At 32.3% G+C, this 117,127-nt stretch overlaps 12 protein-coding genes, 2 long non-coding RNA genes, 1 other non-coding gene and 3 pseudogenes across 32 annotated transcripts; 8 read left to right on the top strand and 10 right to left on the bottom strand.

The window, feature by feature from the left end:
• Positions 1-8,271: 8,271 nt before the first annotated feature.
• LOC107902779 (ruvB-like protein 1) lies at positions 8,272-12,626 on the bottom strand. The gene is made up of 12 exons (XM_016828902.2): positions 12,431-12,626; positions 11,664-11,852; positions 11,402-11,533; positions 11,144-11,293; positions 10,775-10,930; positions 10,149-10,283; positions 9,717-9,782; positions 9,411-9,517; positions 9,041-9,140; positions 8,841-8,932; positions 8,686-8,755; positions 8,272-8,586 (listed from the first exon to the last, which is right to left on the bottom strand). The coding sequence occupies exons 1-12, from the start codon at positions 12,518-12,520 to the stop codon at positions 8,497-8,499; spliced, it is 1,377 nt and encodes a 458-aa protein (XP_016684391.2). The 5' UTR covers positions 12,521-12,626; the 3' UTR covers positions 8,272-8,496.
• Positions 12,627-13,407: 781 nt separating this feature from the next.
• LOC107906682 (uncharacterized) lies at positions 13,408-17,337 on the top strand. Of its 2 annotated transcripts, XM_016833751.2 has the most exons (9): positions 13,408-13,732; positions 14,200-14,366; positions 14,655-14,759; positions 15,120-15,176; positions 15,365-15,445; positions 15,676-15,710; positions 16,207-16,296; positions 16,398-16,557; positions 16,823-17,337. In XM_016833751.2, the coding sequence occupies exons 1-9, from the start codon at positions 13,588-13,590 to the stop codon at positions 16,940-16,942; spliced, it is 960 nt and encodes a 319-aa protein (XP_016689240.2). In that variant the 5' UTR covers positions 13,408-13,587; the 3' UTR covers positions 16,943-17,337. The 2 variants fall into 2 exon arrangements, with proteins under 2 accessions (XP_016689240.2, XP_016689241.2); XM_016833752.2 differs by lacking the exon at positions 15,120-15,176 and having other exon boundaries at positions 13,481-13,732.
• A 977-nt stretch (positions 17,338-18,314) lies between these two features.
• LOC107906683 (nicalin-1) lies at positions 18,315-24,703 on the top strand. Its single transcript, XM_016833753.2, has 14 exons — positions 18,315-18,745; positions 18,836-18,993; positions 19,962-20,065; positions 20,501-20,567; positions 21,029-21,121; positions 21,205-21,369; positions 21,496-21,636; positions 21,730-21,807; positions 22,254-22,366; positions 22,459-22,519; positions 23,254-23,421; positions 23,896-23,997; positions 24,167-24,256; positions 24,355-24,703. The coding sequence occupies exons 1-14, from the start codon at positions 18,460-18,462 to the stop codon at positions 24,415-24,417; spliced, it is 1,689 nt and encodes a 562-aa protein (XP_016689242.1). The 5' UTR covers positions 18,315-18,459; the 3' UTR covers positions 24,418-24,703.
• A 1,681-nt stretch (positions 24,704-26,384) lies between these two features.
• On the bottom strand, positions 26,385-27,689 carry LOC107906684 (uncharacterized). Its single transcript, XM_016833754.2, has 2 exons — positions 27,104-27,689; positions 26,385-27,023 (listed from the first exon to the last, which is right to left on the bottom strand). The coding sequence occupies exons 1-2, from the start codon at positions 27,237-27,239 to the stop codon at positions 26,632-26,634; spliced, it is 528 nt and encodes a 175-aa protein (XP_016689243.1). The 5' UTR covers positions 27,240-27,689; the 3' UTR covers positions 26,385-26,631.
• A 2,974-nt stretch (positions 27,690-30,663) lies between these two features.
• Positions 30,664-32,032, bottom strand: LOC107902780 (germin-like protein 9-3; annotated as a pseudogene).
• A 194-nt stretch (positions 32,033-32,226) lies between these two features.
• Positions 32,227-33,853, bottom strand: LOC107903254 (peroxidase 60). The gene is made up of 4 exons (XM_016829287.2): positions 33,434-33,853; positions 33,148-33,327; positions 32,908-33,067; positions 32,227-32,810 (listed from the first exon to the last, which is right to left on the bottom strand). The coding sequence occupies exons 1-4, from the start codon at positions 33,722-33,724 to the stop codon at positions 32,371-32,373; spliced, it is 1,071 nt and encodes a 356-aa protein (XP_016684776.1). The 5' UTR covers positions 33,725-33,853; the 3' UTR covers positions 32,227-32,370.
• Positions 33,854-40,961: 7,108 nt separating this feature from the next.
• On the top strand, positions 40,962-42,638 carry LOC107903255 (uncharacterized). Of its 2 annotated transcripts, none has more exons than XM_016829289.2 (3): positions 40,962-41,143; positions 41,246-41,427; positions 42,198-42,638. In XM_016829289.2, exons 2-3 carry the CDS (start codon positions 41,295-41,297, stop codon positions 42,536-42,538), a joined length of 474 nt encoding a protein of 157 aa, XP_016684778.1. In that variant the 5' UTR covers positions 40,962-41,143; positions 41,246-41,294; the 3' UTR covers positions 42,539-42,638. The 2 variants fall into 2 exon arrangements, with proteins under 2 accessions (XP_016684778.1, XP_016684779.1); XM_016829290.2 differs by having other exon boundaries at positions 40,997-41,143; positions 41,223-41,427.
• Positions 42,639-53,050: 10,412 nt separating this feature from the next.
• LOC107906686 (uncharacterized protein At2g27730, mitochondrial) lies at positions 53,051-57,439 on the top strand. 7 transcript variants are annotated; one of them, XR_005913793.1, is made up of 8 exons: positions 53,051-53,427; positions 53,841-53,966; positions 54,127-54,165; positions 54,507-54,619; positions 55,503-55,575; positions 55,671-55,746; positions 55,837-55,885; positions 55,967-57,439. XR_005913793.1 is itself a non-coding variant. In XM_016833756.2 (7 exons), the coding sequence occupies exons 2-6, from the start codon at positions 53,859-53,861 to the stop codon at positions 55,882-55,884; spliced, it is 381 nt and encodes a 126-aa protein (XP_016689245.1). In that variant the 5' UTR covers positions 53,051-53,427; positions 53,841-53,858; the 3' UTR covers position 55,885; positions 55,967-57,439. The 7 variants fall into 7 exon arrangements, 4 of the variants coding, with proteins under 4 accessions (XP_016689245.1, XP_040949338.1, XP_016689247.1 ...); XM_016833756.2 differs by lacking the exon at positions 55,671-55,746; XR_005913792.1 differs by having other exon boundaries at positions 55,503-55,885.
• On the bottom strand, positions 55,593-59,117 carry LOC107906685 (rho GTPase-activating protein 5). The gene is made up of 5 exons (XM_016833755.2): positions 58,377-59,117; positions 57,124-57,244; positions 56,842-56,961; positions 56,483-56,713; positions 55,593-56,390 (listed from the first exon to the last, which is right to left on the bottom strand). Exons 1-5 carry the CDS (start codon positions 58,760-58,762, stop codon positions 55,794-55,796), a joined length of 1,455 nt encoding a protein of 484 aa, XP_016689244.1. The 5' UTR covers positions 58,763-59,117; the 3' UTR covers positions 55,593-55,793.
• Positions 59,118-66,022: 6,905 nt separating this feature from the next.
• Positions 66,023-68,869, top strand: LOC107903256 (uncharacterized). The gene is made up of 5 exons (XR_001685740.2): positions 66,023-66,166; positions 66,299-67,108; positions 67,323-67,543; positions 67,757-68,379; positions 68,460-68,869. It is a non-coding gene; the product is annotated as an uncharacterized lncRNA (long non-coding RNA).
• A 1,364-nt stretch (positions 68,870-70,233) lies between these two features.
• Positions 70,234-72,733, top strand: LOC107906687 (uncharacterized). Of its 4 annotated transcripts, none has more exons than XR_005913797.1 (4): positions 70,234-70,493; positions 70,752-70,816; positions 71,542-72,446; positions 72,525-72,733. It is a non-coding gene; the product is annotated as an uncharacterized lncRNA (long non-coding RNA). The 4 variants fall into 4 exon arrangements; XR_005913795.1 differs by having other exon boundaries at positions 72,364-72,446; XR_005913796.1 differs by lacking the exon at positions 70,234-70,493 and having other exon boundaries at positions 70,518-70,816.
• A 2,268-nt stretch (positions 72,734-75,001) lies between these two features.
• Positions 75,002-84,073, top strand: LOC107906688 (protein transport protein sec24-like; annotated as a pseudogene).
• Positions 84,074-84,736: 663 nt separating this feature from the next.
• On the top strand, positions 84,737-90,621 carry LOC107906689 (heterogeneous nuclear ribonucleoprotein Q). 4 transcript variants are annotated; one of them, XM_016833760.2, is made up of 9 exons: positions 84,737-84,916; positions 86,581-87,021; positions 87,104-87,220; positions 87,451-87,591; positions 87,702-87,875; positions 88,565-88,772; positions 88,850-89,025; positions 89,746-89,831; positions 90,315-90,621. In XM_016833760.2, exons 2-9 carry the CDS (start codon positions 86,614-86,616, stop codon positions 90,430-90,432), a joined length of 1,428 nt encoding a protein of 475 aa, XP_016689249.1. In that variant the 5' UTR covers positions 84,737-84,916; positions 86,581-86,613; the 3' UTR covers positions 90,433-90,621. The 4 variants fall into 4 exon arrangements, with proteins under 4 accessions (XP_016689249.1, XP_016689250.1, XP_040949340.1 ...); XM_016833761.2 differs by having other exon boundaries at positions 84,741-84,916; positions 86,563-87,021; XM_041093406.1 differs by having other exon boundaries at positions 84,747-84,916; positions 86,299-87,021.
• A 350-nt stretch (positions 90,622-90,971) lies between these two features.
• On the bottom strand, positions 90,972-92,036 carry LOC107906690 (DNA polymerase epsilon subunit 3). Its single transcript, XM_016833762.2, has 3 exons — positions 91,680-92,036; positions 91,451-91,569; positions 90,972-91,355 (listed from the first exon to the last, which is right to left on the bottom strand). Exons 1-3 carry the CDS (start codon positions 91,991-91,993, stop codon positions 91,141-91,143), a joined length of 648 nt encoding a protein of 215 aa, XP_016689251.2. The 5' UTR covers positions 91,994-92,036; the 3' UTR covers positions 90,972-91,140.
• Positions 92,037-93,147: 1,111 nt separating this feature from the next.
• LOC107906691 (glucan endo-1,3-beta-glucosidase 14) lies at positions 93,148-97,155 on the bottom strand. Of its 3 annotated transcripts, none has more exons than XM_016833764.2 (4): positions 96,945-97,155; positions 95,312-96,345; positions 95,055-95,204; positions 93,148-93,397 (listed from the first exon to the last, which is right to left on the bottom strand). In XM_016833764.2, exons 1-3 carry the CDS (start codon positions 97,000-97,002, stop codon positions 95,148-95,150), a joined length of 1,149 nt encoding a protein of 382 aa, XP_016689253.1. In that variant the 5' UTR covers positions 97,003-97,155; the 3' UTR covers positions 93,148-93,397; positions 95,055-95,147. The 3 variants fall into 3 exon arrangements, with proteins under 3 accessions (XP_016689253.1, XP_016689252.1, XP_040949341.1); XM_016833763.2 differs by having other exon boundaries at positions 93,148-93,400; positions 96,945-97,138; XM_041093407.1 differs by lacking the exon at positions 93,148-93,397 and adding an exon at positions 93,411-93,575 and having other exon boundaries at positions 96,945-97,133.
• Positions 97,156-103,536: 6,381 nt separating this feature from the next.
• On the bottom strand, positions 103,537-105,670 carry LOC107906692 (ferredoxin, root R-B2). 2 transcript variants are annotated; one of them, XM_016833765.2, is made up of 2 exons: positions 105,437-105,670; positions 103,537-104,097 (listed from the first exon to the last, which is right to left on the bottom strand). In XM_016833765.2, the coding sequence occupies exon 2, from the start codon at positions 104,087-104,089 to the stop codon at positions 103,637-103,639; it is 453 nt and encodes a 150-aa protein (XP_016689254.1). In that variant the 5' UTR covers positions 104,090-104,097; positions 105,437-105,670; the 3' UTR covers positions 103,537-103,636. The 2 variants fall into 2 exon arrangements, with proteins under 2 accessions (XP_016689254.1, XP_016689255.1); XM_016833766.2 differs by having other exon boundaries at positions 105,352-105,614.
• Positions 105,671-106,539: 869 nt separating this feature from the next.
• Positions 106,540-108,144, bottom strand: LOC107903257 (ferredoxin, root R-B1-like; annotated as a pseudogene).
• Positions 108,145-109,158: 1,014 nt separating this feature from the next.
• On the bottom strand, positions 109,159-109,248 carry TRNAY-GUA (transfer RNA tyrosine (anticodon GUA)). Its single transcript is given in 2 exon segments — positions 109,159-109,194; positions 109,212-109,248. It is a non-coding gene; the product is annotated as a tRNA-Tyr (tRNA).
• Positions 109,249-117,127: the final 7,879 nt, after the last annotated feature.

Genomic DNA, 117,127 nt, shown 5'->3' on the forward strand with positions numbered 1-117,127 from the left:
CTTTATTAAGCAAATTTTGCAATTTTCCAATTTTGCCCTTAATTCTCCTTACTTTCTTGCTGATTTCATGCCTCTGCCGTCCAGCCCAAACAGACCTTGGGTCTATTTGCCTTTTAAGCCCTCTTCCTTTTATCATTTAAGCTATTTAATCATTTCCCAAAATTTTGCATTTGTTACAATTTAGTCCTTTTAGTTCAATTAATTATCGGAACTTTAAAATTTCTTAACGAAACTTTAATACTAACTTTTTAACACTCCATAAATATTTATAAAAATATTTATGGCTCAGTTTAAAATCCCCGAGGTCTTGATACCTCATTTCGATTCTAATTATTTTAATATTTATTTCTAGTGCACTATTCACTATTTCAAAAATTTTCCTAACTTCATATTTAACTTATACTTACTAAATTAATAATATTTTCTACCCATTTGTCGAATTTAGTGATCTCGAATCACCGTTCCGACACCTCTGAAAATTCAAGCCATTACATTTTTTTTTCGTCGGATTTGTGGTCCCGAAACCACTGTTCCGACTAAGCCTAAATCGGGCTATTACAAAAAGGAAACAAGGTAAGCACTTTGTGCTTGGTAAGCTCATGTAACAATAATTATACTTACCTAATATTTTCATACAATGCAATAAACATTCATACATCCATTCAATGCATTATTCCCTTAACATGCACAAACTCAACATTCAAGTTAGTTCAATAATTTCCATGTATCAATAATATATATTCCATAATTGTTGAGCTCATCAATTCCATGATTTCCATTCCCTTGTTATTTTTCCATATTTATCCCGTTGAACTATTTGGAATTTCGATGGATTTTCAGGGGTACACCTAAGTGTACAAATCCGGGTCCGTCAATTAATATTCATGTGCGCACATTTTCATTTCAAATAGCACACTCCCGCAAACCTCGTCCTTACAGCGGGATTACCAGTCCAGGCAAAATCCCCTGCAATGACAATTATTCTAATGAGCTTGGGTCTGAATTACCAGTCCAGGCTAAATCCCCTACAATGACAATTACTCTAATGAGCTTGGATCTGAATTACCAGTCCAGGCTAAATTCAGACCCTAATTCAGATTACCCGTCCGGGCTAAATCCATTTTCCACATATTCTTCGGCAAGGCTATATCAGGATAGGATCACCCGTCCGGGCTAGATCCTTTTTACCGTCAATTCCTTTTCAAAGATCCATCGAATTTTCCTTCCATTCAACCGGGATTTCTTCCCCTTTTTATCAAATATATCAATGTTTCATCAATTTTCATACAATGAACATTCAAATCATATTCACATCAATAACAAACATTTCAAGCATTTAAGACTATAATTCAAGTTACACGAACTTACCTCGATACTTGTTCGTATGCAAAAATCTACTAATCCCGAGTTTTTTCTTTTCCTTGACCTAGCTTCATATTTAAATTTTTTAATTTAAATAAATAAATTTAATCATTAATTTAATACATTTCATGTTCATATGTAACATTCTCTATAATCCCATTATTATTTATAGTTCATTCAGAGCAGTCTCCTTGAGTCATAGTCACTAAATTATTTATATCTTGAGTTACGGAACTCCAAATTAAGATCCGCTAATTTTCCCCAAAACTAGACTCACATATCTTCTTACCATAAAATTTTCAGAAATTTTGGCTTAGCCAATAAGTACAGTTTATTCTTTAAAGTCATCCCTATTTTGCTATCTGACAGTTTTGACCCTTCTTCACTAAAAATTAATTATCTCCTCGTACAAGATTCGGATGATCGTTTGTTTCTTTTGAAAATAGACTCATTAAGAATTTTAAACATATAAATTTAAGCCCCTAATTATTTTTCTCCAATTTTCGATGATTTTCCAAAGTTAGAACAGGGAGACCCGAAATTATTCTGACCTTGTCTCACAAAACCTATTATATCTCATGATTTACAATTCCATTGCTTACACCATTTCTTTTATAAGAAACTAGACTCAAAAAGCTTTATTTTCATATTTTATTCATCATCTAATTCAATTTCCACAATTTATGGTGATTTTTCAAAGTTAACCTATTGCTGCTGTCCAAAACTATTTTAGTGCATGATGTTAATTATCATTTTTCCCCTAAGCTTTCAATAAATGATAATTTCGTCATTGCTCAATTAACCTCTCAATTGAGATGATTTTTCTCAATAAACACTTTATTATATCACTTTAAACTACTTTATAACCTTTGGAAATCAGAATTTTAGCACTAGACTTTGATTCCAAACTTTTTTACAATTAGGTCCTACAAATCAATTTCTATTGAAATTACCTAATAAAATCATCTCATAAACAAATTAAAGCTTCAATTTCATGCTATTTAATTATAAAATTCCAGAACATATTCATTGAAACTTTCAATTTCATCCATAAAATCAAAAACTAATGAATTTAGTAATAGGATCTAGTTGTAAAAGTCTTAGAAACACAAAAATTACAAGAAAAAGGCAAGGATTAACTCACTAGGTGCAAAAATTATGAAATACCAGCTTGAATAAACCTTTAGGACGTTTTTGGCTGATGATAATGAAGAAAATATGAAGAGAATTCTAGATATTACAAGTTGGTCCCATTTTTATTTTTGTGAATTTTTTTATTTTCCCATTTTGCCCTTATTTCACCAATTCTCCTGATTTTTCTCAGCTTATGCCACCGAAGATATCTCCTTTTAGGCTTATTTGAAATTTATGTCCCTCCTCATTTAACAATTGAGCTATTTAATCCTTCTAGTAACTTTTACACCCTTTTCAATTTAGTCTTTTTCGCTTAATTAACTACCCAAACGTAGAAATTTTCTAACGAAATTTTAATACCATATTACTAACACTTCATAAATGTTTATAAAAATATTTTCGACGCGAGTTTACGAGATCAATGTCTCAATACCTTGTTTTACCCAATTTCTTCAATAATTTTTTTTCTAACTAACCACTAAATCGGTAAAATTTTTCTATCGATATTTTCATACGATTTTCCTATCATATCAATATTCATGCAAAAATATTAAAATAAATTTCTCTTTAAATTGGATTTGTAATTACGAAACCACTGTTCCAATAACCTTGAATTTAGGCCATTACAAACTAAAATAACAAAATTTTGTAATAGGTGACCAGAATAGGAATGCAAGTAAACTAGGGTGACTAAATAGGTAAGTTTACCCAAAATATTTATATAAATGGTTAAATTGAGTATTCAATGATATTTATGCTTTAGGCTTAAATTTTACCATTTGCGAATATAATTTGATTTACTCATAAATTTTATATAAAAATATATAAAATATAAAAATAAAAATATACATCTTTTTAAATATAAGAGTTCTATAGTAAATTCCTACCTGAGTTGATATCCATTTCACTCGTGATACTTAATTAAAGACTTAAATATGGTATAAATAAAAGAAAAAAGAACACTCTTAAAATAGTACCCGCGTAGCACTAATTTAATTACAAATTTAATTTATGGTATACATATTTAAAAATAAAACACTTTTATCTTAAAAACACATTTATAATCATATTTATTATTATTTGAACAAAAACAGCGTTTCAGTCATTTCCCAACATTATTGTTATTTGTACACCTGTTATTTCTTTTGGTTCAACTCTTTGTACACATCTATTTATTAAAGGCTTTTAATGAAATTGATATGTTGGGCTAAATTTGGATTTATTGAACTTCAGTCCACATCCTGTGAAATTGATCAATGAATTACAAAGAAAGAAAGAAAGAAAGATGTATCTTCCTTTGTTAAGGATATGCCATTGTGTTACGTACTGGTTAACTTTAAGGTTTTATTAATGCAATTGACTTGGGTTAAAATTAGAGATGTTTATGGGTCAGGCCGAGCAGGGCTTAGGTATGATATGGACACACTTTATGCTTACCCAAACTTAGTCTGACTAAAATATGGGCTTAAAATTTTTCTAAAACTTGCTCATATTTGTAATTGGTTAACCTAAGTCTATTTTAGACTCACTTAAATTATTTTTAAAAAATAAAATATATTTATATTATTTTTAATTTAATATTTAATAATTTCATATAGTTTTATTTATTAAATTATATATATAATCGTGTTAACATTTTTGAATGTTTAGATTATAGTAGTACTATTATTGATATAATTTTTATGGGTTATATAAAAATAACATAATATAAAATATTACAAATTTAAAAATGGGTTAGATCGAGTTCTAACATTCACTGTTCAACCTCAAGCTCAATTCATATTTTAAACGAGCTTATATTTTATTTAAACTCATTTTTTGAACTTAATATTTTCGTCAAAACTTTTCGAAGTTTTGAATAGACCTTTTGAATTGAACGATTAACTTATCCGTAAACAAGTATAATTCAAATACACTATATCCACATCTTTTATTTTCTAAAAGTAAACAAAATTAAAGTAGTGGTCTGCCCCTAATTTGTGGCCAATAGTTTAAAATTAAGGTGGAATAAATTTGGTAATTAACTCTTTATTCAATGTCTTCTGGCTAAACCAAGAAAAAAAGAAAGAAAGTGAGCTGAAGTGCTTCTTGAATAGAAAAAGAGTGGTCCCCCTCAATCATAAAAAAAGAAAAGCACAAATCCATCACTCATCTCAGGCAATCATTGGAGTGATTTGAAGAAAAACAAAATTGTCATTAGAACTAATTTCCAGTGAGCGGTTATCAACAAAGATCCAAACACTTGGGAGGTATATATGATTTGGAAGAAGTATTTTTATGGCTACTCCCCATGGAAACATCAAAAGTGAAGAAATATGGCTAACAATTACTAAAATTAAAAGTGGCATTAGCATAGAAGAAAATTTACAAGCCATTATAATAAACTGTAAGAGAAAAGCCTAAAGTTTCTCAGCACTCAAATCCCATAAAAGAAAAGACATTTTATCTTGTTTTCTGAAAAACCTAGATGAGAATTTTGAAATGCTCAAAAGCAAGGGTAGAAGAGCGGGAAAGAAATCAGAGATTAAAAAATATAATTTATTTTTACAAAAGCTTATGCTAGTTTGCAAATCCTTTGTCTTACTGAGCCTTCATCTTTTGCTGAAGGTGTAATGGTGATGGGCATGACTACATTCTGGGAAGGTAGCAACCGGTAATTTCTTTTTATGGTTTTAACAAGAGATAATAGATGGGTCAATGTCAAATTTTTTCAAAAATCGTCAGCCTCATCTTTGTGTCCCTATCTATGCCCTTCCAATATTAAAGTCACACGTGGAACAAATAATTTTAATAACAACAGAAGTTGGAAATTTAACGTTTTCCTTTAGTTTCCTGATTAGTTGATATTAGCAGCATCCCTTTTAGTTTTTCCCTCACACAAAAAACCAAATATGTAGTAGAAGTGACAATTTTATTAAACAATTTTTATCAGACAATTTTATCAACCATAAAATAAATAGCTGTTGAGCTGCTGTGTGTTTTTGAATGCTTCATTCACATCTATATATAAAGCATGATTCGTTGATGTAATATAGGGGTAACTAGGTGCCATAGGTGGTGACACATTACCCTCTAAGAGTTACACGTGTTTTAGATACTCCTCAGAAGATTATGGGTGAGTAAAGTAAGACCATGTACTCATAAAGGACAAGCTTTTATGGAGCTCGCCGGGTTAGTAGTGGATGAGCCTGCGTGTCTGGCGAACAACCATGTTTTATATTATTTGTATAACAATAACAAAACTATAATCCCAATATCCAAAGAGCAAAAGACCAAGACTACTGTAAGAGACACTGTAAGAGGTTAGTTAATACTCAGTAGGCTTTATCATCCATTAATCAAAGATGAAAAGCATTTATTACAGCGATTAAGATGCTTGCATGCAACAAAGGAAGCATCCCTAAACAGCGAAGAAGCGACGACTGATTACATTATTTCAACATCCCATCCATCATATATGATATATGATTACAGTAATGTAAGCTCATCAAGGGTACTCTTACAGACGCCAGAGTAAGAGACTTTGCAGTCTTGAATCCCTTGGGGCGTGGGATTTCCCTTTTTATAACATAGGCGAAGCTCAAGCAGGATCTTTGCTCCCTTTCCGCCTTTCTTTGTGCGGCATGCAATCTCAGGTGTTCCATTTACTGCCGCTTTTACTTTCTCTACTATCTTCTACTTTGTAACTCACTCCGCGTTCAAGTTTAAATGCTGCATTGCATTCGCATTTCCATATATATACATCAGCAAGATTTAATTCATGGGTATATGTATTGGTCAGCGTTCAAGTATAAATATAGTAATTAAAGTGACCTTGAACAAAGTTATTCCTGAGATTAATGGCAGCTTTTTGAAGTAGTCAAGAGGTTTGTCACCGTAATCAGAACACATTCCATGCTTTGTCCATTCATGGCTCCAGAATGTTTGGCTTGTCTTAAGAGATGATGTGTTCTTTAAGGCGAGTGTAGTATTGGGGTCTGTTGAACCAAGGATGCGTCCATTGCTTAGTCGTCGCTCCTGCACCCTCACTGCTTCTACTGCGCCACAGCTGATTTCCACTAACAGACAAGCCACCATCAAACCACCCACCGCCACCATTTTATTACAATGCTTCATCATCTTTCCTAAATTCCAGTGTTGCTTGCTCCTTCACTCCCTGCCTATTTATAAAGTTTAGATAATATTCTTACAATTATTTTAGTTACCATTTTCTTAAGATTTTGTATTTGTTGTACAAAATTTAGTGAATCTTATTATAATGTGATAATAATATGACAAATTACTTTAAAAAATTAATAAAAATAAATATGTTAACTATTTTTTCTTTCTGGAACTATGACATCTTTTATTAAGAATTTATAATTTTTGGTTGTAGCCCAATCGGTATGGTACACTTTTTAACGGTTTCGTTATTGATGGGCCTATATACTGTACATTTTCTTAAAAAAAATCATATAAATAGACAAATTAATCACAAACAACACCACCTTGGCCATTATTTCTCTTGACCAATTTGGCATTTTCTCTATGAATTATCGTGTTTTTGGTGACGTGAAACATGTGCATTTTATTCTAATGACAGACGACGATACAAATTTATATTCGAAATTACAGAAAATTTGTCGTCCTTTCAAATTCAACACCATAAATATATTGGTAAATATACAGATAGGTATTTGATTCATTTCCCATTTTTAGCATCTCTATATCTTTTGTTTTTAGCTTCAGAGTCATTCTCCTAAATATGTTTTTTTTTTCTTTATTATTTCTATTTTATTAATTTACCTTATTTATCTGGAATTATCGAGAAATCTATGCATAGTAGTCCCCCAAAATTTCTTATACTAGAATTGGAGAAATTGATGGATGGTTTTATGCCAGCAAATCAATGTCTTTTAAGAATTTATCTACGTTTTGTTAGATATGTCTTAAATGGTTGTGAAATCATGGGTATTTTCTTTTTTGGTTAATTGCACTAAAAGATTAATCTTCAATATATTTTGATTGAGTTACTATATTCTTTTATCTTACCAATCAATTTAAACGTTGAATGTCCATTTAAATATAACTTGAAGAATATATTTAAAATATGAATTTTTGGATTAATTGCACTAAATATCTCTAAATTATTAGTCAAGATTTTTAATCGAGTTATTAGGTCGTTCCACTAATTTAGTCATCGTGACATTAAATGTCAGTTTGAATTTGAATGGAACATATTTAAAATACACTAATCAAATTGTAAACATGTGTGTACTTACCACATGAACAACTTGAATATGAAAATAGATAATATCAACAAAATTTAGGAGGATTATTTCTTTTTTTCCCTATGCACACATAATTATTCATATAATAATTCGACACACGTATTATAAATATTCTTCGCATCATATTTGAACACCCAAGCTTACTTAATATTAATATAATTATATTTATTTAATATTAATATAAAATTTTAAAAATATTTGTATATTTTTATATATTTTTTAAAACTTTTTAAAAATAAGATAAATTAAATTATTTGTAAATATTAAAAGTTAATTTTTTAAAATTATGACAATTGATATAATATATAAAATTTAAAGATAAAATTTATTATTATATCAATTTTTTAAATTGCCACGACATGGTGACATGGTGAAGTGTAAACTTTCTATTTTGAATCTCTAAAAAAAAAAAAAATTAAATGACTATATATGTAATTTACCTTAACAAAAATACAATATTTCTTGATTTTCCTAATACTGTAGTTCATATACAAAGAGATCAATGTCAAAATTAGAAAACTTCAATTCATTTCAATAAAATGGAGGGCGTGGATGCCTTGCGTTGAACCAGTAAGAATACATTTTTTTAAAAGAAAAGTAAATATATTTGAAAATTGTGTTCAATACATTTGAATTCTCAAGATCCTCTAAATATATTAAAAACCTAATATAAATAACATGGCAATGCACAACAAAATTCAAGCTACAATAGGAAAAAAGGTTAGTATAATTATGAAATGTATTTTTCCTGCTGCTCCTGAAGAATTTTTGCAGAAGACTTGGCATCTATGTATAGCTTGCTTACTTCCTCTAGATCAGCCTATAAATAAGTCAATGAAAACATATTTATTTCTTCCAGTAACTGTAGTTTGTAAACAATCATGAAGATGAAGAACAGTTGCATTCTATATTTAATTACCTTGCAAATGCCGTCCCGTCCGTTCATTTTTGCCACGATACTTGCGGGTGATAACAACTGAACTGCATGCCTGAAGAAACAGAAACATTTAAGTATATGCTTAAGATAGTGGACTGCCACTGATATTAGAGCACAAGGTAGAATTTAAGCCTGACCTTAATGATGTGCTTTGTCCAATCTCTCCTAGCAGTGCTAGACTCTCTTCATCGACGACCAATTCTTCCACCTGTGCACGGATTGCTAAAATCTGCAGACCGTAATAAGTAAAAATATAGTCAGGCTGTCATCCGATGCACGCTACAAGTAACAATGTTATACTAGCAATAAAGCGCATATAAACAGACAGGCCTTTAACCTGTATCATTTCAGAAGGACCGTAAATCTGTGTACGGATGATCACCAATCTGTCTAATAAGTCAACAGGTATGCCATGAGGACTATTCATATCAGTTCCCCTGCAAAACAGACATCCATTTTACACAGATTAGAACAAAATAAGCAATGGATATGAAATGGGAATTTATGATATCAGGTGAAACTTATAGAAAATATAACTCAGGCCCAAAACAAAAAAAAAAAAAAAAAAAATCATCTTGCAGAAGAGGTCTAATATATTCAGATTCTCAAATTGCATTGCATGCCTGGAAAATCAACATGTAAAACTAAGCTAGCCCTCTAAAAGCTGCCAATATTTCAAAAATTCTGACAAAATTGATTTCACTTACCTTACATTACAAATGCCTCTATTTGTAGCGAAAATTACTATTGGAGATAGTGAGCTCTCTAAAGCACGATTCAAGTATGAAAAGCACTCCATGTCCAGCATATGCACCTGCTAACCATGATTTAGAGAACATAAACATGCATGATGTGTAAAATGCTTTAAGCATGTGCACAGGTCAAGACCTAAGAAATATCTTAGATATACATTTGTTTGCATGCTTTTTCGCATAGAAACATACATTGCATCCATGCATCTAGAGGATGTATATCGTATGCTAAAACAGCTCAACTAAAGAAAAGGACAAGACCTCATCAATGAATAGAACTCCTGGTACAAGCTCTGCAACACCTTCATCAATATACCGGTTAACTACCTGTCACAAACAACATTATTTCAATTAAAAGGCATGCCATCTTTCTAACAAACAATTGAGCATAGCAGTTGAAGTCAATCCCACATCATAAGCCTGTTTCGAAATTGAACAGGAAGTCCATCTGACTCTAAAAGTTTAACCGTGTACTATATTGGTAGCTTCTAGGGAGCTGATCATAACAGGATTCATACTAATAGTAGGATTAAACCAGAGATTAGCTGATAAGACTTTGGCTCTTAAACTGAAGATTCCAAGTAATACTATTAATGTATTGGCCAGAGAAATCACAGCAATAGTAAAACAATACGCTGATTGTCCATAAAAATCGTCATAAAATGGACCTCAAATTTGTTTGGAAAATAATACCTTGTTTATTTCTTGTCTTAATTTGTCAGTGATTTCAGTCTTCCTGGGCTTCATCATCTGACTCATTAGAGACAATATGTCCTGCCCCCCTTGTGGCCGTGCATTGGCAGCATCCAGATCATGGAGTGTTACATCCTAGTAATGAAGAAGATACAAAAGAAATTTTTTTTATGATTTGCAACATGGGTCCCAAAACAATTAAATTTAGAACCAAAAAGAGGCAAAGACGCCTGACAAAACCACCTTTTTAACAAATCAGCCAAATGTAGAAGGCATCAAATTTTTTAAATATTTTTTCCTTTCCTTTTAATCAAGTTATTACAGACTTAAGCAGACCAACAGTTCATAACAGTCATCCTTGGTGAGAAATTACAGAAAGCAAATATTCACTTCTCAAATGCAATGAAGATTTCATAATGTTTGTACCATGATGCACAAAATAATATTGGCCCTTTAATGTTTACAAGCAGAAGCTTTAACCAAATTAGACAAATGTTCATGGGCTGTCCATGCCCATGAATATAGGAAACATAAGCAGAAAGAAGCAACTATAAGCGCAAATAGGAATATACAACAGCATGATGGCATGGGGAACACATAGAAGCATGAGGTCAATGGAGACAAACCTGCACTATCTCCTTCTTTTTGTGAACCTCTCCTTTGGGAAGTGGAACATACTCTTCTGCTTCAAGGTCAAACTCTGTCGCAAAAGCATCACTTCTGCCCACCCTTTTGACTGCTCCACTATTAGCTTCAATATATATAACATCTCCAACAGCTACCTGCCAGTCATATTAGAAATCTCATTAGATATGAAACTAAAGGGAAAACCCTTACAGATAAGACCTAAATGTTTGAAAGTCACTAGAGGAAGGAGGTGAATAACTTAACATTATATGGTGCCTCATACAGTTTACAAAAAGCCATAATACCAAAAGCTTTTAACAATATAATTTTTTTTCCCAGTAACAAAGCAGAGAAACTTACGGCCTTACCTTTTCCTTAATCAAGGCATCATAAATTGTAGGGTCTAGCTTCAGTTGTTTTGTCCCTTTAACAGTCTTCAATCCAATAATTACATGGCTAATGCTTTTACCATAACCACCTGTTACGCTCTCTGTTTCTTCAGGAGAGAGTTCAGTAACCTGAAACAAGACCAACCAGGCATCAGGCTCTGCAGTTATCCTGACAACCCATAAAGAAACCAATCACCTAAAACCAGGGACAAATAGATATAGTCAGCTGTAACTTGCCTCTCCTTCATAGACCTCTTTATTTTCCTTTATACGTAGACCAATAGCCCGTCGGAAATTTTCCATCAAAACCTCGGTTTTCTTTACTTCTGATGAGTATACTTCAGATCCAACCATTGGACAGAACGGAACCTGCAAATAAGGAAGAGGATTGCATATATACCAAACATGAAAATCCCTCTGAAAAACATGAATTCTAGTAAAGTAATAGTGAAAAATGTTAAAGGAGATTAGAGAAAAAACAGGGAAAAGAAATGAAAACCTTGCTCCCAAGCTCTTGGGAAATTCCAAGTGCCAACGCTGTTTTTCCAGTACCAGGAGGCCCAGCCAACAGAAGTGCACGGCCAGCCATCTTCTTCTGCCTTATCATGTCCACCACAAGACCAGCAGCTTCTCTTGCCTCTGCTTGCCCCACAAAACCTGCAGATAAAGGAATTGCATTTCCAGTGGCCTGGCAAAAAAAAAAAAAAGGAGAAGTCCATAAAAGTAAAATTTTGGTTAAAAAGGAGAGGCATATAGATAGCATTTCGCTAGTAAAACAGTAAGTGAATAAAAGAGAAAGATATGGTAGAGGATGTTATCCAATTAGTGTATTTCTTTTCATAGCGAAAATACATGGATAAAACCCATCTATTAAAGTTTACAATGTACGGAATATGTATATCTCATAACTTGATAACAGCCCTTGCCTTCGACACATTGCCATTCTTTCCAATTTCCGTAGTCCAATTTAATTCATGTAGAATACATAATCATCTCCAATTTGAAAATTAAATGAAAAGTAAACTATATTTTTATTCACTTTAAAACTAATAACATAGCAAAACCAGAACCTAAAATCTAAACAAAAAGCAAACTTTAAGCTTAAAACCCTAGTCCCAGAAAGCTTTTTAAGGAGAAAGTGAAACTTCCCATGGCTTAAAAAAAACACAACTTCAGAATGGTCACAGCTACAACATTACTACTTGCAGAAACAAAGGAGAACATAAAGCAATTAAGCTAAAAAAGGAAACAAAAAAGAGAGATTACATCGAGACCAAGGCCTTTGATGTGAGTGTGAGTCGCGATTCTTTGCTTTTTAGCCGTTGATTGAACCTCTTCGATCTTCATTTTATCCATATGTTTCCCTTCTGTTTTTGTTTTCCGGCGGAGAAAAAGGGGCGAGGCTTTTCTTAAACCCTTCTGCAGCTTTCGTGAATTTGAAATTTGGATCCTCTGCCTTCTCGCCCTAACTCCTTCTTATGCTCCCTCTTTTTTAACGCGCCACGTGGATTTTGCTTTCCTTGAATCTTTTTAATTTTTCATTCCTTATTTTCCTTCGACCTTTAATTATAATTAGCTTCATTGCATTTCTTTTTGTTGGTTTTGGTATTTGAATTTGATAATTAAATTCATTTTGATTTTTAAACTTGATTCTGTTAAGATTTGATAATATAATCAGTATTTTTAAAACATGACTAGATTGATTAGTCAGACTAATTGAATCGAAAATAGATTAATATATTGATCCAAATAAACGGATTGAATTATAAACCATTCGCAACCATAAAAATAAAAAATTAGAATAAAAATTTATAGTTGAACAGATTGAACCAATTTAATATTTTTTTATAAAATTTTAATTATTTATTTAATTATTATCGGTCTAATAGTTGAATCGATTAAACCGATTAAATCAATAATCAATAGTCTAATCAATTCAATCGCTAGTCTAATTATTAAAATATTATATGTGATACTCTAATATTATATCATGTCCAAAAATTATTTATATAATTTAAGAACTAAAAATTCTATTATAAAAAATAATGAGAAAGATTATTCTCTCCTTAACATATACTTTTATTTAACGAACAGTTGGGTTACAAACAATACAAGCAGGGAGGCTTGGATCCACTGTCCACTGTCCACTGTCCATTGGACCGAATACAACAACACTACAAGATAGTCCGAAATGGGGAAATTAGTGTATAATAATAAATTTTCACCTTCTTTTTACGTATTTTAACAAATGAAAAGAGAGAATGAAAGTAACGGTGATTTAACGGCGAGTAGCCGGTGCTGTTAAAGTGGGGGAAAATATTCTTTAAAATAAAAGGATAACGCATTTTCCAGTTCTAAATGCTTGGTGGCAGTGTAGATATTTTTGCGTTTGCCACCAAATTCACAAAAAGAAGCCATCCCCAATGGACACTCTTTCAGGGTTTGCTTTCATCACCAACTGCAACACTTCTTCATGCACAAGATTCTCTCTCCTTCCTCCTCATCAAAGACCACCACTTTCCAGAAGAAACCCCACTGTCTATGTCTTGAAAACAAGCTCTTCTTCAGGTAACATTTTCACCCATCACATTACACTTTGGATTTTGAGTTTCATGGTTATTTGGGTTCATATTTGATATGGGTTTCATTTCAAGATCAAGTATGCTTTTTCTCCGGAGGGGGGGGGGAAGGGGTTGAGGAGGGTTTATCATCTTGTGGTAAATTAAAGATGAATGTTTTCATGGATAAACTACCTTTTACTTTATGATGAATTTTATTGTTATATCATAATAGTAATGGGTACTAATTGCATTAAATTGTATCTAATTCCGCATGCTGCAATTTCTTTATCGTTCTGTCTTTGAATCATTCATATAAATAAGTGAATTCTTCTACTAGGGAATTCCCACCATTGTGTTTCTGCTTAGAGGTTAAGACTTTAGTGTTTGAGTTATAATGATATTTATATGATTGTGAATTGCTGATAGATGGTCATTTAAATTTCTATCCTCTTTTTTTTTTTATAAAATTGTCAGTGAGTGAATCTGTAGAAGAGAACGTTCTGGAGATGTTCTTCAAGGATAGAGAAGTAAATGGAGATTTTGTCTCCAAAGTTTCGGACATGCTATGGCAGAGAGAGGTTCTGAAAGTTGTTGATACCGATGCCAGTGAACCAGCTGGCACTGCTGAGCAATCACAGCAGGTACAAATATAGTGTTCTCTTTGCTTTCTATTGCTGACATGATTTTAGTTAAACATGTTGGTATGCCCATGCAATTATAGTGAATCTTCAACTCCCTTAGCGGAACCTCTTCTTTGTTACTGTTTATCAGTCTCATATAAGAGGGTTGACTTGCTTTTTCTTGGGAGGAGGAAAGAGGGGATTTCTTTTCCTTGTGTGTAGTCTCTCCATGGTTGCTTATTTTCTACGTATTATTTCATTAATGAAGCCATTCAATTCGCTCATGCTTTTGATCCTAAATATGTGTAGGTCATTGAAAGTGATGATGATAGTGGGTTTTTGAAGCTGTCAAGAACTCAAGAATGGTTATTAGGTGACAATTCTGCACCAAGGAATAAGAAAGCCATTGCCAAGGTCTGCTTTTTTATTCTCCCCTGTCCCCGGTTATCATTTTGCCCTATGCTGTCCATGTTGGTAGCTCTATGCTTAAATATATTAAAATGCACTGTCAAAGTGACACACATGTGCCAATAAGGGACTATTGCTTGGCCAAACCGAATCAAGTGGTTCAGAAACATGTTAACCAGGTGGCTCTCAGGTATCATGTATAGGGCAGAATCCAATGGATTAAAGGCCTATATGTTTTGTCAGACTTGGCCAAATTTTAAAATTGAAAAGATGAAATTCACAACATTTATTAGCTTAGGAAAAAAGACTTGTCAGCCTGATGAAACAGGTCAATCTTTTTTGTTATTAATCCTTGTGTATGAGCAGGTGTTGCAGGATGACGGTGAAAGAAGGAAGAAACTGAATCTTCTAAAATATGAAGCTGTATGCTACTCATCAGAATTCTCAGTTAGTTGTAGGGCTTTATTTTTCTATATTAAGTTATTTCTGTAATGCATCAAGGACTGGAAAACTGGAAAGATGTTTTAGTTGCAAACCATGAATAAGTCTTGCATCAGACAATTGTTAAATTTTTTTGAAAGGTGCTAATAGTTTGTCATTTAATCTTGCAGCTCAAGAGGGAATTAACACTTTTATCACTTGGAATTGGGACAGCATGCAGTGGGTACTGTTTGATAGTGTTATCATTTCAGGTAAAATAAATATTGACCAAAACCTGTTGTGCTGTGGGGTGTGATGTATTAAATTGATGGTATGTATATTCTTTCAGCACAGTCTTTATCAGTTGTGCCCTGCATTGGCCATACTTCCTTTCCTTCTATGTCTAGGAGATATGGCTTCTACAGGGGAAAAAGGAGATTTTTAGAAATTTTTACATGTATTATTATTGGTTCCCATAGAACTAAGTTTTAATATTGTGCAGGCTGCTGTTAGTTATGCAATTGGGGTTCTTTTCAGGTTAGTTGCTATATTTCTAAATTAGGTTATTAATGTTGAATTAACTTTAATGAGTTAAATAGGTAATTAGTCAAGGTTTAAGCCCCCATCTTTCCACATGTGTACTTAGCAGATATGTATATTTGGACTGAAAAAGTACCATTATTATCTTATTCAGAGAAGAAAACATCACATACATGATTCATCCACTGGAGTAACAGGTGGATGCTTTAATCTGAAGCACAGTGGCTTTATTCCTATTGAAATCATCAGGGGCCTAATAAAACTTTTATCCTCAAAAGTCAGTTTTACATGGAGTTCAACTTTATTGACTTGGAAAAGCCGATTAGTGTCTGTTGATGATATCTTTTAATTGATCAGAATTTTAGTGAGCTCAACTTATGGACAAATGTTGCTCGTATGCTAATTTCTTGAGCAAAGGACGAAGAGAGATACTGTATCATTATTGTTTTTGTCACCCTTGTTAGTCTTTTAACCTAGTTCATTTTCTCAACAGTTGCTTATACCTCCAGCTCTTATATCAACATGCGGATGGCCTATCAGAGGAAATGGTTCCTCAGATTTTCAAGCAAAAGAAATCAAAGAAGTATCTCTACAAACTCCTTTTTTTAATCTCTTTTCATAGTAGTAAGTGAATCCTTTGTTCTCTTTGCTTGCCTTCAACAATATTCGTTTTCTTAATTTCAGAATAGGAATAAGAAGTGAGGATTTGCAAGACTTCTTTGAGAGAACAATTAAGGGTAGTGGCATTGCTCTTTCTTCTCCCAGACTAGTGATCCCAGCTGCCGTATATGGATTGTGGATCGTGTCGCACAAATTTTTGGCCAATGATTTCTTTGATTTCCAGGTAGCTTTTAGATGTTTTTCTTTTTATATAATAATAAGCTGACGTGCAATGTCCTGCATACAGTTATTGCTTATGTTGCTCCGACTCTCCAAAGACCTTTCAAATGCATGGAAAAAGAAAAATTAAACATAACACTTACACTTGAGTCTGAGTAACATAGGATAATGACCCGTTTGTGAAATCCAAAAACAATCGTGAACTTTGAAAACATGGCGACAAGTACTTTGTATTGTCATTTATGGTTTTTGGTGCTTGTTCTTCGCAGCTTGTGCCTGCAATGCTTGGGATGTTTGCATACAAGGCAGCTGCTCTTGTTCAAGTATACAGAGATAACGAAGACCTGCAGTTTGTCTTTCCAGAAAACGAGGAACAGTCAAATAAATGAGTCTCCAATTTTTTGCGTGTTTTGATCCAATACTTCCAACACTACCTGGTTGGTGCCATACAGTCTGGAATTCGACCACCTTTTGATGATTCAAACAAGAAAACCATCCAAACAACTTAATAATTCAGTTTCTACATCCAGGGGCTGGTTAGAGCGGATTGCGGTGGATGAATACTGGATTGCTAGCAAAGTCTTCAATGTCCATTCAACCGTATTGATGCTTTATTGTGTATATTTTCTAAGTTCCAAGAATGAATATGATGCTCAAAATCCATGCATTTTTGTAATGTGATTCATTTTGACGTTGAGCTTTTCATGATCAGTTGGCGTTTGGTCATTTTGTCGAATAAAAAATGTAGGGTAAACTCCATTTATCTGGGGTTTTTTTTCTTCAATTTTTTAAAATATTTTTATTGGACATATATTCGAGATAATGACTTTTTTAAATGAAATATTTATATTTAGCACCTGCAGCCAAATTCATAATTAAGGATAAATTTTAAATAATTTAAAACTATATGTTGAAATGATGATAATAAAGCATTGTAAATAATTCAAATTTAAAATTAATGTCCGGTTTGATTTGTTAAGTGTAATAAAATGAGGAAATGCTTATTTATCGGATTGTAATAAAATCGCTATAAGCTAACTTTTTTTTTTAAAGATATATCAAAGTTAATTAATATAATCATAATTTTCAATTTTTATAAAACTGAATATTGTTTTGTAAAATGAATATATTTGAAAGAAATTGAAAAATGGAATTATATATTTTAAAAAATAAAGAAGAAAGAAAACACATTAGTTAAAAAAACATGCTGGAAATAGGGAGAATAAAAAAAAAAAAACTATGGTAGTGAAAGTTGAAATCGGGTTAATATTTGATATAATATCTCTAATTTTATAAAAGAATATCTATGAAAATTTTAATTTCTTTAAATAATATCGTATTTTTAATTTCTTTAAAAACCTTAATTTTTATTATTTTATTACACTTCAAAGAGGTATGAATCACACATTTAATTGGGGAAGTGCTTGAAACAAATTCCATTGAAAGTTACCATTTCAAGTGTAAAAACTTCCCCTAAAATTGAGGAAAACGTAAGTATTTAGTTATTTTCACAAATAAATAAGTGAGTAATGTTTTTTTAAAGAAAAATAAGTGATTAGTGTTTTGTTTTGAAGGTGTGATTAGTGTTAATTAACTTACTAAGAAGTCTATTACAATGTTAATATTCCTAATTTCCTACAAACGAAGCATAATTGTTATTTTTTATTTTGTTGAATTAATCACTTCAACTTATTTTTTTTAACGAAAGAAAAGGAAATTACTTTACATTATCTGATTATTATTTAATTAATCACTTAAGTAATAAACACTTGAATCACATAAAAGTCCAAACGAATCTGACAAACTGCATGTTGGAAATGGAAGCAGCTCCACCCCATTAAACAATTACTGACTCCAAATTTCTCTTTTCCACTCTCTCCATACCCTAGATCCAATCTCTCCTCCCATGGTGCTCTCCAAGAACTCCGGTGGTCACCGGGGGATGCAAGAATCGATGTACTCAGTGATCGCTCTAGTCTTCATTTTAGTAGCTTGCGTCGAACTATGCGATGCGGCCGCCGCCATCGACGTTTACCGTCTAATCCAATACGACATGTCCGGTTCTGCTTACGGATCTCGCTTCGCGGTTCTCAACCACCACGCCGCCGCCTTGCATTTCCCTCCTGGCGCCGATCTTTCCAGAGCCGTCCTCATCATCCCTCTCCGTGAACTGAACATCACTTTTGTTCGAGGTTCACTTTCATTTCAACAATTTAATTTCTACTCTTCTGTTTTTAGTCTTCTTGAGATTAATTAAACCTTTTACTTTTGGTGTTTGGCAGAATATATCAATCAGAAAAAGCCGTTAGGAGGGTTGCTATTTTTGCTTCCTGACATATTTAGCTTTGAAAATGGAGGGAATAAACAAGTTCATGAAAAGGAGAAACTGAAAAATCTACTGGCAGAGCTGGAACAGTTACTTATACATGCAAATATACCCGTGAGTGTAACAGAGATTATATTTCTTAGGGTTAAATTTTGTCTTTATGCAAAATTATTACTTGCCACTATATGCCTGCATAAGTTTCCATGTTATTTAGTTTTTTGGTAAATACTATGCCTTGAGACTGAAGCTTCCTCATCTGCTAAGCTAATTTTGTTTAAGATCTGAGTTCTTTAACTTGACTGTTTACAAGGATTAGATTTTGTCGGTTGGAGTATTATTTTGTCTCCGTTGATTGAGACTGAATCAAGTGTAATGTTTTTCCTTAGCGTAACAATTTTAATGCATTGTTATTAACCTATACCAGCATTTGCATCATAATTGAAGTTGATTTTGACCTTGTTTGCTTATTGTTTTTAACACTATCCAATTACTTTAACATCATTCCAAAATCCTGCCAGTCCAAAAGACTTGGATTCCTGTTTCTTGCTCCATGCTTCCATCTTAAGCAGATACCTGTTGTTGACTAGTTTTCATATCAACTAATTGTTTAATTGGAAAATGACATAAACTTTGAAATTTCTTCCTAAAACATGCCTGATATATGTAACTCCAACATCAATGCTTATTCATATGAGCGAACTCTTTTCTATTGCTATTCTAGCATCATTGGTAAGCTTTTTCTAAAAATTAATCATACTGTGATATATGCTTAAGTCTCATACTCGCTGGTTTCCTGACGGACATTATCATCTTATGTTCCAGTAGTGTTATCAGCTAGGGCTGACATCTGTCCTTTAGTTCTCTGTGTTCGCTTTTTGTGCTCTGTGTGAAAATGATTTTTAGAATTAAATCCAAGTTAATGTTGTTCTTGTGACTCCAAATGAAACCTTTGTTACTTCTCATTTAAGGTAGGAAAATTACAAGAAAAGAGAAAACTTTGCTACTTCTCAACTCTTGATTTTTTTTTTAATGTCCTTTTTATGCTATAGTTGTAACTTCATTGTGGGGATCTTGTGCTGCAGTATCCTGTTTATTTTGCTTTTGAGAATGATGAAATTGATACTGTCTTGGCGGATATCAAGAAGAATGATGCGATTGGTCAACCTGCTACTGCAACTACTGGAGGGTCAGTTCATAGTTTTTTTGGCTTAAAATTGATACTATATATCCAATTGTTGTATAAGGATGCTCGTTTGATGTCAGGGAACAGATCTAGCCTGAACTCTTACCTGTTTTCAACGAGGGATAAAATATATTACCTGTTTTTCTTGTTTTATTTCTCAAAATATTGTTGAATGATCATTTTCCAGCTTGAGGCCCAAAGAAGCGGTTCACTTATTTTATTCATTAACATTTCTACTTTAATCTTACACCATTTTTGCTTATTTATGTTTTCGTTATTCATTTACCTTGGTTGTAAATTTATATGTAAATAAGTAAATATGGCTCCATCTCTATTGTGATGTGTTTTTAGTTGGTTCTTGTGTATTCTCTAGTTCATTTTGTTGTTGAAATTGGTAAGAATTCATGTTTAATCCAACTCATCTTGTGAAAAATTCAGATACAAGCTTGTTATCCCAACACCTGAACCGAAGAAAGTTGCATCTCCCACCATCACTAATATTCAGGTGTGTGTCAAATTTTATTTTATTTTTTTTGTAACTTTTCTAAATGAACAAAAAGAGTTGCAACTGATTGCATAGTAGAGAAAAATCACATGGCTGCTTCTTGCATACGGTAATAATGAGACACATGTAGCATATGGAAGACAGCCACCTGGTTTTGCTTTTATCATATGAAAGAATACTAGTTATGTTTTAAAAGAAAGAACCTTATTGCCTTCTTACCCTGGGAACAACAAAATATATATCATTGCTTCTTTGAAGTTACATAACTTCATTTCAATTGTTGCTCACTCCATCTTCATATCATATGTTTGTCTTGTAAGATATTTTGGCGTCAGATATTGGTATGTTTAATTTTTCTTGAGCTAGTTTTATTGCGTGTATAATCTGGGGAATCTTGAATATGCGTTAATGGTTGTTTTCTGGAAGAAGTTTTCACTCTGGTAATTCTGCTGTGGTAACAGGGGTGGTTGTCTGGCTTGAAAGTTGATGGAGATACAAATCAACTTCCAACGATTGCTATTGTGGCATCTTATGATACTTTTGGGGCTGCTCCTGTATGTATTTTATTAATTTTCAGTAAAGAAAATCAGCTTCAATTATCCAAATGAAGGCACCATAATTTTTTTTAAACATGTAGGCATTATCAGTGGGAAGTGACAGCAATGGGAGTGGCGTTGTAGCGCTTCTTGAAATAGCTAGGTTATTTTCTCTTCTGTACTCAAATCCTAAGACAAGAGGAAGGTACAATTTACTTTTTGGCCTGACATCTGGTGGACCATATAACTACAATGGAACTCAGAAGGTAATTCATTTTCATTGATGAACTGAATTTTTATCATCTCTTTCAGTGGCTTGTATATCTTTCTGATTAGTTACTTTTGTCATTGTTTTGGTTGCTTTGGTCATATAATTATCATATTTTATGCAGTGGCTTCGGAGTTTTGATCAACGTTTACGCGAGAGTATTGACTATGCTATTTGTTTAAATAGTATTGGTTCTTGGGATAATGAATTGTGGATTCATGTGTCTAAGCCTCCAGAGAATGCCTACATTAAGCAAATTTTTGAGGTAAGCGGGTAGCAATTAGAATAATAGGTCTTGAATGCATTATATGATGTTTTCTTTCCATTGGCAAGAATCTGATAAGTGGTGTTATTGAAGGGTTTCTCTAATGTGGCAGAGGAGTTGCATATCAAAGTTGGCTTGAAGCACAAGAAAATAAACATCTCCAATCCTCGAGTAAGTTGATATATGTATATATTTCAATGTTTGAACCATCTTCTGTCACCAGTTTCTGAAATTAAGGACATATCCTATGTTTTGATAGAATATTATTACAATCAACTTCATCTATGAGGAGCTTATGAAACTTCAAAATTTCATGTATCTATGAATGAATTTATTTTTGTGGTTTTCCAAAATTGCAGCAGGAACCCCCCTTTATGATCCTGTGGCCTATCTTGCACATAAAATCTTTTCTAGAAAATGGTTAACTCATACTTGAAATATATCTGTTAAATCTTAACTTTTTGCTATCGTTGATGAAATATGATTTTACCAAATGACATCACACATGAAGGTGCATTACATCTATTTATGAGAACATTTATGGATAGATGTAAGGATGCTCTGCTATTGCATTTCTGCTGTTTAGATCAGGTAATAAAGTGGTTAAGCTGCTGTAGGTAGCTTGGGAGCATGAACAGTTCTCAAGGCTGAGAGTTACTGCTGCCACTCTTTCTGAAATTTCGACTGCTCCTGAACTCCTACAAGGCACTGGAGGTCTGTTTGATAGCAGGTAATATTTTCAAACTTAAGCCCTTATTATCAAATTTTCAGTTTGTGTCTGTGTGTTTGAGACTATTTGTTGAGAGCTTGACTATTTTGCAGACAATTTGTGAATGAAACTGCAATCACTAGAGGTGTAAAGTTAGTTGCTGAAAGTCTTGCGGTAAGATCAAATGATCTGCAAGTATATATTTGATTTGGTGTTCTTATTGCCATTCTTGATTAGACTGTGCTTGCAATACATAACCCCTCGCCCCTCCTGTTTGTATGAGTTAGCATAAAGAATTGGAAATCTATCTTGCAATATTTATGAGACCTGGTACCTATTGGAAGGGAATGTGTAGACTGTGGACCAATGACATCTGTGTCTGGTCTCTACCAAAGCAATGCTAAGTGAGAATGACATGAATATTTATCATGTGATGCTCTTGTGTGGAATGTACTACTGGATATGCATGTGTAAGCATAGAAGTGAAAATTTATCCCGCTGCATGTTATTACCTAGGATAAATTAATTACAATTCTCACTGGAGGAAAATTATAGCATTACATGTATGCTGATGATTGTTGTGATTTAGTCTTTTGGACATTTGAGGCAAAGGCCCTGCCCTTGTAGGATGGAATTGGGGGAATGTCTGGGAACATGTGTGGAAAGTATGATATAGACCATGCTTTTGCTGGTCAATTTCTGGATACAGTACAATGGTATATGATCCATGCAAACCAACCAGTTACTCTGCAAAGGCTTTATCTTGACCATTGCTTTTTTGTTGTTTTATACGCATAGTAAGAGTATTTAGATAGTTGCCAACTTGTGTGCAAAGACTTTAAGTCTTAATCATTTGCTCGTGCATGAATACATACTTTTTATTTTAAAATTGTCATCACTTTTTGCAGAGGCATATCTATGGCCACCAGGGAAAAAATGTCCAAATTTTTGCAGATGGCGGTAGTTTGGCTGTAAATCCTGCTTATATACAATCTTGGCTGGATCTTTTATCACAAACACCTCGTGTGGCTCCATTTCTTTCAAAGAATGACCCTTTTGTCATGGCTTTGCAGAAGGTTTATCTCCTGTTCCTTTTCTTGATCTTCTCCTTTATGTTTCAGTTTCTTTCTTTGAGATGATGATTTGCGCTTTAAGAATTGAGTTGATTTTCTTCAGAGTTGAATTAGGTTTAAAGAATCAAATATATGATATTTAAGATAGGGGGATTGTCAAATGTCTTGGATAACTGCTCTTCCAATTGGGAGTTTGATGAAAGAAACACTTTGCTTCTATGAAAGAAAGTTGAATGTACCATTACAAAGCAATTGTCAAGAAAAAAAAGTATGTGTATTTCATTCCAGCTTGCATCACTTCAAAACTTGTACTCTCTTTTACCAACCACATAAACTTCCAAGTATCATTATCAGTAAATATAACAGAACAAACTTTTGGATAAGGATTTATGGTAAGTGGTGAAAACACTAGAATGACTTGCCACGTGCTTTCTTTAACTTTCAGTTCTGATTGCTGTTCGTCTCACTCTATTGCAGGAATTAGCTGATCATACCGATGAAGTGAACATGCAACATGAGGTTCTTGAAGGGGTATTCACTTTCTATGATTCAACTAGTGCTAGGCTTAACATCTATCAGGTATTTACTATTGTTTGAATTAACTTTTTTTTTGTGTGCGCGCGCGCATGCGCAAGGATGATGAATGCATTAGACGACTGACAGATTGGTTGGGACATACATAGACAGAATTAATTTCTGTTTACCATTGCCCATTCAAATAATGACAGGTTCAATCGTGGTGTTGCAGGTTGCTAGTGTAACATTCGACTTGCTGTTACTTCTCGTGTTGGGATCATATTTGATAGTGCTCTTCAGTTTTCTTGTCATCACAACTAGGGTGACTCTTTATTCACTATTAACCAGTTGTTTTAAATCGCTAAACAGTGTTTAGGATATTTAAGAAAAAACTAATTTAATGACGACGCTTTTCTACAGGGTCTTGATGATCTAATCAGTTTATTTCGCCGGCCCCCTTCTCGAAAGGTGAAAACAGCTTGATCGCATAAGCAGAACATTATATGCGGATGCATTTTGTACGAAATATTCTCTAATGTAAACTTAAAACAAAATATCCCACGAGGTTCCTTGGTTTTCACTTTTTTTTTTCTTCTTTTTAGTTTTAGGATGACCTAGGACCATTTTAAATGAGATCAATATTAGGTGCGAGAAAATTTTTGCTCAGTCCACCCAGGATTGTATTGTATTGTATTGTATTGTATTGTATTGTATTGTTGTTGGTTTTATGGAATAAATACGTAGGGGGGTATCCGCACATTTTTAATTACACGACATGGCATGTATGTTGATTTTAGATTTGTGTCTTAACATATGTACGTGTAAAACTCGTTAACATAGGTGATATAAATACTGATCCACAATCCCGTAATTTTAATGTCGCCCGCCAAGTTTAGATGCAAAAGATTAATATAAATTTTGTTTGCTCATTTTGCTTTATAAAGGGTGGCAATGACTATTTTGGACTTTCAATTTTATAAAAAAAAATATTTTAGCTTTTTATTTAATTTCTCTCTTTTAATTTTTTTAATTCATTTTGAGATGATTTGACAAAAACATAAATTTATAAATTATGAATTAAAAAAGGACGGAAAATTAAATAAGGTTTAAAATAATTTTTTTATAAAATTAAAACGCAAAAAGAAATGTTTTTTTCTCTCTCGGTGATAGGTACGATTTTGAGTAAGTTAAAAATTATATACTGGAATTATATAGGTCAATTGATTTACACTGAAATTGCTACATACCACTAACACATAGAGATGGTAGAAAACCTTAGAATGTGATAAAAGAAAAATAAAAATACTAATCAACATTTAAAAAAATTTCACCACTGGATTCAAGTATAAAGTTTTATGAAGAGGATCTGTTGTTGTGGATTTATGGTAATTGCTATTAGCTGTAGGGAAGAAAATCCCAATCTCTATTGCCAGTTGTCAAGCAATTTTCCTTGGAGTACAGACGAAGAGACATAGCAATATCCTTATGATTTGAAATCTTTAATCAAGCAATTACTATGATCCCTAAATCTCTTGTAACGCCCATCATTTCTAGCCATGGAATTACTTGAAAGAAACCCTTCCAATCCACCAATAAATAAATAAAAGCCTATCATCTATATATGTGGAATTTATTATACTTTCCAACATCTAATTATCCCCACAAATAAGAAGGAAAAGAAAATAGTGAAAGAAATATGTATCAATGCCGCTCAATCTTTTCAAGATTGCCTAATTAGTCTCCTAACATCTTCATCCCACAATTCCAAAAGGAGATGCGACCATTTTCATAAATATGTATTTTTTAGATTTTGTTACTATTTTCATAAATCATTAACATTATTGCTATTATAAAATTATGTTATATTTACATATTATATACATTAATGATTATATTTTTTAAAATATGTATGTTAAATCAAAACTAAAATTTTCTATAGAAGATTTATGGCGAACTGATAAAAATTAAAGTTTCCAAATTTATATTGAATAAAAAAATTATATATAAAATTGATATTTATTTCGAAAACTAATAAGGAAACTAAGGCATAGTAATCCAATTAATGACCAACCAGTCCATTTGTTCAATGAAAAGATTTCGATAGGCACATGTAATGAAATTGATTGAGAAATAAGTGACATATTTTATAATAGAAAGCACCAATGTATATATATTTATTTCTTTTGTTAAATATCTCAAATCATATTTATATATATATCTCCATAAGTGTAAATATATATGTCTATTACTTTACTCAATGGATAAAGGATCTAATTGATAGAGGAAGCATCATAAAGATCAATTAATGAGGATTTAGAAAGAAAAAAAAGTTGAAGAATACCCAAAATCTTGGGGCATGTTCCATGGCCATGCTTTGAAGAGAAAAAAAAAAAAGGAGAGGTAAAAAGCATATGCTTGAGGAATTAGAGAAAACCCATGAATTGGTAGTATACTATAAACTGCTATATGCTAGTATTAAACAAGAAACAAAGATATTACATCAAACTCTCCACTTTTAATTAATACACATAATTAATAGAAATTACATAAAATCTTACGAGTCTGCACTCACAAACTATATTATTATATATATAGCAGCGAAGAACTATATAAATATATATATCACACGTCTTTCTCACAAATACTTATGACATTAATTACTGCTATTACACTGTCTCTAATCCACTGAGATAGTCATCAAGGGATACCGATGATGGGGAAGAAAGGAACATAATAGCTGGATGGTGCAAGTCCCCACTCCGGGGGTAGTGGCAGATCGACGGTCTTGGATGAACCGATCCCCTTTTGAGCTCCACATGATTTAGCATCAATGGATGCCGAAGGGCATGAAGTGGAGAAAGCCAGTGGAGTGGAGAGGGTGTAAGTGTTGGGTTGATGTCCCACCTTGACAACCTTGGACACCAGGTTTTTCTTCTTGCTGTATAGCTGGTTTGGTCCACCTAGGAGCTTGGCAAGGCAGTTAGTGTTTGAGATGCCTGATGGAAGCTGGACCTTGAAAGAACCATTTTCTTCAGTGGTCGCAGTGGCTAGTTTCTTCACTTTCTCACACTTCACTGCAACTTGGATGCCTGCAATTATAAAGCCCATATGATTAAGTAGTAGAACAACATTTAAAAAACAACTCAAAAGAGGGAAAATTAGAGGGAACCTGAGAAGTCATAATTATGAGGGCAGTCGAAGCAGGAGATTTTGGCATTGAGATGTTGGCAATTTGAGAGTTGAACCCTAGTAAGAGCCACTAGGAACACCACTAGTGCAGAAATCATCCCTAAAGGAAGTGCCATTTTGATTTTGGTAAGCCAACACAATGTCAAGTGTGTTTTTCTTTTTGAGTATGAAGAATTATGGGAGAGGGCATATATTGTTGCTTATAAATGCAAGGGGGGGAATTAGCTAAGACCGTATTTAATGAAAGGAAAGCAAAGGCTGAGTTGGTAGTTGGTGCTAATTTACTGCAGTAACGAACTAACACGAGAACCCCCTTATCTTGTTTTTTCTTCTTCCACAGTGACATGTGTAAATTTAGACCAACTTTAAGCCTATCTATACCTATTTTCTAAGAACAACAACAAGCATAACTGTGACAAACTAACTCTCACAAATGATGTTTCTCGTGAATACTCAAAATTCCAAACATTTTAGACAAACTTTATCATTTCTCGACCCACCATCAAAAAAGTAGATTTCATAAACATAATATAAAGATTATAAATGTGTAAAAAAAAGATCAAGTGGAGTCAATAAGTGTTGTATATTATATTTATTTTCATAACCTAATGATGAAAGAAGGAGGGCACATAGATAGTGTGGGTCCTTAATCTAATCTAAAGTTTTTATTACCGATGGATGTTTCTAAGCATATGTTAGTATAGAGGGGGTGACATACTTGGTTATGAATTTGTGTTGCTATATGGAATCATTACAACCACATTCTAAAGCTGCTAATAGATTTGGGGTACTTAAGAATTGGCATGTATTTGTGTGCTTATCTTTCGGTGCATTATTAGAAGATCTGGTGAGGTCTCGTAGTTGCCCTAAGAAAGTGGCTACACTTAAATCCATCCTTCTCATCTATTTAATTTCCCACTTGAAAAACTAAATTTGGGAAATCAATCATCACCATTTACTATCAACTGGAATTATGCATTTCCAATACTTATCATCTAAGAGTACTTGGGAGCCAAGTTAAGAGTTTTTTAAGGTGTACGGATAAAATTATTTAATTTTAAAAAAAGAAAGTTAATTTTTAAAAGGGTCAAAAAATAAATTTTCTATTTATTGAATTCCAAATCTTTTTAAAAGTAATTGTATAAGCTACCTTGGAACTTGTCTAACATTTAACATCGAACAACTAAAATAAAGAATTTAATAGAACCAACTACTACAAATAGTGCCAGTTTTGCCACTCAATTTGCAACTACAACTTGTTTCACTGTTAAACGGAAGAGATGAAATTTAAAAGTTGAAGTTTTTTAGATTTTTCCTTTTCTTCATCATAATTTGATTCAATTTCTTATTTTTAGATTTTCTTTTTGGACTTATTTTGATAAAATAAATTATAGCTTTTGGATATTGTTCTGTAAATTTTTCAAGCCTTTTCATAAATATTTCTAAATAAAAATAATCTTTATGTAAAAAAATTTAAGCTATTTTTACTAATTTAAATATAAAATATTCATTTTTACATTGTTAAAAAATAAAATTCAATTCGATCCAAATTATAATTTTTAACCAAAAGCTATCCAAACGGAATAATTCAGATTAATTTTGGATTTCTCAAATTTTATTGATATTTAAAAATATGAGAAATTAACCCAATTGAAAAGATTATAAAATTTATTATCTGGTGATAACCCAAATGGGATCTACGAATGTAAATATATAGGTTTGTGACATTGAATAAAGCCGTACAAGGGTAGGTTGGTTTTTCGTATAGCACCTTAATTGCCAATAAATGAAAAAGATGGGAAGAAATGTAAAACCCTAATTTCAGATTTTAGCTTAGCCCAGGGGCGAAGAGATTTAATGTTCATTAATGTGGTCTATGTTTTTCAACCTTGAGTTTCGTTTTTCAACATCAAAATGAGTCAACATTATTATCAAAGATCTAACGTTTCGAGATTCATAATATAGAATATATCTTTCAAAATGTAACATTATGTTTAAAATATAGGAATGTTAAATTAATTATATCTGGATTTTCTTTTTATTTTTGAAAGTGTTTTGTTCTGTACATTGTATGTTTAATTTGAAATTGGATATATATCCAATTTAGTTTAGAATAAGGTATATAAAAACTTAGAATATGCATTTTGAAACTCAAAAGCTTGTAGCTTTACATGCCAAAACTTAATCATTGAATATATAGAGCTAGATTTGGAACTTTGGATGGAAGAGGGGCCAAGGCAATTGGGAACCCTTCTGACAACAAGGTAAGCCTCTGAATAAATGGGGTAGGGTACCTCTGCCCTGCAATTCCACACTTTCTGATTCTAATAAATATTATTGACCAACATTTATTTATTTACAATTTTTTTATGGGTTAAATAAGATTATATAAGAGGACGCGAGTTTGAGTGCGCTAAAATTTATTATTCTTCTATTTATGGATTGAGGAGAAGTTACGAGTAATTCTATCTGCCGTGTCAAGAGGGTATGAATTTGAAATTTTCAATTGGAAGAACAGGAAGAGCATTTCGCCCAAAAAGACAAAAGCGCTTTACTAGTAACTTTTTTCTGGATTGTCATGAGAAAATAAAAAAGCAGAGTTGAGCATTGCATAACTTCTACTGTCATACATATATGCGTAGACTCTCCAACTACTAATATTTAGGTTAATAAATTTATTAACATAATGGTAAATATTAAAAATTGGAAGTTATTATTTTAATAAATTTAATTTATTATCCTGGATAATTCTCAATAAAAAAATTAAAAATTAAACATAATTCTAGCATTTTACCTTTTGTATATATAAAATTAGTAGCTTAGCATTGGGTTCCGTCATTCATATGAATAATCCTTCCAGCTAATATCAAAGACATTTAAAGTATATATGCCTAACTTATCACTGCATTAATTTGCTTGCAAATATTGATTTCCATTTTTACAAAAATGTTACTACTTTCACTTAATTTCTAATTTGAGTTTAGATTTATTCTTTCGGGATTGTACATATATAATTATTTATTTTCCCTTTTATTTTTTTTTGTCAGCTCAAATATGGAACTTTCACGTCCTAATTACTTAGTACCTTATTTCTTAAATTTCAACACAAAAAAGTTGATGGATTTTTAATTCCAACGTAAATACTAAGGTAGTGTAGATGAGAAAGCATTAATATGAGTTAATGACCTCTCCATGAATAAAAATACAAGGAGCTAAGCGGCTGTGGAGTGGAGGGTTGGTTGAGCTAGTTGTATCTCAAGTAGATTCTCAAAAAAAATTGCCCTATTCAAACATTCACTAGACTGAACAAAAAAAAGGTTATTATTGCCAAATTGTCACTTATAGTACATTATTTGAGTGTGAATGTTACGATACATAGATATTGTTCACATCAGTTGGGACAAAAAAATCTGAATAAAAGCAAATGAAGAACTTGAGGGTGGAAGCCATGGTTGAAACTTTGATGTGCATGTGTCACTCTTTAACTTCAAGACTGAATGTGCCGGATGAGGCATTTATGTGGTATGTATAGAGTTATGTTTACGCCATTGGTGGAGGCCATTTTCTAATGGTGCCTGCTAGGTGAAAATCACCAAGGATTTTGTACTTGTAGTTGTTGGAACTTCGGAATGTCCTTTGTCTTGTCTAAGGCATTGTTCCTCATCACCCACAAAGCAGTTAAATGAGTTAAACACCTTGTGCACATTAAAGTTGTTTTCAGATTTAAGTTGCCTTGTTGGCGAGATCCAAATTAATGCAAATACGTAATAACATGCAAAGGAGCGAGATTAAAGTTTGCTAAGCTTTGTTAATGTCAAATTCTCTCTTCTTAATTCAACCAGGCATGGAATAATTTTGGGTGAAAAAAATAATATTAACATCGCTGAGTTTTCACTTATGTTAACTTGGATTCGAGTGTGAATATCGAAAATGGATATGGAATACTTGGATTCGAGTGTGAATATCAAAAATGGATATGTATTCCATGCAATTATATTTAATTTTTTTTTAAATATTTGGTGAATCTTTTTGAGTTATTGTAAAATCATATTCTCATATCCATATTCAAATATATGTTAAATACAAATATCATATTCAATAAATCTAAACAAAATAAAATTTTGCCTATCATGCTTAATTTGCAATTAAATAAAGTTGTGTTTCTTGTAACATTAAGTGAATAATTTGATCTTCAAATATAGAAACATTAAGTTTAGTTCAAAATGTGACAGATATTTAAATATTAAGTTATGAGGAGATTCTAATTTAAATATATGAAAGAATCCAAAATGTTTGAATATATGCATGTAAACATATACGTAGCTACCCTCGTCTTGTACTTAGTATTATGCCCATGCAAATTCAGCGGACAAATAGAGTCTTGGGAAGTGACAGTGCCTGCATTTGCACTCCCAAAAGCAGATACCGCCAAAGCTGGATTATTTGCATCAATATTGTACTGAAAGTGGACTAGTCCCTTGGGGAAGACGAACATGTCACCAGCTTGTAACGACCGCGTGAAAAGCTTGTTGGTTGTGTCCACGAAACCGGGTTCCAGGCTTCCGGCGACAAGGAAAAGGAGCTCGGCGGTCGGGGATGGGTTTGGGGAGGGATGGTTGAAACAGCTGGGAATTGAAGAACATCATACGAAACACTGTGCCCGTTTAGTGCTGGGAATTCCGCCATGCTTGCTTTCAAGATTGTAAATTTCGTGGGGAAGTCTTCACCGACGAGGACTCGCATTCCGGTGAATGTAAAGAAGTTTCCATCGGCATTGTTTACATCTTGTGGGACTAAAAAATCAGAGGTGATGTCTGCATCTCCGGAAAGGACCATTTGCGGCTTGCGCAATGGTAAACGAAGATAACACGACGAAAAGGACTTTCAGGCTGACTATTCTTGAGGCCATGGTCTAAAAAACCCTGGTCTGTATAGTTTTCAATTAACACCAAATGTGCTGGTGAGTTGCTTCAACTTCTTGAGAAGGCTTTATTTATAGATTTGTGTTTACGTGATTTCTTGAGAAGGCATGTACGCATGTCAGGTTATTTGTCTGGTCCAGATTAGGTGAGATTGGTTTTTATTTACAGAATAACTCATTACAAGTGGAACTCGATCATGTTATTTGATTAAAATAAAATAGTACCGTTGAACACAACAAGGACCAAGAACTTAAAAACAACATTCAACCAAGAATAATAAATAAAGAACATATATAAAGAAAAGAAACAAAAAATCAAAGACAAATCAACCAAAAAGTAAGGTAGAGCGGGGTTTGTTTTTTAAATGGCATGATTCCCTAATCTCCCCTTGTGAATCTGTAAGAACATCAACAGCTCCCAACTTAACCATTGCCTGCCCGAACCTGGCAAGGAAGTCATTGCCGTTGGCTAAACTGGCGACTGTGTTATTGGTCAATGGATCCAAGGCTAACGCTTGATCAATCTGAAGAATCCCTCTCCCTAGCCTTATTTGCTTGTAGAAGGAGTTGTCCACAATGAATGTACTCGCAAGATTCTGGTCAAGACTTACAGGGGTTCTGTCGGCTGGTGAGTTTCGCGGACAGATTAACCTTAGTTTCATAACTAATAATGGATCCATAGTCGGGTCTGGTTTCCCTGTGTTGTCGAAATTGTAAAGACGGTCTCGAAACAAAGAACAATTTGTAAACCCAATTGTGTGACCACCTACATGCCATCAAGTTACGACTTAGAATTAACACATACCGAACAATTAAATTAAGAATGCAGTAAGTTCCAAGTAAAAGAAAGAACATATATATACCAAGAAGTAAAACCATATCTGTAAGACCAATCCCTTTTTTGGCAAATGCATCAGCAGATTGAGAAACTGAAAATCTTGGAGAAGGGAGATCTACATTCGAAGCCAAAGACACGGAACCATCTCTTCTTCCTGTTTGAACCTCGTATCGCCCTCCTCCACTCTGCACCAAAACAGGCCAAACTTATCATCAAATTGTTTCGGAATTTTGGAAAGAAATTAAAGATGTTATTAACTTGTTACCAATTGTACAGCATCTCTAGCAGCAATGGCGATGATATCAGCACAAGAAACAACTCCTGCACAGGCTTCTTCAAGTAATCCCTTCGCTTCATCAATTACATCATAACCACTGACACTTAGATTCGGGGGCGCAGTTTTCTCACTGGAGTCGCCGTCTAGCAGAATCGACGCATCACATCCCTTTCAATTACACAAAATTCAACTGTTTCAAACCCATTTTCTTAGCAAATAAAAAAGAAAGAAAGAAAATTTATGCAGTTATATATATATAAATGTGGTTGCTTACGTTGACAAAGCAATCATGGAAAAATAAACGAATGAGACCAGCTGCGACTCTTGGTTTGTCGTTGAATCTTCGTTTAACTACTGAAGCAACAATGGCCTCAACATCTTGTGAATTACATTTACCCTTGTAAAATCCTTGTTGAAGAGCAGCGTCGCATTGGCCTGTGAAATTCACAAGGATGAAACTAAATGCTAGAGAAAACGCAGCTGCTACCACTGCTGCTGATATCTTCATTTCCTTTTCCTTCTTCTTCTGTGAATATCCAAATGCAGATGAGATGAAGATATCCATTTTTATATAGGAATCGAAACTGGCTGCTAATTCTACAGGAAATTTAATGGAGGGCACGACTGGCCTTCAAGCTGCAGCCAGCTTAGCTTAGTTCCGATTTGTTGTCTTTATAAACGTGCACTCATGTTTCCTTTAACCAAAACATGCAAAATGGCGTTCCATGGAGTTGAACAAAATCCGGCAGTTTCAACATTAGAGATTCCATGGAAAGAGTTGCTTTTTTTGGAAATTTTCAACGCCGGCATATTTTTAAAAGGTGCATATCCAGTACATGCAACGACCCCATTTATGTGAAAATTAATAGAATAATTCATTGAACTTCAAATATTTATTTCGTCCATTTAAACATCGAGCCTTCAATCAAACAAACAATGATGATTAGTTTTATTAATTTCCGTCCAGTTAGGGTTTAATGATTAGGTGAAATTGTTTGATGCTTACCTGATTGGAATGTATGATCATTTAATTTTAGTTTAGGATTTTTTACATTTAGGCCTAAAACAGTTGGTTGGACGTCCCACGTAAAAGGCTAATGGTCGGATTTGGATGAAATTGAAAAATGGATATATGTTAGGTGAGATTGAACTTTGCATTCATAAAATATACACAGGATTATATATTGGGAAAGAAATCAAATCAGATTACGTGTTAATTAACAAATGATTAAATCAAGTAAGTTTGACGGATGCTTCTTCATACCGCATTTTCTTTCACATATTTTTAATTACAAAAATATACAATCCATAATGGATAAAGTATAGATATTTTTTAAAGGACAGGTGTCAATGTAAGAACCTTTTCGACATCAAGTTAATTGCACTAAATATCTTCAAATTATGACTATCATTTTAAATTAATCTTCAAACTTTAAAATATTCTAATTAGATCCTTAAACTATCGATATTATATCAATAAGGTTTTTTTGTTACTAAAATTGTTAATTTAACCGATAAATGAGATATTAGATCTTATGTGACATAAGTTAAAATGAAAATTTTAAAGAAAAGTTTGGCATAACATCAATAGTTTGGGGATGTAATTAGAATGTTTTGAAGTTTAGGAAGTAATTTAGAATAAAAGTAATAGTTAGTGTAATTAACTCTTCTTTTTATCTATAGTTGTATAGATTGGTTGAGTTTTAAATAGGCTAAATGCTAAAATTGGGGCCAAACCTTTTAGGGGTTACTCATATAAAGATCAAGTCTTTCAAAATGGTCTACTTACCCTTTATAAAAGTGCTCAAATAAAGGTAAAATCTTTCAAAACGGTCAAATAAGGACCTAACCTTTTTGAAAGCTGTATAAATAAGGATCAAACATTTTCAGAAGTGCTCAAATAAGGGTTTCTCAAATATCATATATCATGTTTCAAATTATATTCTAATTGCTTTCTTTTCTTTTTAAGCAATATTTTATGTGTTTTTATCCTAAACTCGTTAACATTTACCTAATTTTTCTACAAATTGGGCTGACATACATGGAAAGCCCTTATTTGAGTGCTTTTATAAATGTTAAACCCTTATTTAACTTTTTAGAAGGTTTAGTCGTGTGAGTAATCTCTAAAACGTTGAGCCATAATTAGAGCATTTACCCTTTTAAATAAATATATTTGTAATTTAAGTACTAATTTGACAATAAAAAAAGATTTTTTAAATCTAAATTTAATTATAAAATATTAATAGTATATTAATAAATTTAAAATATTTTAATATTGTTGGAATAGTGATCTGGACTTATTGGTATCAAATAAATTAGGTTAAACGCTTAAATTAAGGCCCAATCTTTTAGGAATTGTTCACGTAAGGGTTAAACTTTTTAAAATACTCATATAATAACTTAATTAACTTTTATAAAAAAAATATTCAAATAAAGACCTTTCACGCCATTTCAGCTCAATTTGAGTAAAAATAGGAGAAGTCTATTGTATTTGGAATAAAATTCATGACATTTGAATCAAATTTTGCTTAAAAATAAAAAAAAATTAATAAAAACATAATTTAAGACATGATATACGATATTTGAGAAGCCTTTATTAATGCATTTTTTAAAAATTTTAATCCTTATTTAAACTCTTAAAAAAATTTAACTTTCATTTGAGTATTTTTGCATATATTAAATCGTAATGTCAACATTTTAAAAGATTTGGGCTTCTGTGAGCAGTCATAAACTCCAATATAAACATTTAATGGATAAATTAATAAACACTTTGGAAGGCCACCACTAGACCTATCCATAAGCCGGGCCGAGCCGGGCCCGGAAAATTTTTTGGCCCGCCTCCTAGGCCCGGGCTCGGCATAGCCCGAAATATGGGCCTGAAATTTTGCTCAGGCCCGGCCCAAGAAAAATATCATAAGCCCGGCCCGGCTCGGCCCGACCCATTTTTTAACAAACATTAATAAATTATTTTAAAAAAAAATAAAATTATTTTAAAAGTATTTTAAAATTAAAAAATAAAAATAAAAATATATATTTATTATATTCGGGCCGGGCTGGGCCCGGGCCAAAAAGTGGTGCCCGAGACCCGGCCCATTTTTTAAACGGGCCTCATTCCCGGCCCATGGACAGTTCTAGCCACCACATCCGGTGCTTGTAGAGACGTTATAAGTACTCCATAATCGGGGTTGTGTCCAGTTTTCGAAAATAATCCATGCACAGTCCCGCATTTGATTTCACCTAATTCAACAATCTGGTTTTACTGTCTATATATAAAATATGATCAAATTTAAATAAAAATAATTGTTATTATTTAATTTTAAATGTGAACAGACCATCTGCTCCATAAACAACAGTAATTGTAACCCCTTTTATATATTATATCATCTCATGTTTTCTCACTCAGATTAAAATTTAATATTTTAATCATTATTTTTGGATACCCTTATCATTGGTAAAGAAAACATTCATAATCGTGTATAAGAAAATATCAATGATCATCCCAGCAGCTGGTATCTCAATTTTTACTTAATGGTATAATTTCGATTATGTACTAACGCTCAAATCTCAATTATTCAATTTAATCCTTATTTGACTTTTCTCCAAAGTTTAAAATTTAATTCAAATTATTTTAATACAATCTTTTTTTTTTTTTACTCCAAACTCTATCACATAATCTTTTACAGGCTCTTACTCATGGTTTAGCACCCTGGATTGCATTTCCTCAGGCTATCTATTCGTTTGCCTTCTTTCGCACCTTTCTTTCATTTTTTAAAATTTATTCTCAGATTATTTAATCCATCCCCCCAAATTGTTCTCGGTGTTTCGAGAAGGTGCGGGGACGGATTAGGGTTAGTATTAACTTTTGAAAATAAATTATATTAGTATCTACATATCAAAATGATTTTTAGAAAGAATCTACCACATCCATGTACTTGGTTTTTTTTACTTTTTGTTTTTTTATCAAATCATTTTACTAACCATTTAACTTTAGAATGATAGTTTGATATTAGTTTTGAGGCTTTTTCTGAGTTGCAAGCGCTGTGTTCAACCGCAGGAGAATGATAGTTTGATAGCGCGGTTTTGTATTGAGGAATTTAAGACAAGGCCCCAAGGCTGGAAGGGATGAACGTGGCATTTTGTCAGAGATGTTGGCCGACGATTGGTTCTGATGTGTTCAGTCAGTGTTGTGCTTGGCTAGAGACGCGTGACTTTCCTGCTTCAGTTAATAACTCTATTAGTTTTGATCCTGAAGATTGTTAACCCAAGTAACATGAAAGATTTGCACCCTATAGCTTTGTGCAATGTTTTGTATAAAGTCTTGGCCAAGGTTCTGGCAAATCGGCTAAAGGGTTTGCTCGCTCGGGTAATTTCAGCAATGCAGTCAACTTTTGTGCCAGAAAGACTAACGACTGATAATATTTTAGTTGCCTTTGAATTTTTTCATCATATGAAGAACAAGGGATGAGGTCGTGTAGGAGAGCATGCTTTGAAGATCGATATTAGTAAGGCCTACGACATTGTGGATTGGAAATTTTTGCGGTTTATGTTAGCTAAGCTGGGGTTCCATGACAATTGGATGGAGCTTGGGCCGATTTGTCCGAAACAGGGTTTAAGGCAAGAATACCCGCTATCCCCGTACCTATTTATTATTTGCACCGAGGGTCTGAGTTTCTTGTTACGACAGGCGGAGCTGACAGGAGATCTTCATGGGTTACATGTCTGTCGGAGAAGTCTGGCGGTTTCTCATTTGTTCTTCGATGACGACAGTTTCTTTTTTTTCGTGCCACTGTTCAAGAGAGTGAGTGTATAAAACGTATCCTGGCTACTTATGAGGCAGCTTCTGGTCAAGCCATCAATTTTAATAAGTCGGGTATCATGTTTTCTTCTAATACTAAGTTGCCTGATCCTTTGGCTGTGTGTGCTGTTTTGGGTGTTACTGCTTCCATTGGCCATGGGCGTTATTTGGGGCTTCCATCGCTGGTTGGGCGAAATAAGAAGCAAATATTTTCGTTTGTTCGCGAGAGATCAAGAGAAGTTTCAGTTGGAAGAACAAATTGCTTTCGAGCCTGGTAAGGAAATAGTCTTGAAGACAGTGGCCAGGCTTTACCGGCCTATTGTATGAGTGTGTTCCTACTCCCTTCTAACACATGAGATGCACTCCATAAAATGATGAATTTTTTTCTTGTGGGGTTCGGGGAGTAATGAGCGCAGGAAACTTCATTGGGTATCTTGGGAGAATCTATGTGTTCCGAAACGATTTGATGGTCTGGGTTTCCATAACTTGCACTGGTTTAATCTTGCTATGGTTGCTAAGCAGGGCTGGCGGTTTATTTCCAGTTCGAACTCTCTTCCGGCTCGGGTTTTCAAGGCTAAATATTTTCCACAGTGCGACTTTCTAGATGCAGAAGAAGGGAGTAATCCTTCGCTTATTTGGAAGAGTATTACTGCAACCAAAAATTTTCTTTTGAAAGGGGTTCGATGGCATGTTGCTGACGGAAATTCGATTGTTGTTTTTAAAGATCCTTGGCTTAGGGGTGCTAATAATTTTTTTGTCGATTCAATTCCACTCGAAAGAATGGAAGAATCAAAGGTTTGTGATTTGTTTAGCGTTGATGGGTTGTCATGGGATCGGAATCTTATTGATGGTGTGCTATCTCCAAGTGATGCGGCTCGTGTATATCAGCAGCCTATTGCGCAAAACAAAGTTGCGGATAGCCTCGTTTGGCATTTTACTGCTGACGGGGTGTACTCTGTTAAGACGGGGAATCGGCTTGCTGTGGGTAGTGATCATGGTTATCTTAGTCGTCTTGTGGAGGGACCTTGGTCCCGTATTTGGAAAAAGTCAGCTGCTCCCGAAAATTAACTTCACTTGGCGATGTTTGAAGGGTTTTCTCCTATGCAAAGCTCGTCTAAACGAAAAGGGCATCCCTATGGAGAGTTGCTCTAGGTGTGGGGATGTGGAGACGCTGGATCATGTCTTACTGAGATGACCAAAAGCGGCAAAAGCTTGGTGTTTAGCTGGTTTTGATATCGTAAACTCCACTGTTCCGTTGTTTATTGAGCACCTTTTATCATTGCAGAATAATACTATGGACAAAGGGCTTGCTATTATGTGGAGTTTGTGGTTCCACCGAAATCTGTTCTGTTTTAAAGATAAGGATATATCTGCAAGAAATATTGTATACTTTGCATTTAGGTTGCATTTGGTAGGATAGAAACCGATGACCTTTTCGAGAATTTAATTAATCGAGAAGTAATTCAAAAGTTTGGTATTTCAAATTTTCTTTTTACTTTGTAATTTCATTTTTTATTGGGAGTTAAATTTTAATGAATATGACAAGGTAATCCATGTGATAAAAAGTGAAAAAGTTAACTAGATTAAAAAAATAAAAAAAATATTGAGATAAAATTAACTATATTTTATATTGGTTTAGAGTATTGGTCTATTAATAAAGGTAAAAAAAAATATTACCTCTTTTCTCTCACTTCATTTTCTCCATTACATTTTTCAGAATTTTTTTTCTAATTTTATTCATTTATATAGTATACAATTTACATGTTATCTTTATTTTCTATTATTTTTCTCTCTTTTCTTTTTGGTATATTAATTGAAAATTAAATTTTATTATAGTTTTTATGAGTATTTACAAGAAAAAAGAAACAAAAATTAAAGTTTAGATTTAACTTACTTATTTAATCATAACCTTTTTACATAATTTATTTTTAAATTATTTATAATTTTGGTCACACTTGGAATCTATTTTTTTATATTCCTATGTATTAACTTTTAGCTAAAGTAAAATATGATTTCAAGTATATTTTAAATTTATTTCAAAAATAAGTTTATATATACATTATTATATTTAGAAATATATATGCAAGATAAATTTGAAACAATTTTATTTTTAATTAAAACTATAAATTAAAATATAATTTAAAAACTATCAAATAAATTTTATTATTAAATATTTAATCAAAATATTTTTTAAAAATAAATTTTATTAAAAATATATAAGCTTTTATTTAATAAAGGTAAACTCATAAATTATTATTGCCAGTAATCATATTTCAAGTTCCATCAGAGGAAAGCACCAAACCCCAGCTTAATGTGTTACAGGAATGGGCAGATTCGCAGACTGTTTTTGCTGCTATTGGTGGAACGAATGGAGGTGCTGCCGCGGATGATCGTTGTTGGACAAGGCCAACTGTGGGGTGGATTAAATGTACCGTCGATGTTTCTATCTTTGAAGAACGGCGAGCGACAGGCTGGGCGGCTGTCATTAGGAATGCCGCGGGGCTTTATTGAGCTGCTGAACAAGACGTCGTGAGGGGTCTCTACCTCCTCCAATTGCTGAAGTGGTCGCGATGAGAAAAGCATTGTCGTGGCTACCTCATCTGGCCCATGATGGACTGATTATTGAATCGGATTGTTTAAAGGTAGTAAAGGCCATGGTGGAGGACTCCATGATATTTCGAAATTTGGTTTAATAATTCAATATTACAGTATGTTAAAGGCTCAATTTCAATCTATACTCTTCGATTGAATTAAACGATCGGCGAGTAAAATGGCTCATATAGATTTTAGAAATAGGTGTATGAAATGAATATATTAACTCGATATTAAAATGATCTATATATTTTATTTTAACTTGATTTTTTTAGCTTTATAAAATTTCTATTTAAAAAAAGAAAACTACTTTAGAATAGAGATTGAGACTCGTATATTATACATGATTTGAAAGATCTAGATAATGCAGTTTTTATTTAAAACAAGAAAGTTGAAAACGCAAGGTCGGTTTTCAAAGATAAGTACAAGTCTGACTTGACTTGATTTCTTGAGATCAGGCCAACCTTAATATGTAATTCAAGGGGCTTTTCTTTTATGCTTTGCTTGATTAAATGGCAACTCGGGCATGCACTGACGATTGTGGGTGGCGAATAGGATAAAGACGAAGAAGAATAATATATCCGACTTTTCATAAAGGTAAAAATGATGCTTTCTTCTGGTAAACTACTGGATGATTTATTCTATGCAAACCGACCGAAAACTACTTGACGCACAGTATATATATATTCGATGAAACAGATAAATTTGCAGCGATTCAGATGCATTGGTTTCATTTGGTAGAGTAGTGATGATGATGATGATGATGATGATGGAAACTGGCTTCAACCACCTGAGATTCCCAGCAACTGTGCTATTTTTGCTGCTCTTCCTTCACCCTCACCTTCTTCTTGCACTTCCTCTAAATTCCATGGTTGCACATGGTATGACTGTTCAGTTGCTTTAGTTTTCATATCCAGTTTGTTTTTCCTGCTTTCATTCTGTTTCACTAGGAATTTATTTAGGTTACTGTTTTTGGTTACAAATTTATCAATTTAATTATTGAAACAGTTGGAAGATAATGTCCTTTTAATTAATTTCATGCTTTTTTTATTTTCTTTATTATAAAATAAGATAATCATGAATTATTTTTTTCTTTTACTTACATAATTAAAATAAGATTCAGATTTAAAATTTCAAAATTAAAAATAAATTATGTTACTTCATTTATAATTTAATCTACATATAAATATTTAGCCTAACTTTCAATATGTTTGATGAATGGTTCAAAATGTGAAACTAGAACTTTTCATTGAAGAAATTAAAAAGAAAATCTTTAATTAATTTATTGTCTCTCCAATAAAGTAAATATTCCTTGCAGTCTAGTGTAGCATGCCATTTGCAACATTTTATGTGCATTTGTTTCTTTATTTTGGATGTATAAAGCAACCACTTTGCACAGTGTTTTTAAATATTATTTTTTTATAAAGTTAAGATTAAATTAATTAAAAATTTTATCTGTAAATTCTCGTTAAAAAATTTGTATTAATAACTAATTAAATATTAATTCGGTTGGTATTAATATTATTGTTAATGTAGGAGGATATGAGTTCAAGTGCGTTTATTCTATTATTTAAGGGTTATTATATTAAAAAAATTATATTAATATCGATGTTGAATTTTAGAATAATGGGAGAGTATTGCATTTTTGTAGACCTCAATCATGAAAAACAAAATAGTAAAGACGCAATGGAGGTAAAGCAATTTTCAATCCCGGATGAAGCGATCGCAGTTGTAAAAAAGCGGGGTGGTGGGGCAGTAGCTGCTGCCCACGGTGGAGGAGAACATGGCAATGCAGGTAATGGTGGTGGGGATAATGGCAGAGGATCAGGAGGGCAGATTCCGGTTTATGCTGCCGGTGCCGGGAACCATAACCGTGACCATCTACACCATGGGTCTACGAGTGGCACCGTGAACTACATTGGCACGAGTTGCTTGCCTTTAATACCGTTTATGTTTTTTTTTATTTGTTTGTTGTATGTAACATGTATTTAGTTCGATTGGTATTGTTATTGTTGCAAATACAAAAAGACATGGGTTTAAGCGTGATAAAGCAAATTTATTCTCTTGTTTAATAGTTAAGAAGGGTTATATCTTATGCATTGTATAAAAAAACGATGAGATGATTTTTTTCTCTAGTTAATGAATTAGGTGAATACTCACATGTATTTGTACATAATGTATATTATATTATATTTCGTTAGACAAAAAAAGTATATCATATTTGTGATAAAGAAATTAAGAAAGATTAAGATAATTTGAAGTTATCTATACTATTATTTAATACTCACTACACCAAAACAGGTTTTTAGCGGCGTTTTTTTAGGCCTTTAGCGGCGCTTTTTAATGCCACTAAAGATATTTGCGGCGCTTCTTAAAGCGCCGAAAAAAATGCCGCTAATGAAAACGTCGCAAATGTTTGCAGCGTTTACAAACAAAACGCCGTTAAAGACCATGTTCTTTAGCGGCGCTTAGAAAAAAACGCCGCTAAAGATCATGTTCTTTAGCGGCGCTTAGAAAAAAACGCCGCTAAAGATCATGTTCTTTAGCGGCGCTTAGAAAAAACGCCGCTAAAGAACATGTTCTTTAGCGGCGTTTGTAAAAAATGCCTCTAAAGACCATGTTCTTTAGCGGCGCTTAGAAAAAAACGCCGCTAAAGAACATGTTCTTTAGCGGCGCTTAGAAAAAAAACGCCGCTAAAGAACATGTTCTTTAGCGGCGCTTAAGGGAAAACGCCGCTAAAGATCATGTTCTTTAGCGGCGTTTTTTTTCTAATCGCCGCTAAAGAACATGTTCTTTAGTGGCATTTTTACAAACGCCGCAAAAGAACATGTTCTTTAGTGGCGCTTTTATACAAAAACGCCACTATTTTTGGGATTTTTTTTTATTAAATTTTTCATTTTTTCTGCCCTCCTGTAGCAAAATTTCAAAAGCAACATTTCAAAAGCAACCAATAGCAATAAATTTATATAATATTTTAACATAAGGGAATAAAATAATATTAATATCAATAAATAAAAGTGAATTCATATTGTTTTTGCAAAAAATGTTAAATGTTAAATGTTAAAATGATAAAAATATTTATGTCATACACTATGAAGGTGGAAGTTGCGACTTAAACATCTTCATCATAATCTGAAGCTGCTGCTGAAGTTCGTCGTACTTTTTGCTCTGCTCTGCTTCTCTTGCTGCTTCTCTTGCTGCAAGTTAAATGTATTATGTAAGTTGTAAGTTATTATGTATTATGTAAGTTGTAAGTTATTATGTATTGTGTAAGTTGTAAGTTAAATGTATTATGTCAGTCAAATGTATTATGTAAGTTGTAAGTTAAATGTATTATGTAAGTTGTAAGTTATTATGTATTATGTAAGTAATGTAAGTTAAATGTATTATGTAAGTTGTAAGTTATTATGTATTATTTAATAAAATAATATATAATTTAATAACATTACTAATATAATTATTAATAATATTTAATAAAATAACATTTTATTTTAATAGTCAATTTTAATATTCCACATATTTTTTTTATAATTATTAATAATATTTAATAAAATAACATTTTATTTTAATAGTCAATTTTAATATTCCACATATTTTTTTATATTTTATTTTATCTTTTATGATAACATGATAACAAAATTTAATTATAAGGTATACTCTTTAATAAATGGTTTATTTATAACAATCTTTTGGTTACGTAAGATATGTATGATGTAAGTATAGCACTTTTATGCATCTTATTTATAATTATTTAAGTAATAAATTTAAGTAACATATTTAAGTAATAAATTTAAGTAACATATTTAAGTAATAAATTTAAACAAATTTTAGTAAGTAATGTATTTTAGTAAGTAATGTATTTTAGTAATAAATTTAACATTCAATCGCATAAATGAGAACTAACGTCGATAATTTATTAATTGACAAGATCCTTGAAAATCGATAATTTGTTCACTTTAAAACGAATCCACTATTTGCCCATAATTTATTCACTTACTCAAATATATAAACTGATTTAAGAATTTTAATCATTTGCGTAATTATTTTTGTTTGGGTAAAAAATACGTACAAGAACTACAATCATAGTTTATACCTTGCAGTTATGGAAAAATTTGGCAAAGTAACATGCAAATTGAGCCAGCAACATATAAATAAAAAATGATAAATAAACCAATACCCACAGCGTAAAAAAATTTTTTTTAATTAAAACTCCCTTTTAAAACTCAAAAATAATAATTAAAGTAACAAAATCCAAAATTTAAACATTTGGAGGTGTTTTTTTAAGAAAACCGAGGTGGGAAACATAGGAATAAATACCTCAATTTCCTGGACTTCGAAGCAAACTACTGCAAAAAATAAAAATAAAAAGGAAAACATAAGTAAGTTAGTTCCAAATAAACAGGAAAGAATTAGTATAAAACTTAAATATAACAAAATCCAAAATCCATCATGTACAACGCTATGATATATATTTTGTGTCAAATTAATTAAAAATTTGACTTGAACTTGAAAATAAAATTTTGTGGTATATATATATAACAAAATCCAAAATCCAAAATAGTGTCAAAATCCATCATGTACAACAGGAAAGAATTAGTATAAAACTTAAACATAATAATTCAAAGATCGTTACGATATGATATATATTTTGTAGCTTTTATCAATTCAAAGATCAAAATAAGTTTAAAAAAAATTGACTTCGCATCAATACATATATAACTAATTTGTTTATATTTATCAAAACAACTTTTGTTATACGATAAATAATACTTTAATAGCATATATACGATAAATCGCTGATTTATTTGTATGTAAAAGATTATTAATCATTAACATAAAACCAGTTGCAAATATAAGATCGATAATTTTATAAATTTGAAGTAAAATTGTTAATTTATTGACATAATAGCGAAAATCGATGAATTGTAAACGCTAAACCGATTAAACGATTCGCCCATAATTTATTCAATTACTCACATATATAAAGTTATTTAAGAATTATATTCCAAATTTTAATAGTTTAAAACAATTGTGTTTAGCGAAAAGCAATTCTTAAATTTAAACATCAAATAATGTAATAAGCTGCAAAGTCAAGTGCAAATTTAGCTTAAATGGTAATTAAAACTCCTTTCTAAAAATGAAAAATAATAATTAAACTATACAGCTAAAATATAACCATAAAAAGAAATTAAACAATTTGACTTTTTTTTAAGAAAACTAATTAGAGAAACATAGGAATAAATACCTTAAATTTCCTCAATTTCGAAGCAAAAACTGGAAAACCAAGACAGAAATACATTAGTATCGAAAAAATAGAAGTAAGAAACTAAAAAACTTTAAAAAACTAAAGTTTATTTTCACGAAGTTAACTAAACTAAAAAAACTAAAAAACCTAAATGCATAAATGATTTAAGGCCATATCATATACATTGTCTCTTTTAAACATTATTTATCAGCTTATTACATTATTTAAGAATTACATTAGAAGGGATTTCCCAGTCTAATGGCAAAGCTTATTTTTTCCTTCTCGTTTTGTAAACAGAGTATATTTCAACTAAATCAAGATTCAAATCAGAATATTAAATTTGATTTATTTTAACTTTCGAATGCCTTAGCACAGTTGAACATAAAACAACTGCAATCCCCACAAATGAACAAACCAGACTCTGAAAATAAGAATACATTTGACAGTAGCAACCAAACATTTGACAGCAGGCAAATTGAAAGCTTAATGGTGCACATCCAATTTCTAATATACTTAATGATTAAACTAAATAGAAAGCATACCAAAACAAACATTGAAAATACATTATCACAATAATATTAAACATAATTAAAAGGTCATTGAAATGCATTAGATCACCTGTCTGCCTACCAAATTGTAATGAAACCTAGAAACAAGAAAGAAGAACCAAAACTACAAAAGCATGTACAAAAAATTTCGACCAAATTAGGAACATATTTAACGATTACAGTGAATTTTATATGCTGCGCACTAGAACAATATGCTTTGTTTTGGGTCTGTAATGAAGCACTATAGAGAACTATAGAGAACAATCTGCTCTCTCTTATGCAATAGCTCAGTAAATAGTTAATCGTTTGACTCCTAGTATGCTCGTAAAAGGCAGTAAAGCAAGGAAGCAAGAAAGGACAGTGCGATTACAAGCGATTTCTAAAAAAGAATCCACCGGATTCAGTACCAATCAATGCTGGATCCTCAACTTTCCCCTAACTTCATACTATACATAACAATTTAAAACACTGCAAACCCCGAATCAAACTCAATGAAAAAAACAAATTTTTAATTCATGGAAACCCTAGAAGTCGGGTGGGCAAGAGAACAAACCTCAAAAATGGCGATTCCAAGGCTGTTGATTTCGGGAAAGTAGTGGGGCTACTGATTTCTATTGATTTCGGGATGAAATTCGGGATTTCGGGAGGAATTTTCTCAAACTCTAAAACGTTGGGGGATGTTTTTGCTGCTGGGGAATGAATGACGATCGATCGACCCTCTGCTGGGGAGAAAGGGGGAAATGAAAATCAGAATAAGGGGGAAAACGGAGAAACGACGAAGTTTTCGGTAAAATAAACAAACCTTTGAGGGAACGACGACGTTTCGGCTACAAGAAATAAACACCTGCGGCGTTTTAACAAAAACGCCACTAAATACATAAAAAACGGTCACGTTTTGGTAAACACAAAATAACATTTTTTGCGGCGTTTTAAGATAAGCGCCGCTAAAGTAACATATTTTGCGGCATTTTAACAAAAACGCCACTAAATACATAAAAAAACGGTCACGTTTTGGTAAACACATAATAACATTTTTGTGGCATTTTAAAAGAAGCGCCGCTAAAGTAACATCTTTTGCGGCGTTTTAACAAAAACGCCACTAAATACATAAAAAACGGTCACGTTTTGGTAAACACAAAATAACATTTTTGCGGCGTTTTAATAAAAACGCCACTAAATACATAAAAAAACGGTCACGTTTTGGTAAACACAAAATAACATTCTTGCGGCGTTTTAAGATAAGCGCCGCTAAAGGAAGATCTTTTCCGGCGTTTTAACAAAAACGCCACTAAAAACATAAAAACGATTTCGTTTCGGTCAACACAAAATCCAACAAAACGGCAACGTTTTTATTATAACCCATTGAAATTTTGTGGCGTTTCCAACGCAGCGCCGCTAAAGGCTGACGTTTTCGGCGTTTTACAAAAAACGCCACTAATAAATCCTACACCACGGCAGCGTTTTATTAAAACAGAATCACATTTTGCGGCGTTTTTGACATAGCGCCGCTAAAGGATGATCTTTTCCGGCGTTTTACCAAAAACGCCAGTAAGAAATCTTACAGAACGGCAACGTTTTTATTGAAACAAAATCACATTTTGCGGTGTTTTACCCAAAACGCCACTAATATATCCTATAGAACACTGCCGTTTTTATTGAAACAAAATTCCTTTAAATTAAATTTGTTTCTATATTTCAAAGTTTTAATTATTTCGTAAATTCCTTTCAATTAAATTTATTCTAGTCAACGCTATATATTTAATTTGTAAAATTTTATAATTGTGTATGAAAATAATTTTTAATAATATGAAAACTGGAGCTGGATATATATGTTTCCCTTGATGAAGAATACGTAGTTTTTTGTATTAAAGAAGACAGACCTGATAATGTTACGATAGAATCGAACAAATTAGAAGGATCAAAACAATCCGAAAAAAGTTCATGATTGGTTAATAGAAATTAATTTAATATAATTCTATTCATTTGACTCTTAATTTTAATTACTTCAAGTACTCGTGTCTAAAACTTGTTTCAAACACGTCCACGAACATATGACATTCTAAGAACCCTACAAGTAAGGGTCAAAAAAGCTTGATTAGATAACACTAATCAATCTAAACCCTAAACACATAACCCTTAAATCCCTTAAACCCTAAACCCAAATCATAATCCCTAAACCTAGCCTAGACCCTGAACCCCAACCCGTAAACCTTAAACCCCAACCCCAACCCGTAAACCTTAAACCCCAACTCGTAAACCCTAAACTGTAAACCATAATCACTAAACCCATAATTTGCATAAACCTTAATTAAACCCTAAACTCTAACCCTAAACACTTAAACCATAAAACCTACATAATCCCTAACCCCTAAATCTTATACCTTAAACCATAAACCCTAAACTATAATGATAATTAATTCAATATTTTAAAAATAATACTATCTCTTTTACGATTATATAAGAAACTATTTAATATATAAATTAAAAATAACCATTCCTGTACCCAATAAACTTAATTTAAAATTATTTTAAACAACAGTCTCTTCATTTTTCCCGTTTTTAATAAATATTTTTATTTATTTTTACTTTCAAAATTTCTTGTACGTGTCATTATTTTTTACTAAATAATTTAAAATATTTTAATTAATATTTTCTTAAAAACTAGAGCATTAGCGGCGCTTCTTAAAAAACGCCGCAAAATCCCCAACCAAAGACTCGAAAACTAAGAAAACGATGTCGTTGGGCTTAGGCTTTTTGCGGCGCTTTTACAAAAACGCCACTAAAGCCTCCCAAACTAAGAAAAACGATGTCGTTGGGCTTCGGTTTTTTGTGGCGATTTTTAAAAAATGCCGCTAAAACATTGAGCATTAGCGGCGCTTTCCCGAAAACGCCACCAAAGCCTCGAAAACTAAGAAAATGATGTCGTTGGGCTTAGGTCTTTTGCGGCGCTTTTTAAGAAACGCTGCTAAAGCCCTGAGAATTACTTGCGCTTCTCCAAAAACGCCACCAAAGCCTCGAAAACTAAGAAAAACGACGTCGTTTGGTTTAGGTTTTTAGCGGCGCTTTTTAAGAAACGCCGCTAATGCTCATTATTAGCGGCGTTTTTGTAAAAGCGCCGGTAATACTGATATTTAGCGGCGTTTTTTTTTAAATCGCCGCTAATGCTTAATTTTTAGCGGCGTTTGTTGTCCAATCGCCGCTAAAAGCGCCGCTAAAAGTCTGTTCTGGTGTAGTGACTTGACTGAGTTGGTGTCACGAGTCAATTGGACACCAATATCTTTCCATAATTAAAATAAGTAAAATTATTTCATTTTCTTTTTTTATTTTTAAATCGGATCCATACATTCAATTGGTTATAGTATCTCATGACACACAATATCTAAAAACTTTCCCTTTCTTTTCTATTGAAAAAGAAAATGTGGATTCTCAGTTACAAAAGTCAAAATTCAGGACAAATAAATTGGAACCATTAACTATTGACTGTAAATTTATGGACGATTCTTATTGTATAAGAAAATAAAATTGGATACATAACTAATCAGTATTGATTTTTTTCAATAAAAAAAAAACTTTCTGAATTTCAAGTATATTATAATAATATAACAGCAATTATGAGTCTATGTAAACTCGAGAGCATAAGTTGTTACACAGTTATAATTATCTAATGAGATATTTTATCTATCTAGATATGATGTCCATAGGGAATCAACAAGAAATTATGTGTTTTAATTTTTCATTGAATAGATTAAAATAAAAGAAAAAATAGAATTTTTGATAGAACAAGCCATGTCTTGTCTCCATTAGAGCGTTATAATTGAATAAAAGAAAGACATATATAAATAGAAATGCTATATATGCACACGTTTAATAAATATAAACCCCCTTTTCGTATGCACTTCAATCGTATTCTAAATATTCTACTAAAAAATAAAAAACTAAAAAGTGGGTAAAAACATCTATCTTTTGTGCAAACCGTATTTTAAACAATGGAGTCCATGAAAATATTAAGCGCTAGAAAAATCAACTCTCTCCCTATATATATATAAGGATTATTTTGTCTTTTATCTCAATGAACATATCAAATCAGGAATTCTTTTCATTTTTCTATATTCAATTGGATTGGAATATGTAATATCATAATAATGGTAGAAATTAAATTCTTTTTTGTATTCTATACAAAAACAAAACTTCATGTGGCTAAATGACATTTATCAATTCTTTTCTGTATCTATTTGTTATAAATAAAAATAAAAATTTGAGTATAATTTTTCTTCTTCCATTCATACGCATTTCATATTCCATAAATTCCATGTATATTATATGGTATATGGAATTAGATAAAATTTCATGTGATTCAGTAAACAGAATAGAAATTCAATTCCATCATTATTAGATCGATTCGTAGGATTCGATGAAAAATGAGAAAAGAATGAGATTATTTTGAGAAATGGGAAATTCAAAATGCTCGAGGATGAAAATGGGGAAATGTCTACAATACCTGGGTTGAATCAGATACAATTTGAAGGATTTTGTGGGTTCATGGATTTAACAAAAACCAATAAAAATTTGCATATGTTGATATTTCAACCCGTACTAATTAGATTATTAAAATATTAAATTTACCATTCAATCAAAACTTCCTTTAAATATTTTTTATACAATTTTATTTTAATATGCACGATTTATTACCTTCATCAATTATATATATTAATAATGTATTTGATTGAGTTGATGTCATAAGTTAACTCGACACAGACTCAAAAATTGTATATATATTAATTTTATTTGTTATTATTAATTAGTTTCAAACTATGTATTTCATTATTTAGTATATGTTATTTTTAAAACAAATTATGTTCTAAACTTGTGGATTCTACATGCGTGATAAGATTTATAATATAATTTAATTTTCCTAATTCTTGATTTAGAGTCAAACTTTATATGTTATGAATTTTCTTTTAACAAATTATTATCTAATAAGACCTTGGCTCAATTGGCAAAAGTGGAGGCCCTAAGTATTAAGTACATAAGTTTGAAATCTACCATGCACAATTATATGTGTAAGACTCCGAGCCTCATTATGTGCAATTGCTTTAAGTGAGTTTTAGTCCAATCAATTTGTTGGCTTTAATCTGAACTATATCAATTTAATTCTATATTATGACCACTAAAACAATTTATTTATATTTCTTACACTAAAAAAAAGTTAATTGGAAAGAACCTAAAACATTTAAGGGGTAAACTACAAAAATAATCACTTTTGTTTGCCTCAGGTTACATTTTAGTCACTTATGTTTGAAATGTTACGTTTTAGTCACTTATGTTATTATTTTGTTACGAAGTGATCACTCTTCCGTTAAGTTCCGTTATTTCCCTAATGGTAATCCTACGTGGCAGTCTAACTAGATTTTAAGTGCCAACTTGGATTTCCTAATGGGATGAGAATAGATTTTTAATTAAATAAATTTAATTAAATAAAAAATTTAAACCCTAAATCTTAGTTAAAAAACCGTTCGTCTCCCTTTTTTTTAGTTTTCTTTGAGGGGTTTCTCTAAGACAAATTACGCACCTGTAAAGGACATCAAAGGAAACGACAGCACAAGCATGGCCAAGGTGACTGAAATCATAGGCAGTGACACCGCAGACATACATGTGAACTTTTCCAGGGGTTTTGGGCTTGAAAACCTCTTTTTGTTGAGTCATGGTATTGTAAACAACAAATTGGAATTCTTGGGTTTCCTTCCTAGCCATCAGTTTAAAAGCTTTTTTTTTTGTTTGTTTCTTGCTTTGAGGGATCCATTCTGACCCTAAAAAATTACTCATTTTTCTAAAAAGTTAAATCACATGTAAATTAGTATGAATCTCCAAAACCCTACATCAATGGCAAAAAAAGAGTTCATAGCTTTTGAGACGCTTTAACAGTGAATTCATGCTTTAATAACTGGGAACCTTTAAACAGTGAATTCCAACCCCTACATCAATGGCAAAAAAAAGTTCAAGATTTAAAAAAAATTGTTAACCCCAGTAAAGTTAAAAAAATAACTGGGAATTCAAGCTTTTGAGACACTTTAACAGTGAATTCAAAACTTAAAATCCATGTATCTCTCATTCAAAGAATAGACCAAAGAAACAATCTTTAACAACGAATTCAATATAACATTAAACATTAAAGAAACAAAACGATGCATTAAGTGATTGAAGAATGAAAAGAACTCACCAATTAATCAAGAAATTAAAGATGCAAAAACCCAAGTGGGGGAGATGAACGGTTTTTTAACTAAGATTTAGGGTTTTAATTTTTTAATTAATTAAATTTATTTAATTAAAAATCTATTCTTATCCCATCCAAGTTGGCACTTAAAATCTAGTTAGACTGCCACGTAGGATTACCGTTAGAGAGATAACGGAACTTAACGAAAGAGTGATCACTTCGTAACAAAATAATAACATAAGTGACTAAAACGTAACCTTTCAAACATAAGTTACTAAAATGTAACCTGAGGCAAACAAAAGTTACTATTTTTGTAGTTTTCCCAACATTTAAGCTAATGTTAATCCTAGTATCAAACCTAAAACAAAACGATTTAGAGTGTAAAAATCGAATTATTTTATCAAAAGGTATGAAAATGAAAATTAAACCAAGGTAACTAAAACAAAATATAAACAACTAAAATCCAAACATAAAGGTATGTCAACAGCTGTGAACAAAAGCACCAGCAGAGCAGAGCATATCATCGTTACCCTGATCACTAGGTTCAATATATAGAAACAATAAAATATTTTCTGTACAAAATTTGGGGATTTAAGTTTATCCAATCCATACTGTAGCAATAGTCAAAATACAACTTCTACACAAATCTATGGATGATATGGATTTGTCTGGGACTCTCTATGGAATCAAAAATCCGCTTCTTCAACCAAACGGCCCGATGGTTTCCTGCCTGCCTAGCAACCAAACTGAAACCGGGCCCACTCCCTGCAAATCCTATATATAATAACTGCTGCCTATACAATAACACCCAGCAACCACGTCTTGCTATTTTCCACAACATTCCAATTTCTTACTCATTCACCGCTTCAGCTGCTCGGTAAGCAATTGCTTTATGTTTGTCATTTAATCTCACTAGTTGTTTCATTCTTGGTTTTAGTCGTTATTACCTTGCTTTAGGATTCAATGAAATGAATAGAAAACTGGAAATGGAAAAGAAAGTCCGGGTTTTAGTTTAAGATGATTATAGATGATATATTGGGTATTTAGAACATATTTGACTTCCGCTCTTACATGGTTTACTCACTGAGCTCTTTGAAGTCTTTAGAGTTTTCTTTTTTATAGGACATGATGTTGATACTTGATAGCCTTAATTTGAAGCTGATATGAGTTTCAAGTTTTATGAATCCGGGTTTTGTGGTCTGAAGTTGACCATATTCTGTCCTTGCTTTGAAAGCAATTGACTAGGCTTGATGGTTACCTGATTGATGGTTTCTGGTACGGTGGTTGTAGGTATTATAGTCAACTACTATGGCAACCAGGATGGGCTTTAGATACGTATCTCGCAGGTTCTTGACTAGTGGGACTGGGAAGATACTCAGTGAGGAGGAAAGGGCAACAGAAAATGTTTTCATCAAGGTTGTTTTATTCATTTGTCAGTTGCTCATAAATATCATTGTTTTCCTCTCTTCCTCGTGTTCTTCATTCGCCAAAATATCCTACACCATGACTATTTGCTTTGGTTTTCTATGTTGTGACTGGTTATTACTGGACTAACAAAAAACTTGTATTATTGCAGAAAATGGAGCAAGAGAGATTGGAGAAACTTGCTCGCAAGGTGCCTTATGCTTCATTTTGTCTACTTCACTCTGTTTGCTCAAGTTGAATGCTGTTGGTGGCTTTGCTCCATGTCATGAAATGTATAATGTTTACATATGTGTTGTAGCTGTCCAATTAGTAGTGAATTCTCCGTGGAATAGTGTTTGGACTTGTTCATTGTGGTAATTTTTAGCTAGGTTATGCTGATTTACAAGGTCATGTGATAGTTTAATGACTGAGGTGTTTGTTAATCCTTTCCCTTTTTTGATCATGATAATCTGCCTTGTGCAAACTACAAAATTCAAACTCTCTCTGTAACAAATAGTGGTTTACTATTTGACGAATTGTTGAAATATTCAGGGACCCAAACCAGAGAAGCCTGATGCCGGTTCAGGGGGTAGTGTGACCGATGCTAAACCTAGTAGCTCTACCTCAACATCAGGAGCATTTACTGAGAAAGTGTCAACTGACAGGTATCGGAACTATCCAGTTTCTGCTGGTGTTTTTACATTTGGCTGTGGTCTGGGATGGTATCTCAGTTCTAAAGAAAAAAATCAAGAAGTACACGTCTGAGGTTCAATGCAATCAGATTTGGGAAGTTGAACATGCCATGTATAGTTTTCCCCATGCCCTGTCACGTAGGGGAGTCGAAAAATAAACTATACGTTTGTAAATAGTTTATGCTGTTTCCTGATCTGATAACAGCTGTATTTTATTCAATACTTAATAATAAAAAATCCAGGCAGTGGGCATTCTAAATGGATTTTTAATGAATCCAAGGTATTAAATGATGTTTTTTAGGCATCCATTTTTACATTTAGCGTATAGCTATCTTTGTTGTGATAAGATAATGGAAACATTGATAGGAACTAGAAAATACGTTGTGATATTAAACTATTATTAACATGATTAGCCTTTGTTCATGGTCAATATTTTGATAAATAACATAATAAACTATATTTTCCTATGAAACAGGAGGTGATGTTAAACTATTATTACGATAAACAGCTTCTGATAAGGTACGTAACAAAATAAACCCCGAATCCAAAAAACTCGACCCGAAGATGCTCGCTTGCCATCACTAGTAACTTCTGCTTTACACTATTCTTTCTTAAACTAAGGAAAATAGCTCCTTAATAAGTGATAAATCACTGTCGAACATCCAGAGATAGCTTTCAGGATCACCCCACAATCCAGAGATACAGTTACTGTCTACTAAACTCAAAAAAGGTTACTGTCTACTGATTGGGATCCAAATTGGAGTTAATTTTGACTCTGTCTATTATATGTTATTTTCACTTACAAGAACAATTTACTTACCTGGACTTCCTTTTCTGTCTAAATGCTTGCTTTTAGGATGCAGGAACCTGCTGAAGAGTTGGCACTGATCTTGGATTCTAAAGGAAATCTCATGTCCTTGATGAAACAGGTTTGTGGAAAAGTGAATGCTTCATCAATTCAATATGATATAATTTGTTCATATGAAAGCGTAAATGTAAAGAACTGCGATCCATGATTGTACAGAAGGTTAACCAAACCACTCATCACACCGAAAAGATACATTAAACGATTCACAAGTTCCAAACTGAACAGATGCACAGTAATTATTCAAAGTATCTTAGGCCCCAAATGATGTTAGAGTATCATTCAACGCCATGCTTCAACACGTTCTATCTTTGAATCTATGCAGCTTAAATTGCTTATTCCTTTGGTCTTCTCATCAAGTTTGGTTATCTGAGGTACAGATTGCTGCCCGCTGATTTTGTCAGTTTCCTTCTTGAGACTTGAATTACTTGATTGACCAATATTGTTCTCTCCAGTATTAGCCACGGTACCAGGCTTCGGGCAGTTGGCTACGATGGCATCTGTTTCGCTCATGAAGGTTTCAACTGCAGCTGCAGTCTCATCTGAATGATCTGTGTCAGGGACTAGACCTTTGACAGTCGGTGTTGAACTGTGATCTTCATTTTTCATCTCATTGTTCAGACTATATTTCCTGAAACTTTCACTTAAAGGTTCTTCAGCTATGAAGGACAGCTCTTTCTCTTCACTATCCTTTCCAGTATCTTGAATGCAGGAGATTGAAGGGCTCTGATCTCCATTATCATCAAAAGGCTCCAAATGGACTGCCGCAGCTGGCTCGACCACTGAATCCTCTCTTTCTCGCAGGGTCCTTACGATAAGTGTCTTGAGGAAGTTCATCACTTGGACCGCATACATCAGTGCATTCAAGGGATCTGCCATCTGCAACCAAAATAAGCAATAAGCGGCAGCCAGCAGTCAGCACAATATATGCAAGTATGTATGTATGTGTGTGAAGATTAAAAGAAGCTCACCTGAGTCATGTTTGGTGCAAAAACCATAGGAATATTGCGTGCGTTCATCTTGTTTTGATGTTGTTGTTGAACGACATCAGCCATGAGATTGATGGCCCAATCGAGTAGAGCAAATTCTGTTGGGGGTATAAATCTTGCAAGCTCAGCACACTGCTCTTCAGTCTGGCATTCCATTACTTGCTCAGGAGATAAAGAATCCAAAACTCCTCTTGGAAGTTCTCTGAACCAAGCCTAAGCATAATCGACAGCAAATTAGTATATTAGGGTTTGAAGAACATGAAAGTAACTTCAAAAAGCATAGCCATTTCTCCTCAGATGCATGTGGATTTGCAAGTGGGATTGAAGTGCGATTTTCGTACCTTGATTAATCCTGCCAAACAATGTACGTCAATACCTTCTGGAACCACTCCGCCATTCAGTTGCTCTCTAACATATTCCTCCTGACTGTTTTCGGCATTAATTCGAAAAATCCCTTCTGCCTGCATGTATGAAGTCTATGGTAAGGACTCGGGGCTGAAAACTTAGAAACCTTCTTGAGAATTTCCAGTCATATAGATACGAGAGAATGTTGAAGAATTGGATGTCCTCCTATGTTGAGCAATAGCAAAGAGAAAATGAAGTATGAAAATAAGAAAGAAAACCTGCAAGCCTCCTTGAGCATACAGACGTCTTTGCATTAGCAAAAGTATTGTTGGAACGATGTTCCCTCTGGAGTCATACGACAACTGCATGGATTCTGTGGAAACTCCAAAAACAGTTGTACTGCAAAAAGAAGGAACAAAAACACGAATTAAGAGATATGCTGATCTCGGGTGTCTGTTTTTTTTGGGGGGGTTTCCATTGTTTTTTTTGGGGGGGTTTCCATTCTCTACATGCCATGAATGCCCTACAAGGCTACATGAAGAAACACTAAATGGAACTTCCAGTTTCATAACAATTGAATTTGAATATTCAATATATGGTGTGCAGATGGAGTTTCCGCGCAGCATCAGTGGAATATTGAACCCTTTTAACGCATCATACAATCAATTGTAATTAGGCCCTTTTTTACCCCGAAGATAGCCGTGAAAATTATCTATTCCCAATGGCCATAAATTTACCTAATCTTTTACTGCAGATTTTCCTTCTAGATTGATCTTGAATATGTAACTTTGAGAGAAGACACCAGAAAGGGAAAAAAAACACGAGAGAATCATCAAGAACTATAGGAAATGATTTCACCAGCAAAGCTTGAAAACAATGACTAAATGATGGGAAAAGGAATGGCAGGGAAAAATTTGTTCTCTTATAGCTCACCTAGTCACTTGGCTTGTTCCACCACCAAAAGCTATAATAGCTAAAAGTAGGAGGCCATAAATGTCTATGGGTCTAACAGGGTACACAATAAGAAAGGCCTCAACGCGATGGCATTTCGAATTTTGGAACCCATTAGAAAATAAGAGGCATTTGGAGAACAAATTGCATTCATTGATGAGGAAAAGTTGGGGCTCTGTTACTAGAAACAGAAGCTTCTGATTAGTTAACTTTCCAGAAGAAACTCAAATCCTCCTTAAAATTCTCATATCACATATAGCCGATGGAATTCCTTATCTATATTATATCCTCCAAGGAAAGCATATGGTGAAAGCACAGAGCAAAGCTTATTAAGCAAAAAAAAAAGATGGAACAACATAACTGCGTCTCTTTCCAGATACATGCATTTACCTAAGCATTTCTAAGAACTTTATAAGCCAATACAGCAGCATTGCATAAAGCATCAGAAGACGAAATGATAAAAGGCCAAAGGTACTATGAGAACACAAACTTTAGATATAAACATAAATGAAACGATCAGCTAGTAGCATTAAGCAGAAAGAATGGAAGTTGGATGTAGAGAAAGGGGAAAAGACAAAACCTTGCACTAGGAGCTCTTCTGGGGACTTCAGGCTCAAACTCAACAGGCAAACCCAAGAAGCCATTGAACCTATCAAAAGTAACATGTGCTACATGTCTGACATTGGTTGGCCAACCGATCTCCATAGCACAAAGCTCTCTTCTTTCCATACTCTTACAAGCAGCCAATGATTTCCTGAAAAGGGTCACAACCAAAGCCAACAAAGACAACTCTTCTTCCTCTTCCTCTCCTTCTCCTTCTGGGTCACCGCTTGTTATAGAATTGACAGTGTCATTTCTTTCCCCATGAGCGCAGGTTAAGGATGTCTGCGGTGCATAGGATAAAACAGGTTTAGAAGAGGAAGTGTTAGTGCTTTGAGGTGAAGGGAAATGAAGGACATCGGTCATGGTTGGCAATGACAGTTATGCTTATTTGGAATATTTAAAAAAAATAGAGAAAATGAAAAATGATTTTGTTTTTTTTGTTTTTTTAGAATCAGATTGCGAAGGGAGAGAAGGTGGAGTTGGATTGAAGTAAAAGGGTGGTTTCAAACGTGAGAATCATTAACTGAAATTCACAAATAAAATATTATAGTATTAGAAGTTTTCTTCCCTCCTCTTTTGGGTGTTTGGTTTATGGGATTTTGGAGCGTTGAAGAAGCCAAATTTGGTGGGAAATGAAGGAAAAAAGTAAATAATGATTATAAAAATGGCAGCTTGAGGTAGAAGAAGAAGAAATTTCCTTTCTTTCCAGGAAAAAAATCCTATGTTTAAAAAAATGTATATTGTGTATCTTAAAAGGCTGATTTATGGGCCGATTTATTGCCTTGATTTATTTGATTAAATAATGACCAGGAAATTGAATTCTAATAATAATGACCGGTAAAATCCCTGATATATTGGCTTTTGAGATTAATGAAGCGGTGGGGAAAGATTAAAACAACATCCTATTCTACAATGTATCCACGACATTGAATTATTGAAGTTTTAAGAATGTGAACATATTTTAGTGTTAGCATTTATTTGCTGTGGCTATTCTCATTATTTGTGTTAGATTTAAACCATTTCTTTAACAAATTTATGTTTTTTGGGTCATTATTATTATATATATGGAAGCATTTTTTTATTTAATAATAAAAGTTTGTTTTTAACTTAACTTTATTATTTTTTTAAAAATATCAATTATATTTTTTTATAATTTCGATTAAATCGGAGATAGATCATATGTTTTTTTATGTAAACGGAAAGCTGATTGTGGGATGAAAATAAAAATATATGAAATTTCTCAATTTTAAAATTCATATAAGATCAATTAATTTTATTGCACTATATATGGATAATAAAAAGAAAAGAAAAGAGTTGGAGTGTCGCTTACTAGAATAAGTTGAGAGTGATTCTTTTTTCAAATTTAATTTTAATGGTGGCTTACAATTTCAACTATCAACCAGTCAACCTACTTTTGATGCTCTTTAATTCATTTATTCATCTTTCAATCTTCAAATTAATATTTACCTACCTATGGGATATTGACATTTACCATTTGATCTTCACCAAATATATTTTATTCACATAATATTACAGGACTAATTAAAAACAAATATGTGTATACATATATATCAATTTAAAGTTGCTTACCAAAACAAACTGATAAAATTCCGAGCTTCTTTATTATTTGAACCACACCATTTTTTGCAATCATCTTTCTCATGTAAGTAATATATTAAAAGCCTTTGAAGGGTGTAAATGGTAAATAGTATTTTTGTTATATCGTTAGGAGTCAATTTAATGATTAAGATTTATATATTTTTATTTTGTAGGTTGATCGTTAGAACAAGATTTTATACTAGCATTTTTATTTTTTGGAAAGAGAAATTTATTTATTTATTTTATAAATGAGATTATATAATTCGAAAAAAAATAACAATTATATGTTGTAAGCAGTGAAAGTTCATCAATATAATAAAAGTTTCAGCCTCAATATCATTTAATATAATGAGGAAATTAATTCTAAATAATCTAAAATGATGAGTAAAAATCGACAAAAGAATCGAGTATTCACTAAACTAGAAAAAACAATGGCAATACCAATTCTAAAACTGCTTGCAAAATTAAGAATATTTATTTATTTGTTGTATATGTTAACTTTATTAACTAAAAGTTACAATAGTGTAAAGAAAGATTAACTAACGGATAAATTATTATTAAGTTAAAAATTCAAGTGCCATTTTTTTATGGGATTTTTCTCATAATCATATGACTCTCATCAATTCCATTTCAACTTGTTTCTTCAATATATATATATAATATAAAAAAATCCATTAATAAGAAATTAAATAACTGTATTTATGATTTTTTTAAAGCAGCTAATGATATGATATAATATTATTTTTTAAATAATCGAATTACTATTATAACTTTATAGTTTTTTTATGATTTTATTTTTACGTATTTTTTAATTCACACCGATTCAATAAAAATATTTATAGTACTATAGATAAATAAAACAGGAAATTTTTATTAAATTAATTTCTGACGTTCAAAAGATCATATTTTTCTTCTTTTTTAAAAATATACTAGCCACTTAATTTTTTTAGTCTAAATCTTTGCTTTGTTGGTCTATACTTTATAGTAGCAATAGCAACAATAAAATATACGAATAGTAAACTAATTTAAAAGTCTATAGAACAAAAGGGGGAGGAGGAAATAATAAAGGAAATTTTATACAAAGCTACATACGAATCATCTACACACTCTCTCTTTTTATTAATTAAATTTTGAAAAAAAAAATCCACCTTACATAAAATATCATAAACAGTAATTATGAGTTGAGTTCCTTTTCCAAAAAAAAAATAAATAAATAAATAGAGAATGATGAACAACATCAGTTTTTGAGTTCATCGCGGCTTCTTCAGTAATATTTTCAAAATTTTCTTTTGTTTTTAATTTCAATCTACCTTATCGTGATATTTGTCCAAACATTTGTCCATATTTTTGTGTTTTTTTTATTTATAATTTTCTTTAAAAGCAGTAGTAATTTTAATTTTAATTTTTAATTTCTACTCATGTTTTTAACATACGTTAAGATAAAACTATTCTAAAAAAAAAAAAACCTTATGATGATAGGGCACAATGATAGTGTTTGTAAAATTATATTTTTGAGATGTGGAGAAGGATAAACCATTTGAGACTTAGCATTTAATGTATTATTAATGTGGTGGGCACTTGATAGTGTTCTCTTAGTTGACCAGAGTTCATCACCGGCTAGGGTTGATGATGGTGGGGTTAGGATAGAATGTTTAACGGTTTGATCAAGGTGATACATTTTTAGTTTATTTTTAAATTCTTCGAATATTGTGGTCACTATCAAATTATTTTTCTCCCCTTTAGGGATTATTGATTATTTTGCAAATATGATATTTGAGCATCAGTTTATGGTGTCTTATTTATCATCTGTACCATGTGTCAAAATATTTGCATTATTATCTTTCATTGTTCCTATTAATAAAAGTAATTGCTTAAAAAATTAAAATTGATATTACTCTTAAATCCAATTTTAACTTAGTGGATAATTTGCCAAAAGGCTTTTATTACAAAGTGATTAGTGTTATTTTAAGGATAAATTTATATTTTTATCAAAAATTAAAAAAATTTAAAAATGATAAATTTAAACTAAAAATTATTATTTTTAATAAATAAATTTTTATTATTTCAATCAAAATTATATTTAATTATTATATTAAAATTTTAAATTTATTACATAAAATTTTTACCTGTAATATTGTTATATTTTTTTTATCGCCATATCATACGAGTTGAAATGCAAAAGGCTACTAATTAAGCGTGCTTGCCACCATTTGGCTTTAAGTTTGACGCGTGACAGATTGCACCCTAATTTTATGGATAAGTGTTTAATTAATGATGCCATGCCATCCCTTTAATTGATTTTGACAACCTAGTGGATTAGATTACTAACCGCTCAAAATAATAATTAAAAATCTAAAACTGTAATTTTCGGTATTTTTAGTTATAAATAAAATAAATAAAGAGAAAAAAAATAACCAGAGAAAATGGGAGATAAAAAAAAAGTATTTCTATTGACCAAGAAGAATATTTATAATGTTTCTCCAAAATCTATATTCATAGATATAAGAAGTAAACATAAAATAAAACTCTAGTTTTACTAAACATTAGAACCCTAAAATACATTAAACTTATATTAATTTTGATGGACATTCACTTAATAATAAAATATTTATAACAAAACTATATTCTTCGATATATTACCGATGATTTATTTTTAGTTTTATCAATAAATTTAATAAATTATCACATATATTATTTATCTTTTAATACATTAATTTTTTTATTTTTAAAATAAGAACTCTAAATTATTGTAAACAGCAGAAAACAAAAAGGCAAAAATAGGAAAAATTAAAAAGAATGTATGAGACGAATTAGTGTTTGTCGAGCTAGAGAATCCAACAACCCCGAAGTTGCTTTTGAATATTTAATCGGTGACAACATTATTTATTTCTTTTAAATTTTGATAGTAAGTAAATTAATATTTTTAATAAAATTTGATTTTATTTAATCTCTATCAAATTAAAAATGATAAATTAAAAACAATTAATTAAAAAAATTAATATTTTCAAATAATCATACATAATTATTGATATAATAAAAAAAATTAAACTATTGGTGTTTACATATTTTATTAATTTTATCTTGATTTAAAAAAATTAAAAATGTATAAAAATTTTAAAAATATATGTAAAATTCTAAAAGCATATATTAAGGAAAAAAACTTTACTTTTAAATATATATAATCATAATATATAAACTTTGATGGAAATTTATTAATAAAGATTAAAAAAATAAAGAAAAAGCACATGTTATTGTTGTCTCTTTTCACAACGCATTTATATAGTATAGGATAAGGTAGGAAGGGTTAATGGAAGCAAATCTGATTGCTACTTTATGACTTCCTTCCCCTTTTTCATATCTTATACCTTAAATATGATACATCCAAATATTTCATATATCAAAATTGCGTGAGACAGTTGGGAAAGGTATTGTTATTAGAAAAGGTCGAGTTTTTAATAAAACTATTAAAGATTGTAGCGAACGTTTTAAGATTATTAAAAATATCAAGGTCTCTCCTTCAGATTCGATGAATTATATGGTGACTTAAATAAATTCCCAGATTGATACCGAACTTAATAAAGTTGTGACGGTTTTGGATAGCAAGCATCATAGTACTGGAACTGCTTTTAAGCAGTAGAGTTGTAATGATAGTTTAGTTGTTTTTCTAAGTAGTTTTATCGCAATGCCTTTTTCGTTCACCAAAAAATAAATCAATATCTTATAACTTTTGATTTTTTTTCCCCTTTTTTTTAAGGAAATCTCCACGTTTTCATTAATTAAATTTGCAATTCCTTTGTTTCTTAATTTAAAATAATTTATATTTGAAGTGATTGAATCAAATCAAAGTGTTTGCTTAATAATGGGATCATTACACTTTAGAGACTGGTAAGAAGAAGCGAGCTTATGTTGTTTAATTCTTAATTAAACAAAAGTTGAAGTGGAAGTTAGCAAAAGTTGAAGACTCATAGTCAGTCTATTTCCATATAATGTTAACCTTTTAAGCAAGCAAGCAAAGCAACTTTTAAGAATATATAATGAGCAGAAAAATACCCACCAACTCATTGGAAAGCTACTTCACTTTCAACTCACCATCACTTCATTTCTCATCTAAATCTGGTTTGTTATATTGCCATTGGTTCTGGTATTAGCTAAACAAATCCAATGGAGGGTCACTATTTTGGAGCTTTACTATTTGTTTATACCTTTTACTGCTAATCTAAACCTCAAAATTTATGAGTTTTTTTTTTTTTAAATCAAGCTGGTTGGACTTTCCTATGCATGCATCACTCTATGTATTTCTTATTTGGTTATGCAGGAAGGAACACAGGAGCCATCACTTCAATACATTCCATTTTCTCAGTTCAGATCTTAAATAAAGTCATTTATAATTTGAGCCCTCTCCTAATTAATATTTTAATAATTATTATATTTTAAAAATTTAATTACATAGATATATATATATAAATATTAATATATAATATTTGTATATTACTTTTTGGATTAATGAATATAAACTATTTAGCTGCATTAACATAAAATTGATAGGTTGTGGATATGTATATCACTGTATTTAGAAGGAAACTAATTTTTTCCCTCGATTATGTTTGTACTTTTTTGAAAGGAGATATGAAATTGTTGTGTATCTAATAGATTTACGGATAAATCTCAAAACTATAGATGAGCTATGATTTAATATACAATTTTATACATGAATTTTGATTTTGTGTAATTTTTATACATAAAATTTTGATTTGATCTAATTATTGTAAATTATTAACACAATAATTCATTTAACATCATTTTATATTTATAAATTACTTGCGCAAATAAATATATTTATACAATATAAAAATAAATTAATGTATTTATTTCTTTAAATATGCATGATTAAATCAAAATTAAAGTTTCAGATATATATTTGAAGCACGACTAAAGTTTCACGTGTATAATTACACCAAATTAAAATTCATATATATAATTACACATTAAATCAAAATTCACATATAACTTTTAGATTTATCCCTAGATTTAGGGATTTGTATCTTCATGTTGTATTTATATCTTGTTTGAAATTTCTCTCTTTTTGTCATCAAACTATTAATTTAAGATTTTTGATGAAATAATAAATTAAATTAAAAATAAACCAAGCTTGTCCTTTACGAATGATAAAAACGTGGCAACTGGCGATTGGGTAGAGCACAAAATATGGAGTCATTATAAGCACGAGAGAGGATCGAAACTTTGGTATATTTTATTAGATTATATAAAGATATTTTGAGTTGTCATTATGTTACTATTCCGCCATATATATGCATTCACGTTCAGGTTGAAATAGATTGCAAAACAATCAAAAGATTTGCACATATTGATTCATAATTTTATTGTATTGGAAATTTGTAAAAATGCAGATGATAAAGTAAAAATGGTTAGTCTTTGTATACACTATCATGCATTAATTTGTACAAAATAAATATAAATAATTAAATTTATTAGCAGGACATATTAAATATAACTAAAAATTTATGTAAGTTTTGAACATAAAACATTTTACATGTGCTTTTCTAAAATCTTATTCATTTTTTTAATTTATAAAATGAGTTATTATGGATTTAATTAAATTTGAAGTCTTTATAAAATTAAAGTCCATGAAAATTAATTTTTTGGGTTTACTTTCGACAATGTTATCTTTTAAGTTTGAACTCGATATACAACGTGATTGTTCATTATACCTAACATTTATTAAATAAATTATCATATTCTTGACAGATTTGGTTATTGATTAAATAACATTTGCTAAACTAAAGCATTAGTTCCTTATAGTTTATTATAAAATAATAAACAGGATTAAGAGCAGTTCTAGTAAATTTAATGGTAAACAAAGTTACTGAACCGAGTTGTCGGATGTTTTATAATTAAGCATCAAGCACGTGAAATGTTTCACGCAATAAATGAGTCAACGCCCACCCAATCAACTATAAATATGATCCAAAATCCCCCTCATTCTTGGCCAACCATTGCCTTGATTTGCCTTCCTTGGTGTCTAGTAATTCAATAGTTTGCATTATTGCTGTTTCAATGGCAAACACCAAGGGAGTCATGCGTCCATTAGTCAACTTTCCTGAAGACTTATGGTGTGATCGTTTCTTATCTCTTCCATTCAACAACTCGGTAATTATAATTATTGTATTATCATTTTCCTTGTATCCTTTTTTTACAGGATTTGAGTATCTTCTTTCAAGTTGAGTTAAGGTTGTGGTTAACTTAATAATGTCTTGTTTTATCATTTTGTTTCATATATAGGAATTTGAATCATACACTAAACAAGTGGAAGCAATGAAAGAAACAGTGAAAGACATGCTCGTGGTTTCTATAACAGATCCAATAGAGAAAATGCATTTGGTTAATTCTCTATGTCGCCTCGGAGTTTCATACCATTTTGAGAATGAGATCGAAGAGCAACTAAATCATCTTTTCATCACATTACCTAAACTCCTCGATGATAACGACTATGACTTGCATATAGTTGCTTTAGTATTTCAAATTTTCAGGTTCAATGGTTACAAGTTGCCTTGTGGTAAGTACAATATAAAATGCATGCGAATTGATGCCCAAGTTATTGATATAGTTAAATATGCGATTTGGCTTTGCAGATTTGAGATTTAAACCCAATCCCTGCGGACCTTTTTGATATAAGAATAGATGATTGATAAGTGGATATTAAAATATTACAGGTCTTTTTAGCAAATTCCAAGATGGTGATGGTAAGTTTAAGGAACAAGTAATGGGCGATGTGAAGGGAATGGTAAGCTTATATGAAGCGAGCCATTTCAGAACGAATGGGGAAGCAATTCTAGATGAAGCCCTTGATTTTACAACCAAGCACTTAAGGTCACTGGCAAACCAATCATCAACAAGTCCTCATCTCAGAGAATACATTGAAAATGCCTTGTTTCGGCCATACCACCATAGCATGCAAAGACTTGAAGCAAAGCTCTACATCTCTTTCCACGAAAAAGATGAATCCAGGAACGATATATTACTCAACTTTGCAAAATATGACTTCAATAGGGTACAGTTGCTGCTTCAACAGGAGCTAACAGTCCTCTCCAGGTGAAGACCAATTGGACTATCCATAATCTTCCAATTTCTAAAGTAAAAAGATATTAAAAAATTAATCACATTTGAATTCATGTTTTCTAATATATATATATTTGACATGCACGACAGTTATGAGTTAAGATTGATGAAAAACTAAAGTTGTATGCTTTGAAGGACAATTCACGTCTTAATTAAGTTTTTGAAATTATATATAATTTATTTGCAGGTGGTACAAAGAACACAAGACCTGAAATCAAAGTTTCCTTATGCAAGGCATAGAGTGGTGGAAGGGTTATTCTATGCGCTCGGTGTATATTTTGAACCACGTTATGCTGCTGGGCGCAACATGCTCGTTAAACAAACTTGTCTCGTGTGTTTCATAGATGATGCCTACGAGGCCTACGGTTTATATGAAGAACTTCGGTATTTCACAGATGCTATCGAAAGGTTTGCGTTATTAATTTCTTTGCTTTCTTTTTCTAGTGGAAAAGATATACACACAAGTAAATTGATTGCATGGACGTGGATGGAGGTTTTTAATTGCACTATTAAGATACTTAATCGATATTTAAAATATAAAAACATAAAAATTTGAATCGTTTATTGATTTTTTTTCTTTTTAAATGAAAGTTTTCGTAAAACATTTGCCTTCATATTCAGATTTGATATTAGTTCCATGGATGAGCTGCCTACTGCAAACCAAAAAAAATTATACGACACACTTCTACATGTCATTGGTGAAGCAGAGTACCTGGTTCAAAAGGAAGGAAGATCTTACGCCATCCCTTACACCAAAGATGAGGTACGTAGTATTAATTTAAATATGTTGAAATGAATAAAAACTTTGTTTATTTATAATTTAAATAATAGATTTGACCTCAACCCATCAACCGGGACAAAAGATCAACCATGAAGAATCAGCTCTAATGAAATGTTTAAGGTTTCCATTAAAAAAAGAAATTTGACGTCAACCCGAACATAAATTTATTGGTGATTGATTAGTGGAAGAAATACGTGAAAGCGGAGCAAATTGAGTGTCGGCGGAAGCATGAAAAAGATGTCCCAACATTTGATGAGTATATGGTAACCGGTGTGTACACGTGTGCAGCCCGTTTAGCTATGACTCAGATCTTAATAGGACCCGTTTAGCTATGACTCAGATCTTAATAGGAATGGAAGAAGCCGACCAAAATGCATTCCATTGGATTTTAAACAGTAACAACAAGTTCCTAAAAGCTCTCCAAATTTGCTCTCGGCTCTACAATGACATCGTCACTAACGAGGTAATGATACATCTCCAACATATTGATGTATGTATTTTTAGATTTGAATTTGAATTAAAAAATATGGAATATTATGGAAGGATGAGGAGAAGAGGGGATTCAAGACGGCATCCATGTGCTACATGAAGCAGTATAACGTTTCAAGAAAAGAAGCGATTGAAGCTTTCCGAGCCAAAATTGGGGATGCATGGAAAGACATCAACGAGGGTTGCATGAGGCCGACGATGGGTGTCCCCATGCAAGTGGTGAGGGCAACACTTAACTACCAACGCCTTCTGGATTTGGCATACAGAGACAATGATGGTTACACCAAGCCCGACATTTCTTTCCAACAACTAATCACCAAACTGCTTATTCAACCAATTCCCCTTGATTAACAAATAACGTATTGCAAACAATAACAAATAAATAACGTATGGCATGTTCTACTTTATGCATTAATAATTTATGGACTTGGTCCTGTTCACAGTTGGAAGAAAATTATGAAATGAGAGAATAAGATGTACGTATCTACATGGTTTTATTTATAAATAAAATTATAATTAACTTATGTTTTATATGCATATATACACGCACGTGTGAATGATATATGGATAGTCTCTATTCTTTAACAAAATTTTAGATTTATTCCATGTACTTAAAAAATTAGAAATTAAGTCCTCTAACTGTTTGATTTGAAAATCTCAATCTAATAATTAAAATTTTGTAGAAATTTGTCCATTTGGCATGTAAATTAATTTGCCCTAATGTGACATGTCATGATTGACAGAAAATATATATGTTAAGTTAATAAATTTTAATGAAAACTACTACGGCGATAATTATTGGACTATGATTATAGAATTGAAAAAGTAAGCGCTTGAATTTTTATTTTTATTTTTTACTTTTAAAGTATAGGGACTAAATGTCAAATTCTATAGAAAGATAGGGACTAATGACATATTTTAACCTTTTTGTTAATAAGCTCCACCGGGGTCGAATGACCAAAAAAAAAAAAGCGAGCAACACTTACGGACTCCTTTGACGCCTAAAAGACACTTGTCACTCGTAGATCAAAGCATATTCACAATTGAGCATCAAACATAACAAAGCAGAGAGCAAGGACTAACTCAATTTAAAATCAAACCATACCTCCATAAGCAAACAAGTAGTAAGCTCTGTGAAACACAGCTGCTGACAATTTTGCGATTGAAGGTGATGTGATAATGGATGAGTTTGGATGGAGATGGAAGCATGATCCCATTTACTTCCCTTTTCTGTCTATGGTAACATTCCTGTTTTTTCAGATATTCTGCTTTGAGAGTTAGGGTTGCTTTGTGTTGTGACTTTACCAGTGAATTTTGTTTCTTCCATTATTTGGATGTTTGTGTCACGATTTGGCTCGAGTGATAGAAATGTTTCAATAATAAAAAAATTCACTCAAATCATTTAATCCAATTAATCGGTTAAATAAATTAAATCGGGTTTAACCTGTTTATAGTAAGAGGGTTTGTAAGAAAAAATTATTATAAAATGTTTGTTGTTATATTATTTATCAATTATGCACTATATATTTTGGCAAAAAAAAACACTATATATTATTATAATATGGAAAATTTATGTAAAAAATATATTTATTAAGGTGTATATAAAAATTAAATGAAATTTTGATTAAATTAATAAAATAAAAAATTATAAATTATAAATTTAAATATTAATATATTACTATGTGTGAGTTTTTATTGATTTTATATAAAAATAAAAAAGATAAAAAAAATAAACTCTTAAAATTATATAATTTATTTTGTAAAAGAAAATTTAAATAGCGTAATTATAAAGTAGTATTAAAGGTTTGATATTTCAAAAGCGAATATTTACAGCGTGTTTGGTTCGCTGTAATAGGTATACCATTACTCCCCGATTACGCGCCTATTACATTACCGACCTATTCCGGCGTTTGGTTCGCTGTTTTCTCATTCCGCGCCGAATCAGTTACTCCCCCATTACATTGACTGCGGGTAATAGGCATTACGCTCCCTCAGCGCCGATTACCCATTCCGCGTCTTTCCCTTTTTTCTCTTCCGTTTTCTGCCCTCGTCCTCAACGCTCCGATTCTCCCACGCTTCCTTGCACAGGTAATTTCTTTTCCCTCATCCTCTTCCGACGTTTCTCAATTTTTTCCTTTCCAGATTTCTACTTCTTCTTCTGGTACGGTACGCTTCTTTTCTTCTCACATTTCTTTTCTTTTCTCCATTTTCTTTTCTCCATATTTCTGCTTCTTCTTCCAAATTTTTCCCTGTTTTTCTTTTCTTTTCTGTAGAATCGATTTTGATTTTGATTTTATTTATCTTTGTCGAATTTCGAAACACTTCTAATCGGGAATATCATATAAGTTGGATGCTTTTCATTCGTGTCTAGACACTCATCGTCTTCTCTGAGAATCGATTTCATTTGTCAGGTAAAATTCCCATATTTTGCCTATTATTTTTTCCCCTTTATTTGCATTCTTGCCTGTTGATTTCTCTGTTCTATTTTTCTTTCTTTATAATTTTTTTCTAATTCGAGTCTCTTTTTACTAGATCTATGTTGTTTCTGCTGTTATTTATAATCTCTTTGCATGCAAACTATTGTTTGGGGGGTGATTTTGGGTTCAAGTTATTGGGTTAGAAAATGTTGTTGTTTTTTTTTTCTTGGTCAATTTTAGAAGACCATTTATATGTATGCTGTTCAAATTTTCTGTTTTGATTTGATTTTTTTTCCTGTGATAGAATCTTTGAAATATTGTTTTCTTTTTCCTCATTATATGTTACATTAAGGATAGTTGATTAGAAGCGGGATTTTTGTTTGTTGTAGAATATAAATTTGTAGGTCGAAGTTGTAATTAGTAGGTTACATTGTGAATTTGTGTAGTTGAAATGCTAAGTTGTAGGAGGTGTTGAGTATTTATTTAATCGTATTGTTCAAAATGGTTTTACTATTTGCTTTCACTTTCTTGAATTTTCTGAAAAAATTAATGTCTTATGGTTGAATTATAGTATTTAAGTTAGCATTATATTCTGAATTTTATGGAAATAATTGGCAAAAACAAAGGGTGCAATTCATTTGTTTTATATGTATTGCTATTTAGAAAATAAAAAGGGGAGGTTAAAACATATACTTAGTTAATAATTTTTTTATGCTTAGAAAATGAAGATGGCATTGCGAGGAGTTTAGCAACTTAAAAAGCTAATTGTAAGCTATTGTGATTGGGGAGGTAGTAGTAGGGGCATCAGGTATGATTTTAATCCTTCTGTTTTTTTCCACTTGTTAACTTTTATATAAACCTCTTGAGTATTATCTTCTAAACTTTCTGGCTTATATTTTTTTTGGTATATTTGCTTGACACCTCTGGAGTAAAGTACTTTTTCGAAATCTCAATGTTTGTTTCATTTCTCCTTTCAATTCCAACATTGCAATGTGTTTTTCTCGTCTTTGTTTGCCTAATAAAGCAGGTACTTTTTTGTTAAATGTTTTCTTGATCTGTTGGCCAAGAGTTTGTGCTAAGATTTGCATTTCAACTTTAGGTATTATTCTTGTTTATGCTGTGGAGACTCGTATCGATATATAAACTAAACTATTGAACCACTTCTGAGTAATTTGCAAATAATGAATGAACCAGCTTCTCAAGCTAGTATTAAGCTGTGTCACTTTCATCTGCGCATAATGTGATGGTTTGATAGTTGAAATTATGGATGATCTGAATCTAGCTATAGGTGATTAAATATATGATCACCAAAGTAGTGGCATCCATCTAAAGTAGTTTTCTACCTTCCTGGGCTAAGTTCAGTTAAGTCTATATCATCATCCTCCCCTTGGCATATTGCATTCATTTTAGCTATAGAGTTATTTGCACAATTGGTGATTATCGTTTGACATTTCTCAATCTTCTATACTGGCCTAGTAGTCATTCTTCTCTCCTAACCTTTCTCATATGTGATCAACTGTACTGTTTTATTGCAAGCGCAGTCTCCTAACTACAATGCTACCCTGAAACAAATTTTCCCCAATATTCAGCAAATCGATTCTGAGGTATTGGCTTAGAAATTTTGGTAGGTTCTGGACTTTTGTAGTTGAATGTTCATAAATTTGCAATCACGCGTGTAGTATGCTAACGGTAACATCTCCAGTCCCTTGTTGTCTGGAGCTTGTGAGTTTGCAAATGTTGCTAGGGGAAAACAGGGTTCTGGAAGTGATCCCTAATTCTTTGAAGGGGATTAACCATGATATGTTTATTTATTAAATGCAGTGTTGTTAATCATTGTTTTGAACATTCTTAATCTCTTGAATTGTTGACCTGTTTCCAACTTTTTAATAATATTTCAAGCTCTCTTGTAAACAATAATGTATGGGTTTCTATGTTGTGGGTCAGTCCAGAAGTTCACATAAGATGCATGGTCATTTGTTAAAGAAGAAATGCAAATCCAAATTTTCATTTATAATTGTTGTACTAACCACATTTTACTCATCATTTCAGTAATGGCTTCCATTTAAGGCACTGTAATAATGTACTAAAATTACTTGTAATTCCAATGCCATGAGATATAATCAATATCACACATTGCTCTAGCTCTAAACAGCTCAAAGATGCAAGATGAAGTTCTAGAGAAGTTCATAAACGCCACAATAAATCTCCGCACCTTTTTTAAGTAACTATCAACAAACAGAAAGGGAAATGAGAAAAAGCAACTTTCCTCTATAGATTATACCATTTCATGAAATGCAAATAGATGATCATGGGACAAGAAATCGACCAAATATAAAATAACAGAGAAATATGATTATTTAAAAGTATACAAGGGAAAATAAAACAACATTCCACGTACCGAAGAGAGAAAATCTCACTCCAGACAGCTATTTCAGGGTTTAAGATTTCATTGGGGCAACAAAGATGAGCAAATAAACAAGCTACAGAACCATGCATATTAATGTCCTCTTTCGAAATTAATGCGAGATCTATTAGATCCTCCGTCATAGTCATCTCGCATGGACAAATCTCTCAGTTTAATTCTTAAATATATGAATATTTATGTTTATGCAAAATTTAATTCTTAAGTTATTCATTACTTCTAATATTTTTTTAATTGTAGAATAATGAAATTATTTGTTTCATTAATGATATTTTAGCACATTAAATATGTATTGCGGTTTAAAATTAATAAAGTAAGTTATATATATTTTTATATTATTATATATCATAATTTTAGTAAATTCATATAAGAATAATTATATTAAGAATTTTATTAAATTATATATTTTTATTAAATTATATTTAATAATAATTATGTTAAAATATGATTAAAATATTTATATTATTTTATTTTAATAATCTTATTAAAATTTTATAACAAAACAATAATCATCAACTTAAAAAAAATTCTGCTAAGGGTATTCTAGTTATTTTAGTTTTTTTCCCTTATGCTATTACACCTCCATTCCATTCAACCAAACACAAGAATACTATTATGCCTTTATTCCATTACATTCAACCAAACAATTGAATTGCTATTACGCCTCTATTCCATTACAGCGAACCAAACGTGCCGTTAAGGATTGTTAATGTAATCCCTTCTCTCAATTCTTTAATTTGTAATTTTTTTGCATTTCGTACTCCAATTTTATAAAAAATGTTATTTTAGTTCTCTATTTAATTTTTGTATTTTTTTTAGTTTTTAAGTTTGTAATTTTTGTTGAATCACCTAAAAATGGAAGGAAAAATTAATGTTTGTTAACTTTGCTGATGTGGCATACACATGTATTGCCAAGTGAATGACATGTAAGCATTTATGTATTTTTAAAATTTTAAAAATTAAAAAACATTTAAAAAAATAAAAAAAATCATTAAAATTATTAAAAATTATTTTTTAATATTTTTTAATTTTTAAAAATCAATTAAATATTAATATGTCATCCACGTGTATACTATGTCAGGAAAGTTAACAAACATTAACTTATTCGTCAATTTTGGGACGTTTTGATAAAAAATCTAACTTCAAATACTAAAAGAAGTGAAAATTTAAATGAACGAATAAAATGATCATTTTTTTTTGTAAAAGTGGAATGCCAAAAAAGTCGTTATACCATTTTTTACATTTACAATTAAAAAAATTGAATATATGTTTTATAATTACATATGTTTAAGGATTAAGTTACCCGCTTAAGCTTAAAATGTAAGAAGATTTGAACAAGTATTTATAGTTCGAAAAATAGATTTGAAAAAAATATAGACCTATATTCTAAATAAACCGAGCTTTGGGTAGAATTTTTTTAAACCCGTCCGGGTGCATATATATTGTATTTATAAAATTTTGAATTAAATTAAAGCGGTTTGAATTGGTATGTTTTAATTTTCATGTTTTCGCAACATCTTTGAATTTTTGTTTTATATATTTGGCAGATATTTAAGCACTCGTTAAAGATAAAATTCATTTTTTTTTTGTATTGTTTAAGCCTGACCGACCCCAAAACATTGCAGAGTAACTAAATTAACCAATAAAAACTCAAAAACAAATTAAAAATAGGAGTAAATTCTTTACAGGAAAAGAAGAAGAAAAAATCCTCCACGTCATTAACAAAATCCAACGTGGTATATTCTAAGTTTCGATTTCCACGAGTACCAAGTTCTGCTAACGTAGACGCACGCCCAGCACTGCTTCACCCTCTTACTAGCTTAGCCTACAGCCCTACACCACCAAAAAGAATCACATTACTTTCTGAGAAACACGAAGAAGGAAAAGTATGGCCGTTCGTGCAACGGTGTCGAGGTTCCCGATTGATCCCGACTCCCAAGAAGCTTCCGGCGTTCCGTGGGGTTTAACAGTAACACCGTTTGCCGCAAAAGATGAGAACGATCAAGCGCCGGCCTATGGATTGGACGGACATCTTTTGCCTCGATGCGAGAATTGCTATGCTTACTTCAACACTTACTGTGAACTCGACCAATGGGCCTGGAATTGTTCTCTTTGCGGCACACTCAACGGTCTCTCCGCTCAAGCCATTTCCAGATACTCTCATCCTCAGTCGTGTGCCGAAATGATGTCGTCCTTTATCGATCTCCAGTTGCCTTGTAAGTGCAATTTGGTTGCTGAGAGGAAAATGAGGAAGAAAGTGGGGCATACTGAACTGAAAATTTTATTGTTCTTATTTCTATGTAGTGGAAGGATAGGCATAGGAGGACCAAATGTTGCACGCTCGTCCGGTGTATGTTGCTGCCGTTGATTTGTCGTGTGAGATACTTGGTTACTTTAATAGATTTTCATTTTGGCGTTATTAATTTTAATTTTTTTATACATGGAAATTATATTTATTTGAGTTTCAGTTAGATTTATAATTGGTACTGAATTCTAGGGCAAAATTGGATCTTTTGGTTGAGATTGCAGTTTTTTTTTTCTTCATGCAATTTTTTGTTTGGATGAAATTTCGTGAGTTTTATAATCTTGAATGATAAAAGTATTGCTTTTAAACTATTATAGTTAAGACCCAAGACCAATTTAGGACGAGAAAAATTCCAGATTTCTTATTCTGGTTCTTGACCCTTATACTTCACATGCGGAGTCTGTAGTAATTATGAATATGAGGATACTGAGTAGTTATGACAGTTTAGTAAGATCACCATTTTGCTATCTCTTTTATTTTGCATTTGATGTGTGAGAAAATGTGTGAAAAATATGTGTTTATATAGCTCGTAGAAGGATGTTCAGAAGGAAAAAAAAGTTACCATAGTTTGACTTTAGCTCAGGTGTTCCCTTAAACGTTTTGGCAGTTGTAATGCACGACCATCACCTCTTTATGTTCATGTTTCTAGATTTCAACCTACATAAACGGGGCGAGCTTAGCCATCCTTATCACAGGTTATAATACTATTTCTTTTCTATCTGCAGCTTCAGAAGAATTTTTGGAGCTTACTAAAAGTGCATTGCAGGCAGCATTGGAAGGTTCTTTTTTGGTGGATAAAATGATTCATTGATTCTGTTTCTCCTGCTTTTTTCCCCTTTGAAGGTTGATTATTTTCTTCATACTCTTTTCTTCATATTCTTCATATTCTTTTCTATTGCAGCTCTAAATAGGGTTATATGATGTTCAAGGACCTATACCTGTTGTAAAAAATGTTTTTGTCCGTCAGGATACAGAGGGCATCTTACCAATCGAGCTTGAAGATGTCATGCCTTTGTTACAATTTTTGGCTCCAGTATGTATTATTAATTTCTAGATTCCTTCATTTTTCTCCTCAGCCATTGCCTTAGGTAGAACATACGTTGTGTTTTGATTTGCTGAATGGGATACTGAGGAAATGGAATGGTTATTTTGTAAGAATAGAATTAGGAAGGGACCATGCATATGTTTGTATGTGGTATAACCTTTGCTGTTTGAGTCTTTCACTTAGAATAGTGTTGTTTATCCTCGTTTATACTAATCAAATCATGTAATTTTGCAATCACTATGTACTAGTCTTCTAAAATCAAAAACCTATGCAGGTTGAAACTTGTAAGGATCGTATTACATCAGCCCTTGAAACTCTCAGACCAATTACTTCATGGGAGAGAACCCCTGGGGCAGGTCAAGTGTTAGATGGTGTGTTGATGGGTGGTCGTGGTTTTGGTGCAGCAATGGAAGCACTTTGCAATTACCTTGGATCAGAATATGGAAATACATTTGCATTAGGTGTGAAAGAAACCATAAAATTTTTCTGATTTGCAGGCGCCTTTAATCTCATTTATTCTTTTCATCACATATGTCTAAAAAATGCAGTACATGCTATTGTCTTCTCTGAACGCAACTGCAGCTAGAGTCTTTGCCTGTCTATCTGGACCTCCCGATTATGGACCTGGGCAACTAGATACAAGAAGGTATGGTGAGCAATATGCTAGTAAAGGAGAAGATGCAGACTGTGCTTTGCTTCCTGAGCAGACACCGTTCTACAAAGATCTGGTATCTTTCATTTGAATTTTGTATTATCTCATCTTAGTCATGTGGATTGGGAAAATGTAGCATTGACAAATGTTACAGGCTGCTGTGGCTGTTCAAGCAGGTGTATGTGTGGACATTTTTGCTGTTACAAATGAGTATACAGATTTGGCATCTCTTAAATTTCTTAGCATAGAAAGTGGTGGCTCTTTGTTCTTATATGCAAATACAGATGATTCAACACTTCCTCAGGACATGTTAGTACTATAAGTTCCTCTAATTTATTCTTTTTTAAAGATGACAAAGTATATGTTTATATGGATACTTCATATCTACTTGAGTTAATTATATGGATATTCCATTTGAGTTCTGTTATTGATCTTACTTTGCAGGTACCAAATGCTAAGTCGACTATATGCTTTTAATTGCGTACTAAGATTGAGGACATCTACTGAATTCAAGCCTGGCTATTCTGTAAGTTTTCCTCTTTCTACTTTCAAATTTTCTTACTGGGGAAATATCATCTAATAATTTTTTATTTCTCACTTCTTTCAATCCCTCCTTTTGCAGTATGGTCACTTCTTCCCAGATCCACAATATGAAAATGTTCAGCACATCATTTGTTGTGATTCTTTTGCAACATATGCTTATGATTTTGATTTCTCTAATAATGTTGGATTTTCCAGGTAATTACTCATTACAATTTCTTTCTTTGGCTGCCACAGTCAATATTACTAGTATTTTTTATTGTTGAATCTGATGGACATACATTCTGGACTATTTTGCTCTAGAATGCAGGGACTTCATCTGGCATAGAATCTTATAGCTTAGTATTCTACTTTCTTTGAGTTCTCTTGATTCAATAAAATATATTCATTATGCTCAGATTTGTAATATGTAAATTGTTACAGATTATACAATGTTATTATGATTATATTTTTTTTTCTCATTGTATTAGTTTCTTGCCTGCACCAGATGGGCCCACCTAAATGCTTGAAACATGCTCCCTTTAAGTGTTTTGTGGTTGTGCTACTTTTTTTGTTGATAGCAATTTGTGGAGCGTTACTGTTATATTATTTCGATATTTTAATCTCCTTTTTCCTTTGTAGACATTCTTCTGAACTACCATAGTGCAGATTGCATTTCAGTACACTGTTGTTGTGCCCCCTGAGGAACTCTCGAGTTTAGGATTGGTGTCTTCTAGTAGGTATATTGGATATTCTGTTCTTAAATTACTCTTGCCAGATTTGAGCTTTACAATCAAACTGTGAACTGTTTCATTCCTGATGACATGGATATAGGCTCATCTGCATGATCAAGGACTGTGACTGGTTTATTATCATTCATATCTAAATCTTCTTGAAGTCCAAATTATTGAGCTTTACAATCAAACTGTGAACTGTTTCATTCCTGATGACATGGATATAGGCTCATTCTGTTCTTAAATTACTCTTGCCAGATTTGAGCTTTACAATCAAACTGTGAACTGTTTCATTCCTGATGACATGGATATAGGCTCATCTGCATGATCAAGGACTGTGACTGATTTATTATCATTCATGTCTAAATCTTCTTGAAGTCCATAATCGACATATTTTCTACTGGGAGCTATTTTTGGGCTGATATGATATATTTTTATTCAGAGGCAAGCATTCTCTTAAACGACGACTTAGAATACGAACCCTGCAGTATGGAACAGCTCAAAATCTTAATGACCTTTATGATAGTGTTGATCCTGAACCGGTTCTATCTTTACTTGTTCACACGGTCTGCCTTCTTTCTTTCCATCTCTTCCAGACGTGTATGCTTATGCATTTTATTTCCAAGTACCATCTCTAATTATTTATATGCATAATGTTCTAAAGGTTATATTAGCCTCTTTGGAGCAAGGAGTTAGAGAGGGCAGGATGTTGCTTCACGATTGGCTAGTAATCCTCACAGCTAAATATAATGAAGCTTTTAAACATATCCAATACAAGAATGGAAGTAGTTCAATCACTGCTCAGATGGATGTTACATTCTCACAATGCCCACAACTACAACCTTTGGCTCGCTTGGTTTTTGCCTTGCTTAGAAATCTCCTTCTGCGCTTCCATGAAGAAGGTGTTCACCCTGACTACCGAATTTACCTGCAATGTCTTTTCAGGTATATGCTGTAACAGCCCGATTTTGGGTCTAGTCGGAATAGTGGTTTCGGGACCACAAATTCGACGAGGAAAAAATTTATTTTAAAATTATGACATGGGTTGCATTATGATAGGAAGGTTGCATGAAAATACTGATATGAAAATTTTATCGATTTTGTGATTAATTAAGTAAAGGACCTATTTGTATAAAATGTAGAAATTGAATTCTAGAAGCTAGAAGGGTTAAATAGTTATGAAATTCAAAACTAGAGGTCCTTATATGGTAAATAGACTATCAATCAAAAGATGGTAGATTTTTATGAATAAATCATCCATGGAATTTGAGAAAAAGAAAATGACTAAATTGGAATTTGGGGAAATTAAAAGATGATAATTAATTACATGGACATATCATCTTTTTCTATTATCTTCTTCCCCAAAATTTACATGGAAACCCTAGGAGAGAGAGAAGAAACTTTCTTGGCATAAATTGGTAAGTAATCATGTCTCATTTTTAATAATTTTTATATTTTTTAGATCGAGATAACATGTTCTCTTTATTTTGATGATTTATTTGAAAATTTATCAAGGTATGGAAATTGTGTCATGGATGAACATGCTGAAAATTGAAAATTTATGGTAAAAAATGAAAGGTTGTTAGTAAATAAACAAATTTTACAAAGTGATTTTGGGTGAAATTGAGATTTAGGGACTAAATGGTAAACTTGTGAAATTCAAAAGAAAAATTCTGATTTTTGTGAAATCTATGAACTGTTATAAATACATATGAATTTCGTTTAGGCTTGAAAAGGGGATTGAATTCCATGAATTTCATTTTTCGAGCCTAAGGACAAAATAGGAATTAATGAAAAGTTTAGGGGCAAAAATGTAATTTTTTCAAATAGTGATTTTTGAACTAAATTGAATAATGTGAGTGTTAAATAAATTAAATGTATTTTTATAAATCAAGAAAGGCGAGAAATTGACCTTAATCGATAAAAAGAAAAGTGAGAAAAAGTGAAATTATGAAAGAGTACATTTAACAACAAAACAGTTTAGACAGCAACAGCTGTGTGACTTTGAAAATTCACCAAAAATGGTGAAAATTGAATTAGAGGCTGAATATTATATGAAATTGAAGCTGAATGAGTCTATTTTCACATAAAAGAAACAAAGCAAGCAAAAGAGATATATTTTGAGATATTTGAAGTTTAGTTAGACAGAGTCAAAATGAGTTTGGAATTCCCTGTTCTGACTTCGGAAAATTGTCAAAAATTGTACAAAAATAATTAAGGGATAAAGTTTATATGTTTAGAATCCTCAGTGAATCTATTTTCAAGAGAAACAAACGGAAACAATATCCAAAATTTGTACAATTAGATAATTAATTTTTAGTGGAGAGGTTAGAACTGTCGAGCAGTGAAACAGGGGAAACTTTAAAGAATAAACTGTCCTATCTTCTTACCATAAAATTCTGAAAATTTTATGGTAAGAAGATATGTGAATCTAGTTTTAGGAAAAATTAACGGATCTTAATTTGGAGCTCTGTAGCTCGAGATATAAATAAATTAGTGACTTTGACTCAGATAGATAACTTGAATTTACATACAGGAAAATAGTGATAGTATGAAAAATATTGTTTAAATGTGTTATACACATTAAGGATGTGAAATGGAGAGGAGAAGGTGGAAAATTGGGAAAATATATGAATGATTTGTGTATAATTGGTCATATGCTTGATTATAATTGATAAACGATGAAATAGAAATGATGCTTATATTTGTGCATTATTGGTTATGGTTTAAGCTCATGTGTGAAAATAAAGTTTCATAGTATGTATGTATGGTATATCCGGTATCTGATTTGACATGAAGTAATGTCATGAATGGTTTATGAATTAACACATGTTGATAAGCATGATATATGAATAAATGTTGTGCTCATCCATGCTTATAATGCTTATACTATATGTGTATTTGGCCAACATATTTCGTGTACATGCTTAGGCTTTGGCCAAGTAGTGGTTGGATTATGCCACGTTAAATTTATAAGTTATGCATTGAAATGGTAAGTGCCTAATTGGAAATATGTTTGTGATCATAAAAAAAAAAGGTGGTAAGGTTTAAATTATATAATCTCTAGTGAAACGGTTTATCATGTGGTTAGTTCCAAAAAGAGTTATGTTTAAATACACTAGCTTGCGACTATGGTCGAATGATATGTTTATATCTTGTGTGATATGCATAGGAAACGAGTGTAGAAAGGTAATAAAATATTAAGTTTATATGGTTGAAATTTAATGATTACATGTTAATTTCATGAATTATATATTGTATGATGAGATATATTTGTTGATGAATTGAGAATAAAATAACAATGCGAAAACCAAATAAATAATCAAATTGAGCGGAACGTCGGATTTGAGTACTTCTGATCAGTGACAAGTGATAAGTGGTAGTTTAGCTACACTTATCTGATCAGTGATAAGTGACAAGTGATAAGTGGTAACTTTAGCTACACTTATCTGATCAGTGATAACTGACAAGTGATAAGTGGTAGCTTTAGCTGCACTTATCTGATCAGTGATAAGTGGTAGCTTAGCTACACTTATCTGATCGGTGACAAGTGACAAGTGATAAGTGGTAGCTTTAGCTACACTTATCTGATCAGTGACAAGTGATAAATGTGATCCGTGTAAGACCATCGCAGGGCTATGGCTTCGGAAAATGCTAAGTGATCATACGTAAGACATAGTTATACCATGGCAAAGTGGAAGTGAAGTACTCAATTTTCCGTAACCGTTCCTTACTTTGATTAAGGATGATAAGTGACAAATGGACCCAAAAGAATTATAGTAAATGGATAGTGGTAGTGAATTTATACTAGGATGATGAGTTGAATTGATATTGTTATTTAAGCTAAATTGATATTTTCATTGTAAAATTGAGAATTTCATAAATGTGTAAATGAATGGTACAATCGATAAAGGTTGAGTTAAATGGTAAATACGTATTGAAATTGAACTTAATGATTTGAATTGTGAACATGATAAATTTGTGAATTGAATGAAATGGAAATGAAGTATTGAATTATTAAGACTTGTAAACTGCATGAATATGTATCGGGTCTTGTAGGTCCTATTTATTATGAATATAATATTTTGAGAATATATTATGAAGAATTTTAAAAGCTTGTTAATAATTTAAAAGTTTTAATTTAGATGAAGTTTTATAACTCGGTTAAATACATTTACAAGTGTATGTGTTCTAGTAATACCTCGTACCCTATTCCGGTGTTGAATACGGGTAAGGGGTGTTACATATGCCCTTCACTGCATCCACTTTCAATCGTGCCGTTGAATCTTTTGGAGGCACAAGCTTTTGAGCCTTTAAATTCACTTAACTAATGGAAGATTTAGTCTTGAAGCTATCTTTAGTATCAATATCATATTGTAAACTCATCCTAGCAGATTACTTGGGAGTTTCACTGACCTCATGTTTTAATGTCCGTCCTTGTTAATTTATATTTGATTATCGCATAAAAATCTTATGGATTTTATCCCGATAATTAACAATGAAATATTCTCCCATATACCTGGTGCAGTGCACTGGAACCAAGTTCTCTTCACCGTGCCATCTATCCAATGCTAACATCGTATTCGACACCAGATAAGCCAGCTTATCCTCGGCACTCACTCAGTCGTGCTGCTTTGATCTCGAGCGGGAGTCCAATATTTTTCCTTGATGCATTTACAACTCTAAGTGTCTTCTACTCATCTACCGCAGACCCTAGCCTTCCTTTTCCTCCACCCCACGACTGTAAGTTATTTTATCATTTGTTAGTGCTTTCCCACTTGCTTAGAAGTTGATTCTTAAGAGTTGAACTGGACCGCTGTATTACACCCAAACTTGTCAGGTTTGTTGCGGTCTACGATTAACAAATTGAAACAAGACCGCTGTATTACACCCAAACTTGTTTTTATCTGGGGAGGGCAGGATGATGCCACAGTGTTTGAGAACTATCTTATCGAGGAGCAGGATGTGGATGGAAGTGGCCTAACCAGTGTCATGGGCTTTGTTTCCTTCCTTGAAGATATCCCCCAAAGCGTGTTGGAGTACATGAAATAGAAGATTTTGACCGGTTCTGTAATTTGATCCCAGTGCAAATAGAAATATACAATTGGCTAGAGGCAGATGAATCAGCAGACAAGGAATGGCTAAATGCTGACATGGACTTTTTTTGTAGTTCAGCTCTCTTTGGTTAAAGAAGATAGAGGTGTCTCGTACATCATTTTTGAATGAGCGGTTGTTGTCATTGTTTATACAGGTATGTTCATTTTTTTCTTCAAAGTCCTTGTTTTTATGTTCTAATACCTATCGAATATAGGTGTCAACATGAGTACTTAACAAAAAGTCCGGGTTACATGGATCATTGTACTTATTCCCTTGTTCATTACCAAATTCTAGTACTCCCCAACCCTAATGGTTGGAGTTGGCATTAGAGTTTAATTTGTAAAACATAGATAGCTGTAGGCATTGAGAAACCATTTTTTTGGTTAGAACATCAAATACATATGAACCAAGCGGTGGTAGTTGGTGTGGCATTTTTGTTCATGTTGATTGAGAATCAAAGGCAATTGGAGTTTTTAATTTGTAATTTCCATGGAACCCCCGCTTCAAATTTCTAGTGAACTGCTTGTATTCTTTGTAAGTAGGATATTGGATTATTAGATTAGATATTGTATTAAAAATGACACAATATAAATATAAGAATATGTAAAAATCTATAATTACAAATTGCAAATATATCTGAACTTAGACAGAATCTACTTATAAAAGTTGCATGAAGACAATATGTACACATAATTTGTCAAATATTCTATAAATAAAATTCGTACAATTTTCTTTTTTAAGTATGGAAATCTGAATGATTTAAGATATGCGATTGCATATTAAATCTTGGTTCAAATTTACACCTTAATTAATAAACTTTTACATGTTTTATTGTTTTATGCGTGAAAAGTTCCAGTTGTTATAATCATATCTCTGAAATTTTTGACCAAAAAGAAGATTCCGCTTATAGTAAATATGAATAATTTCTCAAAGTTCTCAACCGCTAAAATCCCTTTAGTTTTAGGGGTTATTATCAAGAGGAGATCGTAACATTAAAAAGATATGATTAAATTAAACCTTAACAATTACATATTTTATTTTTTTTAAATAATATTTTTCTTTCAAAAAAAAAATCATGTCACACATGTAATCAATTTGATTGTTTATTTTACAAAAGCAGCTTAAACAAATTCATACGTGAGACTGAACCAACGAAAACAGGACGCTGGACTAATCGGCCTTAAAAAGAGAGAAAAAAACAAACAAACAAACGGCCTTTCCAATTATTTCAATTGCATCCATAAAGCTCAGGCCTTTTCTCTCTCAACTATCGAAGGTTTCTTACTTTCTTAGATATTTTTCCCTCCATCTACAGCTCTGGTATTTTTTCTCTCTCCAAACCCATTTATTGAACTGTTCCTATTTTATGCTTCTTTCTCGACATCAATAATGTTTCCATTTTGGGTTTATCTTTTTCGCTCTTTTCGTTTAATGCATGACCGATTATATTGTTGAACTCCAATGGCGTTGTCAATATTTTGAACTTTTAGTGGGATAAAGTGTTCTATATTCGATTAATTTAATATTTTGGTTGTTTAAAAATTTTTCTCAAAATGAGGAATTCTGCATATTACGTGTAAAAAGAACTGGGTTTAGTTGCAAAAGAGTTTGCTAGTTGAGGCTTTGTATCCATTTACATTCTTTTCTACAAAGATCTGTTGAAATATGCAACAATTTTTCTTCAAATGACAGTTTTTGCTAGGGAAGAGAATGTATGTAGGGCTAAGTTCTTAATTAGCATACTGGAAACAGATTCTTAGATTTCAGTTTTGTTTATTTTTCCCTCTTTTATTTTGTTCAGAAATTCACTTTTTTTTTCTTGAATTCAGTAAGAGTACTGTAATAAATAAATAGATAAATCCTAAACTAGTTATAAGAATCAGTGATTAAAGGCACCGCTTACATTACCCATTATCTGTTTCCTGGTAACCTTGAAGATTGGGAGTTGGTGTTTCTTCAGTTTGTTGAATGGCATCCACTCTATTTTTGTTGAGTTATGAATAGGTGTTGATTTTGTGGGTCAAAACATGGAAATATGGACCACGAGCTGTCTGGTTGTCTTATGGCAATGTGAAGATGATTTGTAAATTGGGTGTCAGAAGCCTAAAATATTGTTTAATGCAACATTTTGATACTAGTTTTGTGTTAAGGCAGAATTACATTCTAGAGAATAAGCATGAACTGTCATAGACCTTTTGAATAGACTGTAGCATCTTAGTTATAATCGGAGTGGAAGAATGGTGTATTTTATTCCGAAACTTTTATTACTTTTGGTCCATGGTCAATGTTGTTTTACGACAGTATGTTTGGGGTTGATAGTTTAGCTCATCAAAAAGGAGATTGAAATCTTAAGACTTGTTAGAGAGACCCAAATCTCTTCATGGTTTTTTTATAGAAATTCTACTTATTCTAGAAACCAATAAAACTACTGAAATAAAAGCACAGCATTAACTAAGGAAAGAAATAAAATCACAACCGAAGCCTTAATTAGAGAATCAAAATTAGCAGCCTTTCCTAACATAGATGCACCCCATAACATGTTGCTTGATTTTCCTTGGCATGTTAACCTCTTCTTTTTTTATTTTGTATATCGGAATGAATCATGTCTGCTTATATATTTTGGTTTTGTTTTGTCATTTTACTCTACATTTTTATTGAAGCTGGATTAAGCTTAAATATGTCAATATTTTATTTTTGGACAGCAGTCCTGTCACTCTTTTTCTGATATGAGCGAGTTCATTCCTTGATAGCTTGCACCACTTCTGAAGCCTCTTAATTTTCTTTCTGAAATTTCTTTTGCCTTCCTTTTCAAATATACTGCTTAATTATTCCTTTGGTGAAAATCTTTTAACCTAGCAACTACCTTTGAGACACGGATTCAATTGAGATACATTATCTGAAACTCCTTGTAGCTATCATTTTCCTCCCCTCAGTATATGTATACTTCTTTCCTTAAATTCTTCTAGCCTCTGTGCTTTCTTCAGAGTTGCCTTGCAAGCCTGTTTAAATAGATTCATATGATGCCAAAGCCTAAGGCACTTACCGCTGCTCAGCCAATGGAATCTAAAGGACCAAGTGAGCCCGAACAGCTTGTTGAGTCTGATGAGAGGGTTGATCTTGATGAAGACAGCGATCCTGAGGAGACCATGGAAGAAGAGGTGGAGTATGAAGAAGTGGAGGTAGAAGAAGAAGGAGAGGAAGAAATAGAAGAAGAAGAGGAAGAAGAAGAAGACCTGGATGTCGAAAACGCCAATGGGGCTGATGTTTTTGAGACTAAAGTTGAAGATGGAGATGAAAAGAGGAAGCATGCTGAGCTTCTTGCTCGTCCTCCTCATGGTTCTGAAGTTTATATTGGAGGCATTCCACATGACGTTTCTCAGGAGGATTTGAAAGGCTTTTGTGAATCGGTTGGAGTAGTTACTGAGGTGCTTTTTTATGCTATTTGTGAAGAATATTTAGTTTTTTTTCTTGAGATAAAGACTTACATATCATACTCTATGGCAACAGGTTCGCATTATGAAAGGTAAAGATTCAACTGAAAACAAGGGATTTGCATTTGTGACCTTTAGAAGTGTAGAATTGGCCTCTAATGCCATTGATGAGCTAAATAATGCGGATTTTAAGGTAACAAGTCTTCTTGTACATTATGTATATGTTAACATTGTCCAAACTAAAAGTGCTGCATAGCCCTCTTAACCTGAAAGGAACTTACAGATTATTAGCTGTGATGTATTAACTGTAAAATCTGAGATGAGTAACAATCTCTTATGTTGCACGCATACTATTTTCTCTCTTTTTCTGATAGGTTTGATATTTTCCAATTATGTTTCTCTGGTTGCTAATATCTCTCACAGGGTAGAAAAATTAAATGTTCAATGTCCCAGTCAAAGAATCGATTGTTTATTGGTAATATACCTAGAAGCTGGAAAGAGGAACACCTAAGGAAGGCTTTGTCGGAGGTTGGACCCGGAGTTACTGGTTTGGAATTGGTAAAGGTTAGTTTAATGAACTTGTGTTTTTCTATGGAAGGCTACTGTTTTCTGTTTGTCTCAAAAGGGCTTTTTAGTGGTAATGTATCCTGGCGTATCCATTTTTGTGCTTTCAGGATATGAAGAACTTAAGTAATAACAGGGGCTTTGCCTTTGTTGAGTATTATAACAATGCATGTGCTGAGTATTCAAGGCAGAAGATGATGAGCCAAGAATTCAGGCTTGGTGATAATGCTCCAAATGTGAGCTGGGCTGATCCCAAAAATGCCGATTCTTCTGCTGCTTCTCAGGTATCATTAAGTTGCTCTGTTTCCCTTCCTGGCTTCCTTCAGTCTTCTTTTCAAGTTTATGAATCCATCCATGGCTCACTGGGTACCATTTTATTCCATATCCCACTCTTTTAAGTTTGAAGCACACACGCTTGCATTTTTGCGTATCATGTGCATTGTTAACTTAGAAACATCTCATATAAAGTAATCACCTTCTCTATTAGCTCTTCCTAACTGAGGGCCATTGGCCGTTTCTTTCTGTGCAAGGAGAAAAGGTGTGTGTCTGTTAGGGGAGGCATGGGGAAAATTGACTAAATAGTTGTTTATCTCATATCTTTTGCTAGAGGTGAGCGATGGCAGTTGGCACAAATTAGGTTACTTCATTTTGACCTGGATTTCATGGGTTCAAGTAACAGAAACAGCCTCTTCACAAGTGACTGTAAGCTGTGTACATCTGGCCCTCTCCAAACCCCATAATGCGGGACTCTCTCACACTGGGCTGTCCCTTGTCTTTGATAGCTTTAGAAACTGTTAATTTCTTTGTCCTGTTCTATGTCATTGCATGATCATTTCCTATGCCAAGTATTTCCTCCACATAGGTGAATCACTTTTCCTTTCTGGTGGTCATTACCTTGATTGGAATTTATTTTTTTGTTTCTTCCTAATCATATTTTGGAATTGTTAATCTGAAGTTAGCCTACCTTAAGCAGGTGAAAGCAATTTATGTAAAGAACTTGCCAAAGGATGTCACACAAGATCAGTTAAAGAAGCTATTTGAACATCATGGGAAGATCACGAAAGTGGTTCTACCTTCTGCAAAACCTGGACAAGAGAGAAATAGAATTGCTTTTGTTCATTTTGCAGAGAGAACTTGTGCCATGAAAGCTCTGAACGACTCAGAAAAATATGAACTGGATGGTGATTACTGAATTCTTATCCTTTTCGCACTTGTATTTTCTAAATCTAATCTTGAGTTTTATTATTCTGTTTTTCAGGTCAAGTTGTGGAATGTTCTCTTGCAAAGCCACTAACAGATCAAAAGACTCCTGGGGGTTCAAGTTCTCAGAATTCACGTTTTCTTCCTAATTATCCACCTCACGTTGGGTATGGTCTTGTCGGGGGTGCCTATGGTACTCTAGGTCCAGGATATGGTATTGCAGGCCTTGCACAGGTGAGAGATTTTTCTCTGCATGTACCAATGCATGTATGACTGCTTCTATATCTTCATTATTTTTTCTCAATACCCTGCATGTGATAATTAATTTTCATTTTCAACCTCTGCATTTGACCTATGCATGTCGATTATATCCTTGTTAGTTATTCAATCTTGCCCCATGGCTTATCACTGTGTTTTTTTTTGTTGCTGTGCTTTGGTCTGAACCCAATCTTTATCTAGTTTAGTTTAAAAGAATCATCATCATTACAGTTACAGTCTCAGTGAAGTAGGTTCTTTGGATGATATATTGGATGTGGTCCTACATTTGGCATTTATTGTTAAAAGCTCTATGTTTTTGAAGTCTTGATCTTGTTTTAGATCGGTTTTGCTTTTGTATACAAGGGTTTTTGCCTCCAGAGAGAAAATACATTTAAAAATCTTTACCTGCATCTTGTTTCCAATTGGATGGCTATAATTGCTTGAAGAAACGGGGAAAGAGTTAGATTGACCTTTTACCTCCAATTCCCACATGATGGATGTCTTTAATTGTTTTCATGTTAATTTTCATCGTTGAACATAGTTATAGATGTAATGAACAGCGTGTTTTCTGATGCCCGTCAAGATCAACACAATGTTAGATAATAGAATGCTCTCAATCTCCTTAGCATCATTATGTTTACTCGTTTCATGAGTTACCAAGATTTAATCTGATATAAGAATTTATGTCACCTACAGCCATTAATCTATGGAAGTGGACCAAGTCCAACTGGCATGTCAATGATGCCAATGCTTCTACCTGATGGCCGCATTGGATATGTTCTGTAAGTTCAATATGACTGTTTTCTTTTCAATATTATGAACTTTTAAAAGCTATTTCCATAAATGTTTGGTCAATGTCATATAAAATGACCATGAGTGGACTTGCCTATTGGTTTCTGAAAGCGAAGAGCCAATTGGCAATGGATTTGTAATTGTTGAGGAACATACCTAGATTGAATTGGTTAGCATTTTCTTTAGGGGTCTTTAACTGATGCAGGGAACATTGATGAAAATGAAAAAGAAAAAGAAAAATCCAATGTAAAAGAACTAAACACTTTGTCTCATCTGAATGTCTAGACATGATTTATCATAATCAGTAAACAGAAAAGGAGTTTTATTTCCTTTTCTTCTGGTTTTTTATTCTCTTTGTTTTTTTGGTAATTTTCATGCCGAAAAAGATTATACTTCAGTGACATTTTATTGTTGTAATCTTATAGTAGGATATACCTAATGATTTTAAACCATTTATCGTCCTATTAACGCAGGCAACAACCAGAAGCTCAACTTCGAAGCCCACCTCCACATCAGAGAAATAGTAAAGATAGTGGGAGTTCAAACAGGGGGAAACACAGCAACGATGGCCGGTGGTATCGCCCCTATTGAGTGTTTATTATATTAGGTTGCTTCTGTGGTAGATGGAGGGTGTATTTAAGCATTCCCCGGCAGTGATCAGTGACTGTTATAAACCAAACTATGATTGTCAATGAAAAAAATATACTTCATTTGATGATTCTGTCATATTTGGTATCTTTATGAATGAGTCAAGCAAGAACATTTAGCTCTGAGGCTTAATATTTTATTCCAATATAGTAATTATGTTATTTTTTGTGCAATCTGGTACTGTATTTAATAAAAATTAAATGTTTTGGTATCCAAATATAATGGAACTAATAATTTTTAGTATTCAACTGGAGTTTTTAAGGTTGATTTGAAGAAAATTAATTGTTAATATTATTAACTAATTATGAATTTTTCATCATATATAATTTAAATTCAAATTAAACATTAAAAAATTAACTTGGTTATGTGTAATTTTTATCAAATAGTGTACCATAAACTTAAATTCCAAGTTATGTATTAAGATTTTTTTTTTTTTTTTGCCCTTGAAGAATTGGGTTTGATTTGAGGGGGAAAAACACGAGTACCAAACGAACCATGAAATCCATTGAAGTTAGCTAAGGTAACTCAAAAAGAGAAAGGTTGCGATCCAAACATGGATTTACAGCAATCTCAAAGGGAAATGAAAAATATATGGAAACACTTAATGGGGATTACAATTCCCATTTTACCAGCAATATTATTATTGATTAATCACTCACTTCCATGATTTTCCTCTTCTTCATTATCTTCTTCTTCGTCTTGCTCTTGTTCTCCTTCGACTTGTTCTTCTTCTTTATGATTATCCTCTTTCTTTTGCTTGGTTTTTGTTCCATTTTTGGCAGATGAATACTCTATTTTCCTCTTCTTTTTGACCTCATTTTCCTTGGCTGCTCCACCCTTTTTCCCAGCATTCTTCTTCCTGAACTCTGCAACAAATTAATAAACCCAACCCACCCATCAATCGTTTCCCATTGTTCATTTACCCTAAACCCCAAACAAAATCATTTCCAGAGAAACTAACCAGCAAGCGAAGCCCCCAGAGGTTTAACAAATTCCGAGAATTCAATTTCTTCAAGCGCTTTAAACACATCCTCCGCATTCATTGTTTGCCTCTTCGATTCCTTGCATATGTCATTTGCCCTGCCAACACATAATCAAATCAAATAAATTCACCAGAAAGGTTTTTCTGTTGTTGTTATAAACCCTAAATCAATCATCAAACATTTTGGGTATTTTATTTTAAAACTTACGTAGCGGAAAGGTAATGGATGAAGATGCGAGCGCTTTCGGTGAAAGCGAGGTGGGCGTCTTTGTGAACGTTAAAGTCGTAATCCGGTGAACACTCAGAGAGCTTCTCCTTCACCACCCGTCGCACGATCGCCTTCGGCAGCTCTTCCGCCTCCGATACCACTTTCTCCATTTCCATCTCTTTTTCTTTTTTTTCTCTTTCCTTTCCCCGAGAAAATTTGGTTTTGGGGGCAAATTGTTTGCAATTTGCAAAGCCAGTGACAATTGACAGAGACAAAAAAAGAGGGTTTTGGTTCCCGCCATTGCTTTCGGGCATTTTAGGCTGTTGTTAATGGATCCAACCCACTTTACTCTGGCCTGCCCCTTGGGTTAGCCCTCGTAGTTTTTTATTAATTACCTAATTTTTTTACTTTACCAAATTACTCATTTCAAATTTTAAAATCCGAAATCATAACACATATTTAAGAAAATAAAGTAAAGTGTATTTTACATTAATCGAGACTAAAACTTCCATATGACCACATATAATGAGTGTCCAATTTAAATACACAAAGTTTAAGATTTTAACCATATCATTATTGTTTTTTGAATGAAACATTATAATTATAATTTGTAGCTCATTCTATACTCATCTCAGTTTAAAAAAAGAAGACGAAAGAGTCTATTTACTGTAAAAGAAGATTATGAATATTTTATGGAGGATTTAGAAATGACACATTTCACAAGAAAAATGTTTGTAAAAATCTAGGATCGGTCCATGTGAAATTAATTACCCAATATAATAATATCTCCCGTCTTAGAACTTTGCAAAACTACTGCTTTAAATATTAAAACAAAATATAACTAAACAATCCTTACTTGGTGTTTATAAACAAACATCAATACTGTATCATCAACTTTTTTGCATTTAATTACTCAATTATTACTATAATGGTACATGAATCACATCGATTTTCAGTTATCATTTAAAAAAATAAAACTTTCTTTTTGCATTTAATTAGTGATGTCTTAATTATACTTTTTCCTTAATCAATACATTAATTAAAAATTCCCATAAAAACACTCCTAATTTATCATCGTTATCACCCAAATAATAAAATCTCGAGCATTTGATTTTGCTTGGATTGGCTCAAGGATTTGGGGATTCAACCCTTCGAGATGGGGACTTCATAACCACGACATTTTATTAAATATAATAATTCTCAATTTTATCATTTTAATATAACATGATTTTATATTCGATCTTAAATAATCCATTACTTGCTTTTAGTTGTTAAAAAATTAAAAATAATCCATCATCCATCCATGCATGTATACCATACGAATTGCATTGCTTTCTTATTTTTGTATCGTATTGAAAAAGAAAAGGGAAAAACAAATAGTGAATTCAATTAAACTTGGACCCAGATATAGGAATTGTCTCTCCATCAAGTACATAAATTAGAAATTTTTAATTACTAATGTACAAAGTGAAATAAAAAGTATCAGATTAAGTGAAGACAAGTAAGTTCTTAATGTTGCTTATATAACAATACTAAATACAATCTATTTTGGTATACAAATACATTTCCGACCACTGTAGTGTAGACAACAACATCAAAACCATTTTTTTATTAAGAATTTTTGTTAAAGAATCTATATATATTTGACTTAAATTCAACTATCAACTGTTAGTGATTTTCACTGTCTTGGCAATAGTCTCCTGGAAATTACTCATCCCCTGCTGACAAATCAACCAACCAACCATCAATCATATGTTATAATGAAAAGAAAAAAAACAAACATCAAATCAAAAGTTTTTTGTTGTTTACAATAATTCAGTTATTGTCTCATCATGGATCTTTTGTCTTTAGGATGTAGATTGATGTTGTTTCAGTATCATAATTTTTACATGATCTCTGCAGAACAAAAGCATAATTTATGTCCATCTTTCGATTGCAAATTCTAAACATTGACAACATGGATGCGTGATTAATGTTGACAGAAGGCTAAATCTAGTTTTGTTTGTTTATATCTGACATGAGAAAAAGAAGAAAAATTAAGGGAGTGTAACATTAAATTTTCAGGTCGGCTAAACAATTGTATTTGAACATTTTCAGGTAAGATTATCCAACCAAACCAAGGATCAAAAGTTTGATGTTGTTGCCAGGTTGGTCGGTAGGTTGAATGGTCAAAAAAATGGGTCCATCTGTCCATCTTATCCATTGGCTACGCTGATGCAAGATTTACATAATTCAAAAAGACGTGGTCCATGAAGTTGAAAACCACCACGCTACGTCTATTTTATTTGATGATCACTGTTAAAACAAATTTATCTTCAAACATCTATTTTATATTTCTTCATCTAACCTAACAATGTAGTACAGTAATTATGTGATTTGGAATGTTTCGTATGAGAGCTTAAATGAATCCTAATTTTTCCCTTGTATGAAAAGACCCACAATTTGATTGAAAATGGCATGGATTTAGACACTGATACAAACAAAAGCTGATGCCATTATTTCTCCTTTTGGGAAAAAAAGTAGAGAGAAACAGACAATGAAGAAATCGTGTTTAGAGATAGAGCTCAACCGCCTCAGATTTTAAGTTTTGGATGTTTTCAGGTGAGAAAAAGGAAGGGGAAAAAAATAAAGGGGATAATGCGAGTAATGGCTGGCTGCCACTAAACAGATCCTAATGGCTCGTCTTTTATTTTCTCCCTGATGGAAGCCAATTTGGACTTTATTATAGCTGCAAACGAAAGAGTTTGCTACCATATTGAATCACATGCATGATTTAAACCTTTGCAACTTGACATAAGAAAGATGGAGACCTGTTACCATATTATAAATGAACAATATATATGTGTGTGCGTGTGTTAGGAATTGGAGTTTTCACACCAGCCGGTTGGTGCATATGTGGAGTTGACACCACTATCTAAAGGGATCTTGTTTATGGATACCATGGGGGTTGAAACCTTACAAGAAAATGCTTCCAAATTCTATTCTTTAATCTTTGGACACAACTAACCCTGAAATCTAAATACTTAAACTTCAACTACTCCAAATCCCAAGTGTGATGAGTTCAAAGGGTTAGAAAGAGGGACAACAGCATGAAAAACACACACTTTGCCAGCACATCATATGAGGAGGCTGTTGCGGTCCAAGTTCATGAAAGAGATATGAGTTGGCAGAAATCAACTAATACAAGGCCTAGACTCTAGCGCAGCGTACAACCATCCATCCATCCATTCTCACATGGAATGGATCATAGAGTCATGGCCTCACATGTATGTGCCCATGGATCACTTTGCTACTTAAAGAAATAGGGATGAATAACATTGATAATTATTAATTAACGTGTGCTGTAATAGTTAAAAAAGGCATTGAATATCTCACCTGAAAGTTTCATCTTCTCCGTAATTTGAATTACCACCAGCAATACTGTTTTCCCTTAGGGATACCCTATTAACTAGCCAAATTCAAATCTTTTCAAGAGGAGATTAAGTATGCTATAGCCAAGACCAGAAGACTGCAGATAGAGAATCCCTGCAAAAAAAGAAAAGAAAGATCAAAGCTAAAAGAGATTTAATGGAGATGTCATCATTTAAATAACGTGCTCTAGTTATTGTCAAACCAAGAAATGCTTTCCTTACATTATTTGTGGTAGCTGATGAATATATCAACTCAGGAAGATAACCCTGAACTCCAATGTTATAAACTGGGGTACCATCAGGATAGAAGAGACCATAGTTCCTTTCTGATGTTGGACCAGGCTTTTGATTCTCATTGAAAAGAGCAAAAACATATATGTCAATTGGGACATTGGGTTTCGCCGGTGTGCCTTGTTTCTCTTCTATCCTTCTTAATAAATTACCGTTGTACAACCCAGCATTCTCTGGTGTAGCTCCTACTTCATTTTCATCCCCTCTGGAAGGCCAACCTGTTTCGGAAATCCGGACTTCAATATCCGTATGCCCCATTGCTTTGATAGCTGAATAAACAGCATCAATTTGAGCAAACAGCATATTATCATATTTCAGATTGGTATTTGGATCCATTGTCCCTTGGTTCGGTTGGAAAAGCACATAGTTTAATGGCACCTCATTTGGTTTATCCTTGTAGGCGAAATACGGATACGCATTGATCAAGAATGGCGACTTGACCTGAGCATGAAAGTTCAAAATACCATGTAGATATTCTCCGAGATCTTGTCTAAAAGCCCCGGCCGAAGGAGGGAACGACACGCTTAAGATATCGAGCGAATGCGCGGTAGTAACGGTTACTTGTTTATCAAGGCCAAGATTAACAAGGGTATTATAAACTGTTTGCATTGCTGGAAGGAGATTAGACCATAGCTGATGATCATAGGTTTTGTAGACCTCATTCCCCACAGTGATGCAAGTGATCTTGGTGCGAGTAAGGTAGGGTTGAACTCGCTGTTGAATCCAGTTTTGGGCTTTTATAGGATCAGTCATGTTTTGAAGGTACTCATTCCCTAATCCAATAATGAATTCAACATTTGTGTTGGCGAAAGCAAGAAGAACATTTGGATCTGCATCATAGAGTTTAACTCTGCTGATATTGAGGGATCTGAGGAGGTATGAGACACGGGCTGGAGATGGAAGATTGTTTGCAATTTGGCCATAGTTGATTCCAACTTCAAGACCAAGGGTTTGTACTGATGAATCTGGAAACCAGAGAAATAAAAGTGAATCAAAAGGTACTATAAAGAAAAAGGAAACTTCAAATTTTGAAAAAGAAAAAAGAAAATCCAGAAAGAAATAGAAGAAACGGGTAAGAAATGAGTAATTAAAAAAAGTAAGAAATTAGTATCAAGTTAAAGAATATGATAATTCATTTAAAAATAAGTGAAGACGGCTGAAATAAAATTTTCAGATTAAAAAGAAAATCCCATCCAACTCATGCATTAAAGCATCGTTTATTGGAATGGAAACATTTATTACCTGTAAATGATCACATCTTATATGCAAATGAATTGCACTAAGCTCAAACAATAATTGAAGAAACAATCATGCATGATTTATTTTGCATGAAAATTGAAAAAAATAAAATTTAAGATATTGAGATGTCATGATTATGAAACTGAAAACAGAAACTTGGTTTTCATTCCTCTGTAAACGAAAAAGATAATGGCCATAAACTTAAAAGCTAAACCAAAAAAAAAACTCTGAAACATTAACAAAAGCTCTCCACCATTTTTTTTAAACAAGAGAAAAATGAAATCGGACAACAATTGGAAGTTGAAATTTGAAGAATAATAGAGACCTGAGAAAGTGAGAAGAACCAAAAGCAGTGTAAAGAGAAGAGAAGAAGAGGCAGCCATAACTAATCAAATCTTGGCTTAAACCAAGACCTTAGCCAACACTTTCAGTGACGACGTATCATCCGCCATTAAAACGCTGTCTCTCGCTCTCCCTCTGTTTCTGTTTATAAATGCAGAATCACCAACGTACTCTGTTTTCCAAATAAGAAAACGTGAAATCCAAAACTGCTGCTCCCCATTCCATATCCCTACCGGTCCCCATCTCTCAAAACAAGCCACGTGTCAGTTTTATTTCTCGTTCCCTCTTGATTTACGTTAACGAGTAATAATTTTACATATAAAAATATATATCTTTTTAGTCGTATTAGTTGAAAGAATATACTTATATGATAATTTTTTACCTCGTATTTAATAGTATAATTATATAATTATATCATTTTAAATTTTAAATTTTAAAATATTAATTATTATAAAAAAAACATCAGAAGCGAAAAAAATTGAGTAATAAATTTTTAAATTGTATGTTATAGTTAGTTTAAAAATTTTGACAATACGATTAATAATAATAAAATTTAATTGCTCTAGCATTTTATATTTGATGGTCACTAAACAATTATAAATAATTAATAATAGATATTATGTAATTTAATTAAAGATTTAGCTGTCAAAATGAAAATTTATTATAGTTAATAAAAATTTTAGATTATTTTAATAATATTATAACATTACTTATATTTTAGAAAATCAAGTATTAAAATATATCCTAAAATTAAAATACTACTATTGTATAAAAATATTTTTTATATTTAAATCATGTACAAATGTTTTTGAAAATGCATAATATAATTAAATTTGAGTGTAACTATTTATCATTATTTATTTAATTACTTTAATTTTTACTCTTCCCTATATATTTGAGAGTGTCATTGAGATTTTCCAATTAAATTAAATTCAATAAATTTCACTAATTGTAATTATTACTAAAATATGTGAAGTATATAATTACAAATAATTATACTCAAAATAAAAAAATCTGTTTAATTGTTTTAAAGTGAACGGAAATTTTAATAAATGATATTTTTACTTAATCCGTTTTATCTTTTATAACTTTTTAAAATATTTTATTTATTATTTATTAATTTATAATACTAGATTTTTTTTATACACGTGAGTAACAATTCTGTTTTAATATTTCACCCTATCATATAAAAGATAAATAATTGTTGTTTCGTACCAAAAAGAAAAAGAAAATTGTTGTTAGTTTTTAAAGTGGAATACTTTTTCAAAAGGAAGGGTGTAGTTATTTATTTAAATTTTTTCAATGTCTCAATGTATTTATTAGAGGGAGTTCAATAATTAATTATTTGTATTTTGTAAGTCCATTAAGGGATAGATACTGATAATGAGTTTTAAAACTGTTTTATACCCAAATTAATTATCGAACTTTCCAGTTCTACCATTAATTAAGGTAGCAAAAATATTTACCATTTCACCTAACTCCAATAGATTTTTTTTATTTTTATTTTTTAGTTATATTCTAGGTAGATTAATTTAGTTGCTGATAGCATGACAAAAATGTCCAAAAAATGGGAGCCCTGAGTTGCAGCAGTTCGAGATCCCTTATCTCCTGATTAATTTTTGCTACATTTGCTCTCTTTTATTCTTAAAAAAATTATATTTTTATTTTTAACAGAGTTAATATTCCACTCCATTAATTCAATTAACAGTTTAAATATAATAAATTTTAACACTTACAGATTTTTTTAGGGGTAATAGATAGTTGGCAGATTTCAGTATTTATATTTAAAGGACAATGATTTAATGCATTGACACTGAAAGTTTTAATTTCAATATTGGGTTAGGAAACCACCATCTCTCTATAATTGATATTTAATAAAAAAATATGATAATTTTTTAATTTTATTTATAAAGTTATATTATTTTTTAATCTTAATGTATTGAATAATAATCTATATTTAAATATATTAGTATTGTATTGATAATGTAATAAAAAAAGGGTATATGAAAAAAAGAGAGATAATTATTGATAAAATTTGTACACAGTTAAGGGTTTTAATATCATGAAATTTATATTAATATAAATATTTACAATAACCTCTGAAAATATATTACAAAAAAAAGTGAAGCAACGTAAAGCGGATATAAACATTATAAAAGCAAATGTTTTTAATGTCCGCAAACAATTGAGTGAAGAGAAATTATGTAAATAAATGGCACGTGACTTTTGTTTTGGGAGATGAGGCGCCTTTGGAGTTTGGATAAAAAAAAGGGCACCTATTTTTTTAATAATAATAAAATTTTAAGGGTTTTAGTGGGTAGTAGATTCCAATTCCCATACACGCATTGCCGACATATCTACTTGATTTTACATATTTATCCCTCTTCTTATATTTTTAAAAAATTAGAAAATGGCATTAGTTAGCTGTTCTGGTCTGCATAGGGGCTTCAATTCTCTTAGGTATAATAACTAGAGAGGTCTGTATTTATTTTATTTAAATATTTTTATATCAATTTTTTTTGTTATGTCTTATTGCTATTCAGACTGTCGTAATAAAAGATGATATGTATTTAAATGCATTTAAACTTACATCATATTAATTATTACAATAATAATATCAATTGAATTAAAGTTCAATCGATATTTTTATATTAATATTTTTTACACAAAGCATATTTCTACACATAACCCCTCCTTTATTATTTTTAGAATTGGATCAAATCAAGTAATAGGGGAAGTAGTTCAAAAAAATAGTGTTGGATGGGTTAAATTGCAAATCAATACTAACTAGTTAAACTAAACTAAAAAATCAATTGAACCGACAGTTGTTTTTTATCATTTTATCCTTTCTTAATCGCCCAGTTTAATTTTAAAAAACGTTGCACTCTCTTCTTTTGAAAAAAAAATTACATTTTGGTACACTCATATCTATACATTATTGGTTGTTAAAATAGTAACAATATAATAGTACATCATTCTTAAGTATACTCATATATATGCTAATTATCTTTAATATTTTTAATTTTTTAAATTTAAGTTAATATTTAAATATAAAATATATAATTTTTATATTATATTATTATCTTTTTATCTTTTTAATAATTTATATATACAAAAATAAAATAAAATATTGATATAATGGAGTCATATCTACTATAAAAAAAAGTTCACCAACCTCGTGTACATCCACTTTTCAAAACAAACAAAAAAAAAATTTACTAGAACAAATCAATTTAAAATCCATCGAATTTTGTAACCTCTAATACATATTCATTACATTATTTTGAAGCTAATATAAATTACTAAATATTTTGTTTTCGAAAGTCAAAAAGTATCAAAATAATAATATAATGATGCGTTTACGTGTAAAACTTAACTGGTACGAGTATTCATATTACAAGCACACAAATCACAATCTCCCTGTTTTAGTTATTATGTATTTTTCTTCTCTACATAATCATACAAAAACAGTGCGACCTTTATATATTTAAAAGAAATCAAGACTGGGAATATTAATGTCTCACGTTCTTGATAATTAATGAACAATTTATTTTACTAATGAATAATTTATTACAGATCCAATCAGACCCACACACGTGGCAGATCATTTACAGGTGTCAGATGGGGAATCTTTCATTGGATTGGAGGAGATTGGCTGGCAAACAGCAAAAAGGAAAAAAAGAAAGAAAGAAGAAAAGTGACATTTCCCAGGGGTCTAAAAAGTGATACGGGCAAGGCAGGCTAGCAAGGTCGGACTCGGATTTGAAAACCAAATTGTTAGATTACCCTTGCTTTTGTAAAACATTTTCAAAATAAAATATTACTTGTGCTGACGCGAATCTTAAGTAGAGCGCACGCGTTAACCACCGCCATCCTCAAGCTGGTCGGCTGACACCTAAGCATTTGCACGTGTCCAGTTTGTTTCCTTGGTTTTTCTCCAAAATTACCCTTCACATTAGAAGGTTTTTTTTTTGCCCTTCTTTATTTTTAACATTTTAATTTATTCTCAAAAAAATGTTTTATTTTACTAATTTCACAATAACTTTAAAAATTTTTATTGATATCGAGACATTATTATATTTATTTGAGAATTAGGTAATAATTAATTTTAAAAAATAAACAAAAAAAGGCAAAGTATATAGTTTTCAAAGCAAAATCATTAGTTTAATTATTATTCTTTCCCTTTACTTAAAAACAAGTGAATATTAAAGTATATTCCTAAAGAGCATAATCAACACGCGAACTACTTGTCCTAAAAAAAAATTTAAAATTTTATGGAGCAGACAAGAAAAAAAGGTGTTTCTATCCCTTAAAATCATTTCTAATCTAATTCAGTAAGATAGTTTTTATATTATCCAAAATAAAAAGTGAAAAAGGTGATATAAATTAATATGGGGACGCTATTTATAACGTCATATGTATCTCTTTCCATGAATTAATTTTGAATTGAAATATTTAAGATAGGATCCCTTTCCATCTCTTTTCTGCTGCAAAAGATGTAAGAGATCTGATATGGCTAAATTCTAAAAAAGATATTGTGGCCTTTTATATAACCCAAGAATTATTTTGTTTAATTATTTAAACAGGTTGAAATTATTTTATACATTGTTCTTTAATCTTGTATTATTAGGTGATCTGAACCCCTAAAGTTAAGCCTTTTTTCAAGACTTTGGATGAAATAAATTTTAGATATGAATCAATATAACAATGCTAAAAATGACAGTATTGTAGATACACCATATTTCACCTAACCAAACGACGCATATATTTTTGCTGTTGAAAAGCCTAAGGTATAGCCAACTTTTTCCTTTTCTTTCCTAGATATACACTTTTTAGTACCAGATTCATAGTAAATTAGAAGATACCATTTCATTAAAAAATATTTTTATTATTTGATTTATTAAAAATTAAAAATATAAATTATTATTATTAAAAATGTATAATCAGTATATCAAAATAAATCCAAATTTTTTATATGAGAAATTGATAGAAGATAAAGTGGAAATAAAATGGTATGACCCACACTCGAAAAAAGCGTGTTTAGCTCACTCATTGTGAGAGAAAGTGATAAGCCGTTCATAATGCTTTTCATTGAGCACTCATTTGATTCTAAGCCCATCATCCACTTTCCTTCGCTTTCTTTTTTGTTGCTTTGTATGTAATTTTTCAATCCATTTTGTTTAGAAAAGGGCAAGACTTAAATTAAGTATCCAAATGTCAACTATCAATAGCCAATAGGTGTTATTTTCAAGTGTCATAATGATCACCCTTCAGATGTTATATACTTATATATTTATATAAAAAACACATTAATAATTTAATTATCTATACATTCTCTCTCTCTATATTTTTTAGAAACAAATAGCATTAAACGAAAACAATAAAATCACATAACTTTACTAAAAAATCACCATCTGATTGTAAAATCTCTTGAACTGAAATTGGGGGATCCTCAAAAAGCTTCAACCCAAACTGATTATCATAAGTACATTTTGCCATTCGATCAACAGCCATATTTTGAGATCTAGGAATGTAACGGATTCTTGTCTTCCAACTCCTCTTAAGATAAACATTGATTAAACGTAATTCAGCTAGGTTATAATACGTAAAACTTCAAGAATAACTCGAGCTTCTATGCGAAAGACCGTTTCCTTACTGACTTTCAAGGAGTACCCGCATATACATTCTATATATATTCATTTAAAATATGTTGAATTTAGTTATTATATCGTTGTTTATTTCTTTAAAAAACCCTTACAATATCACTCCATTGTAAAGTTGAATTTCGAAAATATACAAGCGGTGGTGATAGCCCAAAAAGCCTAGAAGGAGAAAGATAACTTTTTAGGACCTTTTTGCATCATATTTAGTGAGATTTGAGATAAATGAAAAGGTGATTTTATCACTCCTTCTACATCTTCTTCTTTCTTATATAAAAGTTGAGCAAAAACTTTGGTCCACATCCTCAACTTTGTCTCATACTCTTTTTTCTTTTTCTTAGCTTATAATAATTTGAGGTTTTCTACTTTTGATTATTTTTTTCTTTTAATACAAAAGAAACAGTAATCTCAAAACAAAAGATTCGATGTTGAAAACAGACTAGAAAAATAGAACGGAGACGTTCCAATCCAATTGTTAATGTCTATACAAGTTTTGCTTATTTTACTCGCCTTTCGTATAAGTCCAATATGGAAATTTGCTTTTCATTTTTCAACGGTTAGGAACTAAGGGCCTTTTAGCAACAAGCCCAAGTCCTTTTCTTTTCTCTTCAGCATCAGCAGCCTCAAATAGGCCGACTAAACTTCCTCTCTGCTTTATCCCTGTATATTTCCCCCATTCTATAAACCACTGGTTCAGGATTTCTGCAAAGGTTGCCTCTAACAAATTCAGCTTGGCCGAGAAAGATATTAAAAAAAAAAACCGATTCGAATAATATTTTATTTGAATGTACTCAATTTGATTGACCGATTTGAATTTTGTTTTTATTTCATTTTGGGTCCTGTAACCTGTTAATAGAGATAATATTGGCAGGTCCAGAGGTCGTCAAGTCGTCTTCAACCATGGCAATCCAGACATTCAGCACAAATTAAAAAGCTTTATATCCTCATTGGTAGCAAGTTTAGATGAGTCCATAGACAACAACTGAGACCGTAATCATTTCAGACCACAAACTACTTAGAAAAGATCGGTTTCCTTGTGGGTGTGAATTTCACAGTCTGAAGTTGGGTACGCAACACAAGTCAGCAGATAACCTTCCTCCATTTGTTTATCGTCAAGGAAAGAACCATCAGATTGATCCACAGAACCTGAAATCATCTTCCCGGCACATGTGCAGCAAGCTCCAGCTCTGCAAGAATATGGTAGCTCAACCCCTGCTTCCTCAGCTGCATCTAGAATGTACTTATCATCAGGGGACTCAAACTCGTTCACCTCACCTTTTGGTCCTACAAGCTTAATCTTGTAAGTTGCCATTGAGGTTCTGAAATTGGAGGAACATTTCAAGCCAAAAGACTTGGAGATGCTTTTAACAGATCCAAGAGATGTTGGGGCTTTGACAATAGCACTTGAAAATCGTTCGGGAATTGCAACTTTAACAATGCAAGGGGAAGTAAGGCTCAAAGTAGTCATCTTCACTCCTGAATCCAAGTAATATTTCAGATTCTTTAACCTTACAGATGATTATATCTATATTCAGACAATTACAGTCATACAAGAGTCAACCAGGATGACCCTGCCACCAAATGACAAAGACGAAAAGATGGAAACAAAACCAGAAAAAAGCTAAACAAATGACGTTAACTAAAAAAGGGTGAACTAGACCAGTCAGCTAATGTTTATACTGTCAATTCCGAGACAACGACATTAAATATAATTGCTTAATAGCAATAATGAAAATTTGTTTTTGTTTTTGTTTAGACACTGTTCTTTAGAGACTTTTAAATGCCAGAAAATTCTTATGGACACGATCAAACTTGTACCTTGTTAATGCTATAAATGAAAAAGGAATCATATCATCCATTTCTGTATTAACAAGACAATTAATGTCTGGAGCGCTATGAGAAGAGACTAGCTAAGGGCTCCCTGCTCTTCACTCGAGGCTCCATACTTCGAACAAATTGACAAAATATTCTTAGAAATGAATTTATCTGACATGAATGTTTTATGGTGCACCTTCACAATAAGACCAAAACCAAACCAACATCGGGTGAGCTACAAGAACCAGGATGGAGAAATATTTACATTTGGGTACACGAATCATACTCATTCAATCATTCTATTCCATCACTATTCGTATAATTATTTATCTCCTTTATCCATGAAGGTTTTGGTCTCCCTTTCAACCTATTATTTCGATGCACAGTCGATTTGCTCTAGAAGAACAGTCAAAAGCCAAGAGTCTTTACAACAAAGATTAAAGAAACTGAAATGCACTGAAAGCAAACCAAAGTAGGCCGTTGTTAAATGCTTAGTGTACTTATAACCCCAAAATTTTCTTCTCTCTCCATCTCAATTTAAGAAGTCAATATCAAGGGCCGCATTTTAAGAATCATCAGAAGGCAGAAAAACAATAATTAACATGAAAGACAAAACAAACTAGGAAAGTCACCAAGTTGCACTAATGACTTAACCTACAAAAATTGGTTCTTGAACTTTCCTCAGGTTTCTATCAATATCATGTCGGAAGAACCCCTTTTACTCTCTTTGAGTTTAAAGTTTAAAACTTTTTTCCAAAATGAAAAATAGAAAACTTTCATTGGAGCCTATAAAAGGAAAGACAATGCCATACATCTATTTTACATCTTTCCAGAAAAATAGATCGCAATTCAACCAACATACCCAAACTTTAAAAAGACAAAAGAAGAAGAAGACAGAGACATCAGAAACAATACCTCAAAAGTATTGGGGGTAAATAGATCGCAAACAAAAAGATGAGAGATGTAGTCGCAAATATTAAAAAAGAGAAAGAGGGCTTACAGAGGGAATTCGGGCAGCGGAGAAAATGAGGAGGATCCAAGTTCTGAGTCTTAAAACCTAATAATAGTGATTATATCTATATATTGAGAAAGTTGGCGGCTTCGGCTATAGGCATGTGGGGGTTGGTTTTGGCAGGCAAAGGGCTTTTCTAAATCAGCTAAAAAGGGCGCCCCTAAGTTCCAAACCAGCCTAAACCCTAGCCCATGGTTTATTTTCAGAATTTTGAATGCAACCATTTGAAATTTTATTACGCCTAAATAAAATGGATATATAATTATGGATTCGATTCATGGAATTTTATTAACCTAAAAAAAATTTGGTTAAAATGTTTTATACTTTTCGTAAATTTTAAATTTATTTTTGTAATTTTATTTTTAAGAATTTAATCTTTCAAATTTAGTCCAACTATTAACATTTTAAAATTATTTTATTAAATTAACATCATTTTTCAATTACATTACTATCAAGTGAGTATTTTTTATTTCAAATTATTACAATAACAAATGTAACTAAAAATATTTAACAGTGTTAACAATTAGATTTAAATTTTAAAATTCGAAAAGTATAAAAATTAAATTCTTAAAAATAAAAGTATATAGATTAAATCTCAAAATTGTGAAGAGCATAGGACCTTACGACATATTTTAACTTTAATATTTTTATTAAAGTTAACAATGTGTTAATCATATTTTAATTATGCTAACAAGTGTTGGATTTAATGGTAAGACATATTACATTTCGAATATGAGATGCAAATTCGAACTTTAGAGACAACATTCTTGAGAGGGATAACCATGAATTTTATAACATGGACCATAAAACAGACATGTAAGATAAAAAAATACTTTAATGAAAAGTTAAGAAATGATCATTTAACTATTTGATTTACCCTTAACATTTATAAACGTGACAATTTAGTCTTAATTCTAAAAAAACTACCCTTCAGCATTTACAATTTAACCCAAATTCAAGTCTAACAATTTTTGCCATTGAAAAAAATGTATTTGGAAATTATCCCGTTTAATTATAAATTAGGTACTTCTTGATATGTTAACCTTAATTCTATATAATTGTAAGAAAACATTTAATTGAGGCACCCATTTTGGAGAGTTAATATACAATTGACACCAGAAGTACGTGTCAAGTCCTATACAAGCATCTGACCCAAAAAAAGTCCTACAGAAACGTTTCATATCTTCATGGTACGTACAAAAGCTCTTTGCCTGATTTCTGTGAGGAAAATAAGAACCCATATGTATATATATATGTGGGAGCAATTTGTATGTCTTCATATATCTTTAAGGACGGTAAGTTTTACAAGGCAAGATGTACGTAAGGAAACTTGAGGACCCTACTCACTTCACACCATAAAGTTCACTTTCCTTGTGGGTTTGAATCTCACAATCTGAGGTCGGGTATGAAACACAAGGCAGCATATAACCCTTCTCCATTTGTTTATCGTCAAGGAAAGTACCATCGGATAGATCCACGGAACCTGAAATCATCTTTCACGCACATGTGCCGCATGCTCCAGCCCTGCAAGAATACGGCAGGTCGAATCCTGCCTCCTCGGCTGCTTTTAGAGTGTACTTATCGTTGGGGGCCCCAAACTCCGTCACCTCACCCTTTGGTCCTATACGCTTAATCTTGTAGGTCGCCGTAAGGGTTCTGCAATTGGAGGAATATTTCAAGCCAAGAGATTTGGAGATGCGCTTAACAGATCCAAGAGATGATGGGGCCTTGACAATAGCGCTTGTAAATCGATCAGGGATTGCAGCTTTAACAATGCAAGGGGAGGTAAGGCTCAAAGTTGACATCTTTACTCCTTTATCCAAGTAATTTTTGTCAGATTTTTTAACCTTACTGATGATATCTTTCTTTACATACGTACATGTTCAGATAATTGCAGTCAAGCAAGATGACCCTGCTACCAAAGGACAAAGCCAAATCATTCATTTCTTTATTAACAACGAGAAGAGACTAGCTAAGGGGCTCCCTGCTCTTCACTCGAGGCTCCATACTTTGAACAAATCAAAAAAGTGTTCTTAGAAAATAATTTACATGACAAGAAAGTTTGATGGTGTACCTTCACAATCAGACCAAACCAAACCATTAATCCCGACACATATGGGGTCAGCTACAAGAACCAAGACAGAGCAATATTTATATTGGGTACACGCATCATACTCATCCTTCGCTTATCCATCCTTCTAACAGGACAGAACAATGGAAAGCCAAGAGCCTTTTACAACAAAGATTAAATAAACTGAAATGCACTGAAAGCAAACCAAAGTAGGGCGGTTATTAAAAGCTTGGTCTTCTTATAACCCAGTTAGTTTTCTCTATCTCAAAAGGCACACAAGCAAGAATTAACATGGAAGAGAAGAGTAAAAACTAGGAAAGTCTCCAAGATGCACTAATGACTTCACCTACAAAAATTGTTATTTCATCATTTCTCAGTTTTCTATCAATAACATGTCGAGAAAACCCCTTTTATCCACTTTGAGTTTCATCTTTCAAACTTCTCCAAAATAAAAAATAGAAAATTTTCATTGTAGCCAACAAAAAGGAAAAACAATACCATATCTCTATTTTATATTTCTCTAAAAAACAGAGCACAATTCAACCGAAAAACCCATACTTGGAAAAGACAAAGACCCAGATACCAAAGGCAGGGGAGAGATAAAGAGAGAGAGTCATATTTAGGGTGGGTTTGGATGGGCGATTGGGTGTGGTGCGGTGCGTTTAGCTTACTTTTTGTCTCACGCTACAGTATCGCTACAGTATCTAATTTCACCGCCACCGCTGTTTTTACACTAACCGTAGATAAACGCACCGCCCATCCAAACTCACCCTTAAAACCATATCTATATATTTATATGTATTGAGAAAGTTGGCGGCTTTGGCTCTTGGAGTTGGCTTTCGGCCTTTGTCTTGTATTAATCAGCTAAAAAAGGGCGCCTCCAGGTTCCAAAACCAGCCTAAACCCCCTAGCCCATGGTTTTTTTCCTTCATTTCTGAATGCAACCATTTGAAGTTCTTTCTTGAGAGTAACATTTGAAATTTTATTAGGTCAGAAGAAAGTTATCATATAATTACGGGTTCGATTAATGGACTTTAGAAGCCTATAATAGCATTTATTTTCATAAAATTCTTATTAAAGTTAATTATATTTTAATTTTATAAATTTTATATTTATATTTTTTTCGTAAGAGAGCAGAAACCGAAACAATTAAATTACTGTATGAATGTTCGAAATGCGGCAAGTTCAATCCTTTTGCATGTCAGATAATAGCTCCTCTGGTGGTTGTTGAAGTAGTTGCAAATCAATATCTTGCTCCATGGCCATTTTAGTCAACCATGGTTTTTATATTCTTTAAAAGGTACTATGTTTTCAAGTTTGATACTACTAGCTACAAGTTGAAAAATAATACCATAAAAAAATAGTAAAAAGACTTTTATAATCTTTCTCAATTTTGATATTAAATAAATTTATCTTTCTAAAAAAATAATTTAATTTATCTATACTGAAATTAAGCATGTAAAAAACTAATCCCAACATTAATTTTTCTGTTAATTTTGCATAATTTTAATTCATATAATAATAATTTTTCTTATCTCACATTTTAAAATTAATAGGAATTACATTACTTTAAATTCTTTTAAGAGGGATTAATTTGAATGGGATTGAGGAGGTCTAAAGGAAAAATTAATTAAAAATTTCCGACCTGCCGGATTCGAACCAGCGACCTAAGGATTCCTATGAGTTAAACCACTACAGTCCTCCGCTCTACCAACTGAGCTAAGGTCGGTTTGAGTAAAGTGTCGCAAATTACAATACATGGACAATATTACGTATACTGATTTTTGAAAGTTAAATATATTGATCTATTATTAATTGAGAAGTTAATGCTTGTTATAACGCATTTCAATAATCATAAACTGAATTAAAAAAGGTTAGAGAAGAATTCGACACCATAACATCAACCAAAGATAAAAGTGGTCTAAATGCGACTCTGCCAGACTGCCACAATGACTTGTTGCTCTAAACAAAAATAAATTACAGTGCAGGAAAAATGGTTAGGCCAGATGCATGACTGATTTATGCTATATCTGTTAAGGGTGAGCAAAACTCGATTCGACTCAAAAAATCAAAAAAAAATTGAACTTCTAGTTAAACAAATCGAGTTATTCGAATCAACTTGAATTTTTTTTCGAATTTCGAGTTCGAATCGAGTTGAGTTTTCGAATTCGAATAATTCAAACATCAAACTATAATATTTTACATTTTTACCCTAAACTCCCAAACCTTTTTATTTTTCCCTCAAAACTTTTACTCATTCCCACTTCCCCCCAAAACTTTTACTCCCCTCCCCTCCCAACCCCCCAAGCTACCCAAAATCCATTTTCCACCAAAATTTTACTCTTCCATTTACTTTTTCTCAAAATTTTACTCCCAAAAACCCTCAAAACCTTTTATTTTCCCCCAAAATTTTTACTCCCTCTCACTTTTCCCTTAAAACTTTTATTCTCTTCGCATCCCATCTCCCATCTACCCCAAACCCTCCCCCCTCCAATTTTTTTTAATATTTTCCCTCCAAAATTTTACTCCCCCTATTTACTTTTCCTCAAACTTTTATTTCTCCAAACTTTTTATTTTCCCCTTAAACTTTTACTTCTCACCCTGTACTCTCAAAGAAAAATCAAAATTATCTAAAAAAATCACTAAGCATAAATAGTAATAATTTTATTTATATCTAATATTTATATTATTAAATTAAATTTCACATTTTATATTATTTATATTATTGAATTGTTTAGTCATATTGAATATTTATATTAAAATTGAATTATTAGTTATGCCATAAAATATTCATGTTAAAATTTTATATTGGTATCAATTTCATATTTTATTTTTAAAATAACTTTTATTAAAAATTATATTTTTACATTTAATATATTTTTTAATTTCAAAATAGATAGTGACAAGAATCTGAAGATAATTGAAACAACTAAGGAAGCAAAGAAGCTAACCAGTATATAAAAAATTAATAAATAAATTATGAGGTGATGAAAGTTAATAAAAAATTAGATTAAGGTGGTCAAATTTTATTACGATGGGTGATAATAGTTACAAGGACTCAAAATTATTTTTTAAAATTTAACTCAAACAAATATATTCAATTCGATTCGAATTCCATCTCACTTGACTCGATTCGAAAAAACTTCAAATAAGTTAGGATGATAAAACGAGATTCGAAAACTCGATTAACTCGAAAATTTTCGATCCGATTCGATTCGATCGAATGCTCACCCCTAATACCTGCTAGTTGTTTTGTGTGTCTGAATTTCTTTTACGGTGTCCTCGAATTTGAAAGAAATGTAAGAACACTCTAAACTTGAAATCTATGCAGACTGAACTTTTAGTTCCAATAATCGGAGATCATACCTTGATAACCTCAAATATCAAGGGGAAAAACAACAGTTAAAGAATCCATTTTGGACAGTATGTCACTGTCAAGTCCTATACAAACATGCCAAATCTACCTACAAGATCTAACAAGAACCCATATGTAGGAGCTAAGTGTATATCATTATATTCCTTCATTTATTTTTCAAGAAAAGCCAATATATCATGTATGGAAGGAAAAATACTTATTCGGATTTTAACTTAATGCAACATTAGGATTAAGTAAAATTTGATTCGATTAGAAAAAAAATTGAATTTTGAGTTAATTGAATTAAGTTATTCGAGTCAACTCGAATAAATAATTTGAGTTTTGAGTTCGAGTCGAGTTGAATTTTACAATTTTAATAACTCGAATAATTCGAATAACAGATTGATGTAAATACCTTAATCCGTAACAATTTCTAAAATGAGCATATTGGTCTCTCTCTCAACAAAAAATACAAAATAATCAAAATAATTATAAAATTTTCAAAATTTATATCCTTAATTTTTTTTAAAAGAATTCTAAAGAATATATATAAATAAAGTTAAAATTTTAAAATTTTCTAAATTTTAGGACCTGCATAAGTTAATTAATGATTCAAATTTATCATATTAAGGTATTGCATTTTTTATTATTTTGCTTTGAAAAAGTTTTTAAATATTCGTGGTTTCAAATTTATTTACTCTAACATGAAATTAGTTATATTATAACAAGATTTTAATTTTGACATGTTTAATTTTTTAATTTAACTCAAATAATTTCACTCGATTCGATTCAACTCGAATTTCATTTCACTTGACTCAATTCGAAAAAAATTCAAATTAAGTTAGAATAATAAAATAAGACTCGTCAACTTGATTAACTCGAAATTTTTCACTCGTTTCGATCAAACACTCATTCTTACATAATATGAAAGAAAGATATTTATCTGATTTCCCACTACATCTAAAATATTAATTAAAGGGCCTATGTGTGGTACATAATTGCTGGACTGGTAAAATGTATTTATTTGCAAACCCAATCCGAATGTACACCTCTCAAAAGTTGTACGACATCTAAATGACGATAAACAACTGTGCAAGCCATAGCAATGCTTAGACTAGAAAGAGGTAAATATAGACCACCAGGGAGAACTTATGACAACGTGTAAAGCATACCTTCCAACAAGCTTGTTTAATACTCTTCCCAGCAAATTCTTACGAAGAAGTTGAAGTTCCATTCATCTTTTTTACGTAAGATTTCAGATATCAATTTTATATTCAAAATTAGAAAGTTTATCGATGTTTGACTTTCTAGTTAGATTTTCAATATTGACTTCATAAATAACACTCAAGATTTCACGTCACTTTAAGATCAAGGTTCTTCAAGTGAATCCAAAGTAGAAGTTCATTGAGTTTTAGTCAAAATCCAAAAGGTCCAACAATGTACAGTTCTATAATTTCTTAACACATAAGGAATCTCAGCTATGAACAATTAGTATTTACTGTTCAAGACGCAAAAGGAGCAAATCAAGAACTACATTCATCTTTCACCTTTGCTACCCTATGTGAACAATGCTGATTAAATCATGCACCAAACTTGAAAAGAGAAAGAGAGATTAGCAGCTGGACATCACCACCTTGAGGTTAGTTCAAAAGGGTAAAAGGTCCAAATTGTCAGCAAAATAAAAATGACAAAACCATGGCTTCTGCATTTTGCAAGCACTTTGAACAAGCTCCTAGCTATTTGTTGGGAAGAAACCGAACAACCGAAACAAAGCGAAAGCACAACCGGTGTTCTTTCTCTCCTTATAACTCCTGTAAAAATTATGGCAAGCACAATAGCACAAGATATGTTCTCTAGCAACCTTAATCAACCACAAATCAACTAATGCAACCACAACAAAAATAAATAGAGACACCGATATTTTTACGTGGAAAACCCCTCTAAATTAAGGGTAAAACCACGGGACTTTAGAGTCCGATAAAGAGCTCCACTATCATCAAATGTTCAACTACAAGATCACAATATCAAGCCTACAACAAGCATTCAACTCCGACAAGGCTAACAACATGTAATCTTTAGCAAAAGAGAGAAAAATGAGAGAACATCACCAAAACGTAGCTGCTGAAAAATGGGTATTTCCGACGCTACAAGACTCGGATGAAAAATCCGACCGTACAAAGTCAAGAACACCTTATCACCTAGCTGCTGTCCAAAAATCAGCTCAATCGAACCACGGATGGACCTTCGATCGAAGAGTTGATCACTGCTGCACCAAGCTTGAAAATCTGATTTTTTTCTATTCTCTTTCTCTCTATTTTTCTTTAGCTCTCTACAGAAAAATTTCTGCCCACTCCCGTTAATAAGCCAAAAAATTGGCTTTTGACAAAAAACAAAAGAAAAAGGAAGGCAAAACATTTGTGCCAGAAAATATGGGTTTCCCACATAGTGGGACCCATACCCAACAAATCTCCCCCTCCAACTATGTGGGGAATGCCTCCATGCCGGAGGTCAAACAACATGCTTCAAATTTTCCTCTTGGTAAGGCCTTCGTCAACATATCAGCACCATTATCATTAGTGTGTATCTTCTCAAGCTCTAACAGCTTAGCTTCAAGAACATCTCGTATCCAATGGTACCTCACATCAATATGCTTAGATCTAGCATGAAAAGTTGAGTTCTTACCAAGATGAATAGCACTCTGGCTATCACAGTACAGGACATACTTCTCCTGAGTAAAACCAAGCTCATGCACAAACTTCTTCATCCAAAGCATCTCCTTACACGCTTCGGTTGCTGCAATGAACTCTGATTCGGTGGTGGACAATGCAACACACTTTTGCAGTCTCGATTGCCATGCCACAGCTCCCCCTGCATAAGTGATTAAGTAACCTGAAGTAGATCTCCTCGAGTCAATGTCTCCGGCCATGTCTGAATCTGTATACCCAACAAGAACAGGTTTCTCATTGCCGAAACAAAGTTTCATGTTGGAAGTGCCACGAAGATATCTCATAATCCACTTCACTGCATTCCAATGCTCTCTGCCTGGATTAGAAAGAAACCGACTAACTGTACCAACGGCATAAGCCAAGTCTGGTCTCGTGCAAACCATTGCGTACATCAAACTACCCACGGCTGAAGAGTAAGGAATTTTCTGCATCTCTTCCTTCTCCTTTTCTGTGGAAGGACTATGCTTAACACTTAATCTAAAGTGCATAGCAAAGGAGTATTCACCGCTTTAGCTTTGTCCATACTAAACCTTTGAAGTACTTTCTCAATGTACCTCTCTTGTGATAACCATAATTTCTTGGCCTTTCTATCACGTGTCAGTCTTATGCCAAGAATTTGCTTTGCTGGCCCCAAATCCTTCATTGCAAAGGATTTACTCAACTCTTGTTTCAACTTCTCAATTCTAAAAGCATTCTGACCAACAATAAGCATATCATCAACATAGAGCAAAAGAATAATAAAATCATCACCAGAGAATCTCTTAACAAACACACAATGATCAGAAGTAGTCTTCTTGTAGCCTTGCTCCCCCATAACAGACTCAAACTTCTTGTACCATTGCCTTGGAGCTTGCTTCAAACCATACAAGCTCTTCTTCAATCTGCACACATAGTCCTCTTTCCCTTGTGCAACAAAACCCTCTAGCTGCTCATGTAAAGCTCTTCTTCCAAGTCACCATGAAGAAAAGCAGTTTTCACATCCATTTGTTCAACCTCTAGGTCATAACAAGCTACCAAACTCAGTATAGTTCTGATAGAGGACATCTTCACAACCGGAGAAATATTTCTTCAAAATCAACCCCCTTTTTCTGAGTATAACCCTTGACGACCAATCTAGCTTTGTATCGTGGAGATGAAGACTTCTCTTCTTGCTTCAACCTGTAAACCCACCGATTCTTCAAAGCTCTTTTGCCCTTAGACAGTTTCACCATTCAAAGTATGGTTCTCATGCAATGATTGAAGTTCGCCTTTCATCGCTTCAACCCACTGATCTTTGCATTCACTCTCCATAGCCTCTTCATAACATTCAGGTTCTCCCCCGTCAGTCAAAAGAACATATTCATCAGGAGAATACCTGACAGAAGATCGTCGATCTCTGGAAGACCTTCGAAGTGGAACTGCTGGTGGAGCTATAGGTGCTTGTTGTTGATCATTCACAACATCATCCATGGGAGTATCAAAGTCACCTATAGTCTGATGGTCACCACTAACATCACCATGCACAACATCCTGGATAGGATCTGGTGAAGAGTCTAAGGGAACCGGATTCACATCGATCAAGTCACCACTACCTTGTGAATCCACTTTCTCCGTCTTATCAATGTCATCAATGGTCTGATCCTCAATGAAGACAACATCTCTGCTTCTCACGAGTTTCTTCTGAACTGGATCATAGAGTCTATAACCAAACTCACCATCTAGACCATAACCAATAAAAATACATTGTCGAGCCTTGGCATCCAACTTGGATCTTTCATCCTTTGGAACATGAACAAATGCTTTACAACCGAACACACGTAGGTGATCATATGACACGTCTTTACCAAACCAAACTCTATCTGGCACATCACCTTTCAAAGGAACACTGGGAGACAGATTTATCACATGTGTCACTGTATTCAAAGCTTCAGCCCAAAACGATCTTGGTAACTTTGCATCTGACAACAAACATCTGACTCTCTCAATCAATGTTCGGTTCATTCTTTCAGCTAACCCATTTAACTGTGGAGTCTTTGGTGGTGTTCTCTGATGTCTGATTCCCTGTCGCAGACAATACTCATGAAACGACCCTGTGTACTCGCCACCATTATCAGTACGAATGCACTTCAACTTCTTCCCAGTTTCCCTTTCAACTGATGCTTGAAACTGTTTAAACACCTCAAAGACTTGATTTTTAGACTTCAAAGTGTAAACCCATAGCTTTCTTGAACAATCATCAATGAAAGTCACAAAGTAAAGTGCACCCATGTGATCTTACTTTTATCGGACCACAAACATTTGAATGGACCAACTCTAGCAACTCTGATTTCTATGAGGAGGATGGTTCTAAATGAAACTCTTTTCTGCTTTCCTGCTAGACAATGAGCACAATTCTTCAGTGTAGCATTCTTTAACCTGAAAGTTGATTCTTCTTCGCTAAACAGTTAAGCCCCTTCTCTCATGTGACTGAGTCGTTTATGCCACAACTCAGTTGAGTTGTCATTCAGTGTCACATTCACCGTCTCTCGAGAAGTCAAAGCTTGCATCAAGTACAAATTTGAGCTCTTCTTTCCTCGAGCCACAACCAAGGAGCCTTTAGTCAGCTTCCACTGCCCTTCACTGAAGGTGTTACAGAATCCCTCATCATCAAGCTTTCCTGCAGAAATCAAATTCAACGGACATCCGTGCATGTCTGACATCCTGAGAGTTAACTTTGTTCCATTGTTACTTACCAGCTAACATCTCCATACCAATAACGAAACAAACCATCATTACCCATCTTCAATACCCCCAAAATCACCAGGAGTATAAGATGTGAAGAATTCCTTCCTCGACGTGACAGAGTGATGCACCAGTATCAATCACCCAATAGTCTCGTCGCATGCTAGGTTGACCAAATTCTGATCACAAATAACTAACAAATCTTCACGAGTAACAGTAGCAACACGCTCGGACTTTCATCGTCATTCCGGTCGTGTTTATCACCACCACCTTTGTTCTCTTTCTCCACTTAAGCAATATTTCTTGATATGACCTTTCTTACCACAATGTGACACCAAGATCTTGTATCTCGATCTTGACTTGCTTCGGCTTTATCTCTACCCTTTCATCTTTGTCTCTGTTTCTCCCCTGTTCTCGAAACCAACACCTCGGACTGTGATGTAGAACCCTGAGATTTCTTTAACCTCTTCATTCAACACCACTCTAGCCAAATCCAAAGTAATAATACCTGTGGGCGAATTAATGAGTGAGACTCGAAAGGTCTCCCAAGAGTCTGGTAGAGTAGCAAGCAACCAAAGTCCTAAAATCTCGTCATCAAATTTGACACCCATACCAAGCAACTGATTCATCATACTCTGAAATTCACTAAATGGTCATTTCTTATATAGCACAATTCTCCTTCCTATTATATTCCAGGCCCATCAATTCATTTTCCTTCAGGCCAAAAATAACTTTTATTGCCATGCATACCAGTTTGTTGGGAAGAAACCGAACAACCGAAACAAAGCGAAAGCACAACCGGTGTTCTTTCTCTCCTTATAACTCCT

Source organism: Gossypium hirsutum, chromosome D05, assembly GCF_007990345.1.
Source record: "Gossypium hirsutum isolate 1008001.06 chromosome D05, Gossypium_hirsutum_v2.1, whole genome shotgun sequence".
NCBI lineage: Eukaryota > Viridiplantae > Streptophyta > Magnoliopsida > Malvales > Malvaceae > Gossypium > Gossypium hirsutum.

Bases quoted from the DNA above. Each gene is read 5' to 3' on its own strand.
- LOC107906691 (XM_016833764.2), bottom strand. From the start codon at position 97,002: ATGGCTGCCTCTTCTTCTCTTCTCTTTACACTGCTTTTGGTTCTTCTC. The intron at 96,346-96,944 runs GTCTCTATTATT...TCTGGTTTCCAG, and splicing joins GGTTCTTCTCACTTTCTCAG to ATTCATCAGTACAAACCCTT. The intron at 95,205-95,311 runs GTAAGGAAAGCA...CTTTTTTTGCAG, and splicing joins CATCAGCTACCACAAATAAT to GGATTCTCTATCTGCAGTCT.
- LOC107903254 (XM_016829287.2), bottom strand. From the start codon at position 33,724: ATGGATATCTTCATCTCATCTGCATTTGGATATTCACAGAAGAAGAAG. The intron at 33,328-33,433 runs GTAAGCAACCAC...TGTAATTGAAAG, and splicing joins TCCATGATTGCTTTGTCAAC to GGATGTGATGCGTCGATTCT. The intron at 33,068-33,147 runs GTAACAAGTTAA...GTTTTGGTGCAG, and splicing joins CTAGAGATGCTGTACAATTG to AGTGGAGGAGGGCGATACGA.
- LOC107906689 (XM_016833760.2), top strand. From the start codon at position 86,614: ATGATGCCAAAGCCTAAGGCACTTACCGCTGCTCAGCCAATGGAATCT. The intron at 87,022-87,103 runs GTGCTTTTTTAT...CTATGGCAACAG, and splicing joins CGGTTGGAGTAGTTACTGAG to GTTCGCATTATGAAAGGTAA. The intron at 89,832-90,314 runs GTAAGTTCAATA...CTATTAACGCAG, and splicing joins GGCCGCATTGGATATGTTCT to GCAACAACCAGAAGCTCAAC.
- LOC107906685 (XM_016833755.2), bottom strand. From the start codon at position 58,762: ATGACCGATGTCCTTCATTTCCCTTCACCTCAAAGCACTAACACTTCC. The intron at 57,245-58,376 runs GTTTTGTCTTTT...TTCTTTTTGCAG, and splicing joins AGAAGAGCTCCTAGTGCAAG to TACAACTGTTTTTGGAGTTT. The intron at 56,714-56,841 runs GTACGAAAATCG...GATTATGCTTAG, and splicing joins GTTTGGCAGGATTAATCAAG to GCTTGGTTCAGAGAACTTCC.
- LOC107906690 (XM_016833762.2), bottom strand. From the start codon at position 91,993: ATGCCCGAAAGCAATGGCGGGAACCAAAACCCTCTTTTTTTGTCTCTG. The intron at 91,570-91,679 runs GTAAGTTTTAAA...ATGTGTTGGCAG, and splicing joins ATCCATTACCTTTCCGCTAC to GGCAAATGACATATGCAAGG. The intron at 91,356-91,450 runs GTTAGTTTCTCT...AATTTGTTGCAG, and splicing joins TCTGGGGGCTTCGCTTGCTG to AGTTCAGGAAGAAGAATGCT.
- LOC107903255 (XM_016829289.2), top strand. From the start codon at position 41,295: ATGATGATGATGATGATGATGATGGAAACTGGCTTCAACCACCTGAGA. The intron at 41,428-42,197 runs GTATGACTGTTC...GCATTTTTGTAG, and splicing joins AAATTCCATGGTTGCACATG to ACCTCAATCATGAAAAACAA.
- LOC107906682 (XM_016833751.2), top strand. From the start codon at position 13,588: ATGGACACTCTTTCAGGGTTTGCTTTCATCACCAACTGCAACACTTCT. The intron at 15,711-16,206 runs GTTAGTTGCTAT...TTTTCTCAACAG, and splicing joins GCAATTGGGGTTCTTTTCAG to TTGCTTATACCTCCAGCTCT. The intron at 16,297-16,397 runs GTATCTCTACAA...TCTTAATTTCAG, and splicing joins AAGCAAAAGAAATCAAAGAA to AATAGGAATAAGAAGTGAGG.
- LOC107906683 (XM_016833753.2), top strand. From the start codon at position 18,460: ATGGTGCTCTCCAAGAACTCCGGTGGTCACCGGGGGATGCAAGAATCG. The intron at 21,637-21,729 runs GTAAGCGGGTAG...GTGTTATTGAAG, and splicing joins ACATTAAGCAAATTTTTGAG to GGTTTCTCTAATGTGGCAGA. The intron at 23,998-24,166 runs GTATTTACTATT...GTGGTGTTGCAG, and splicing joins CTAGGCTTAACATCTATCAG to GTTGCTAGTGTAACATTCGA.
- LOC107902779 (XM_016828902.2), bottom strand. From the start codon at position 12,520: ATGGATAAAATGAAGATCGAAGAGGTTCAATCAACGGCTAAAAAGCAA. The intron at 9,783-10,148 runs GTATTATTTTCC...TGTTTGTGACAG, and splicing joins TAAGACAAGAAATAAACAAG to GTAGTTAACCGGTATATTGA. The intron at 8,933-9,040 runs GTTAAAGGCCTG...TACGGTCTGCAG, and splicing joins GTCCTTCTGAAATGATACAG to ATTTTAGCAATCCGTGCACA.
- LOC107906692 (XM_016833765.2), bottom strand. From the start codon at position 104,089: ATGACTACTTTGAGCCTTACTTCCCCTTGCATTGTTAAAGTTGCAATT.
- LOC107906684 (XM_016833754.2), bottom strand. From the start codon at position 27,239: ATGGCACTTCCTTTAGGGATGATTTCTGCACTAGTGGTGTTCCTAGTG. The intron at 27,024-27,103 runs GTTCCCTCTAAT...TTATAATTGCAG, and splicing joins TCATAATTATGACTTCTCAG to GCATCCAAGTTGCAGTGAAG.
- LOC107906686 (XM_041093404.1), top strand. From the start codon at position 53,859: ATGGCAACCAGGATGGGCTTTAGATACGTATCTCGCAGGTTCTTGACT. The intron at 54,166-54,506 runs GTGCCTTATGCT...TGAAATATTCAG, and splicing joins TGGAGAAACTTGCTCGCAAG to GGACCCAAACCAGAGAAGCC. The intron at 55,576-55,836 runs GTTTGTGGAAAA...GAATCTATGCAG, and splicing joins TCATGTCCTTGATGAAACAG to CTTAAATTGCTTATTCCTTT.